The sequence below is a fragment of the Cucumis sativus genome, chromosome 3 (genome assembly GCF_000004075.3).
Source record: "Cucumis sativus cultivar 9930 chromosome 3, Cucumber_9930_V3, whole genome shotgun sequence".
Lineage (NCBI taxonomy): Eukaryota > Viridiplantae > Streptophyta > Magnoliopsida > Cucurbitales > Cucurbitaceae > Cucumis > Cucumis sativus.
In genome coordinates, this window is record NC_026657.2 from 30,524,529 (window position 1) to 30,648,494 (window position 123,966).

Below are 123,966 nucleotides of genomic sequence, written 5' to 3' on the forward strand. Positions count from 1 at the left end.
GTAGTGTAAACTGTAACTCACACGTTTGGAAGAATATAATAATAATCGTCTACTGTTGCGGTTTACATAAAAACTTAGGAGCCGTTATTAATTCCATGGCCCCATACATCACTCTCAGCCATTCATTCCCATCATTCCATAAATTTCCCCCCACGTGGCACCACGTTGTTCTTCCTCTAATTCCTTTTCCCATTTCTTTATTTCCATTTGGATATTAATTATAAAATAAATTGAATCTAATTTAGTAAACGATATATATATTTAATTAATATTATTGTTATTCTCGTAGCTAATATTTTAAAACTACTTTGCAACATCTTTGAAAAAAAAAAAAAAGTAAGAGAAGAAAAAGTAAAACTCTTTAATTAATTTAATAAATTGAGTTTTTTATAAGTAATTTATTAATTGCAGTAAAACGTGTTAGAATAAACCTGTGTCCTAATATATTTTATTAGTTATGTTACAATTATATTGTATTTTATTTCATAAATTTGTGTACAATTATTATGTTGGTTGCTCGAAAAATCTTGATATAACATAGACAAGTTTAGAAGAAAAGAATTGAAAATCATACAAAATTGGTATATGTATATAAGTATTTGAAAAATTGAAAATAGGAAAGTATAAATTAAGTTTTATTTCAAATATAATTAATGAAGTTGTTGTTGTTGTTCATTTTATTTTATGAAATTTCATAGTTGGTCATGATCAGATGGAAAAAGAACAAATATATTGTCAAACTTTTTTTATTTTTAGTTTTTATAGTTTTTGTTGGATAAACATAAAGCTGCAACCATTTTTAGACGTAAAATGAAGAAAAACACAAAACTTTGGTCTTATCCACATTATATTTCTCATATTGATAAGTACAGACAAAATAAAGGTGAGATTTTCATACACATATTCCAATATTAATTATTTCTAATTCTTTAAGCTCAGAGAATCATACTTCTTTATTTATTTTCTTTAACACAATAACACGCCTTTCATTCTCTCACCTCCTTTTCTTTTCCTTAAAAAACCATCATTTTTTTTTTATAAATAATTCAACCATTTTTATCAATCTTCTTTTTACTATCAAATACCAATGCATTTTAGAGATTTGGAACCAAACAATTTCATTTTCAATTTTTCTTTCTTTTACGTTTATATATCAATTTCACCCAAAAAGTGGGTGACAAATTAAACAGAAACTTGAAAATATTGACTTTTTTTTTTTAACCGAATCTTTTAATCTATTTAATCTAATGTTATTTGTTTTACTCTTGATTAGGTATATGAAAAATATTTACAAAGTGTTGACAAAGTATACATATATATATAGATATGTTCAAAATAGCATCTAATACTTATTCTAAGAAAGACTAAATATTGTGACTATATTTAATAATTTATGAGAAAAAGTCTTACTTTCGTAACCATGAAAATTTAAACGATGGAAGTTCAATGTATTCTTACTAAGTTATGTTAATATTGATTTAATACAAAATACTATTATTGTGAATTTACGAATTTGTTAAAATTTAAATTTTGAGTACACAACAAATATAATTAAACAGTAATTAGATCAAGAATAGAAAGATATGTTCTAAAAGTATAAGAATTAAGGAAAAGTTAGAAATAAAAAATTAAAATAAACTAAAGTGGAAGGCATAGGTTAAATTAGAAATTTAGTTCCAATATTAAATATAGATGAAAAAAGAAAAGCAATCACAGATGAACCAACACAAAGCCATAAGAACCTCAACAAAAACCCCTCGCTTTTGTCAACTTCACTTTTCTCTTCCCCCATTTTTTTTATTTTCTTCTTTCTCACCCAAACTTACAATTATTCTTCCACTTTTACACCCTAAAAACACACACCTTCCAATTTTCATCTCTGTTTTTCCACAATTTCCCCTGTTTCCTTTCTTCTGCTTCTTCGTCTTCTTCGTCTTCTTCCTAATGAGGAGAAGCATTGCTACTTGTTACAGTGAACATGCCGTTAAAGTCTCCGATTCTTATTGCTCTGGCCCTTCTCCTAATCCCCATGTCTTCTCCAAATTCCCTTCTTCTAATTCCCCTCTCTCTGTTTCTTCCATTTACAGAGCAAAGCTTTCCGCTTCAAATGATCTTCTTATTCTTCTCCATTGGACTGCTAAAGATTTGGGTCAATCCTTTAAAATCAAGATCAATTCAATTTCCCTTCCCATTCTCACTACCAAGGGTCTCAAATCGTTCAAATTCGATCACAATTCCGAGATTTCGGTCTTTTGGGATATCTCCGATGCCCGATTCGATCCTGGGCCAGACCCGAGTTCTGGGTTTTACATAGCCGTCACGGTGGATTCCGAAATTGCGTTGCTGATGGGTGATGAGAGGGATAAATTGGTGAAACTGGGAGTTCTGAAAGAGAATACGGATACCCAATTGTTGAAATTCTCCCTGGTTTCTAGGAAGGAGGATTTTTGTGGTGACGATTCTGTTTTCTTGACGAAGGCTAGATTCTCGGACGAGGGTGGGGTTCATGAGATTGTGGTAAAGTGCGGGGGCGGAGGAGAGGAAATGAGGAACCAGAGATTGGCGGTGTTTATTGATAAGAAACAGGTATTTGAAGTGAAGAGGTTGAAGTGGAATTTTCGAGGGAATCAAACGATATTTTTAGATGGGTCGGTGGTTGATATGATGTGGGATGTATACGATTGGCTATTCCGACCGGAGTCTGCGGCGGGGGCGGCGTTCATGTTCAGGAAGAGAAGTGGATTGGACAGTCGGCTGTGGCTGGAGGAGAAGACGAAACAAGAAAAGCCTGGCTTCTCTTTGTTGATTCGAGCTTGTAAGAATAATCTCCTCCCTCCTTCATAATTTGGTTTTTCATATCGTTTTTCTATTTTATTATCTCTTTTTCTTTTTGTGATTTTTAGTTTGGATTATTTGATTCTCCCTTTGTAGTTACTTGGAAGAAAAATGATTCTATAGGAACTTTCTTTTTTCTTCACTTACAGGGAAATTTGTTCAATGTTCTTTTCTTTCAACATGGGATGTTTGGGGTTTTTCACCTATTGTAACTTGTATATATTCTAATCATGAACAAAATATGTAAATTTGAAGGCACATGTATGAGTTTAATTGTCTCTCTTTTGTATTTTTCTTTTTCTATTTGAGTTATGATCATGTTATTTGTGTTGAATTAAGTAAACTATTGTAGTTCTCTCAATGTATTGACATCTCCTTATAATAGTTGAAATTCAAAATTATTATAACTCATACTTAAAATCGAAAACCTTCATTACTCATATATATTTGTAATCGTGCTATTTTTTCATAGGTAATTCATACTCTTACCCCAAGTAAGGCCTATTATAATCTATAATAACCAACTTAGTGCGTACTCTAGATAATTAAAAAATATTAGGTTGTGATTTTGAAAGAAATTTAAATGACGGAGATGGGATCTCTACAAGGGGACAAGAATGTGATTGTGAAGTCGAGGTCATTCTCTTGTAAATCCAATTAGATTTTGATTACATTTAGAGGGAACAAGAATGTGATTGTGAAGTCAAGGTCTAAATCCAATTAGATTTTGATTACATTTGGGTAAGGATGAAAAATATAAATTGTAGAAAAAAGTTAAGAAAGGGGTTAGTAATTTTTGGGTTTATATGCAACGTTAAAAACTTAAGAAAAAGTATATGAGGTACGAATTTAAAATCTAAAATTGCTATGATTGACTATAGAAAGCAAATGTCGAAAGCAAATGCATTTAGATGTTTGTCAACTTGGCCATAATTTAGTTGATTAAAGTATAAATGCACAGTAACTACATCCACACACAATTCCAATAAAAATAAATAAATTAAGATTTTAAAGTTATTTATTCTTTTAGGAAAACTATTGATATTAAGATAAATTATGATACTAATAACTCATGCAAATAATTTATTTTGTTCAAGTGTTGCTCTGAAAACTCTATTAAATTCCTTTGGAAACATTTTTTTTCCACTAAATTTCCATACATAACAATTAAGAAAGAAAACACCGATTTAAAATGGGCATAAATGCATTAAACAATCGTATTTAATTTTGATTATTAAGCAAATCAAATAAAACAAAGTGAATAAACTTGTACCAAATTTCAAACTTTAACCTAAAAAATAGTTTTTAAAAGTTAGATGAAAGTGAGATGACATATATTATATAATTATTATATAATATGGACTGTTATAAGTAAAACTAAGAATTAAAATTTTAATAATTAGCTAAAATAGTCTAAGACCAGGTTTCCAAACTGGGCTAGTTGATTTGATAATATTTGGGCTTGAGGCCCATTTCCTGACTCCCAAAAGGTTTCGTGCAAGCCCATACTTAAAAGCTTGGATTTGATGCCCAAATCACGTCCTTTTTATTCTTATTTTCAAATTACCAAAAAAATAAAAACTATATTTATATACCACAATCGTTAATAATTCGAATGGGCTATTTTTACAAATATTTTGATCCATTTTAATAAATTTGAAAACAGTCTATTTAGTTATTAATTTTAAACTATATTTCAAGTTAATTATTATTCATCTTATTACTTTATAAACACTATTTTCAAGATATATTTTTTCTCCAATCATTTAACCAAAAGATAAAATTGGAAAATATGGTACATATATTATTATTAATAAATTGAATGCAACCGCTTCAATGAGATGTAATTGATAGAATTAAATTTTGATATATTAATGAATATTATGAATACAATATTTAATATTTACATTGATGATTTCTCTTAAATACAAGTTAAAAGTTTTAAATTTCTTGATCTTCGGTCCTTATAATGTTGTAGTTGCAAGTCTATTTAACACCAAGTCTTATGTAATTCAATGAAAGTTTGATCTTTCGAGTATTTAATTTTTCAGAGGATGATGATCTCGAAGTTGATAATAATTTGCATGTATTGAGAGCTTCAGTATTCAATTATTCATAGTTGAGAGCTTCAATTATTCATTCAACAAAAGACCCCTCAAATGAGTGACAAATGTACTTTAAGTGGACTTGGACCAATTTATTTGATGGGCTTAGGCTTGGGTCTCATTTACCTTATTGAACTTGGCTTAGACCCATCTGTTTGTTGGGCTTGGATCTATCTGCTTGTTGAGTTTGAATCGGATTGAATTGAGTAGACTTAATTATCAAAACCCAATAAGTTAACACAATATTTTAGGTAATGATGTGGCAAAATTTAATTGATTGAAAATTTTCCCTAACAACAATTTTGATAAAGTTCAAATTTAAATTTGGCTAGAACATATAAATAGCTTTTACATTATAAATATTCATGATGTTTTCGGATATAATTTAAAAAAAAATGGTATTAAAACAAACAATACTAAAATTAAAGAAAGTATATTTAAAAAATTATCTTCAATTTTATCGTCTATCTTGAAATTATATTATTAATTATGATATAAAAACATGAATATTACGTTAATTTTTTCTCTAGAATTTTGAGTAGTTGCTTTCAAGAACGTCCATCGATAATATATAAAAGCATATGGTTCTCTCGACCACTTCGAACATAATATATATATATAGAATATATTAATTAAACATCTCACACAATGGAATATGATGCAGAAAGGCAAGTTGACACATGACATACAAATATGCCTAATTAGTAAAATAGTATAGTTGGTTGGGGAAATGAGGTATAAATCCTTTTCAGTGGAAGAGAAAGGCATCATGTGTCACAATGGCACCATCCTCAACCATGCTTCAAAGTGACAAATATTTTTATTAATGTAAAGTGATGAACATGACAAATATTTTCATTAATATAAATGGGTCAAGAGGATACAACCAATTAAATTAACTCAAATTAACCTATTCATATATATATTTTTTTTCTTTGAAGTTACAAAGTTTCGTCAATCATTTTCATAATTAATTATTGTATTAAAACATCACATATATGTGGTTAAGCAAACATACATGACTTAAATTAAGTCAAAGTTTGATTTATTTATCAAGAATATGATAATTTTTTTGAATAGAAATTAGTGTATTTTAATATATTTTACATGAGAAAATTCAACTCACCTAGAAATAATAAATTTTCAATATTACATCATTGTTTCGTTATTTTAATTTTGAACATCTTATTGACTTAATTAGAGTATGAAAAAAGTGAACTACAAATTTGTTTACTCTTCTTCTCAATTATTTAAAGGGAAAAAATACATTTTTTTCTATTATTTAAAGAAAAAATTAATTCAATCTGTACTTTCAATAAATTTAAAAATAGTTCACATTACTACTAGTCTGTGGTTAAAATTTCTTTGTAAGTTCTTAAAAATATATTCATAATTTCCTTTACTTGGATGGAATATGTTGCTATGATTCGTATTCAAATCGAACAAGATATATTTAATAATATATTAACAAAAATAAAATATAAATATAAATACAAAGAATAAAATGATTTACTAAAAAAACGTGGAAGTGAGGATCCAACCACAGTCGTTGTTTTCATTATTATTGAGTTAAGATCAATGTAATATTTTAAACTGTGATACATACTAGCATATTTTTTCAAATACTATAACATAAATCTTTTTATTAGAGTCAACTAAAAATTTAATACTTGAGAATTTGAATGAATGTGTGTATATTTATATAAATATTAGTCTGCAGCCAACAATTTTGAAATTGAAATGGTTTGGATTGTGAAGTCACAAATTAATTAGCAACCTTATGAATATTTTGTATATCTCCATCTCTAATAAATTGGTGGAGGACAAATTTGGGTAGGGAAATGGATGGATTCATACGTTGCCAAACTCTAATTTAGTCATCAAACTATTTCACCTAACCTACGATGTCAATGTGGTAGCTTGATTGCCATCCGATTCTTTCATTTACTCATCTACAATCCTCTTTCTTAGAGTTATATATAGAACCAATACAAATAAGATACTTTGTATAACACATAGAATATGGATCAATATGTTATGGTATTTGAACACGCGGACCGTGGTACCCTGAATTTGTGAGCTACCAAAAAAGTGATGGTAAAAACCAAAAGCAAAACAAGCAAAAGCCCCTGGATCTATTAAACCAAGTGTGGCCCCTTGACTTGGGTTTCTACCCCCACAGTTTTTTTCTTTCCTTTTTGTACCCCAAACTTTGACCTTTCATTGCTCATAGATTTCAACCTTTTTTCTGGAAATCTCCACATTCTTCTTTATTCCCATTTTAACCTTCTATTTAACATGGGCCCATTTCACAAACAAATTTAATGACTTCTCTTTCCAAAATCTCCATACCGTCCTTTGTAGAATATTAATGCTACAATCTTTTTTTTTTTTTACATGACTTTAACATCTATCTTTTATTTGAATATATTATATGTTTGAACACTCTTACCTTCAAATATATTGATGGATTCAAAAGAAAAAGAAGTATCATGTCGTTTTAACCACTCATACATTAAATAAATAAATTATCTTTTATTAATTTATTTATTTTCAGTTGATAATTTTTTATTAACACTTTATTTGAGTTCTTGTAGAATTTATGCTCATCTTTATAATGATTTAAATTTTACACTTTATTCCTCGTAAAAGGAAAAACACAGCTATGCACTCTAAAATGTTGATATATGATTAAGTATTTTATTTTCCAAACAATTTTGTGTTCTATAGTTAACCTAGGTTGATTTTATCTAGTTTAAAAGTTTATGAGTTTAAACTTTGACCTCATAATGGATTTTATGAGTTTTAAGATTTATTTGACCAAGTTTGCAATCAATATAAACGATAGTAATAATAAAAGTAAATAGAAAGATTGTAAATTATGGTATATGGAATGAGAATTGTAAATGTTTGATGCAGTGGGAATATTCTTAGGATCTTGAAGACAAGAGGGGTAAAATAGTAAAATCGTTATTTTCTTGCGGAAAAAGAAAAACGCCAAAACAAGTGGCGATGATTACTCTCTTTGTTTTTGTATCTGCCAAACCGCTTGATATAAACGCAGACCTCCTAAAACCCTTTCAATTCACTGCTCTCTCTGCTTCCAATTTCTTCAATCTTCTTCAACTTTCAATCCTCGTTTCCATTCCAATATGTCTTCCTTCAAGAGCAAGTACCAGGGTATTTCTTCCTTTTCTCTCTTTCTTCCAATTTCCCCATCTTCCGATCAGTGTTTTGTTTTCGCCCTCTCGTTCCATCTTTTAGTATTTACGTTTGATGGCCTTTTTTTTTTTTTTTTTGGTTGATCTGTGTCTCTTGGTTTAATTTCTCGAATCTGGGTGTTTCTTGCTTCTGTTTCCAGTAATCCGGTTGTGATGCTCTGTTTGATCATTACTCTGTTTACCTTTATTTATTTGCTCATTCATTTTCATTTGATTGCATCTGTCTATACTCTATTTTGTTATTTTACTTAGATCTACCAAATACATGTAGTAACTCATATATACTCCTTTATCGTCAGTATTTCTACTCTTTTGAGGTGTGCTCACATTACGTTTTAAGTTACAGACGTACTGCTTTCGCCATATGGTTGGAATCAAACTTTCCAGTGACAGTATTGCAGGAAAAGATCGCTAGTTTGGATTACTGAATAGCCCGATTAACGATCATGCTTTTAACTTTATGTGTTAACAAGATCTTTACTTGATTTTGTATAAGCGTGGAGGCCTGGGTTGTCGGGACAGGAATTTTGGGATTGAATCTTTGGTTTAAAGGGAATTTATTGTTCTGTGTAATGAAGAATAAAAATCATCTTATGTACGGTGGGCCAAGTAGAGGTCAATAATGTAGCCGTTTTTCTGGTTTCTTTCTGTTCAAATTTTTCACTCTGTTCCATCAATGGATGCCTTCTACCTGGTGAAAAAGGTACCTAAATTAAGAACTTTGAAGGAGAAAAATCTTAAAGGTGTGTCAACTAAAGTATGTAGTTCTGTGAAAGGTTTTGAATGTATTTACCATTTATAGGTATTGTAGATCTATAATGCTTCACTGTCATATATGTTCAAATTTTCCACTCTGATCTATCAAGTGGATCATGTCATCGTTTTCTTGTACATGGGGATTTGTCTAATTTTGCTTTGAATGACCAAGCATGTGTTTTGGTGTATTCATGTTAAATCTAATCTAGCCCTAGGGGTGACTCTAGTGAATCACATAAATCTCAATCTTCCCTGTTTTAAGTTTTTATGTTCTCGTACGTTCTTGATTTCTTAAGAGAACAGTTGAGTTATTTATCTTGATTGATTCACAGAATCATTAATTTTGAGCAAACTTTTTTAGTATTTGTGATTTATGTCTTCTACGTACGTTCTGTGCAGATGAGCTCATAGCCAATGCTACCTACATTGGCACTCCTGGGAAGGGTATCCTTGCTGCTGATGAATCAACTGGTACCATTGGTAAACGTCTAGCGAGTATCAATGTAGAGAATGTCGAGTCCAACCGACGTGCACTCCGGGAACTTCTCTTCCTCACTCCCGGTGCCCTTCAATATCTCAGTGGAGTTATCCTGTTTGAGGAGACTCTCTACCAGAAGACAGCTGCAGGTAAACTGAAAAATTAGTACCGAAGTTTGATTTTTTAGTGTGTCCTTATACAGGTCGGACAGTCTGGTTTTTGCCTTTTGGATACGTTGATTTGTGTATGATGTGTAGCTTTCTCTATCTGGTTGTTTGTGCAGGCAAGCCATTTGTTGATGTCTTGAAGGAAGGTGGTGTGTTGCCTGGCATCAAGGTTGACAAGGGTACTGTTGAACTTGCTGGTACTAATGGTGAAACAACCACACAAGGTCTTGATGGTCTTGCTCAGCGCTGCCAAAAGTACTATGAAGCCGGTGCTAGGTTCGCCAAATGGCGTGCAGTGCTCAAGATCGGTCCTACTGAGCCTTCACAATTGTCTATCAACGAGAATGCCTATGGATTAGCTCGGTATGCTGCTATCTGCCAGGAGAATGGTCTTGTTCCCATTGTTGAGCCTGAGATTCTGGTTGATGGACCTCACAGCATTGAGAAATGTGCTGAAGTGACAGAGCGTGTTCTTGCTGCGTGTTACAAGGCCCTGAACGATCATCACGTCCTTCTCGAAGGAACTCTGTTGAAGCCCAACATGGTTACCCCTGGATCTGAAGCTGCTAAGGTTGCCCCAGAGGTGATTGCTGAATACACGATTCGGGCTCTACAACGTACTGTCCCTGCTGCAGTTCCAGCCATCGTTTTCTTGTCAGGCGGGCAGAGTGAGGAGGAAGCAACCCTCAACCTCAATGCCATGAACAAACTGAAGGGAAAGAAGCCATGGTCGTTATCTTTCTCGTTTGGACGTGCCCTTCAGCAGAGTACTCTCAAGGCATGGGCAGGAAAGGAGGAGAATGTTGAGAAGGCAAGGGCTGCTTTCCTCACAAGGTGCAAGGCGAACTCGGAGGCAACCCTCGGAACATACAAGGGTGATGCAGAGCTCAGTGAGGGTGCGGCAGAAAGTCTTCATGTAAAGGATTATAAGTACTGAAAAGGGTTTTATTTTGCTGTTTCTATTGTTATTCTGTTTTGTTTTAGTTTGTTTAATTAAGCATGAGGTAAAAGAGCATTCTGACATGTGTTGATGAGGCTCATCAGGGACAACAATAAGCCTTTTGAAGAAGCTTTTTTGTTTTGTTTTGTTTTGTTTTCTTTTCTTTTCTTTTTGTTGGGGTTGGTTGAGGGAGCTGTTCTGGTTTTTCTCTTTAAGGAAAAATAGGAATTTATCTATCTTTACATTCAATTTTACCCTTTTTATTTGTGTTATTTCCTGTTCTTTTTTCCAGAAAGATAAGAAAATAACTTAGTTTCGATTTAGACAACACATTTAATAAATTTGTGCCCAATATTATCAATTAACCTCAAATCAAATCTGACTATATACATATATGAGAAGAAATTTAAGATAATATTTGATTTACTTGAACAAATATTTCAATTAAACTTTGCAGGATAATGTCATGGTCTTGGGGCAGATCCTATGTCCCAAGCCCAATGACGGTATGAAATCAATTATTTATTCCAAAATCCTTGTAAATAGAAAACAAGGATACTCAAAAGCGAACTCTTTATTATATTAAAGCATAATATCAAAAATCACAAATTCCAATCCGAAAAAACTCATGCGTTGGTCTCTTCTTCTCTACACATCATGTCATAACAATATTTCTTAAATGGTTGTTCAAACAAAATTCTAACCTTAGTAAAAGTACAAAATTTAATGTCCCATTTGGTAATTATTTTTTTGTTTAACTTCTATTTTAAAATTTTTGTTTATTAAAATCAAAAGTATATATATTTGGTAATCAAATTAAAAACAAGAGTTTTTTTTCTTTTCAATTTCAGTTTTACTTTCATAATTTTAAAAAACAAACTTTTTGCTTTAAAATTGAATTAGTTACCAAACACACCCAATTTTTAAAAACTAAAAAACAAAAACCAAAGACAGGAAATGAATTGGCTTACCAAGTATATGACCTAGACAATCTCAAATTTTAATTTGAAAAAATAAAAAAGTTGAGGGTGGAAATATTCCCATTTGAGTCAAATTCAAATACAAAAAAGTTGGAAAAGAAAAGAAACCCCGAGGGATTGTTAAATAATAAAAAAAATGAAACTATTGAATGGGTTGAATAGATATAGAAAAGAATTTAATGAATTTTGGCTATCTTTTATAAAAAAATAATTTAATATTTGATTATTAAATAAAATGGGAGTATATATCATTTCAAGTTTTCAAGTGTTAAACTAAAAAAAGAGAAAAAGAAAAAGAATAAAAAAGAGGGTGAAACAGTGAAAACAGGGAAGCCCATGGTTTTGTGAGAGTAAAAAAGTAAAAAAGAAAGAGAGAGAGAGGGAGAGGGAGAAAAGGAATTAATAAAGAGAGAGAATTATTAAATGAAGAAATGGAAGTGCAGATACTTAAAAGAAAGTGAGTGAGTGAGTTGAAGTTTGAATAAATGAATTGAATTGAATTGGCAGAGAAATTCCCTAAACAGGAAGAGGATGACACAGTTCCCAGATTTCCAATTTCTGAAAAACAAAACTGCTTTATTCCTCCCCTTATTATTCTACCATCATCTAATCTTTATTAATACCATTCTACCCCTCACTCTTCATATCATTATTTAATATATTCACTTTCTTTACAATCCCCCCTCCAACCACAATATATAACTCAATCCCTTAATACACACATATGTTTCAACTGCCTAACATCAATATACCCAACTGAGTTTATCATGAACTAAATCCAACTTCAACCAATCATCAAGTTGGCATTATTATTACTCCAACGGTAACTCCTTAACAGTAAGTTTAATTTAATTCTTTGGATCGTGCTAATTAATTTGAAAAGAAAAGAGAAAAACCCTAAATGATAGACAAAATGAGTAGAAGAAAAATAAAACTTGTGACAAGTGAGGTCACCTCTACTACTCTAGAATGAGTAATTTTATAAACGAGGCATGTACATAGTCCAGACAACGTTCTTGCTTGGAATTGGACATCCACAATATATTAATATATTCTCTCGACTTTTCGTGCTTTCACACATATTGTTGAACTCAATATACATACATATGCATGTATGTATGTGCACTTTTTCTCTTTGGTCCTAATTTATTTCTCTTCTATTTAATATTGCAAAACACTTGTGCATCCTTAGATAATAATATTACATTTTTCTTTTGAATTTTTTTATGAGAATTTTTCTAATTTTTTTTTTTACTCTTATCTAATATTAACCTTGAGCACTCTTTACCAAAATTTTGATAAGAAAAATAAATTTTAAAAAAGATACACACAAGTGAATGTGATGATGATATGGTTGTGTGAAAACAAGTACTATGAGATTAAAGTAAATAATAAAGTTAAAAATTATTTAGGTCAAAAGAGACATCTAGGGATTCGAAAGAGAATGATTTAAGTCAATAACTAATTAATTAATATATATTTACACATATATTTTAATGATATATATGTTGGAATTAATGGAAGAATTAAAAAAGGATGTTGGGAGTTAGTAATGGTTATATATAAACACACACACACATATATATATATATATATATATATATTATAAGAAGAAGACTCATTAGAACTGTTTTCTTCAAAGTGACACTCTATTGTCATATCTGCTACATCCATAAAAGGACACATCCAAAACCCAAGGATCCAACTTGTTAAAATATTCCCCTACTTGTTCATCTAATACATTTACGCCATTCCAATATAAATAACTCAAATATTAAAATATGTGTCATCATTTTCCTCTCTAACTATTTGTGAAACTTCTTTTATAGTTTTAACATAGGAAAGGTCGTAATTAATTATGATTTGTGTATATATAAAACTTAAATTTGAGATTGATTAAAATATATTTACAATATTAATTTTAGAAAAACGAGACTAAATTAATTACGCTCACATATTACATAATCTATACTCCATATTTCACAAATCTAACTAGGTCATTACAAATGTAACTTTATGAATCAAACATCACTCTACTCTACTGTATAAACTTTAAAATATACGAAAAAGAAAAAAAAACTAATAACATAGATATTAAAATAAATCATCAAACATTGTCAATAATACAAATATACATAAAAGGGTAAAAGAAAAAACAATTGTATTACATAGATCTGTGACAATTATATTTCAATACTCATTATTAAGTACTTATATATTTGTACATGCATGGGCATAGATATACAAATGTTATGCGGATTTAATTAGAAGGTTTTAAAAATTCAAGCCTATATTTTAAGTAATTAAGTGCAGAAATGAAAAATGTAAATTTAATAAACTAAAATCTAACTAATTATAACGTAATGAATTGTAAAATTGATAATTTTTAATTTGCTTTATATTCTTAGGGTAAATAATATATAATAGAAAAAGTCACTGGTAAGAAACAGTAATATTTTTGTCGTCTCAAAGGTAGAAAAATTGGCAATAAATTTAGAAAGCACATGCAATAGCAGCAAAATTTGACCATGCAGACATATATGATAATTATACAAGATGACCCTTTTTTATATATGTATAATTTGCATTTGAAATTACAATATATATATGAGCTAATCAACTATGTTTATGACGTCTAAGAGGTTTTGGGTTAAGAAATTTTTTAAAAGTTCAAATTTAATTTTATTACCGATATTTTTAGCTAATTCATTCTCATTTTTTATTGATATCAGAATATATAATTTTTAATTATATATATTTAGTAGTCACGAGTCAATTATATATAATTATATACATTAGATTTTTTGTTTATTATATATATTTTTTAGTGACAAATTGTTTAAGGTAAAAGGTGTGAAATTCACAGAAAATCAACTTTTCGACAATGCATTATTGAGTATCTACAAGACTATGATTAACATTAGTTGTATGAAATCGATCAAACAAAAAAGAAAAATGTTGATTAACAAAATCAATTCCTGCCTTTTAAAAGAAAAAAGTAGAAAAAATCATGTACTATAAAAGCAACTGATGACTTAAAATTAGCAAAACTAATCAGTATGATTTGAAACAAAAAAAGGTTGGAAACTATATGAAAAAGCTTCATATTTTAAGAAGAAATAGAAATTTATCAATCAATGATTCACAAATCAAGAAATGTATAGAACATATGGAAATTAGCTATAAATTCAAACAAAAAAGGGGAAAAAAAACAATATTTGATTAATTAATTTGCAATAATCATAATAATAAAAATTCTTGGCCCTCTTCTCCAATTCAAACAACTTGGATGAAGAAATCCCATTAATAATTAACTAAATATATTCATTGACTAGCTAACTTAATTAACTTCAAATTAAATAATCTCAACCAGCTAAACCCTAGATCAGAAAATCAATCTCTCTTTCAAAGATTTTCCATTGTCTAAGTATTTCAAGTTTGGTCACTTCCATTGTTGAGTTTGAGGCCAAAATTTTCCCACAAACCAGATTGAGATTGATCTCCTTCACCCATCAAGAACCTGAAGCAGTTATCTTGCACCACATGACCACCACCGCTGCCACCTGCGTTCGAACTATTTGGACTTTGTTCCTTGATGTGGGTGGCACCGTCGTACTGTCCGCCACCGCCACGGCTATAGAGGGAGGAATCTGTGTGTTGTTGGAAGTAAAGATTGTAGGTGGTGGTTGTTGATGTTGAATTCTCCTTGCGTTTCTTGTTGCCATGATTATCAATTATTTTCCTTTGGTAATTATCGTTGTTGTCTGCTAATAATTCTCTAGCTGTGTTGTTGTTTAGTATTTCGCTCCCGTCTTCGTTTTGATTCTCGTTATTGTTTCGATGATGCTCGGCTACAATTAATCCGTGGTCAGGCGAGGAGTTGTATTGATTATTATCTCTCAATTCTCTTCCTGTTAGCCTTTGTAATGCATCCATTAATGCCGCATCTCTAGATTCTATCCATGCTCTCTCCTTTGCCCAAAAGCTTCTCTCCCTATCCATTCTTGACACTTCTTGTCTTCTCCATTCCTCATCCCGAATCTGAAAAGACAAATCGTAGGATTAATATTGTCACTTTTGTAATTATCAGACATGTGTAACGAGTAATTCTACTTTCGTTTATATGAGAGATAACATGATCAGTGTTCCAAGCTTGAAATAAATTGCTTTTGAGATATGAAACCTTATGTTATCTAATATGTTACCAGAGTCTATAGAATTGAAATGAATATTTGGTAAAAAAATTCTATACAAAAATAGCAAAGAGTGCACCATCTTTTTGTGAGAAAAGATACGTATAGTGGGTCCGTAGAAGGACACGAGAGACATCATAATCTATATATATGATATACATAGAATCTATAAAAGATATACATGGATCACCCTGCTCATTTTCAGTCGTTTTTTAGATGAATTCCATGATTATCTAATAATTCATTTGAATTGATAAATAATAATCGAATCAAAAGGATAGCAGATTCAAATTGAAAGCGATTATAATATAACGTTGAATACCATTCTCTCCTTTTCCTTTTGTTCAAGAGTTTTCATGAGCTTCTCCAACCAAGCCTCTTGTTTATCAATTAGCTTCCTCATTTGCGAGTCGATGAACTGTTTAATTTTAGCCTTCCAGCATTTTCCGCCTCGCTTCTTCCTTCTTTTCTCCATTGAATCGTTATCCATTACACCAACTGAGCCGAGGTCGTCATTGCCATCTGATGAAGCCGAGGTTTCAAACTCGGAGGTGTTGGATAGGCTAAGGCTATCGCAGTAATGCTTCTGGTGAGCTTCGTGGCTCATCGGAGCGGAGGCGGTTGGATTGTTAGTTCCATTTTGTTGGAATCTGAGGTTTGTGTCTCCAACAAAATGGGAATCTGGAAGTGAAGGAGAATTGCTTGTTTCACCATAGAGAGCTTCCAATTGCCTAAAGAATCTGTAATTCTTACCATCTTGTCTTCCAGCTTTGCCTTCCTTTGTTTTTTTGTAATATTTATATAAATTCTCAAACTTTTCTCTGCATTTTTTCCCACTTCTTTGATAATTGTGTTCCTCAGCCATAATTCTGAAACAAAAATCAATTTCTTGGGAGAGATAAAGAAAAGAAATAGAATAAAGAAACAGAAAAGAAGCAATTTTCATTAATGATGCATGACAGAAGAAAAAAAAAAAACCCTAGATTTTGAAAAGCAATTTAAAGAAATGAAACTAAAAATAACTAACAAACACGATAGATTTATCCAAAATTGTAACAATTGATCATCACCAAAAAATTCATGCTGAAGAATTTAAAGCAAAGCCAAAAATTTGATCCTTTTGTATTCAAACCATAAAAACAAAAGAGAAGTTTTTGTTCAAATTTCAAGTTTAAGAAATTTGAGTTTCTTGATGGACCTTTTTGTTTTGGAGGGGGAGGAGAGGGGAGCGGGGTTGTATTTTTTTATTAACACAAAATTTTATGTTCTCATAAGAAATAATAATAATAATAATAACAACAACAACAATAAATAAAAAGTAAAAAAAAATGGACTGAAAATAAAGACAGTGTGTGTCACAATTCCTCTCTCTTCTTTCAAGAAAGTAGATTCTAAGACAATATTAAGAAAGCAAACCAACCAGCTGAATTCATGTACACACACTGTATAGTCATTTTCAAAATTAACAAAAAATTACAAGTATTCAAACCCCAATTCTCAAAAAAAAAAAAAACAACAACAACAACAACAAAAATCAAACCTTTCATCTTTTCAAAAAAAAAAGAAAAAAAAAAAATCAGCACCCAGTCTCAAATTCAGAAACTTGTAATATGCATTAGAAAAGATATATAATTATATACCTAGAAACTTCATCCCAAAGGGGGCCTTTTTGGTTAGCTTCTTTGAACTTAGAATCAAGTCGAGATCTAATTTCCAAGAGCGTAAGGGTTTCTTGTCGAGGCCATCGAGCTGTAGCGCAGTCGGCAGCGATGGACGCGGTTTCGGGGTCGAAAGCGTTGTGAACAGGGTGAGGGGAGAGTATGGAAGCAGATGGTGTAGTGGTGGAATCGGAGCGAAAGTCGGGGAGGGGAGTGTCGCGTGGCATCATCATGATGAGGTCGTAGGGAGTATGGTGGTGGCGAAAGGCGGAGGAGGAGAGATCATGGTGGGGAATTGAGGAAGAAGAAGGGAAATGGGAACGAGATGGAGGCGTACTCAAGAGGTGGCGGAGATCGGAGAGGGGATATTGATCGTCCATTTTTCCATGGGGAAATTGAGAGTAAAGAGATAAAAATAAAGAAGAAAAAAATAATAAATAAATAAATAAAAGAAAAAAGAAAAAAGAAAAAAGAAAAGAAAAGAAAAGAAAAGAGGGGTAGCGGCAGGGTCGGATCGTGTCGTCCACGAAAAAGCTAGAATTTACGCACTCGAGTCAGGACGATGGTCCCATGTCTATGTCAAACACTCTTATGTTCTCTTTCTATTTTTATTTCTTTTTCCCTTTCTCTCTCATATCATTTTAAACAATTTCATCTTACCCATCACACGGGTGGCGCCATCTTAACCTTTTACCTTAACCAATCTATTAATCAGTTTTATTATAACATCTTTTTCTCAGGTTTTTCATTACATATAATCGGTTTTTATTATTCTTAGTGTTCTACAGATCTTGAGCTTTCCATTTCATGGAGTAAAATCTTTATAATTTCTTGGTGTTTATGGATATTTTGAAACTATTAATTCACATTCAATGGCATTTCAATTATGTGTCTTAAGATATGTTCATTATTTATATTATCTTTGCATTACTGATCTTTTGCTTCTTTACATGTATTTTCATTACCTTTTTACGCCTTTTATGTTGATGTTAATTAACCATTGCAAATAAAATATCCAATTTAGTTGAATTTGAGGAGGAGTTTGGGTGTTTATACGTGAAAATGGTAGGTATTCATTTGTTTTTTTTTTAAAAAAAAAAGTTTATAAACACTATTTTTTATTTAAAACTCAATAGCTATATATGTTTTTTTAATTAATCTACTTCATACTCAAGTTTTTTAAAAAATCAAGTAAAAAAAACAACTTCTATTTATTTGTTTAGAAATTCAAGCGCACTTTCAAAGTTGAACAAAAATAAACAATGAAAATTTGGAGAAAGAAAACAAAAGCATAAATTGATGAAACATAAAGCAAGTATATAAAGACTTATTATAATCTTTGGGAAGACATAATCACATGAACGTTGTGTTGTATGTCTTGGGGTAATAAGTCTACTTTTTTTTTTTCTTTTTTTCAATTATGATTCTCTCCCTCTATCTGTTTAAATTAGTATACATTCAAAAGAGTTGAAGAAAAAAAATATAAAAATGAAAATGAAATGATTATCAAACATGCATTTAAGAAGTTTGAATATAAGAAAATAATCATAAATGTTTCATTAAAAGTATAGTTAGATTGATTAACATTTAACTACAAGATATATCTTTGATTAAGAAGATTAAGTTAAGATATATACATTTTTCTTTTTTATACATGTGAATAAAAGAAGCCTAACTCAATTAGATTTTTAAATATATCTCATCTCAATCAAAATGTTAAAAGTTATTAGTGTTATAACTCCTACGAATAGAGAAATCAAGCAGTTATTAAAGAAAACTAAGAAAATGTTAGAAGTTAAATTTTGAAATAAATAGTAATATTTGAAAAATGTCTCACACATGTAGTTTAGTGGCTAAGCGTAGTTTCTCAAACCCAATTCCAGTTTATGTTAAAAATTAATGATTGTTCCATTTACTATTTATAAAAGAGAAAAAACATAACTCACTTACATAATGTTTGACTCACATATCCAGGTTGGGTATGCTTTTGAGAAAATAATAATAATGATTAAAATATCACTTTAAGATATTTTTTTTAAGAAAATAAAAGTAATAAGTTTAGTCTTTTAATTTAATTTCTCGATCAATTTAAGTTATTGTTTAATATGTTCTAATCATTCAATCTAGTCGTAAAAGTAATATGAAAATTGATCGAGAATAATTTTTTTCAAGGAGATCGAACTTTAGAAAGGTTAAATAAATTACTATTGAGCTAAACGAGTTAGCAAATAATCAAATTTGTTTATAGATAAAAAAGCTAGGTTATTACCTAATAAAAAGAAACTAATAATTAAGTTTGATCAGAATTTTTTATGGATTTAAAAGTAAAGGAAGATTAGGATGAATTTTGTAATATTAGGACCAAACTATTTTGTGCTTAAGTTAAAAATAAATAGTAATTAGATTATATTTGCTTACCAAAGTTTACGTATATTTTTAATTATATATATAATTGTTATAATTTCGAATCACTCCAATGATATGATTCAAACTTTCAAACTAATCTTTATTTTTGGATGTTTTACTGAATGAAAGAAGATATTTGAGTTACGCATATGGTTTAGATGAAGTATGATGTCAATGGATTAAACCATAGTTGTTTGGATAAAGGGTATATAATGAAGTTGAATTTGTGTAGTAGTTTAATCAGTACGAGATGGTTTGAACATGGAGGTTAGAGGAAGGGAGAGTGAGAATGAGGGAATGAGAGAATGAGCAGAGAGGTTTTAAAGATGCAGAAGGGTTTTGGAAGGGCAATGTTGGAATTTGGCAGAGGAAGACACCAAAGGACAAGTCGAGTAAAGACGAGTTGGGTGTGGCCTTATGTTGCTGACGTGTACAGTGCTTAGGATTCTGACCTTTTGACTCGTCGCATTCTCATTCTTTTTCTATTGAGAGGAGTTTCTATACATACTACAACCATCTGCCACCTCACCCCCCCCCCCCCCCCATCTCCTATTAACGACGTCGTTTCCTCCACCAATCAGAACTCCAGTCAACCTGCTCATCACCAATAGTCAACCCCACCTCAAAAGTGGTCATAAATTTCCCTTTTTACTTTCCTTTGTTTTTTCTTCTTTTCTTCAAATTTTCATATTGAGTTTCAAATATATTAAGAATTCAGTTTTTGTCTTCACTAACAATTTACTCTTTCTCAATTTTGATTTGTAACCATTTATCTCTATACTTAAAATGCAATCAAAATTATATTTTAATTTTTTTGTTTACTATGTATCTCACAAGCATGCATTTGAGTCTCTAATTAAATTATTGTAAATGTTTTTAAAAACCAAATTAAGAAACATTTTTGGGTATCAAGTTTTTGTTTCTTATATTAAAAATTGTGATGGGATGACATGTAATTAAGTATTATTATATGGTATGAAATTATTGTTGATGAATGTACACACTTTTTGGTAATAAATGTTTAAAAAATTGGCAGTGTATCAACATTGGGTTGCTAAAAGTGTATACAAAATATTGATATATAGAGATCTAACTTCCACGCAAGATAGCTACTTACAAACCCATTATAGGTTTGAAAAGCTTAGATCATTGCCTACACACATTTTCATTTCAGAAAAACAAATCCCAAAAGAAGTGTTTGCCAACATTGTATATTGGCATCTGATGAGACAGAGATTTCAAAGTTCATGCACAAGTTCCATTGATACCTCGCTTTTACGGCATAATTTAAACGTTTAAGATAATAATAGACAGTCTTTAATTAAGATTTTAATCGTTTTAGTTAAAAATACTTCTAAACTTGAATGTGGGGACTCTAGTTAAATGTTTTTTTCTTAATAACTAGTTTGAGAATGAAGAAATGAGCATGAGTGGTACAAATATTTTAAGAGAGTGCGTATTTTCTTTTCAATTGGAGTTATAAAGAAATTTCTTTGTACTTATAATAACAAATTTTCACCTAGTAGATTCTTGTATGGGTTTTGATTTTTTTTGTTCGGTTCGGAGTTTTTTGACGTAAATTATTGCATTTCTAGTTTTATTGCTTTATTTGTTATTTTAATTTTTAGCTTATTTAATTCATATATATGAGGTTTTTTTTTTCCAATATAGTTGTTGACAGTAACTCGTGCGTGTAGAGTTTGGTTAAATCGCATCATCAAACTATCATATCAAGTGATTGGATTTGAGACGACTACTCCATGTAAGAAACTATTAAAAGCATATAATCTTCCCCTACCTTTACAAGCAAAAATAGAGGACTCCATTACCTTAAACAAGGAAGAAGAGAGAAAGATGGGATCGAATAAGAACTAGCTTTGTTCATAAAGAGTTAAAAACAAGTAGACAATATAATATAATTATAGGAACATGTAAGAAGTTGAAAACTCTAGAGTAAAAGAGGAAGAGAGAAGGAAAAAGAAGTGAGTTAGATATATTTATATTAGGTTAAAAGAAAGATTAGAGGATAGGATAAGAGTGTGTATAGGAAATGCAAAGGGAAAGACCAATAATTGAAAAGAAGAAAAGTACTATATATCTGAAAATAGGGTAAGGGGATTCAGAGCTTCAGGGGCTGGGATCTGCTGCCTCTTTGTGTTGGTGTGTGGCAGTGAGAGACTTTGCCCTCTTATACAAGTGGAGCCCACTGTTCCTTTTCTTCTCTTTTTTTCTTTTCAATTTACATATAAATAAATAATAATATTTTTAAAAAATAAAAGAAATTTGTTTTTTTATTTTGTGTGTGAATGAATTGAAACCACACCCCCACCATTTTACTATCTGACCCCATGTGATATTTTCAAACCCCATTGCACACATCTTCCCCTATCTACTCTCTGATCACCTTTTGTACTATTTCTATTTCCCTTATTATTTTAATGTCATTTCCCTTTTTTCTATATCCAACAATGTCTTTCTTTCTCTTTTCTAATTCGTCTAAAATAAGTGTCTCAGTCAATTTACGGTCTCTCTCAGTCAAAAAAACAAACATTGCACCATCTATTATTGCAAAGCATTTAGTGTGTTGTAAAGCTAGACTCATATAATATATACATAAGCTTTTTGAGACATATAACTCTTTGTCCACCAAGGATTATTTTTAAGCTTTTTTCCATGAAAATAGTTGGTGTGAATTTACTCGGTGGGTCATTATTAGTTTATCATGTTGATTTAAAGTAGTTGGTTTATGAGTTGAATTGAGAATATCATTGTTTGAACTCTTTTATCACATTTGATGCAAAAACACTTGTAGATATCGTTTGAACTATCACTACACTACTTAATATTATAAAGCTACGAGATGACTATCATATTTCTCTTTTGTATATAATTTTTACTAACACAACCCATTGGGTCAAATTATGTACTATTGGACAAAAACAATACATATACCCTACACATGGGACACCACCAAATATTACAACAGTTTCTGCCCTCAAATTCACAAATCAAAATTTGAAGATATTTAAATGAGCTACAAAATTATTATTAGTATTATTATTTGCACGACATGAATATGTGTTGTGTGTTTTGGACATTAATTAAAGAGTGGGTGTAAAAAAGATAGGGTTTGGTATTATTAAATGTTAGCCATAGAGTTGTTGCTTTCCCTATCACTTTCTCATGAAAGGTTTTAATTGAATGCTTGCTATGAAAAGTTAGAAAAAGAAAAAGACACCAAAATTAATATAAAATAAAATAAAATATCTTATATTATATGTCTATATATATATTATTACTAATATTAATATTATCTGAAGAGGTACAAAAGACTAAATCAAAAGTGATGAAGGAAGTTCTCTCATGCTCTGATAAATTTGGTCCATGCTTTCAATTGCTTTGCAGCTTTCTGATAGTTGCCAGTGGAGTTGATTAATTAGATTGAGGGTTAGTATTATTGCAAGATATATAAGATTTTATTTTTCAGTACTTTGACGCAAAAATGGGAAGAAAAAAAAAAGAGAGGAAATGTTTTGGTGAATTATTGTTTCTCTCTGCTATACATATGATTTGTATTTTAGTTGTTCTTCAAAATATCTTAAAGGCGTTCTTAAATCATGTATTGATTGTTGGAAGGAATTATTCAATATAATGTGGCTGTCACCAATGAGGTATATATATCTCCTAATAATTAATTGATTAATTTACATTTTTAAAATCTTTTTCTTATAATAATTCATCAATATATATAATTTTAAAAAGATCAATTTTGAAATTCTTCTATTATAAAATATGAATCATTTACGGAACATAAACTGATGTACTAATTAGGTTGGAGAAAAATATACTATTAAATAATTATTACGATCAAATACGATCGGTTTCTATTTTTCTCGAATAATCTCTCAAAACATAATAAATTTAAAAAACATAAACTTATTTTATTGTGTTTGAAGCTCATCATCTATTTTTTAACCTCTTTTAGACGTGGATTAATTCATTCTCTTTAATATATTGTCACATATCTATTGATTGTCACCTTTAAAAAAAAATGTCACATATCTATTAATTACCTTGCTCACATTTATAACGTAACTTTCACCTACCCGTCTCACTCACAAAAAAAATTTAGCCATCAACACAACTTCGACAGTACATTTTACTTAACCATCTAGTCAATACCACGTATACACAAACTAATCACAGCAAGCATTCCAAATTAAATAGAAAACCACCATCCAAAAGAATTAACACCAGCAACATATAACTTAAACCTAAACATTAAGAAAAAAGAAGTATTCACAATCTTACATTGGTGAGTGAAATGAAGGAATCTCATCCTCTTTAGTTAACTTTGTAGTTGATTTTAATTTTAGGTTGAAACTCTATGACGACAAAAACTACAGAACTGAACGGAGGGACGGACGAGATTACCAAGAAAAACCCTAAACCGGAAGGGTGAGAAGAAGAATAATAATAATAATAAGTGAAAGAAAAAAAGAAAAAAAGAAGAGAGAAGAGATAGATAGAAAGAAAGAAAGAAAGAAAGAAAGAAAGAAAGATGGGTATGTAAGACTGCAGAAGAATCTGAGAGCGTGTGGTGAGTCAGACAGAAAAATAAAAAACTAAAAAGAAAAAAGAAAGTGAAAATAGGGGTTTTTGGAAGAAGAGGAGAACGTTCCATCCATGCATTTGCTTACACATTCACTATTTATAATAATAACAACAAAAAGTATGCACGAGTGGCCCATAAACTCCGCTGTTCAGGTGCTGCACCTGCCACCCCCTTTACCTTTTCTTTATTTCCCTTTCCCGTCCTTCATCTTTCCTCTTTTTACCTATTTTCCTCCCAGGCCCCTTCTCTTCTTTTCTTTTGCTATTTGGCCCCCCACCCCTCCCCTCCCCTCCCCTCCCCTCCTCTGCCGCACTCTTTTCTTAGCAGCTGGCAATCACCAACCTAACTCCTTCTTCTTACCCTTCTCTGTACATTGTTTTTTCTTCTGAAGAATTTTAAAAAAAGTTTGAATTTGTAAACGGACCCCTTGTTTTTTTAGCCTTTTAACGCTACTATTATATATATATATATATATATATATATATCTTTTTACTCTTTTTTTTTTTTTAATTGATGGAGGGGTTTCATTAGAAAATCATGTGGTTAAAAGAGAGTTTTCTCTTGTGTATTATCATGGACTTGATACTTTTTCACTTTTTCTTTTTTCTTTTCTTTTTTTTTCTTTTTATTTAATCTAAAATCTACGTAAATGACAAAAAGTTGACTAATTCGATAAAGGGCTGAGAGTTTTGAGGGAAAAAAAGGTGAAACAATGCATAAGTTGAACGTTGTAGGGGTGGTTTTTATCTTGTTTAATACAGTGTAAATGTACCTAGTTTAATTAATATCCATGGATTAGAAGGATTTTAATTAGAAAAATACTTTGGTACATATCTTGATGAATTTTAAGTGAATTGCAAAAAAGTGGATACATAACTTACGACGCACCTAAAGTATTATTTGTTAAATTTGTGAATTTTGGGCCTCAGTGGTCTCTACTTCAAAATAGATTTGTGGGTGTGAAAAATGTAATAAGAAATAGAGTTTCTAGCTAGCATATTATATATACAACTTTTTTAGCATTTCAGATATTCACATAATTTTATTTATCTTTTTTTATTATTATTTTATTTTGTAGAAGAGTAGGTGAATGTGTACTCACAAGAGGAGATCATATATATATACCAAAAGATTAATTATGTACAAATCATACTTGAAATTTGGATCCACGTTTATATTGAAGACTAAATTATATAGATATAATATTATGAAAATTAAATATATATTAAGCGTTGGATACATCATACATGTAACAAATGATTTGAATAATGATAGCAAATCAATCCACAATAGATTTGTATCTATGGTGGGGTTGAAAAAATCACCGAACACTTTTATATCATCATGTGCATTATAGTGAGGAGCCATATATACATAAAATAGATAAAAGAAGTTGAATAATTACAAGTGTGAAATAAAAGAAACAAATTATGAAACATGTCGAGGCTTGTCCTATGCAAGGTCCAAAGTCTATGAGTGGGTTCAAGCTTAACAAAAGTACCAAGGAGGCAACACGAGAAAATACATGTTTCAAAAGGAAAAAGTTTGAGCCTAGGGTTTTAAACCAATGGCCCAACTGAGCCAGTGAATATAATACCACTTGAAAAATAGTTGAGTTGTGTTTGATTCAGTGCCCTACAACCTCAAGTGTCATAAACTACTTCGACTTTGCTAGAGATACATGCATATAGTTGTAGGCGGATGTAAGAGAAAGTTCATTATATAAGTAGCTCTATTCAACATTTCTCCCAAAAGGAGAAGAGTAAGTAATCTTCCAAGAAGAACCATTACTTAGTTTTTGTGTTCTTTACTGTAAGGCAGTAAAGTGTACGATGAGATCAACACTAATAAAACTCGTGCTAGGAGCTTTTACATAGTTCAACTCAGAAAGCGAGACCAAATCATAAAAGACGGGGTTTGGTAAATATGTCCACGAGAGGCTACAATGACGTTAATCACATGTGAACTCGGGTTGCCAACAAAACATAGATGGAGAGGAAAGGGGGGGTTTTGTGAATAATTAGAGAAGAAATTCATATATGGAAGAGAGAACATAGTGAATATAGGGTTTGATTGCTTGGTGAGAAAAGCAAAGAAAAAGCAGAGAAGAAAATGATATTGATAGGGCAAGAGGGGATGGTTTTGGGAAGTGATGAATTTGGCAGCCAACCAACCATGGGTTAGCTTTTTGGATGATTTGTATACATATATAGTTAAAAGGTTGGATGATTTTTGGATGAGTTGTCACCCCCCCTTAAAAATAATAAAATATAATCATATAGAAAGGACTTCATAATCATGAACTATAAGAAAGTTGGTGCCTTTAATTTTCAAGTACTAATTAAAGGAGTATCTTTTTAATGGCAAAAGTATCTTTGTTATAAATCATCAAATCCCATCAACTACTAAAATTTGTCTCCCTTCCAAAAGTTCCCTATATATCAATTTTCAAACCAAATTCTTACCTTCACAATTTTAAAATCATAACTCTCACCCATTATATTCTCCTAATTTTATTCCATCACTTTAGAATAGAAAGATTTGATGTATAAAAAGCTATAATGTAGCGTGTTGTTCTTTTGCAAAAAGCTTTTACCTTTATCCCTAATTTGTGTGAATTAATTTGTAGAGTATAAATATATTTAAAATTCAACTAGACGTGTTATGCTACAATAGACTAAATAAACTTAAATCTCCTATTCAACAAAACAAAACTTTTTCTTAAAATAAACTAGACCTAGTATGTTAGGCGTAGAAAATCTAGATCTATGATATGATAGAAACGGAAAGTATATATAAAGTGATATAAAATATTTAAATTTTTAAGTCTAAACAACGTGTAAATCATATATATATATATATTATGGGGTTGTGTGAAACACATCAATCAACGGTAATAAAGTCTCAAAATTTGATGATGGATACGTTGATGTCATTTGAAAGAAGAGAATGGTTATGAGAAGACAAAAATGGTGAGGCAAAGCAATACCAAAATGGAAAGGTAAAGTTAGGAATTTCCATTTTTAGAGCAAAAATTAGGAAGAGAGACGAATGGTGGATTTCTTGCCAATGTTTGTGGAGAAATGTCAAAAAGTAAAATAAAAGCCCAATTCTAAGTTTTTATCTCCGGCCCAAACGCTAGAAATGGGCCATTTTAAGGCCTTGAAAGATACTATTTTCTAATTTTTACCTTTAATTTACATAATATATATTTTAGCACTATATTTAGATAATAATTTTGGGTTTAAGATTGTGTTCATACAATTAATTTTTTGTTCACATGCCAAATGGTTGATGATGAACATAATTTTAATGTATAACTATTTAATTGAAATTTTGATATGGATATCAACTAAGGTATTTTAGACATGTGAATAATTAAAGCTTTTTGAGTTAATAAAGTATTGTAAAATATTAATGTTAAGGGTAAAAGATATTTTTTCGACTATGGGTATAACTCATCCTTATTTTCAACTATGCTTACTTAGCTTAGCTTGATCATTAGAATGAGTCAATAAATATAAATAGGTTGTTTGGATGGAGAGAATTGAAATGAAAATTATAAGATTGGTGAAAATTAAAAATGATATGTGTTTGATTGTGCATGAGAATGTATTTTGGAATAATTATTTTTTGTATTTCATTTGTAAAATTAATCATGAAAACTCTATTAGTTTTTAATATATTAATTGATAAACAAATGTAATCCAAATTTTCTTGAGAAAAACAATTATTTAAAAATCAAATAATAATATTAATTAATAGGTATTTATAAAAGGAGTAATTGATAAGATATAAATTTGATTAGTGTATATAATTATGATGTATTAATCCAATAAATTCTAATTAATGAATGATAAACTTATTAAAAAATACATTTGTATTATATTAATCAAAATCATCATTAACTAACTATAAATGTTTTTTACATAGGTTTTTACCATTTATTTAAAATTAAATATGAGTATATATGTCTATATATAAACCATAAATTTAATTTTCATGTAATTAATTTTAATAATATTACATAAAATGAAACAATAGAAAATGGATTGAAAGAGATAAGAGGATGGAGAAAGAAGAAAACTTGTCATTTTGAATGATATAGATCACGAGCATAAGCTACGAAGCTTTGTATCAAACAGGGACATGTTAATCTCATGTACATTTCCATCCTAATGCTCTCGATCTAAACGATCCTTTAAATAAATAAATATATATAAAAAAAGAGCACTTTTTCGATTTTACGAGTTTTTAGTAGTTTTAATTACGTGGTTCAAAAAAATTTAAAATATTAAATTTTTAGTCCTTAAAATTGTAGTGATATTTCATTTAGTCTGTCAAATTCTAAAATATTACAAAAAATTTAATCGTAAGCTTTAATTGTGTTTAAATTTAAGATTTAGACTTACCCACTTTAAATTTAAACATGAATACGTACTGATTAATTGAAAAATTATAAAGTAAAAGTTTTAAATTAATTTTATTTTGACAAAAATAATGTAAAATTTAATTAATTACACACACATATATTTTTTTAACTTTTCTATATATCAATTTGTAAACCCTACCATCAAACACTAAATAAGAGTATTAAAGTGAAAATTTAAAGTTAAAAATTCTAGATATTAAAAAAGTATGGACTAATTAAATCCTAAGAATAAAATTATAATATATATTTTGAAATTTTGGAAAGTAAATGTAATCCAAAATATAAGGTGGAACAAATATTTTCTATACATATGTAGTCAATGTCAAAAGGAAAATTCCGGCTTCTTTCTTGAAAATGAATTAGTCGTTCAAATTTCACATCATAAAAAATCAAAATCAAAGTGCTCATCAAAAATTGTTTATGATGTCTCAAAATTACAAACAGATGAGAAGGTTTTTTTTCTTTTAAATTTTGTATGGTAAAATTCATTGAACCAACGTCATATATATCAAGCTCATCACGATTAGGATACCTTTTTCCTTAAAAATTCCACACGCTTTTATGTCTTTCTTGATTAAGATTGATAGGTCTAATTTCCACTTGCCTCATTTTAATGGAGAGGGTGGTTTTTATTTAAAATTAGAAATCGAAGATGACAATTAAGAACTAAAATTATAATATTATGTGAGATTATACAAAACTAAGTTTGCATTTCAAACACATGTTACATAAACTAACCTATCCAACATCTACTTGCTTCAAAGACCGAACATTAAACACCAAGGACAACGCTCAATTCCTTAATTACTCGGGACACCTCAAAGTAGGTATAGTAACAATCATAATCTTTATTTTGCCACATATCTACTAAATTCAACCCAAATTTATGTAACAAGCCATTGGATGGAATGCTATAATTTAGTTTCAAAATAAACATATATAATCATGATAGGTAGGTTTAGTGAAGTGCATGGTGTCACAGACATATTTTTCCAAAGTGTGTTTACCTTTGGTTATATGCTCCGATTACCCCCAGTTTATCCCATCTTTACTTTGCATAACTAGTTTAGGTGTTTGCTTTCCATTCTAGGTCATAAAGCTTGGGTGTGACGTTTCGGCATTTTCCATATGCAAGCCTGCCAGAGAAGAAAATGTTCAAAATGTACTATAGGGGAGACATACCAGTTGAATCCCCGCCCAAGTATTAGTTGTACTCTTTGCAAGCTACCCTTTTTCCTTGCAACTGACAGTCTTTAATGCTTATTGTAACGTCTATTTCAATGTATTTCTTTCTTTCCCGCGTTTTATAAATAAAATTTCCCTAAAACGCGAAGAAAGGTTACGACATACATCGACGTTACCCACAACTCTTGGATTTTGATCGGCTGACTTGTTCGTGAGTTAGAACAAGTGCCGCACAATCGTCCGTCTCGAGGTTGAAACGCTACGATTGTGACACATGACACCATTTTTATTTATGAGGCAAAACCCCAAAACCTAATGTTCCCTTCTTTTTTTTTTTTTTTTGGGCAAAACCCCAAAAGCACAAATTTGACTACCATTTACCCAAATGTTATTCATTAGAAAATTAGTACTAAAAATATATTTAGTTAACCAATAAATTAAAGAAGAAGACATTATATAAACATCAGAAGTAAAAATACATATTGAACCAATTATTTCTTGGTAATTTAAAGAAAATTATTTTACAGTTATATATTTATATTTTAATATACAAACTTTCCACCCATGAGATAAAAGGTAATTAGGTCAAATTAGAGTTATTTTTCTTCAGTGAGAGTTACATATAATATATAGTACAAATTTGTGTACCCCATCTTCAACTTGTATACAATAAAATATTCAATGAAGCAGAATGATAGTGAAGTTAGAAACCACTACCTTTAATTAGGTGATTAGTCTCTCATTTATCTACTGTTGATTTTAATTACTTCACATGCAAGCTAATGCAAAACTATAGTTGTGCTATTATTATACATTTTTACAAAAATCACTAACTATTATTTACTCTTGAAACTTCCAGATTCTCTTAACTTTTAAGTGTTTTACATGGCTTTGAATTTTCATTTTTTTTAATCTAATTAATGTAATTATTGAAAATTTTAAAATATATTAATATTAATTTATTTTGTATAAATTATAAACTTTTTGTCTGAAATTACCGGAATCCTAAACTATTTGGATTCGGGTTCAAAGTATGATGATGTTAAAAATATTTAAACTTAACAAAGATATTTTTCTGCACTCCCTAATTTCACTATTTTTTATATTGTTAATTTTTTTATTTTATTTTTTTTGTAAAAAATGCATAAGAATAACTGATTAAAGAAAACTATTTATATTATCAAAATTGCAATATATATATACATAGAAACCAAGTTTAGATTTAGAATAATATATTAATGTATTTTAACATTTGGTCTTAGGTTTGTTTTCAAATTGTATTCAAAGTTAGGATGTTATAATAGAACCATAAATCGAAAAGAGTTTAGATACATTTTTGACACACCAATTGTGAGTGAAAGATCAAATATTTACTCACAAATTATTGTTGGTTAGTTGCTATAATTAGTTGAGAATTAAAACCATGTCACTCTCTTCCTCTCTCTCACAGTAAGACCAATACCTCATATTGAAAGCTAGGCTTTTTGATGCTCTAATGAATAATGAATAATGTGTATGATTTCCCACCTTTGAAAGCCTTTGAACCAATTATTAGGTTTGTGAAAGTGTTGAAACCACACACACACATAATTTTATTAAATCTCCCAAATCTCTTGTCAACTCAACCTCCATATATATCATATATATCCATCTTCATAATATTATTTTTATTAATTCTCTTTCAATAATATCCTTGATTTCTTCTCTCCTTCCTTCCCCAAAAATCTCCAAGCTGGCTATGGCTGTGTGTTCCACCCAAACCCTAATCAGAATTCCGTTCATTTCCAACTGGTCTGCACTCTCTTCCTCTTCCCTTCACCCATTTTCCGATCTCCATAAATGCCTTCCCTTCCCTCCACCATCTTCTTCACTCCCCCTTCATGGCTTCTTCTTCTGGCCGCCACCCCGTCTACCGTGGCGTTCGCCGTCGCAACACTGGCAAATGGGTCTCTGAAATCCGCGAGCCAAGGAAGCCCAACCGTATTTGGCTCGGAACTTTTCCCACCGCTGAAATGGCTGCTGTTGCTTACGACGTTGCCGCCCTTGCCCTAAAAGGCCAAGACGCCGAACTTAATTTCCCTAATTCCGCCTCGTCTCTCCCCATCCCCGCTTCTAGGTCACCATCGGATATTCAAGCTGCAGCTGCGTCTGCTGCTGCTGCCCTTGGAGCGGCTGCAGCTGCCATGGAGGCACGGAACAATATCAGTTCTCGTCGTGGAAGTCATTCCGAAGACGTCATGTACGGAGCAAGATATGGTCAAGAATATGAATTGGGAAATCAGTTCATGGACGAGGACTTGATCTTTGATATGCCTAATGTTCTAATGAATATGGCGGAAGGAATGCTTCTTAGCCCTCCTCGTTTCAACAACCATGGCGGAGACGACAACCGCGACTTCGGCACTGACCAAAATCTTTGGAATTTTCCCTAAGTAACAATAATATAAATACATATACATATACACACCATATTATATATAACAACACATATATATATAACTATATGATCAATACATACATATTACATATCAAATTTTTGGCTTCGTATATCCATATATATATGTGTGTATGTATAAAGGAGGTGCTGTGTTATATGGTACCCTTCATATATGTAAGTTTCTTGAACTATACTTTTAATTCAAGATAGGTTTTTTTAAAAAGGGGTTTTTCTTGTTCTTCTTTCTGATATTGTGACTCTAAACGCCGTCATGGCCAAAAAAAGTAAAGAACTATGAGGTTTGATTTGAGAGATCAGTTGGTTCATCGTCAGCTTTGGCTGCGGTTTCCATTGAAAATGAGAGAAGTTTGTTTGGTGAAGAAAAAAGCAAAAGCATAGAGGAAGAGGAAGTTGAGAGGTAAAGTCAGTTTGAATATATAAAATAATAGGACAACACTTTAATTAATCCAATGGGGACTATTAAATTTCTAAGCATGTGAGTGTGGTTGCAATTTTTATCTAATTTTTTTATGGATATTGGATAATAATTATGACATTCTACTTACTGGGGGGGGTCTCTTTCTAATAATTTGTGTTTTGTGTAGGTTGAATTTAGTTTTTAACTTGGCACTACTATATAATCATATAAATGAGTCTCATGTGATCTCTCAATTTAATTAATAATATTATATAACAAAACAAAATTATATATGATGAATTTGATTATATCATAATTGAAAATCTTGGTTAAAAATGTTTTGATAAAAAATGAAGTGAACTGAAAATTATTGATGAAAGGGAAGATTATTATAATTTCAAGGCTATATCTTATCTTTGATGGTGTTTGATAAAAATCGTAGTACCTTGTTATGGAAGGTCATCATCACTCTTGTTGCATCTTGGTTGTGTTGTAATAATATGTACATCCAAACTATTTTCTCGTTATTACATTTTAAGGTTATTTTTCTCTACCCTCTAACCTCTCATTTACTTAAACTTCTTGAAATTGCAGAGACTAATGAAACTAAATTAAAAATAATTATATGAGTTTAATAGAAGCTAAACTTACTAATTAATTCGCCTGACCAGAATATATATATATATATATATATATATATATATATATATATATATATATATATATATATATATATATATATATATATAAGACAAATTAGATAAAGAGAAAAATAAATAAAAAAAGCTAAATTTTTATTGGTATGAAACTAAGCTTCCTTAACCACTAATCTTCTTGGTTTCTATTTCAAAAAATGAAGTTCGTGTGCTAACAAACTTATTTGTTTTTTCTTCTTCAAATATATTTAAGAAAGCCAAATTATTCTCTTCTGTTTCAAATAAATTTTTATTCTTTGTTTCTCTTTCAGAAACTACATTTTTATTGTTCGCATTACACATATTTTCAAAAAAAGAGAAGAAGAACAAGAAGAAATTTGTTGGTATTTAGTAAAGAATAAACAACTTTTATATACTAAGAAAGGTTCATTAAAATTGAAAAAACTTAAACATAATATTAAACTCATATTTTGAGTTTCTTTTTCTTTTTTTATTTTGAGGAAACGAAGAAATTAAAATTTGTTGAGATGTCAGACTCAAATTATGATTCCCTAAGTCTAAGAGCTATGAAGTTTGTGAGTAAACAATGGAATGTCTGCAGAGAAACGTAATACCGACCCCTCACCTTCTTCCTTTATGCCTCTCAAACTCATGCATTTCTTTCTTTCTTTTATTCTTATTATTATTTTACAAACGTTAGCTAATATATATACATTAACACTAAAAGAAAGGATTAAGAATAAAAGTGTAGATCTTAAAATCAAATTTTAAAAGTAAAATTTTAGCAGTTTAAAATTTTAAGAACTAAATTGAAATCCAATATTTAACAAAACTCAGGAACAAATGAAAATTATAAATCACTCAACAATAAAAGCAGGGTAACTAACAAAAGTCTTAATTAAAATGTAGGAAAACACATAAATTACTTGAGGAAAAAATATAAGATAGCAATCATTTCATCTTTTTGTTAGCTTTTGACTTTCAAAATGGTTTGTTGGGGTAAATAAATAATGTAATTAAACTATAAAAATATCTCTATATCACCACTAAATTATAAAAAATCATGCAACACCTCAATCTATCAAAACTATATGGAATGAAAAGAATAAAATTATCAATAAACACATGTTTTAGGACCAAAATTGAGAAATTCTACACTTAATAACTAAATAAACATATAAATTTCTTATTAAAGTTAAAAAACTAGATTTAAGAATTAAATTTAACCTCTGATTATATTTATAATTTTCACATATAATCAAATAGGGTGTGATGTCCATGTGTTACTTTTAACCCTAGAACCCTCAATTATCCAACTTTCCAAATGACAAGATAAGGGTTGTGTAGTATTATTCAAATCTTCCAAAGACAAAATCATATAAAAAGATGAACTTTTTCTATATTTATCATAAAATCTATTGCTCCAATAAAAAAGAGGGTTTGAATTAAAACAAAAAACAAAAAACAAATATGCTATCAGAATGGTCAAAGAAAAAAAGTTACGTAAAAATGAGTATAATTTTACTTGATAAAATTTGTAGTGAAAAAATTTAGAACAATAACTTAAAAGAAGAATGGGAGTGGAAATTTGGAGAATGAAGATAGGGGGAACCAAGAATTAAATGTGCTGTGAATGGAGAAAGTCAATTAGGATCATAATTGTTAAGTACAAGATCATTTAAGCACCAAATAAAAGCTTAATCAACACTCTTCCACCATATTTTATATTATTTATTTGGGTGAGTTTAATATGGATGCCTTTGCTAAAGCAAACAACTATTCTTTTTATCATTTTTTATTCGTTTTAAAAAAAATTAATGTAAATACTTCATCATACAATTTATTTATTTTGTAAAACTTTGTTAAAATTTTCAAAACTACTCTAAAAGTTTTCATCTTTCACACTCTTTTAAAATAATCGTTCAAATAGTTTTTTTTTTTTTTTTTAGAAAAATTTCCATGAATTAGGTCTCTAATTTTAGTGCTTCTCACACCCACACCCCTCTTTTTAGTCTCTCTCTCTCTAGTTTTAGTGCTTTCATGCATATGGTTATTGTGGCTTAGGGCCTCTCTTCTCTCTCCTTTTGATATCAACAATATCTTTCTTTATGGAATTTTATTGGTAATGTTTTGTGCTATTTGGCCTTGTGGGATATCACACATACACCCATGATAAAAACAACACTCTTGATTTGGCTATGGTAGTGGTGGTTTTCACCTAAGTTCTTACGCTCATCAAATTGTATGAAACTTTCCCAAATTGTTCTATAAGTTCTGGTTCTTTAAGAGAATCTAGAGAACGTTCATCATTTTTCTTGCTACCCTTTTTGATTTAATAAAATTTAGAAATGTAGCAATATTAAATTATTGTGTGAATAATAAACATAGTAGAATCTTTCTGTGCCATCCTTTCCTCAAGAGTTTTCTTTTAAAGACGAGCAATGTGCCAAACAAACTAATTAAGCCCATGTTCTAACCCATTACCTTATTTAGCTAACAAATGTATTAATTGAAGTTGCCATAATGTTAACCCATGGAAGGTAGATTTAACACAAAGTCTCCACTTTTAAAGCTCTTTTAGCATTTTTTTTTTTTTTCCTTTTCGAATTCTTTCTAATGTTATGAAATAAATTCATTTAATCTTTAAATTTTCATAAATAGTTCTCTTTATAATCGTCAATATAAAACATATAAATTAAATATTGGAAGAAAAGAAAGTAACAAGATGCCTTCCATGTTCATATTTTAGGACTTCATCGGTTTTTACTCAACATTTAAAGAGAATTGAAAGAAAAAAAATATTAGGTCTGGCCCAAGCCCAGTGACTATAGGTTATTAATATCAGCCCAAAACATGAGCCCAATATGGCATGCACTCACGGGTGTCAATTAAAAAGAAGTTAAATGAAAGGTAGTTTTAATTAACTTCGATAAATGTAGGCAAAACATCCTCATCGTTTTAGGAATATTTGAAATACATAACAAAATTGAATGGTTAGTTTTGAGAGTAGGCAGAGCATCGTCGTGTTATATTAAACATTAAATTTGGTACAACTTCCAATTAAAAATAGTCGTGTGCTGATTTTTAAAAATTTGAAAATACAATGATTTGATTTTAATTTGTTAGAGGAAAACAAAATTAGTAAAATAATGTTTATTTAAAAGCATGTGCATTTTTTTATTTAAAAAAAAAAAAATCAAAATCCATCAAACCATGTGTTTGTGTTTTGTAAAAAAGAAACAAAATTAATAGAAAAAAGAGTTTTAACATATTGTAGTGTGTAGATATTAAACTTGGAAATGAAAGGGTTTTCTGTCCATATAATTCTGCCCATGTCGTTTTCACTCTTTTATTTTATTTTATTTATTTATTGTAGTAAGTGGGTAGTAGACATTATATAATTATTGAAATTTATATATCTAGGCAGCCACCCCCCATTGCTACTATTCTCATCTTTATTATTTTTATTCATTTTTCTTTACTTTTCTCATCTTTCCTTCTGAGTGGGTAGATATATATATATATATGTTTCATTTTCTTAATTACCACACATTTTTAATATCATACATATTATTTTGTAATATATGATAGATCCTGGACATAAACTTTGGTCTATTCTCCATCTCATTTGCTTTTATATTACTATTAATATTATTGTACTTGTTTTTTCAATTTGGACATTCTTGGTGGTGTTGTAGGTCAAAGACTGGATACTTTTTTGATTAATTATTCATACAAACCGTTATCAAATCATACATCTATTTAGCTCAGTATGAACACCGATTCATAGGGTGGGTCAATATCAAGCTATTGATTTTATTTAGTTAAGTATGAAAAGGTCGGTTATCAAGCCATAATAATGTCTAAGTATGGAGGTGGTCAATTCATAGGACCGGCTATGAAACTTGAGGAGTTTATTGCATATGTGTTGTTATTTTGGACATATACATGGGTCACTAATAAAAAATATATAGATGAAGTAATATTAAGGGTAACTCATGACATATGAGGCAATTAAGATAAAATAGATTTTGAATTCTACACTTTCAAAACAATAACTATAAGTTGATCATAAAAGTAGAGAGTTTGAGTTAAAAAGAGATAAGAATGGATAAAAAAACAAAACAATTATTAGAAACTTTGTTTTTTTCCTCTGGGACCAAAATGAAAAAAAGCAGATGCATCATCGTTCGTTGAGTGTGAATTTAGATTTGATTTGTTTAGGAGAGAAAAACGATATGTACAAGTATAACAAAAAATATAGACCACACCACACACCAACATAATTATGGTTGCCTTATACTTACCAATACCAATAATTGAAATTAATATTATTAGGTTACTCTCCATCTCACAGACCCAAACTTAATTCTTTACAAGTTTTGGAATATGGATTGTATCCTAAATTTTAGATATTGTATCAATTTAAACAAGTTTTTTTAAAGATTTCTGATTTCACATCGTTTCCTAATTACTTTAATTCGTAAATTATTGATTTAGTTTTATTCTTTAAGTTTATCATTATTTTATGTTTAGATCAGCTGTGATGAAACATTCGTGACTACAAACATTATAGGTTAAGAATAATTGATCGTCTCAAACAAAAAAAAATATTTAAATAGTTCTGCTGCTTAGCAACTTTACCATATATAATTTAATTGCCTAAGGTCTATTTCTGTTAACTTTAAATGTGTGCAAAATTAGTTTAAATTCTTACACCTCTGATGAATGTTTAATTCAATATGGTTCTGAAATTTATATTTTGTTTTATTTTAGTCTTTAAATTTTTAAATAAAAATGTCTATTTTAGTGCAGAGTAATTTTTTTTGTCACTGTCGTTCAGATTTCATTAATTATCTAACAAAAGTAATGAGACGTCTTCTATACATATGTAAATGATTAGGTTCCAAGTTTGAGAAATAAAAATAAAAATAGCAAGAGTGGGAGAGTGGAAGAGGTGATATGAGAAATTTGAGTTTTGAACCAAAAAAAAGGAACAAAATTAATTTTAGGTTCAGTTGATAAATGTGTATGTTATGTTTTTGTGTTAACATAAAATATTTATAGAATAAATTAACGAGATTTGTTGGTTATTTATCAATTAAGTAATATGAATCTAAAATATAATTTCAAATATAGAAATCATACATCATTTAAAAGTTAACACAATCCTAACGAAAACCAAAATAACTTTTTTTTAAAAGGTTCAATAAATAAAATACACATCGTTTAAGAATTAAAATAGAATTTAAACCATATTTGTTCCTTACCTAATATCTATCTCTATTTGTATCAAATGTTAGTGAATTAACAATTAAGGTTGTAATTGACAAAATAATGACTACATATTTGTTATCCTTATATTATTTATGCTGTGAAGGAGTTCGTTTTGATAGGTGTTAATGTAAAGTGAGTACTCATATTAAATATGTTTAATTAGTTTCCTCTCTCGAACATATTAAATATGTTTAATTAGTAAATCTTTGACAAAAAATAAAAAACAAAAATATATGTTAGGCTTCAAAAATAAATCTCTTTTTGTTCTATATTATTGTTGTTGTATAAATAATCAAACTGTGTTATTTGTTGTTAAATTTTCTAAGAGCAATAGAGAATCAAGCCACAAATTATTTACTGGTGTTCGTAAACATAGTTCATCCTTCTTTTCTTTTTCACTGTAAAAGAAACAAACTTGTATAAACGATTAAGGCGTCAAATATAATCTGTGATCAGCTACAATAATGAACTAGGAGTGACTAACACCAAAAATCTAAACTAGAAATATTATAGTTGAGTTGGTACGAATGTATTATTGGATTTCTGGTAGTAATAAACCACACCTTTTAGTTTTCCTTTGATGCATTCAACCTTTTAAAACCGTTCAATAAATTCTTCAAATCAAATTAACAATCTTCACTCATGACTCCATAACGACAATTCGATCGTGTTCTCGGAATCCTCCCAATCGAATTCCTTCTTCATTCCCGGTGGTGTTATAATCAAACCCTCCGCCATACCCGCAATAATCGCCGGCATGTTAAACACCTCCTCCTCGTCCCAAAAATAATTTGGTCCTACTACCTTCTCCTCTGACATTAAAGAACACAACGATAACGACGAGGGCGACGATAGAGACAAAGGCGTCAATATATCGCCTGACGTAAATGTCTCTGCCGTCTTAATCGCCATGGCTCGAATATCGCTTATGGAAGAAGACGAGGACATGACTCGTGGAAATGAGTGAGCGAAGTTGGGAAAATTGAGTGGTACAGACTCACCTTTAATAGCCAAGGCAACTACGTCGTACGCAATAGCCGCCCTTTTTGGGCTACAAAAAGTCCCAACCCAAAAGCTAGATTTTTTGTTAGGTCGTCGAAGCTCGCAAACCCATTTACCATTCCTTTGGCGAACGCCTTTATAAATCGGGTGGCGGGTCTCTTGAAATTTTTTCCGACCGGCCTTTCGCTTCGCCACTGTGGTGGGCGGCGGAAGGTGGTCGTTGGTTGAGCTTGAAGACGAAGAAGACATTAAATTGAGAAAATGTGTGGATGCCCTAATTGCAATTTGGGACGACGGAGTTGTAAGATTTTATGCATCACTTTTGAAACAATCTTTTTAATTGTTTTATTTTTCTAAAGGAAGAAAAAAAAATAGAAAAAAGGTATAATGTTAAACACGTGGTCAAAATTTTGGCCCACATTTTATACTCCACGTGCAGTCAGAAAACTCACGTGCACAAGTAAAACTTCAATATGCCTTTATCGCAATTATTATTTTTTGTTGTACTTTTCCAAAACGTGATTGCAATGCCTTCTTATTAAAATCAATCATCATTCCAATCTTAATATATAATTAATAACATTTTAAACCTATTTAAATAATAGTTTATTTTGATTTTTCTTTTCATTTTAATATTTTAACCATCTTCTGTTAGCTTTCAATAGTCAAAAAAAAAATATTATCAAGTTTGTCTTTTACCTACTATTTTAAGTTTTTGATAACGAGTGTGTAATGTAATATAACATTCATTAAATTTGTCTTTATTCATGAGTTTAACTTTTTGATTTAGTCCATTACGACAACTTAATTATAAATTCATTTTCTATAAATTTTTTCCACACTCAAATGTTATATGGTTTGAGAGGTTATTAAAGATAAACATAAGTTAATATAACACTCACGAATATTGATATTTTCATATATACCTTCTCGTAGAAAAATTATAGATTTTAAATTATTAAAATCATTTTGAGTATTATTTTAAAAAAAGAAAAAAGAAAAAAAAGATTTTGAATATAAATCAGGCTTTCAAACCTATATCCCTGAAGTATTAAATTTTAATTTTAGTTCATCAAATTTCATTCACGGTTAAATGCTTTTAAATTAAATTTAGCTCTCCAATTTTGTAATACATCAAGAATCCATAATTGAAAGTGACAAATTTGGATAATGCATTTTAGAAATTAAATGAAAGGTGAATTTTGGATAATACTGACCCTTGTTTTGTCCAATAAAAATTGTTAGGTAGGTAGGTGATCATGAAATTTAAAAGTCTATAACGTTTTTTGTTTGGATAGCTTCATTTTTTTAAATAAATATAAGGTATCTCTCAAACTTTTCAAAGTTATATGTATGTAATAATTTAGTTTTATGATTTTAGAGTTTAATTTCTATTGAGATTTTAATTTTAACACCTACGTAAATTTGAATTTGAAGGTATAATTACAATTTTCATCCAATATAATTTAGTGTTTCAAAAAAAAAAGTATTTGAACCAATAGTTGCTGGAAATTAAAAAGAGAAAGAAAAAGAAAATGATTTTTGGTTTTAAAAAGAAAGAAATATAAATTTGAAAAACACGTGTAGAAAGTAGGAAACTTTGAGAAGGGTTTTTGAGTCCACAAGATATTTTTCTGAGTCAAAAAACTGTTTTTTCTCATTGCTCCACTCTGAGGCAAAGGTTTTTGTTTATTTATTTTTATGTTTTTGGAAATAGGGTGTGGGGTTTCTATAAATAAAAATCTGGTCCACCTCCACCTACATCAATTTCTACCAACAAATTCTTATTATCTTTGAATTGCCTCTCATTTAACATCTTCACTCCGCATCCTAAACTTAATATTAATTATTAAAATAAATATATATTAATTAATTATACCCATAATTAAATTAGTACTGCAACTTTTAGCTTGCTTTCATTTTTGTGGATTCACTTCATAACCTTTTATCAAACTAAAATTGCAACATCTATCTATATTTAAATTTTAAACCTTACATTAAAAAAATTGTTGTAATATATTGTTTGTGTATAATAATTTTTTTGTGTACGATATTTAATTTTATCTCTTTTCTTAAGACATTTTATCTAGATTTTTGTCTAAAATTTTCATAAAAACTGTGACATAAAATTTGAGAAAATTTACGGTGATTTAAACGCAAAAAACTTAAATGATTGATCAAAATTGAAACGTGGATAATAGTCCAAACGTCTAATATGACGAAGTTAGGTGTTAGACGACCCATCAAATATGTCGGCGAATACCTTTTTACATGTTTAGATATGTACATTTTCTTTTAGTTCAATTTTGTGTGTGATAAATTCTCTAATGGGTTAAAAATTACTTATTACTTTCTAAACTTTTTGGGAGCTCTATTCTCTGGTTTGTAACACACTTTTATTTCTATATATATTAATTTATTCTTTATACTTTATCATATTTATTGTTTTAGTTGGCAGGTAAATGTATAATTATATTGAATGAAATTTCTTACTCTTCAAGATTGTTTAACTAATTAAGATTCAATTATGTTTATAAATTGTAAAGATTAATTAGGTTGTTAAATAGACAGTTAAGTTTTTTTATTTGAAATAATAATTAAACTTTGCAAATTTGAAAGTAGAATGATTGAACTATGAGGATTAAGTTTTTACGCATGCCAAAGTCTTGGAATAAATCACTAGAAATTAGTTTAACGAATAAAATTGCTAAAGTTTAAGAATTGAAGGTGGCTTTTAACTTATTTTTCATAACTCTATTTCAATATTTATTTTTAAATCAATTTACACATAATTAATATTAAAATATCGTTTTTTTTAAACAATTAGTGGTACTTATATACCTTGAATTATGATTATTACAATGTGATATTAAAAATTAAGAAGGTATATGAGGTGGTGCATATAATAATTTGAAACTTTAAAATTCAATAACTAGTCATATTTTATTTTAATGAAATAATTATATTTCATGTTATGTTTAAAATACTTATTTATTTAATTATTATTTCTCATACATCCAAACATGTGTGAAGCTTCTTACTACATTACTATTTTAGTAAACATAAAACAACGAATTATCTGAAATATAATATTATCATATACAATTCCTTCATATAACTTCTTAAATTAACAAATCTAATTTAATATTTACTTTAAAACCGACCCAAACTAACATTATTTAAGAGAAAACCTATTCTAATCAACTAACTTATAAAAGTTTATAATTGTTTCAAAAATAATAGTAATAGTAATACAGCCAAATTATTAGCTAGTCATTTCAAATTTTCAAATAAGGGAAATTTTCTTTTCAAATTGATCATCAATGTTGGTGCATGTGAAATCAAACATTCACTTTCAAATGTTCATACTATCATAATAATTATTTTTCGTAACTAACTCTAAACATTGGTTTTTCTTTCTTCGGCATTTTTTTTTAAATACAATTTAATTTGTTATACTTTCAATGTTTGTTTATAAATATAACACCCTTTTGTATATATCTTTGTGGTTTAAACAAAACATAGAATCTTCATTGAAAAAATATTTAAAAAGGTTTAAAATAAAAACAAAATATCAAAAACAACCCTCGAGTATAAGTTTTAAAAAAATGATTAAAAGTGGAGAGTAAATTGATATCTGAGTTGATGTGTTTCCAAAAGTTTTGTATATTCATTTTTTTTCTTAAAGACGATATTAAAAGCAAATTTAATATAATATATAACATTTTTATTCACTAGAATTAATATTACATCTTTTACTAAAAACTTTAAAATATACCCATAAATACGTACATATAAATGAACATAACATATTTTATCTAAACAACTTTTTTTAAGAAAAAAGAAGATAAAGAGTTTTAGAAAAGTATAAGAAAATCTGTTATATATGACAAATCGTACGGAAAGCATATTTTTATAACCAATAACGTAAATAAAGCTATATAGTTTTTCTCTTTCTTAATTAATATTTTAATTTAAATGAATTCTCATGTGACCCATCGCATAATAATTAAACATGTTTTCCTTTACGAAGAATTATGTGACAAATTGTGAAATTGACCCTTTAATTGATTAAAATGTGTTAACTATTTATATCTAATAATTAATTAGCTTAATTTCAGGTTGTTATATTATATTCAATTTAGTTCTCACCTCAATTTTTTGAACCACGTTAGGCCTATATGACTTATACCAGAATATTGGAAAGATTTTGATTTCCCAGAAGGATATAATATCAGTACACAAAGACTTGTAAAGGAGATGTCAAATTGTGGTTACTGTGAAAGTAAATACTTTCCAATTCTCTCTCTTTTATATGAGGAACGCATGTTAGCGATTTAGCATTAAGGGCACGTCATTTTTTTTCTTTTCAAAGCAATGAGTTTCTCTGTGATAATTCAAGAATGCAATTTCTAATGGTAAGACATTGAAGGATGAAACTGAAAAGCAGTAATAATAAAAATGATTAAAACCTGAGGGGTGACGAGAAGAAAGAAAAACAAAAAGAAGGCTGCTTCCTTCACCTGATTCATGTGTATTAAAATAATTGTATTTACAAAAACCAATAATTATTTGGGCGAAGAAAAAAGAAGAAGAAAACCAACAATTGGTGTTTGAAAAAGAAAATTGGATGACACATTGAATTGACACTTCAAAGTTTCAATCACAAGCTTCTTTGTTTAGAGGGATATTGTGGTAATTTAAGATCTCGAGACTTTCCTTTTCAACCTAATTCCTCATTTTTCTTTTATATAACTTAATTTAATTCTACCAAGTACCAACCACTTCTATGCTTGCCATTCCCATCATTTTTATACCATCGTTAATTAATAAATCATTGATTTACAAGATTTAAGATTCCATTTCTTGTAATGACAGTCTATAATTTCTAGTTTAATGTGTATAGAAAATAGAAATTGAATGATGTTTTCCTATTGAGCTAATTGTAGGTTTGTGGAGATCAAACCCAAAGCAATCCCGAATTCTTCAAGAAACAATTGTGTAGTTTTTGTAAATTTACAAAAAGAAAAAGGTTTAGAGATTTTGGTAAATGTTTGTGGAATTAAAAGAGGGAAGGCCCATATTGAGAAAGCCCAATAAATTCAAGTTTTTGAGTTTGAAAATTCAGATTAAATTCTCCACCCATATTTTCATACCAATAATCCAAAACTTATCGGTATTTAGAATATCAATAATTTTATAATATATTTAGAATTGCCATTAAGACAGGTAGATTTTTCCTTTTTTTTTTAAAAAAAAAGACACTATTAGTTATTTAAAATAATCTATTAAATTAAATTTCTAAATGAACAATTCTTTCAAAAGTACTTGAGAAAAATGACTTTTTTTTAAAAAAAAAAAAAAATTCAAAAGCTCCTTCTTTACGTACAAAATAAATAAATTAAATATTATCCTAAACACTTTCAAATCTTCCTATTACTAAACAAACATATTATAAAGCAATTGAAGTCATCTTATCTCAATATTCATATTCCTTATTCCAGTAACCCAAATATATCTCTTTCCCCTTCTAGCAAAGCAATATGAAAATTGAATAGCATTAATTATAACACCCTTGCCTAGAAGGAAACAGTACATTACTACCTCCACAATATTATATTATTCCCTTAAACAATAAGCACATTTTATTTAGCAACAGGATTCCACAAATAAGAAATTGAATTCTTGACCGACAAAGGAGAAGGATATTCTAATTACCGTTAAACTAAACTTATTTTGCCTTATCAAAGCAATTCAACTACCCTTCAATGCATAAAGTCACTAAACAACAAAAGGTTAAAAAATTGTCCATTAAGATTGTAATTGTTGTCTTATGCACGGAGTTACCATCGATATTAAGATTAAGGTTTTAGGTTTAGGATAGAAAAAAGTCTTCTGAGTCGCGGACAAGATTATTATTATTTTCTGAAGAAAAAAACAATTTATTCAAAAGGTATGGTGGGCGAAAAAGACTAGAGTTTAGAATTGAATAGGATCTCAAAACCCAATAATACTTTTTTACTATTATTGTTCTTACTTTTTACTACTTGATGGAGCAGCATTGAAGCCTAGATAGTAAGTTTTTTGTCAGAATAAGAATGCATCAAAGTAAGGAAAACTGCTAAACAAAATCGACAAGCAGGAGCTGCCATTAACCATCCCTTCACTTGTCAACTGATATGTCTTTTTCATTTTATTTTTCCCAAAAAAAAAAAAAAAAAAAAAGGAAAAGGGGGGAAAATAAGCATTTCAAAAATTAAAATTATAGATATTAGATGATGATAATATATAATGAATTTACAAATCATAGTGATGTCCCTTTCATCCTAATCTTTCTACTTAAGAGGTGTTAAACTTAAACCCTATGCTCTCTTAAAGTCAGATTATATATTCCTAAGAGTAATTAAAAATTCTAGAGATTTTATTTTGTGGAAATTTAATTTTTTTCTTTTGTGGACTCACTCAATTGCATGCAGTTTAATGAGTTAAGCAATGTAGTTCGCTTTGCATTTCTTCCACCAGCAAGCTGAAGATTGCAACCTCTATTTCTACGGCTATTTCTCCTCTCGGCTCCTTATTTATATTCCATCCATCAACTTCTTCTTTCAAATCTTTCCCTACCATCAAGTCGATGGCGTTCGAGTCTACCCGTTTCCACAAATCCTGTCTCATGTACACTCTCTTCATTGTCTCCTCACTCTTCTCAATCACAACTAAGTTTCTCTCTTCCTTAGTAATGAGATTGCAGACGAGTGTCTTTGTATCTCTTGAGGGTCGGTAAGGAATTTGGAACCTTGAACTATCATTGCCCTCTTTGTTGTGTTGTTTGATGTCCTTTTCGTATTGTTCTACTTCTTCCTTTAGATGATCAATGTCATCACCATCGCCATCGCTGAGTTCGTCTTCGTCCTGGTCTTCATCATGTAGTAGAAATGTCTCGAGTTCTATGGGGTCTAGTTCTGCTAGCCTCTCGAATCTTCGAAGTTTTTTCAGTAGCTGATGCTTCGCCTCTGAAAATAAATATTACATGAACAGATCAGAATTAACTTTGCATTCATCATGAACCTATGCCTTCTTGACATCAACTTCAAGTTTTACTTTTACCAAAAACACAAGTTCAGTTTAAACCCTGGAAGAAGGTGAAATGAAAATTCAAAATATTGGTCGAAAATTCGACAATTATACCGTTTTGACTGCACACAAAGACAAGTAGGGCCGCATCTATGACACTAATTTATGGTCACCTTTGTACCAAGCTCAAGTTACTGAAATGTACTAACAAGGTAGAAAACTTTGTGGTTGTGATTATTATCGAACACCTATTAATTGCAGATAAAGAAAGACATCTTTGTGTCATCAAATTTCGAAATCGACTGAGTGTTTCATTTTCAGTAAAGAGCAGATCAGTAAATTTAAAAAGAGTTTCAAGAAGTGACAATGCAAAGAATAGAATTTGGAATCTCAAACTCAAATGCAATCATATGCCAAATAAAAAGGATGAACTAGACATTTTAGCTATTTCCTAATGCAACAAAGACAACTTTGACTGATGAAGTGCATATGCCTAGTGACTAGAACAACTCATTATCATGCATTCACAGAGTAGTCAGTGATATGCTTCAAAATCCCTAATAAATACACAAAACAGTAAGAAAGAAAATCGAGCTGGGCGGGGGTTGGGGGGACCTTGTTCTGAAGTACAGAGAGTGGATGATAGCATTCGAAAACAATGAATAAATTGGTTCAATGATTGAACAGCCTAATAAATAGAAGAGGACTCCCACCATTATAGCACCTCTCTTACAGCAAAATGTGGGTCAGATTTGAAGTTTTGAAGAACAAGAAAAATAAAAGGGCCAGACCTCCAAAACATTTCTCCTACAGAAGAGACCATCCAGGCCGAAAACAAGTGTTCAACAATACCTTTGTGCTGATATTTATCGTGATGTCGCCATCAAACATTTTGGCACTCTTTCCCTTCATTCTAGTACATATTTACCTAAATTCAAAAGTTTGTTTTGGTTTCACCCCTACCCTACCAAAGATGCAAGTTTTCATATCTTAGCACAGCAACAAGCTTATGAGTTGTGAAGCTCTATTAACCATTTCTATAGAGTGTAACAGACCTATTTTTGTAGCAATAACAGATATCAAGTTTGACAGTACCTAAATGTAAAAATTGCAAATGCCACCGATTACGACTGCATAACAAACTCGAATCAAGACAGAAAAACAAAATTAATATATGTTTCCTATAGAAAATTAGCAGTTGGGTTGAATCATGCTTACATACTTTGTACAATGGCAAAGCTGCGTTCCAAATTGTAATCATCCTCGTCCTCGCCATCTTCGAAATGTCCTTCGTCGTCGTCCTCAAACGGAGGATCCAATACCGACACTGGACTGCTCTGTTCTTTCTCTTCCTCCTCATCCTCAGCCGGCAATTTTTGCAAGCTCTCTACATCATTGGCCTGTAAATTTGTGTTAAAACAAGGCAAAGAAAAGTTCAGAAACTAACAAAAGAAAATGAGTGTGAAAAGGGATCTTTAATTTAGTTGGTTTTAGTAAAGTTGTTGATTTACATATCTTCACTTTACTGGGGTTTTTTTTTTTTTTTCCTCTCCTTTTTTCTCTTCTAAAAATTATAATGAAGCCAAGGCCAAAAGAGAAAATGTTTAATTGTAAAAATAGGGTTAGAATACAAAGGAAAATACAAAGGGGGTTTGTCTTTTTCTTGGAGGGTCATAATTTTCCGGGAAAAAGGAAAGCGTGGAATTGAAAATGAGAGATTTATCAGTTTGCTCGTCAAAATTCAGAGTCCTTTTGGTGGGGTTGACGTGTTTTGACGCCTGAAATTGCAACATTCCGACGGTAATTTCAGAGAATTTACATAACACTGCCGACGGTTGGTTGTTTCGGGTGAACTCCAGTTCATATAAATGCAATTTCTAAGCCAAGACATTGAAGGATGAAACTCGAAAGCAGTAATAAAAATGAGTAAAACCTGATGGTCAAGGCGAGCCGGAGAAGACGCCGGTGAAGAGAGCTCCGGCGTCCGGTGACCGGGTGAAGGGCTGGATTGAAGCACGAATCGAAAAGGACTATCGCATAAATTACTCTCACAGAAATCAAAGCCTGTTACATTACTCAGCCGAAAAACAGAGTCGTTCTCTGTCTCGTTCTCCTCAATCGCCATTTTCGCAGGCAATGGCGGGCCATCACGGGGGTCATTCATCCGACCATCGCCGTGGATCTCTCGCTTCCGAGCACGGCTCCGATGAGTCAAACGCTTAAGAAAAGAACCCAAAAGGCCTAATCCATTCGATTTCCCAAAGGATTTGGATCTCGCAGCCGTTGACTGTTTCTGAATCCTCAAAGCAGCTTCCAAAAGAAGTCCAGCCGTTCTAGCCGGAACATGAAAGAAAACAGGATTGGGGTTTCGACAAGGGGTTTTAACCGGAGACTGAAACCCAAAAAACGGGGATGAGTTAGCAAGATCAGGGGAATGATTGAAAGAGAAAAAACAAGTGCTCCTGCAAAATTTAGCTGAAAAATCAGAGGAATGGGGAATGGGTTTTGGGTTTTTGAGATGGAAATGGGATTTGAAGGAAGAGCGTTTGAGAAGGGAGCGTCTGTCATTGATGAAATTGGAGAGAAGAAAGGGTTCTTGATCCTGTTTCAAAAGCTCGTGTAAGTGTTGCTTTCGAGCCATGGGAGTGGCAGTAGGTCTGCAAAAGAGAAGAGGAAAGCTAAAATGGGGGGGGGGGGGGGGGGGGGGAATCAAATGGAGAATTGTAGATTCGGGTTAAAGGAATGAATTTGGAGTAAGAAGGAGTTGAAGAAATTTTGAAGTTTCAGTGGAGAAAAAGGTGAGTGTGGAAGAAGTTGACACAAATAGAACAGAGCAAAAGAAACAGAGAGAAGGACTTGACTGAATCAAAATCAGGGTTCCAATTTCGAGCCAAATATGTAATTAAATAAACAATTTTTTGTATCTTAACCCTATCAAATTTTGTATTTATTTCCTCCCTAAACTATTCTAAATTATAAAGCTACCCTTTTATTTTTATTTTTATTTTCTTATATGCATCACTTCTCTCCTTCTTCTTCTTCTTTTTTAATATAACAAAATATTTTATCAGTGTTTCATTTGACCCTTGAATTATATTTTTTTCCTTCGTTGTTCATACTTCCAATTTAGTCACTGTTATGTAAAAAAGAACATTTTGTTTTCTTTCCTAAAACGTTTACAAATTTATGATCCTATTTACAAATTTCAATACAAAATAAGTACATAATCATGAAAATTCTTTAATGCAAATAGTTTGTTTTATATTTAAAGAGGGCAGTTTTGTCCAATAATTGAGCCTGAGAAATTATATATATTAGAAAATGAAAATCCAAAATCACATTTCTTAATATATCATTCATTTAATCAGGACATTTACAAAAATTCAGTGACTAAAATGAATTAAATTTGTAAATTACATCAATTTAAGCTTAGGTCTAACATATAGCGTAATTTTGTAATTCTTAGATAATATTTTTTTTAACTTTCCAAATATGATTTTTGAAATCTATAGTATATATATATTATTGTCAAGAGATATACATTCTAATTTTTTAGATAAGATTATTTATTAGATCATTCGTTATTATTCTCTTAATAAATCTATTGTTGTAAATAGAGACATAACCAATAAATTAATACAAAGTTCAAATTAGGATGTCTTTATTTTAAACTTCTATCTCAAATTTTGTTCCTTTTTTGAGAAATGAAAAAGGGTTTGCTACCCTAAATAAATTAAAGAGTAATTAAAGCTATATAAGATGGTTAGAAAAGCATTTAATCTCTATTCACTAATGTTTTACTTATTTGACATCTTTGTAGTATGTCACATCATCCCTTATTAATCAAATCAAGTGTAATTTAAAACACTTGAAACAAAAGCTACCCTTACCCTTATTGAAATCAAAATGAGTCATAAGACACATGGTTTAAAATTATTTATTTTCAAGCAAACCATAAAAGGCAATTATAAAATAAATATTTATTTGACCTAGGTATTAGAGACAAATTATTAATTCAAACAGAAAACAGTACAATCTAAGGAGAGAAAGAGAGAAGATCATTTAAAGGTTTTTGTCCACGTGATCATGTATGGCATTGTTGATTAAAAAAATGGGAACAACAATTAATTAAACTTAATATACTTTTTTGTGAGGAAATCTAACAAAGAAAACAAAAAAAAAAAAACTAATGTAATGTGAGAAAAAGACATGATTCATTACGCTGTTTATTACTTTAATAATAACCAACAATTTGATTTTATTAACTGAAAAATCATATATATATATATATATATAATGTCAGAAAAAAGAGAAAATGGTTAAAAGTTTGGAAATTATTGTAGAGTAGTGTTAATTTTCAGAAATATTGTAGGGTCACATAGAAGAAGTGAGTTGCTAAATGCTAATAATAATATTTGCTAGATATTGTGTTTATAATTCATTCATTTCTCTATCCTCTCTCTCTCTCTCGAATTATATCTTCCATTGTTAACTTGTGAAGGTGAGAGGAAGAAGAAAGTACAAAATAATAACAATAACAAAAAATTTAAATGGTTTACTATGTGTTATTTAATGAAATATGTAGTGAAATAAGTTGACGTGTTTAGGGAGCCTACTTTGTTTGTTTGTTTTTGTTATAATATAATATTGATTTTTTTTATTATGGATGGAAGAATATTTAATATAAACTCTAACTCGGTTGAAATTTTATTTTATTTAGCCTTTTGTTTATGATCTTGTTTGATTTTGTAAGTTTCAAAGGTGACTTTTCTCTCTTTATTTGAAAAAATATCAAGAATGTATTAAATAATGTCTTATCATGATTTAGGATTGATGAGTTATTTTAGAAATCAAGTTCAACTGCTAAGGATCAGTTAGAAATCATCATTTTGAATACTGAGATCAAACATGTCACTTTTACATGTATATATATATATATGTACTAGACACATTGAAGAAGAAAACACATATGGTGCATATTTTTATGTGCCATCTTGTACTTCCATTTCTCATACAATTTTCCCCTCCATAAGAATGCAATTCTTATTTATTTCATCCAACTATACCTTTTCTTTTAAAATAAATAAATAGCATTATTTTTCATTTTTTTTTTAAAAAAAAGAGGATCCCTATTCTTTTCCCCTTTTTCCTACCTTGCTCTACCCATCCTCTATTTATTATTGTTTTAAAAAGAAAAGAAAAATTATTTGAAGGAAAAAAATAGAGAGAAAAGGAAGATGCAAACCCTCCTATATTTTCTTCCCACAATTAATATACTTTATTGTTTATTCGCTCGGGATGGGGTACCTTGGTTTAAATGGAGTTGTATAATTGTTTTAAATGGTTATTAACACAAATTAAATGTTATAATGATGAGATGAGAGAAAAAATTGAGAAGAAAGAAAAAGAGAAAGAAGATCATAATAATAATAAGATGATGAAGAAGAAGAATATAAAACGTGAAGGAAGGAGCGTGATGTGGTCAGAGTACCCGACTGTGGAGTCCATATCCAATCCCACTACTACTACTCCTACTAACACCTTTAATTTAAATTTCTCCTCAATTCTTTTCTTTTTATTTTTACTTCTGGACAAAATTGTCCTTTTGGAAAAAGAGACTGATTGGTTCTTAAAAAATACCTCCCCACCACCATTTCCCCTTCTCTTTGGATTTTGGGTCTCCTTTTCCACAATCTATTCATTCCTCCACACCTCCAACCTCACCACTCCCCCTCATTCACCACCAATCTCTCACTACATCTTACAATTGTTTCATTTTTTCAAATTAACAATCAAATTCTTTTTCAAATATTAAAATTCTCATTCATTCATTACCTTATGTTTTTGTTGTAAACTCCAATAATACCTCTTCTTTTTTGTCTTCTTCATGTTTTCCCAATTTTAGTATATTCTTGGTTTGGTTCTTATTTATTTCCCCCTACTTTCTTTTTAAATAAAATAAACAACTTTTTCTTTTTGTTACCTATGATTTGTTATTAAATATCTTTTACAAAATAAATACGATTACATCCACTAGCTCCTACAATATCTTCCAAACTAGGTGAGACATAACATATTATAAATTCCTTATAACTAAATCACTTTTTAAAATGTCTTTAATTCATATATATAGACACACACATAGTTCACAAAGAAAAGAAAATAGTACATACATATTTAATTAGTTTAATTTGGACAATATTGCATGTGGAAAGAGTTTATCTTTTATCAATCAGTTTCTCCCTATAGATTTAAAAAATTAAATAAGTTTCATATTTAATTAAGAAAGCTATTAACCTCTCTCTCTATATATGTGAAGGAATATATAAATATGTAAGGTCTACAAAGAGGGTTTTATTTTTTTAGAAGTCAAAGAAATGTTTCAAAAGAAATAAACAAAGTATTCTCTTTGAGTACCGCCACTCTTATGCAAACTTAAACATAGGCTTAATTAAGAGTTAAGATATAAATAAATCCTCCTACATTTGTATATTACTTTGCTCTTCATATTCACTATTTACTTTTTGTTTTTTAATTTTCTTTTCCTCCATTCATTAATGGTCCTCTTTCCTTATTTTTTAAAATTTTCATTATTCTTTGTTCACTCTACCACGGTTTCAAAATTAAAATAATGAAAATAAGATGATTTCAAAATTTTCTTCATTATTCATTCATCCACAAAGTTTAAAAAACACATATAAAAAACGAGTGATAGAAACAAAAGTCGAGTACCAATACACGTATTGAATAGACGGACTAAATCTACAATTTCAGTTTAACATGATAGGAAAATAATAATAATAATAATAAAAGTGGTAAAATCTTTTGTACACTTTATGATCAAATGAGTCGTACGTACAATTTTCCTCTAAAATATCACTGACCCTACAAATATTTCTTGTGGAATGAAATTTAAAAAATAAAAAGAAGCAACTAAAACAAATAATAATAATAATAATAATAAAGCATCATATTTTACAATTTCCAAAATAAAAATGGGACCCTGGAGGAAATTTAATATAGTTGGAGAAAACGACAAAAGGAAAAAAGAAAAAAGAAAAAGAAGAAGAAGGAGAAGAAGAGAGAGTGGGAGTGGGAGCGTCACATTTGGTGGAATGTGCACGTAAGCAGAAGAGTGGGGCCGAGAGGGGACGTTCTCGCACGTGTGCAAAGTTAAATTAGAAGTGTGAGAGACGGTGGGAAGTCTGTCTCTACCATGTCATGGGCCCCGCAACAACATGTAGTCAAAGTCAAACCCCCATGTAACGACGTCGCACCAACATCGTTAACACTTATATTCCTCTCCGCCTACTTATTAATTAAAACCAATACCAATAACAATTAATTAATTATTCTTATTTCCTTCTTTAATTTATTTCAATTAATAAAATACCCTTTCTCTCTCTCTCTCAGACTTAGAATCCAATGTTCAATTGGTCCCCACATAATTTTCCTAAGAAATAAATAAAACATTTTTTTCTTTACTTTTACTTCTTTTTCAATTTATATTTCTTTTAAAATAACTTCATTTCACTCTTTTTTTTTCACATCTTATTTCTATATTTCTCATTCAATTATACAAAATATTGATTCTTAACATAAAAAAACACAAATTATGAACCATTTCATAATTTTAATCTTTATTTCATACATAAATATGAAAGCTGGATTCTGTTTAATCACAAATTGTACTCATAAGAAACTTGCAATTTGGTGCTATTTTGTTGGGTTTAGACCTATTTTCTCTTGTTATAAAGAGAGACAAATTGATTGGATTCCATGTACTTTTTGTAATATAAAATACATGCCACATTTTTTCCGATCATTATTTTATTTCTTTCTTCTTACAATTTGTTTATTTTGTTACTTTTTCGAGGTCTCAATAAAAGTACAATATTATATTTTGGAGGGTTTTAAAGTGTCACTCTAACCAGGGATATGCATATCACAACTATTCATATGCAAAAGCCAATACTCCATATATGCTTACAAAAAAGAAAAAAACTTCTTCTTAATGGATCTACACTTTTTTTTTTTTTTTTTGTTGGCATCCATATGTTAATGTCATCCAAATATTCGAATTACATTCTTTCATTTTAACTGTCCACATTTTATAGTCTTCAAATCGATAACAACGCATGTGTCTTTTGTATTGAATTTATTGTGTGTATAAATAGAAAAAGTGAGATCACTTTTTTGTTTATATGTGAAACATAGTTCAAAGAATCTACTCAAGTTGTTTGGATGAATACAAAAATGAAGAATATTTATATCACCATCGCTTCTTTTCTCTCATTTGGCAGTTATATGGAATATTAAACTAAAATGCATACCTTAATACATCCTTCTACATCATACATTATACATAATTTTACATTTTTAGAATGAATATTATCTTTTGGATTCAAATTGTATAGGAAAGTTAATTAATTTGAAGTATTGCTATAATTCGATTCTGCTATGATAGGATAGGAAAATTTCACACATCATGTCTTTAGGGTTTTGTTATGCTAATTCTTGTGTAATTATTTGATTTAATAATTAAAGAAAATTATTTGGTTGAACAGTTACTGTCATACCAAAACCTGTTGTTTTATTGATGATGTATCCAACAACTAACAAAATAGATACTTTTTTAAAGTTATGGATATCATAAATAACAATTAGGTGCAATAATTTAAAAATTGACATATCAATAATTTGGATTATGATTTGATTTTTTTTTTTTTGTTTCAATCATATGTGTGTGATTATTTCATAATAATAGTTAGGGTTTGATAATGAAAGAACCTTTTGCACTGGATCTCAAGAATGGCGTCTTATAGAATTTCAGGAACTTAAATGGGCCAAGCCCAAATCTGATTAGTATGGAACAAACTCAAGGCCCATCTCTTAGATGTATATGAATAAGGTTTAGGGCTAATAATTGAGAGCAACATGCAAGTACGACAAAATCACCCAGGGAGTGTTTGGTTAGTATTAAAAAGAGTTAGAATTCAAACACCTCCTAATAGACTTCTTTTAGTGATAAATTCTACATTAACGACATGGTTTATACTAACACACTCTAGTAGTTAGAGCTAAATATTGCAATATTTGTAAATCATTTTACACAATGTTTTATCTTCAAATACTAGAGAGCTAATTGTTATATTTTCGATTTGTCCCTAAAAAGAAAGGGACTTATCTTCGTAAAATTAAATAAACGATGAATTGGGAGTGGAAACAAGGAACCATGCAAAAATTCTTTTTTAAAAAAATGTAATCAGACATATTCCTAAAAAATTAATATTTGACCTAATATTTTCAAGATTAGAGGGGGGGAAGAAGGTAATCTCAGTCAATAGTAATAAAATGAATAACAAAATTTTATTCTACAGAAGTTTGAGGTACCTTTGGGGTTACAATGCATTAGCTCAAAAGACTGATCAGGATTGGGCCCAACTCAGCCCCATTTCATGCCCTTTCAGTTACATACTTAGAGCCTTTATCGAATCGGGCCGGCCCATTTAAATTCCAAGTTCTATATCGTACAGGCCTTATCTGGGTCCATTTGCTTTGTACACGGGCCGCATCAACTACTAAGGCGATCGAGATCAATGGGCTCAACTATAGGCCCAACCAGGGAGGACAATCTTTTTTCTTTACGTATACATATGCATACATATTATGTGTATTTATTTATTTATTTATAACGTAACAAATGTAAGGTAGAGAATAAGGCTTCCACATCAAGAGAAAATAGAAAGACTTAAAACGCCTATCTAATGCCTTGTTTTGGTAAGACAAACAACCCGCAAGCTAACTACAATTTACTATTGCACGAAACAGAACCTGACAAATAATTATAATTCTTATAATGACAGTAATTTGTGAAACAAGTACAAAAGAAGTTTCAATGGTTATTATTTCAACTTAATAATGACCTAAGATTCCGATATAATTCGATCATTTTAAAAAACTATAGCAGTTCTATAAGAAATTGTTTTTCTTTTCTTAAGGCAACATATAACCCTTTCCTAGAGAACAACACAAATCAAACATTCCTATGTTTGAAACGAATGTGAGGCATACAACCAGAGCTTATATGTACCTAACAACTACTAGATACAAAAATTTGATACATCGACCAGTCACATTGTGACGAATCATCAAATAAAAATTTTCCCCTAAAAATAACTTGGGTTGTTCAAAGAGGTTAATCATAATGGTTAAGATGAAGATTTATTATTAAGCATTCATCAACAAACTTTGGTGATTTAGTAGTTTCTACATACAAATATTTAAGCTTTGACTAATTGGATTTTTCCTCTAATTTGAGAGAGAGATTGAGAAGTTGATGAGAAAAAGAGAGAAGAAAAGGAAAAAGAAAGGGGGAGATGAGTTACAAACCTGTTTATAGGGCAATTCCCTTCCTAAAATCAGTTAAAATGTTTTTGAGTAACTTCTCTAAAGGAAAAATAAACAAACAAGGACAAATTATAAAAATACACCCAAAACACAAGAGAACACCCAGATTTCAATAAATACACAAACAAGTCCTTTTTCTTCTTTATATTAAATACATCACACACACCAAAAGCCTAATAAACAGAGGGTTATCACTTTGTCATCCGTCACTCCAATCAATCAATCAATCAATTCAGTTACCGAATCGTATCTATGTTCTTACTCAGCTCCTCCAGCTTCTTCAGCCTCAACCTCTCACTTTCACTCACCAGCTGCCCACCAAAAAAACAAAACAAGTCAATCCATCAATTGAAACCCGAATGATAATACACGACGAGAACAAGAGTTTTACAACTAATGGAGGCCAAATCGATAAGATTTTTCAATCGCTGAACTGATGAGTCCAAATCAACAAGGTTCAAAATTTATTGAATAGCCTCCAGTTGTGCAAAATTTGGTTCCTATCACCCGGTTATTTATGACGTTTGACGTGCAGATGATGGAGAACGAAAGGAACTCAAGGGAACTTACCTCCATTAATTTCGTGATGAGCTGAACTTTTTCCTTGTTCTTGTCGTTAAAGGCTTCAAGGGCTTCCTTGTACTCTTTTTCCTATTACAGACAATACGAAAACCAGCTCAGTGGTCCTATCTGATATTGTAAGGTACAATAATTGAGATTCACAGAATGCAACATCATCTTATATGCTAGGCAATGCTTGTCCACACAGGTATTCCTTGCCCCAAATCTCACCTTCTTTTGACAAGTATGTCCCAGAGGCTTTAATTCCTTGTTTACAGCATCGATCTTTTTACGAACTTGTGCCACTTCCTTCCTCATTGGATCTGCCAGTGCCTCAAGTTCCTGGTGTATGTAAAATTCATCTGATTATCCGAAACAACAAGAACAACAAACAGAATCCAATTCGAAAACAACCAAAAATCTGACTAGTTGATCTTTACGGCGATTCTTCTATCAAATACATCCTTTATCCATAGAATAAAGTATCTGCTGTAACTATTTCTTCATATTTCTACTTCTGATATAAATCGTTGGACATTGCCATATAAACTCTTCTTCTACTAATTGCTTGTCCACCTAATCTAATCATAGAACTAAAAGATTCTTTGAACTAACCAACCACAGACGAACATCAAAGCATTGTAGATAATGTTTTAGCACCATAATCATCTACTCCTTGAATTCATGAGTAAATAGACTATGCAAATGAGAATCTCTCTTCTCTCTCAAGGGAATGAGGTGTTTTTTAAGCTCTTTCAACTGCTCTTGTTCCTTGACATGAAAAGGTTTGAAAACAACACAAAAATAAAAGGCTAAAATTCAGATCAGAGCCTCATTTTCAGGTAACTAAAGTAACGAAAATACACATACAAAATGGGACATTAGTCTAGAAAAGGTTATATGTTAAGAATGCAAGTCAAAATAATACAAAGAAACTTACAAATCTGACATAAAGCTGCTCCTAATTCCTTGATAAAACATTAATTTAATCCCAAATCCCATAGATAATAGAACTAAATCATGCAAAAGGGGTTAAGAACCCCTTGTCCTCAGACCTTTTTAGCAAATATTTCCCTCAAAATTACAGTCATATTGAAGAGATCTTCCACAATTTTATACCCAACTTTTCCCCCAAACCCACCAAATTCATGTAAAACACAGCAGAAAAGTTAAAAGCGTGTCTCAAAAACCAAAATCTAAGAAAAACCCATGAAAGATTTAAAGGTAAAAACCCTTAAAATGCTGTGAAAAAAAAAGAAAAGAAATCCCTCCTTACCTCACGGATGCAAGCAAGGCGTTTGGTTTCTTCTTCAACTCGGCCTAACTGAGCTTGAACCTTCTCTCTTACTTCCATCTTCTTCCTCTCGATCTCCTCTTCCTTAGCTCTGAAAGTGGAAAGAGCCGACCTGGAAATCTCTTCATCTTCCTTAGACAAATGGCTGCTGAAGCTTAAGCTTCCTGTGTTGTTCTGCACCATTAATTGTTGCTGTTGTTGAGCTTGTTCAGGCTGCATCCTGTTAACCCACAAAACCCTTGTTTCGTATTTCTTTGAATTTCCTTAAAAAAATTCCTCTGTTCTTCTGATTCTTCTTCTTCCTCTTCCTCCTCCTCCTCCTTTGTGTTTTCTGGGTTTGTTGCTTTTTCTCTCTCTTCTTTCGCTTTTGCTTTTGGAATGATGGGGTTTGTGCTGTATTTTCAATTTTTCTTTTCAGCTTGTGGGTTATGGGTATTGCTAAGTGCTTATAAAAACTAAGAATAGAATAGAAATGCCTTTTGAAAGTGCCCACCCCCCAGCCTCCTCCTTTTATTAAATACCATTTTCTTCCCTAAAAAAAGTTTGAAATTCTTTTTTTAATACATTTCATCCTTTTCCTTTCTTTAATAAAAATAAATAAATAAATAAATAAAACTAGCCGTTTAAACTAGGTTTTCATTTTCCATTACAAATATATATATAGTCTATATTTACGTGTACTTTAATAGTTTTACAATTACATATGAAAAAGTGTTAAATATTTATGTACAGTACAGACTTTGCTTTAAATTAAAACTAGGTGTAAGATTCTAATAAATTATAAGATGGAGTTTGAGATAAGGAAGCAACTAAAAAATCAAAGAAGTGTACAATTATATTTTAATAGTAAAATTGAAATTGAAAAAAAGCATAATAGAAAATAATATGTGTATAAAGACTAAAGAGTGAGAGTAAAACATAGATTTTATCCAAAATTAGTTTGAGGAAATTAAAGTGAAAATCCTAATTTAGTTATTATGGTTAAAAAAAGAGAAAAGAAAAGGAAGAGATTAATGTGTAAATAGAATAAAAAGGAAGAAAATATAAGAAAGGTGTTAGCTGAAAAGACCCAACTGCCAACCACTGCCACTGATGGAGATGTGATGCTCTATCCCAACTTTACTCTAAATTTATTTGTTTTTTCTCTCCTAAATTTTAAATTCCTTTCCCACAATATTCCAAAACCCACTTGATTGCAAAGTTTTTTTTTCCCTCCCTCCCTCTTTACCTATTCTCTGCATGCCTTATTATTTTACCACCACATCACATGAAACCCCATTCCAATTATTATGAATAATTTTAGATTTCAGAATTTAAAACCTATTATTTTTTAGTAACATTATATATTTTTTTCTCTTTTAAAATTTTGTTATTTAATTTGAAGATAGAAATTGATAGTGTTATAAAAATGGTATAAATAATGGAATGGGATTGGTTACTTTACAAGTTGGTAAAGGAGCAAACTTCAACTAACTTTGCTGTCCAACTCCCTACACATGTGCATAACCCAACCCCTCTCTCTCTCTCTCTATATATATATATGAATACTATCATTCCAAACATTTTTCATAATAATTCAATAGAATTGGAACATCTTTCTAAAAAAATCCCAAATGAAAACTTATGAACATTTTTTTTAGTGGATCTATAAACATGTTTCTGTCTCTAAGCAATGATTGGAAATTTGGAAGTCACATAATGTCTTCATATATTTTTTTTTCTAACTTTTATGGAGAATTATTTTTTAGATTTTGAGAGTTATCAATACATAGGCCCCATTTTGATACCATCTTTATTTTTTAGAAATTAGGGTTTATGTGTTAATGTTGTTTTTTTAAAACAAAAATTGAAATCTTAATAAAAGGAATCATTAATTTGGAAACTTCTTAAACAAAAGATTATTTGATTGGGAGTATTTAAAGACATTTTTAAAAGGGTAAAATGGGAAGAGAAGGAAATTATTGATAAATTAATAAACTTACTTTACAAAAGTAGAGGTCTAATAAATAAATAAATAAACAAATCCTAAAAGAATCCATTTTATTTGTGTCAAAAGTTGTACACTAAAGACTTTACAACTCTACACACCCAATCATCTTCTGATTTACTTTTAATGTCTCTTTTTAAATTAGTTTTAGGTTAATTAAAATGCAATTGGTTACTTTGTTTTTTTTTATATATATACTTTTGATAAATCTCGAATTTAGTCTTTTATCGTTGATTTTTTAAAAAAAATTGTTACTCGTAAGTATTTTTTACCAAAATTTTAAAACATATTCATGTTTTATTTTTTTTTTAAGCTAATTTTGGTAAATTCTATCATTCCACAACTAAATTTAAGATTTATGAAAAATATTCATATTATAATTGGACAAATTTTGTAAACGATAATCATAGTTTTCCATATATATATATTTAGAGAATGCATGAGAGATAACGAGGCGAAAGCAAAAAGCACTTTTGAAAAGCATTGTTGAGAGGGAAAATCTCCTTTGAGTGTCGACGAAGGGTACATTTATTATTGTTTTAAAAAAACGTAATAGAATGTACGAGGTATATAAACTTTCTACCATCTATTTGAGCATAATGTAGTAGTTCAAATCATTAATTGTTTATCCTAAAAGCGAATAATTTGATCTCCTTCCTATTCTCTTTAATTTAAAAAATATATGTATCAAGATGAGTTTAGCTCATTGACATAATCTTTTATCTTTTGAGGCGAGAGTTCGATCGTCGATCTCCACAATTATTGTATTAAGAAGATTTTAAAAATTATGGATCATAATTTATATTTTAGTATCTTAAATTAGTAGATTGGGAATGAGACTTTATATAATTTCATATAAATTTATATAAAATTTTATTTGATTTGTCATTTCGTACTACTTTTCTTTCTTTGATACTGGTATTGATTTGTTCATCGATATTGATCACTCTTGCCATCAAGAAAAAGTATGAGTTAGAGCATTTCTTTCTTTTTCAACAACTATCCAAATGGAATAAAGAAAAAGAAAGTGGAGTAACCAAGATGCTATTTCAATGTTGCTATCAGCTTACCTCATAAAAAGATTAATATATAAAGAAACGAAGATACACTAAGATTTAAAGAAAAAAGTGTAGCGTCTCAATTAAAATGATCTATTTTTAGAAGTTCAAATAAGATTTGACCTAACTTTTGAAAACCTTAATTAGTCTTTTTTTTTTTTTTTAATCTTCTACGTATGTTATCGCGCAACATGAAATTACCAAATAACCAAAACATGCACGTGTGAGGTGCGAATATCTCACTTTGCCTATCCTCCTCATTTTCTATGGTAAAAAATATTCGATTCTTGCTCTCATTTCCATCGTTATCTTCACATCTAAAAAAAAAGACTTTTGATCTGGAAATCCGAAGACCACTCTCAACCAAAAAAGAGGCAAATAGCAACCAAAACAATATATTTCATCCATGTTCAACGTAACTTGTAGATTTGATTTTTTTTATAAAAAGAATAATTGCACATGAAAAGGAATATGAATTTTTTTAAAACAGGGAGAAGCGAGATCAAGAACGAGAGTCAAGGAGTGAAGGTCATCTCCTATACATTTTTGGTCGATTCAATAGTTTCAATCAAAGGAAGGAAAAAGTAAAACAAAACATAAATATTTTTAAAAATTAAGTCAAATCTTTTTGTTGAGATAGTTTATACCTGCAATAGAGTATTGGTAAGAAATTGGATATTAGGTCAAATAATTTGAGAATTGACGAAAAAATAATTTGTTTTTACACCTAAAAACAAAGATTTAGGTGTAAAGGGAAGAGTCGTTGGCGAAAAAAGGATGAGCTGCCAACCAAAAGAAAAGAGGAAAGGGAAACAAAGTATAAATAATTTTAGAGATCAGTATGGGTTTGAAGGAATCTAATTAAGTCTTAAGAGCCAAGTCATCCATTCCAACACACAACACCTTATTGCCATTCTAAACTTTTTTCTTTTAAATATTTCTCTCTCTCCTAATTCTGTTTAGTATCTTCTCTTTCGACTTAAACCACTTTATAATTCTCATAATTGAGTCAAAAAGTGTTATCACTAATAATTTCTCTCTCTAATCCACAATCAAATTGTGCCCGTTTTAGTTATTTTTTAATTAATTAAATGAAACGTTAGATAAGTGACTCTTTTAAAATTAAATGATATGTCTTGTTATATATTAACCAATAAATTGAAGAGTGTGTTTGAATTGACTTGAAAAAAATATTTATTTATTTGAACACTTTTGTTCAAAAATTATTTTGAGTTATTCTCAAATATTGTAAGTTTGTTCAACATAAATTAAATACTTTAATTATATATATATACTTTTAATTAGCTATAGTTAAGTAAGGTTTTGAAGTACTGACAAAAAATGGTATTATATATATATACTTTTAATTAGCTATAGTTAAGTAAGGTTTTGAAGTACTGACAAAAAATGTTGAAAGCTTAACTAAAGTTTCAATGGATAATCATTATAATGTTATTTTTTAAAAAAAATTCAAACATAAAAACATCTATTCAACTTCTAAACGGGGTGTTTAGTTTATACCCTTTCTACTAATATTGTTAAAGTTAAAGATGAAATTTACTTTTAGGAAGGTAAAATAAATAAGCTTAATTTGAAAAAAGAAAAAGAAAAAACTTAAATAAATACTAAATATAAAACCAGATTTTGGAAATAGAGAAATAGTTTGCTTACTGAAGGAAATAAAAAACAACCAAAGCAGTAAACAACACCAACCAAGACAAAAATAACAACAAAACAATAACAAAATTAAATCTCCCAATGAGACAAATTAACGGAAAAACAATTATTTGAAATTATTCTTCAAAACATGATCACACCAAACTAACAAACAAAACAAACAGTCAAAATTAAAAATAATGAAATTCTATATACAAACAATAGTAGCAAACATTTTTAACAAGTTCATATTCAAATCATTTAATATTACGAAAAAAATTATATGTCATTAACAACATGACGACATGTGAACATGTTAGTTAGTATTATTATTTTTGTAAATATTTAATTTTTCAAATTACTGTTTTTTTGGCACATTGCACCCAATTTTAAAAGAAACTGGTTTCTAAAAGTGTAGGTTGTATACCCCTATTGTTAGACCACATCCCTAATTTGAAGTGCATTTGATTTCTTTTTGTATATATTGTTGAATTATACTCAAAATTTATATTAAAAGTACAAAATTAAATAGTGACCAATTTTTTTTAAAAAAGATCTGACTTAATTACAAATTAAAAAAAAAAAGAAGCAAAACTGCAAAAGAATTACAAATCTTCCAATGAATGGAATAGTGACGAATTAATTTTCTTTTTCTTAGGAAAGGACTCGTGTGTTACTGTTTCTCTGTTAGATAGAAATAGAGAATCTTTATTATAAGGTTTTTTTTTTTCTTTCTAAAAAGTTAAGTTAGTGATTATTTTTAAAACCCACATATACTACAATTATTGATTATGTTTCTTGGGACAATATCCTTTTAAATAGTTTGATAGGTTGTACCATATATTAAAATCAGATTTTCTAAATCTTTCAAAATTTAGTTAGTTGTATTGTCCATTCATGATACATACATACATATCATCAGGATCACTAAATTTAATTAGAATACATATATACAAAATGAAGAAATAAAAAACTTTTGTCGGTGTCAAAGGCCGATATGAAAGTGGAGGCCTAACACTCTTTTCTTTCCATGACCCAATTTCTATTATTTTAATCCCAAATTCCATTTCCTTTTCTTAAATTTTAAAATTATTATACATAACAAATAAAATTTTAAACAAAATGTGCACACTCAATGTTTATAAAGTCAATCTTTCAAAAACGTAAGGTAGAGATAAAAGTTTGTATTCAAAAAATGACTAATTCAAACCATATTGGTTTTTCAAATTGTTTCTAAGTATTTTGTACATTTACTTGAATAGTTCTTTGATTTAGAAGAAATACACAATGACATCAAGTTGAACATATTCATAGAAGGACTTTGGTGATGGATGAAGTATCTATAATTTTAAAAATCTTTCTTATCAATTCAAGCATTATTTTCATTTTCAGATAACATAATAAAATAGAGAGAGAAAATCAATTATTACCTAAACTTATCACACTTTTTCAATTTCATCAAATAAGGTCTATCGTGCGTTTTCAATTTCATCAAAATCATTTATACAATAATACTAATTCACATCAACTAATTTTAATAAAAACCAATTTGATAATATAGCTAAACTTAACTAATTTAAGTTGTATTTGAATTAAGCATGCAATGAGTTTGTCAAAATAAATTCACATAAAGTAGAGTAAAAACATAGCTTTAATGTTAAGATGACAAGATTTGTTCACTTAACTACCGTAATAATCACAAGTGGATAAGTATAGTGTAAAAATTGATTTTAGGTGAACTTAAAAAGATTGACTTGATGTCTTTTAAGTGAAAATAATTTCCCCTAAAATAGGTACTAAACCATAAGTAATAAGAGGACATGAATACAACTACATAAGTCAACATCTGTTTTTTTTATATATATGCAAAAAAGGTCCAAACAATTAAAAAAAAGGAACGAATAACAATTTTGTTTCCTGTGCTATTAAAAAAAACAATTAAATTGTACTAAGAAAATAATTATGTAAAATTTGACCAAATTATAAAGTGGAAAAGAAAAGAAAATGAACGGCTAGGATTAAAAAGTGAGGTTCAAAGCTGACCCCAGGAATCTCCAGGTGGGGGCAGGGAAACGGTTGTTGATTCTCACCTTTAATGGCATGCGATCTGCTCATCATCATTTCATTATATCCATTTTCGGAAATTAATCTTTCTGCTTTTTTTTTTTTTTCTTTACTTACTACAATTTCAATTTTTTGCTATACTAAAAATACTTTGAACAAATAACATTACAATTCATCTCTCTAATTGTTATCATCTCCCTATAACTAAATACTACTTAGTCATATTTTTTACCTTCGACAAATATAATCTAATTCTATACCTACATTGTTACTAGTTGTATTCTGTTACTTAATTCCTTTATCTTTAATACCAACCTTCCTTCAATTCCTACATTTTATTTTTCTGCATTCTATTTTTAACCCTACCTCGTCTCATACATAAAAACTAAAAGTTTAAATTTGTTACTTCAAAACAATATTATATAAATAAAAAAGGTGAATTTAGCCATAAAAAAAGAATTAATATACACATGGCATCAATGTGACAACAACGGTCTATGAATAAAACATCTTCTTTTTCTTGTTTCAATTTTTTTCCTATTGAAATTAATGTAATTATAAGTTTAGTCTATGATATATTTAAATCTATTGATTTGGATCCGTAAAAGTCAAAAAGCATTTGATACTCTTGAAATTTTAATTTTCTATCTTTTAAACTTATAAATTCTTCCATAAATCTTTAAATTTTTAGTTTTTGTATCTAAAAATCTATAACTATTTAATTCTATGTGTAACATATTTATGAGAACTTAACTGATTTAAGATAAAATATTAAAAATTTAGATGCTAAAATTTAACTTTAAATCCGTAAAGGGACGTATAAGTTTAAAAAACAGCTTATCTAAGCTATTAAATTTGAAATTTAAAATTTGAAGACTTATTAGATGTTTTTTAAATTTCAAACACTCGTTTTACACCCAACTAAAAATTAAATTTTAAATTCCAAATAACCTTTTTGACACAAATTTAATAGTTTTCAAACTTTTATTATTAGTACTTCCTTTTTTTTTTCATACTCCCTTCTATCTAACAGTACTGTCAATCAATCATTGACAGAAAATCAATGCAATTTATTTCAGCAGGTACACCTCAACATTACAAAAAACAATTAATTACAACAATTTAAGAGCCATAAATATTAGCTTAGAAAGAAATTCATGGGCTAAGAAAAAATTAAATAAAATTGGTCTAACCAAGCTTAGCCTAATGGCCAATGACATTATCTCATTTCGTAAAGATTGAAGCTTCAACATATCATTCCTCTTAATAAAAAAAAATCTTATCTAAAATTAGTAGTTGAGTGCTCAAATTATTATAATATAGTATTTAAAAAATAAATTAAATGGTTAACCCAAAAATTAGGCATTGACTTAAAAAGACAGAATGTTTGGTCAACCAAAAAAAAAGTGTTTGAAAATTAATTAATTAAGAAATATAATAGAAGAAGAAAAAGGGGAAATGAATAAATGAATTGATAAAGAAATAAAATAGAGAAGCGTTTTAGTTGAACTATAGGATTTGTTTGAGGTTAGAGATCTCACCAATAAATTTTGTCCCTATATGCTTCAACTGCCAATATCTGCAACCAAAACGCACCCTTATTTAACGTTATTTAAAATTCAATTAATTGTTACTATTTTTTATATATATATATATATATATATTTTAAATGCCGTCTCGGACGGCGCCGTTGTGAGTCAAATTGAACGGCCCAAGTGGGCCATACGGCCCATTGTATGGGTCAGCTTTTTAGAACAGATATTGTCGCTGCACTTTTTTTCCAATTATACCCTCCTTCTTTTATTAGTTTCCCAATTATACCATTTCATTTGGATTTCAATTCTTCTCCTTTTCCGTTTTGGCCTTTGGTGGATTGGGTTTCATCATCCAAGAACTTGATGAATTAGAATGTGTATGAAAAACAATACATTCTAACGGTCGTTTGAAGTCAAGAAAGAAATGTTGTAAATAGGGAATGAAAAAGATAGGTGATGGATCAACATGACAAAAAGATGATAAGAGTGTAAGTATAGCCATTGATTTGCATTCCGTTTATATGGAAAATAGAATTGAAACGATGAGGAAATAAAGCATGTGTAGAAGAGGGCATAATGAGCTTGGATCGTGAATTGGACTCCAAAAGATAGTTATAAGAGAGAGCAGTTTCGGACTTGGTCAATTCTTGCCGGGTTGTTAACTTTGGGGTAGTGAAAGAAAGCCCAATTGAAGTTGGGTCCAAATGGTGATGAAACGTGGTCCAATGAGAAGGTGAGAGGTAAGTTGGTGTTAGAATAGAAGTGAATGCAGCAGAGAGAAGTGGAGGAGGGGAAATAGGGGTAGGAGGAGAGCGTGAAAATAAAAATTAAGAACGTGAAGAAAAGTCACGTGGAGTCACGTGGATACCTCGCGTGCCGGCGTGCTTTTTTCTTTTCTTTTCTTCTTTTTTTTTTTCTCTCTCACACATCAAAAAATAAAAAATAAAGGGAAAAAGGACCCACGTGAGCAGCTGTGGGTTCTGACATGGTTTATTTATTTATATTTTTGTGTATTTTTTGAAAATTTTCTGACAAAATTTGAGACTGTCGTATGCTCTCTCTCTCTCTCTCTCTCTCTCTCTCTCTCTGCCTGAGGCATGTGAGAGTGTGACACCATCCCCTTTCAATTTCTCTACTTATTTATCCTAAACTTATACATTTAATCTTCCAACTATCCCCAACATCGAATTTCTACCCCTTTCTATATCAATTCATTTTAAACTTTCATTCATGAATTTTGTTGTTTTTATTTATTCTCTCAATGTTTAAAAGAAAAATACTTGTCACCTTACTCATCTATAATAATATGTAATTGAAATTCGTTTACTTGAATTATTTCTAGTCATACTCAATTTAACATTTTGCAAATGTAATTTGATTACGATTAATATAGCTTACTTTGCAATTACAATTTGAATGATTGATGTAATATCATTAAACTACCGTTTTAGTTTAAATATACTTACATCCAACAACAGTGAAACCTCAAGTTTGCAAACATCACATTGTCTTCTTACCATTACTATTCAGAGTTAATCAACAACAATTACAATACGTAACCAATTCAAAATTCGTTCGATATGAAAACAGTAAATAATGTCTCTATAACGATATATGAGGAAAGAAACAAAACAATCATTCAAAATTCAAAATTCAAAATTTTCTAGAGAAAAATCAATTTATTTTCACCTAATTCTGAAACACCATCAAAATAATTACTCATGAATATAAAAATTAATTGTTTTTACGACCATGTAATACAAATAAATAACAATTATAATTAAATGGGACCAACATTTCAAATAAAATTATATGATTCCCCGAAAATAAACGTAGTCTAATTTACAAATATAATTCCAAAAAATGTTTTAGAAAAAATCTAAAAAGTAAAAATCATAAAATGATGTATGTTAAGTTAAAAAAAAGAAAAGAAAAGAAATTTCCTGTAAATAGCACACTGGTGTGAATATTTAAAAAATATAACAAATATTTAGATTATATAAATGATAGATATTATTTTGTTATATATTTTGGTTAAGATATGATGTATTTTTAATAATTAAGAAAAAGAAGGAAATGGGAAAAGAGGTGTAAGTTGAAGAAAAGTATTTAGGGAAGTAATAATGTGTGGGGAAGTTGAAGAAAAACATTTGTGTGAAGGGAAAAAGAGGATAGAGACGAATTAGATGACGTGGAGGATGAATGTGGGACCCAAATAAGAGATAGGCATCATAGACTCTCTAAGGCATAGGTGGGTGTGAAGAGCAGAGCAATGGATCCCAAGATCAAGATGTGTGTGTGTGTGTCTCTCTCTCTCTCTCTCTCCTTCTTCTTAACCTTCCATTTCGGCTTTTTTTTCTTTTCCCCCTCACACTTCTCTCTTAATATTTCGCTTCCCTACTTTCTTTTTATAACATTCTAACCCTTTTCTATCTCAACAAATCAAAATAATCTCATACTATAAACAATAATTTTAACTATTATAATAACACACAAGTGCTATCAAACTTTAGTGGTTCTACCCATTCGTTTGTGATCTTTACCTTTGCAATGATCGGACCAATTGTTAACTAAAAACAAATGGTAGTAAAGAATAACAATACACTTTTGATCCCAACTTTGGGTTTAGTACGGTTTTAGTATGAGTTTTCAAATCATACCAACAATTGAAACTTAAATTTTTACTGTATAATCAATTTTACTTTATTACACTCAACCATTTTTTTTTATTAATATCGAGATGCAAATATATTTTCCATTTTCTTTCCTATCCTTTTCCGTTCTTCCACTTCCTGTTAACATCACTGTGAAGTTCTTAACAATGGTTTTCATTTTTTTTTTTTTTAAATTTAGTATTTACATTCTTAATCAAATTTTGAAAGCAAAACAAAATTTTAAAAGCTATAAAAAACTTTCTGTCCTGTTCCATTCAAAACTTGGCTTCAATTTTAAAGCTGTGTCTCCAAAAATTAGATAGCAAAATTAAATAAAACAACTGATGAAAATAATGTTTATAACTTTCATTTTCATAAACTAAATTAAACCGTAAGTATAATCACGTGAGAAAAGTAAAACTATTTTCACTCTTAATCAACAAAAAGTAATTAAGTGTTTTGTTTGTTTTAATTTCTCAAATTATTTGAAAGACTAACCGTTTTTTAAGAAAATTAATTTACGTGTTTAATAAAAGACAATCTTTAAAACAATCGATACAACTATCATACATGCATACATGTATATGATTAAAACATTTTTTCTAAAAAACAATCCATTCAAAATTGATTATTCGATAAGTATTTGAGGGAATATTATTTAATGGTTAATTATTTAGGATTTAGAGAATCGTTTTATTTTTTAAAATATAGTAAAAATAAAACAAATATGTAATGGAAATATTTTTACTTAAAACCATTTTCACATAAATATTTTCTATTAAATTTTCTTTTTGTTTGAGAACATTACATTGTAATTTAATCGAATAGATGCTAAAGTAAAAGAAGTACCAAACAGAATCTAAATTTATAATAAGTGCTTTATAAAATTACAAGAAGTGATTAAGTAGAAGTAAGGTGTAGGTGTACTAATAAATGGTAAAGTAAAAAGGTACCAAAATAAACTTGAACTTTGCAATCCAACAGAAGTGTTAAGACTAAGTTAATTTTCAAGACTAAGTTCAACTTTTGTAACTCACATGAACACATTCACATAAATAGTCAAAGAATAAATGATTTTAATACCCCAACCTTTCCATTATAAAAGAAAAAACAACTAAATACGAAAGATTGATTATCAATAATTAATACGATCATATATCTTTAACTTCACACAACCAAAAGTAAATTTAAAACTCCGTAAAATTTAAATGTTTAAACCATAAAAAGAAAAGTGAAAGATAATATTATGATCTTTAGCATGAAAAGTAATAAGATAGATATACAATACATCACAATTTTTATATATATATAATGAAAAATATCTTACGTGAAAATCTTATCCTATTAATTTTTTTTTTTAAGTTTTCATCTAATTATAAAGTCGTAAAGATGAGTCTCAGCGTAATCCTAACCATTAAAGCTTAAACCCTAGATCCAAACTTATATTATATAACAAATGAATCAAGATGTAAGCAATGTCATTCAATTTCAATATTGGTTTGAATTTTTTTTCCTCTTTATTTTGTTTGATAAGTGTATAATATTTTTTAGAAGTAGAAAACTTGTAAACACTGTCTCTTCCTCTAAAAATGAAAGTATATTTAATCTGCTTTTCATGAATGTTAAACTACTTATAAAATCTAAACCAGAATGTGAAAACTAAGAGTTATACATTAATTTATAGACGTGGGTGTGTTGTTTTAATTTAGTTCAAAATTCAAATGTGTTTTCATACTAGTAAAAAGAAAATTCAAAACGGAGGAAATTTAAAGAAATGAGAAACTAGAAATGAAGTTGAAAATTAATTAATTAATTTGGTGGAAAATTTCAATTTCAAGCTCAAAATTTAACACAGACAACACATAATATTATACAAAAGAGTGTATTTTAAAAAATATAATCTATCAATTATACTTTTTGTGAAATTAGAAAACCAAAACGACACAATGATTGGAGATGTTGTGTTGTGTTGAGGATAAATGAAAAAGAAAACAAAAGAGAGAAAAATAGGTGGGTTTTATGTAATCTGAGTATTACTCTTCACAACTTTTATTTTCTTTTCATTGGGGTTTGGAGCCACCATCAAAATGCAAACATTTTATATATCAATATTATGTTTGGCAAGTTGGAGAGAATATCTCGATTCTTTTAAAATAATGTATATATAGTTTGAAGTGAAGAAGTTGGGTGATTTGGGTATTAGTCTCTCTCTCTATATATAAGTATCAAATTGGTATATTTTACATTTTATTAATTACTCTCTGTCTATATTAACTTTGCGCAAATATTTATTTTTCTTTGCTTTAAAGTTTTAAAAACATGTGAATTTAATTGTTTGTATTTTTGTTAAGCTAACCCATTCTTGGTTAGCAACAATCAGGTTGAAGTGTGTTTTCATTGCTGAAATTGTTGGCTGTCATATGAAAAAGTTGAAATAAAATTTATTTGAAAATCTTTGAACTCCAAATAAAACTAATGTCGATCGAAAATAAATGTACTGTTAAAGTTTTGTTACACTTTCTTACAAATTTTATACCGTTCTCGTACCTTTTTACCTCACTCTTAAACTATAAGACAAAATAAAATTTAACAAACTTATTTTTCATGAGACCATTTGAAACCAATACCACACACTCATTATAGTGCATATAGTCTATCACTTCCTTCGATATTTTTTTTGGGGTGGAGCAATTTTTTCTTCTAATATTTGGTCGAAACTTTTATCTATTCTTCCATTCTTAAAACATATTTCTTAAATAATAATAAGTTTTCTTTTAAAGCTAAAAGTGTACAAACAATTAGATCAAACTCAATATTAAATTTCTTCAAAAGATTTGACGACGATCAATTCTTTACTAAAATGTCATAAAGTTGGCCGACCGAAGTTGATTTTACTGGACTTGATTCATCCCATTATAAGCTAAAATGTAGAGATTTGGGAGAAACTATAAACATCCAACCACTATAAGAAGACACACCAAAATTAAAGAGGAGAAGAGTAGAAGAACTAAAAGAAGTATCAACAAAGGAGTAATTGAATTCAACAAAGACATACATAATAGGTTATAAATAATTAGAGCTATATAGCTAAATTAAATTTACCCTCATCTTTCTCTTACTATTTCAACACCATTATTATTCTTTTTTTTAAAAAAAACATTTATGGTGTGTTCCCTTCCTACACCATATATAATTATACATAAACAAAATTTAATAATTAACAACATTAAAGAAATGGTGTTCCCAAAGCAAAACAAAGAGACAGAAAGACTGCACCTTCTTTCCTACCCTCTCTTTCTTTTGTTTCACACATTATCACTTCCAACTTTAAAAAATAAAATAAATAGTAAATCGTATTAGTATCTACACTATACTATACACTATACGTTTGTGATTCGTAATAATGTAATTCAAAATACATGTTTAGATTTGTGATATAAAACTATTTCTGCCTAATTATCTTTTCTACTGTTTCTATACTTTATAACTATTTAATTTATAATACTCGTTGAATATATTTCGGTTCTTGAAACTCAAACGAGGATGTTGTATAGAAGTTAATGGTATGTTTGAAGATTTAAAATAATAACAAAAATTTATAATGATTTTGATATATAAATATTTATTTTATTTATACTTTTTTCTGTCAACTGTCTTGTCTGACTATCTTTTTCTCAAGTGCCCTAAGCTCTACCCCCCTTCCACTGCCTCTTCAAACAAACTTTGCAGCTTTCATTGTCAGGAACCTAACCCTTTTATTTTTTTCTCTTTAAATTGTTATTTTCACATACTTCCAAAAAAATAAAAAAGAAAACACAGAATAATCTACACAAGGCACTGCCAAAAGCCTTTTGTTTCTTAAAAAATGAAACCCCCAACATAAACATATATTAAAAACCCAACAGAACAACAGCAACAACAAACCATATAGAATATAAGGAGAGAGTAAAATTGAGTATTTTTTATATTTATTATTATTTTTGGTATTTGTTGTGTCTCTGTCAAATGGACTTTGATCTGAAGCAATGTAGAAAACAGAGGGAGTCAGAGTCTGATGAGCATCAAAATTCTTCTAAAATTTCTAAGTTTTTTCCTCAACAAAATCCTTTAAATCCTTCTTCTTCTTCTTCTTCTTCTTCTTCTCCTGTTCTTCCTTTGTTTGTACCTTCCAAAACTTCTAATACCTTGTCAGCATTTTCAGATTCTTCATCTACGTTACCCAGTGAGCCTTTTTTTTTTGTTGCTTTATTTCTTTGCATTTGTTAAATCATATTTTTCTCTACTAATTTTCTTTTGGGTTGTTGGTTTCTTATTTTAGGGATGTTGGGTTATTTCAGTGCAGCTCAAAGGCAAGAACTTGAACTTCAAGCTCTCATTTTCCGGTATATGATAGCCGGCGCCGCCGTCCCGCCGGAGCTTCTTCATCTTATTAAGAAAAGCCTTCTTTCTTCCACTACTGCTCCTTTATTTCTTCATCATCCTCTTCAACATTTCCCTCATTATCCCACTTCTTGTAAGTCCCCATTTTTTAAACTTCTCTTTTATTTACTTAAATCTTTTCAATTTTCTTGCAAATACAGAGCAACCCATTTCATAAAGAATGAAAACTTTGAGTCTTGTGCGATCTTTGGAGTTTGATTTTAAAAGGGTTTTAAATTATTTTTTTCTATATTTTTGAATGATTAATATCTTGTTTCGATCAAGATTTTTAAGAGTTGATCGAGACTGTATAATATTTTAATCAATGTGTATATATATTGCTTATGATTAAAATGAAGGCTTTGTCTATTCAGTGTTACAAGCAGGGTATTGGGGCAAAGCCGCCATGGATCCGGAGCCTGGCCGGTGCCGTAGAACCGACGGCAAAAAATGGCGTTGCTCTAGAGATGTGGTCGCCGGCCAGAAATATTGTGAGCGCCACATGCACCGTGGCCGTAACCGTTCAAGAAAGCCTGTGGAAACCGCCACAAATAACGCTGCCACCACTGCAGGCGGCAGCGGCAGCGGCGGCGGTTGCTCTATCAGTTCCAACTCCAACCGTGGCGGTGGTGGTGGTCGGCCTTTTTTGACTGTGGAAAGTGGAAATTATTTCTCCATGTGTGAACAAACCCCATCCGTTGATCTTCTCCATCTGAATCAAGGGTCAGATTTCAATTGGGTCCCTCTTCAAACATTTTGTCTGTTTAAGCCTTTTTGATTCTTTGTTCGTACACTCACTATTTCCCCCAACCATTACTTTCCTTTTCTTCCTATAACTTTACTTATTCCTTTTTATCCTTCCCCCTAACAATATGTTTACTATTTATTCTTTCCAGCTCTTGCTCTAATTCTTTATCAGAGAACAAGAATTTCTATCAGTCCCACAAAGAGCCTTCCACCGGAGATGTTAAACCCGACGGCCACATTTTGAGGCATTTTTTCGACGACTGGCCACGGTCAGAAAATGATGGATGTGGGAACGACAATACCAACAATGTCAACCAACGAATGAACTCCACATCTGCTTCTGCAACATCCCTTTCGATTTCGATGCCGTCCTTGACCTCTGACGTGTCATTGAAATTGTCGACAGGAGGAAGTTCTGATCGAGGCAGTGATCACCACAACCACCAAAATGGCAACGTTGACCGAGAACAACACACGCACTTGAATTGGGCTGCGGGATGGGCTGCCACGCAGATGGCGTCGATGGGTGGACCGTTGGCAGAGGCGCTACGCTCAGCGAATAACAGCTCGTTGCCAACGAGTGTGCTGCATCAGTTACAAAGAACAACCAACTCGGAAGCTAGCTTTATTAGCACATGAAAGTTTGTTTCTAATTCGGATTTACAATCATGTTTAATACTATAGTAGTTTGTTTCAATGCTTCTAATTTAATTTGGTAATTGCTTGGATAGTTAAAAAGTATTTTACTATCTGTAAAAAAGATCAAAGATGACCAAACTCTAATGTTTCCTTCTCCACTTTCTACCTACTTGTTTGAATGTGGTAGGTTGAAATACGTTGTCATTGGTTTTTCTTTCGTTGTTATATTAATTGTTTTACCAATTATGTTTCTACTACATTAACTCTATTAAGAACATGATTTCAAAACTATGATATAAATGAATATGAATTTTCAAGTTTTGAGCTAGGCTCTAAATTTAATCCTTATATATCATCATGATTCATTCATTCATACACACATTGTAAAACATATGTTTGAAACTATGAATTTGTACAAAACTATAGGAACCAAATTGTAATATATAGACATCAAGAAGGTGCTGTGACAGATTTGAAATGTAATTTTAAATAAAGATAGGTAAAGGTTAGGGTGGTAGTTTAAAAAACAAATTAATATATTTATAAAGAGAAAATTTAGGGCACATGGAAGGATATCTTTAGTGAAATACGACGTGTCAGAGCAATAATTAATTGCTTTACTGAAGAATCAGGTGGGGTTAAATGCCCACTCTTTCAACCAACGAATATAATCCTCTCAAGTCTCACCTTCCTTCTTACCACTCAACTAAATGCTCTCTTAATTTCAAGTTAACAGTTATATTATAATTTAAAAGTTTTTTTTTTAAAAAAAATGTTTAACGTATCTACTAAATCTTTGAATTATTATTTTTTGCATCTACAAAAGATTTAACCTTGAGTTCTTTTTTTTTTTTTAAACAATGTATTGAGATGTGGATTTTAGAAAAGAAATGCGAGATAAAGTTGGATCTTATATGATTTAATTCGAGAGCTTGTTGATAGGAAATTGGAAGTTGAAAAAACCTACAAAAAAAAAAAACTTGAACTTAAAAACCAATTAAAAGCGTATTGAAGTTCAAAAACTTAATTTAAAAATAAAATTGGGCTTGTTTTCTTATAATTATTTTCAATAATTGTCATATTTTCTAATAAAATGTTTGAACTAATTGCCAAATTAAAATTGTATAACAAAGCAAGAAAATAACGTTAAATTTTCAGAGATGAAATAAGCAAAAATCAATTAATACCTCAAGAGCCTATTAAGATAGGGAACAACATTAAGGAGCCAATTAAACATAACTTTCAGTGATTAAACTTTTCGTTACTGAAACCAATGAATTAAAAGAACGTTACGAGATTTTTTTCCCTTTTCTTTAGCACAATTATGGGGTGGGGATTAAACCTCACCAAAACTCAAGATAGTTCTTGAAGTAGATAATGTATTGCCTTATAAATTAAGCATGGCTTGGAAAATAGTTTTATTTACATGCTCTCTCTACTATACAAAGAGAAGTTTCCAGCTCCGGAATATAAAACCAATAAATATAATTGCTCAAGATTAAATAAAAAGAGCGAAAACATCTACTACTACTCATCCTCTTTTCTCGTCTTTTACTTTATGCATATCACATGAAATTCAGTTGCATAGGATAAAAAGGTTATTACCTTGTTAGCTGTGTATCCAATTTACCTACCAGAATTGTCTCCCATGCCCCAAGAAGATTCAGAATCCGTTGCGTGTCACTAGAATTGTCGAACCATCTTTATCGCATATCAAACTCTACTCCAGTGAAGTTTCAGTTTCTGTTTCAGTTTCCGTTTCCGTTTCAGATTCGGTCTCGGTTTCGGTTATGGCTTCAGTTTCACCATTTGCAAGCTCAGAATCATCTGGTGCAAGAGCATAGACCACGGCCGTCCTGGAAGGAGCATATATGAGGAAAGAGCGAGGCCTGTTATCATAATTACCCTCCTGCAGAAGCAAAAAACATATTAATTCAAATCCTTTACATGGATTCAATCTACTTAAAAACAGATGTTAAGAGAGTCTCACAAATGTGAAGTATTCGGCAGAATGATCAAGCCGATTGTAACCCCCAAACAATGGATCGTCCGAGTCCAAGACAATCTACAACAATGCAAACAAATGCCTCCTTATTTTATAGAGTTTGAACAGATTGAGAGGAATACATTTCAGGAAGATCATGGAGCCAATGTATTTGTTTAAGACTACGCAATTGATAATACAGTAGTACAATACCTTGTATTTTCCAGGCTTTAGGCACCCAACTCGGTAGTCGTAATAGCTGTTACTCCAATGGAAGTTGAAAACAAAAACCAAATCCCCCCTCTCGAACACAATGATTTTATCTCTGTCGTCTTTTCGGGAAACATATTGGTGTCCAGCTGTCATAAACTGCAACCACACCTTAATGCTTATTATGCATATTCTAAAATTTCAAAGCCAAGTAAGTACGGTTGGTTATAACAGAATTCCAGGCACATAAAAGTAAGGAAGGGACAAGCCAATTTAAGCAGATAAGAAAATGATATTCCCAACCTAACAAGTTTTCAAGTTTTCCCAACTCTGGTGATATTAACATAAATCTAGAGAAAATATCAATTTATACAATCTTAAAACTTTCGACCAATGATTGTATCAATTTAAACTCCTAAAATCCTAAAACTTACATAAGTTATCGGTTTACACTTTCCTTCAGATTTTGTTCAAACTCTTGAAAGTATCACAAACTTATTGATTTACACCTTTTAGATACCTTGATTAGTATAGGATTAGGGGTATAAGGGTAATTAGATATTTGGAAAGTTACTAGTAGTTAGTGTAAGTGTGGTTACTACTAGTTATTATGTAAGTGTGGTTACTAAGGTGGTTACATCTTGTTATAAATGGAGGGAGGGTAAGTGAGAGGGGGAGGATTCTATGGAGTGATCTAGGACTTGGGTGAAAGTACTCAAGAGGGAGGTAAGTGCCTCTACATGCATGTAGACTTATTCAAATGTCGGACTAACAAAATGGACAATTAGAATTGATACATTGATGATTCTCAAAGGAAAGTCTAAATGAGAGTCCAAACTGATCCACTTAGGAAAGTAGTTTATTTAAGAAAAATTATAAGCCTCACACCATATCTATCCAATAGAGCATAATGGAGGACAAAATTTAATACTCACAAAAGTTAGTACCTGATACAAATATTAGTTTAAGATTTAAATTGATACTAACACCTAAAGTTGATATTTTCCCTAAAACTAGAACCACTAAAATACACAATTTAACAACTAAAGATGCATGCCAATGAGTACAATCCCCTATACAGAGGACGTCGGGTAAAGCTTTTACGGTAAAATATGCAGAAAGACATTTTTCATTGTCAATTCACAAAGAGTACAAAACTTAGAAATGAAAAACTTTTACCACCGCACACTAAGACTAGTGGCAGAAAGCACAAAAATAGAAAAGGACAGCAAAGGCGTAGAATCCAGGTTGAGACAACAGAGACAACTTTTATGAGAAATCTGAGAGACTGTCATTTGAAATGTGTCTAGGGGAAGCTGGCGCACACAAAGTTGTAAACTGAGTCACCATTTAAGCACAAATGAAATTACAAGTTAAAATGTATCTAAAAAATAAAAAACCGTTTAACAAGATGACAGGTTATGAAGTCATTGGATGGGATTTAAATTTTAAAATCCAGGAACATAGATATCTCAGATATTGTATAACATAGGTTTTATAAAACTGAAGAACTTACACCAAACGATTCTTCAAGATGCTGCATTGCTCGATCAAATTCTTGCATACCATGATATCTTAAATAATCTGCATCTCCCTGCACATATGCAATTTAATGTCAGTATAACCATGTCTGAAAAGTATACATTCAACGGTCCATTTTTCTAACACATTAGGTGACTATGATTAGGACGCATTTCACCAAAGTTTTATTAGCTGTGCATAGAACGCTTTGCCTTGAAACAAAATATCTTTAAAATGAAAGGAAAAAAAGAAATTTAAAGAATATTAGAAAGCTTTGTAATTTCTTATCCAATTAATATTGGCTTCCACTTGTTGGGCATTCATGAAAGGGCAAGCATGCAAGTGAGAGGAGTGTTGTATGATATATAAGATTAAGCTTAAGCTTAAGCTTTTCGCTCCATTAGTGATTTAACAAATATTCGATAAACATGAGGTGTCATTCCAAAACCATTTGGTAATAAGAGAGCAACTTGTGTATCTTATAAAAGATTATAATTTCTCCCAAACTTTCCATGTGGGATCCTCAATCAAACCTAAGGTTGTCATAATCACTCTACAATAAACTATCAACTTAAAATATAAAAGAAAATATGAGGTGGCATCGCTCACCAAATCAAACCTACGCCGACATTTATCGTAACTGAAGTTGTTTCCAGGAATTACTGCACCACCAGGAAGATGCTGGTCGCCCCTTGGAAAATCAATCCACTCTGAAAGGATGGTATTTGACAATGATTTTTCAGAGGAAATAATAAAGCAACATATTAATAAACATGATACTACCAGATAGTGAATGATTTATATGAAATATAGAAAGACCGAGCATGGGAGTATCTTACCAGGATGTCCAAATTCATTCCCCATGAAATTCAGATATCCTTCTCCTCCCAATCCCATGGTAATAAGCCTTATCATTTTATGCAATGCTATTCCACGATCAATTGCAGGAGTTGACGGTCTGTCCAAAGCCATGGAATCATACATGTCCTGGAAGACATGAATATAAGAGACTTAGCAGCAGAAATAGAATAAACCAAAGTCTTTTCTAAGACACTTCATTTATATCAATATGGAAAGGTTCCAACTTCTAAACAAAAAGATTCTTCTTATTGAGAGGATTTCTAGCATTCAACCTCCAAATAAACACGATTTAAACCTTAGGGATATGTGAAAAGAAAATAATGAAATAAATTAACGACTTGAACATGCAATAGAAGATCAATAGCTAGACCAACAGGTCTAAATTTCAAGTTAGCATGTCACAAATATTAGACATTTTCACAACATAGGAGTTCAGGACAATATTTATGAACCTTGTCCATCAACCAGAATGCAACTGTTTTATCACCAACAAGAGCTTGGTCATGACTTTCAGCATATGCAACGCAGTTCTCTAACCACCTTCTGTTAACAAGCGTGTGAACAATTTCACCCATTTCCCAATCTTCATCGCTTTTCCTATACCATACATAAAACTGGTTAAAGCAGACCTGTCTACGTACATTTAGGAAAAGTTTATAAATGAAAATATTTCACATGGAGGAATTTGGCTGCCACATTCCCAGATTTGTTCAATCCTTTAAAAAAAGAAAAAGAAATCTAAAACGAACACCTATTCTATTAGTGTGGCATGATTGTCTTGAAAATTGCTATTCCAATATCATATGGGTTATATCATGCACTCACTCTCAGCTAAGTTATAAAATAGAGATATATGTCACGTGTTTTCTTCTTGTCTTTTTTTTTCTTTCGAGTGGTGGTGGAAATAATAAGTGATATAAGGATTGCTTTTTCGTTTTATTCGTAATTAAGAAGAGCATTTCAACATGTGTTTTTTAGCAAATCAAAATGAAATATGAGAAATAAAACAACATACTTGAGAAGCTCAATCCATTTATCAGCAATGGCCATGTGCAGACGGTAATCAAATCCAATTCCACCATCTTGGACAGGAATGCAAAAGGTAGGCATTCCACTGACCTGCAAAATTAAAGTTTCCCCCCCTTAAAACAAAGCTCTGGATACATGCAAGGTCACTTAATAATGATGAATTCAAGAAACATACATCTTCACCAATTGTGACAGCCTCGGGATAAAGCCCATGAATCATATCATTCACCAGCATCAAATACACGACAGCATCTACATCTGTAGCAAATCCAAAGTACTCACTGTAGTTTCCAGTAAACCCTACCTGAAGCACCCACAAAGAAAGAAAAAGAGCATTCTTGTCGTAAGCCAAAGCATGAGTGAAATATTACAAATCCTTCATAGACTGCAACAAACTTTTCCCTTTTTTCTATATGTAGGCAGGAGTCATTAATCCCTTTTTTCAGACAGGAGAATGTCACTCATAAACTTTTATATACAGCTTTCCTAAGGAAAGAAAGCCTTGCACCTTGCCCCATCTCGTGAGATAAATTCCCCAACCCTCATCAAATAAAGTACCTCCAAGCCATGATGAGTGTACATCATTGAGGTCACACCATCAAATCTGAACCCGTCAAACTTGTATTCTTCCAGCCACCATCTTGCATTTGATAGTAGATACCTTAGTACCTAAATCAACGATACAGATGGATGAAACCTCATGTTATATAGAGACATGAGATAAACATAATGGAGCCAAAAGCAAAGTCCATTCACACACCCAGTGATACCCAATGATACCCACTTAATCATTTATAATTCCCCTCAAAGAGAGAGAGAAATATCTTACTTCCCAGCTTCCATAATTAAAAAGGCGAGAATCCCACATCCAATGATAACCTCGTGATCCAGAATGGAAATAATGGCCATCAGTGCCATCAAACATGTTTAGTCCATCCAACACATTCTTTGACGCGTGACTGCATGTTATCACATATATACCAATGAGAAACTATGGTTTTTTGAAAATTACAATAGATGAGTAAAGAAAAAAAGGACTTGGAAGAATATTCAACATCAAGGATGTAAAACAAAGAGTGAGATAATGGATTTAAATATATAGCCAAAGATCTCATAAACTATGGTCAGACTAAACACTGTCTTGAAGATTTAACAATTTTTGCATATACCTTAGTAAGAAACCACGCTTTCATAAATCAAAATTTTCAAAAACGCCAAGTGACCAAAGCCCAAACAGAGACACTAAACCTTGCCACGCCTAATCCTCTTTACCCAATCTGTCGCTTAGCAAAAACTTATATTATTCCTTTTCAACCAAGTATTCCACAAACCATTGGTCGTTTTATTTTATAATGATTTTTTATAACTCCAGGATCTTTTGCTGCACATTCTACTCTCTCCGGAAATGAATAGTCATCTTGCCTATTAAAAGAAAAGACCCATAGTACTGCAGATCAACTGATTAGATCCTGCCTGCATAAACCGGTGGGAGTTATAGTTGATGAAGTTAATTTTCCCCAATTCATTTGCATGTCATTGTCACCCTTTTAGAAGAAAAGTAGCCTCAATTACACATTGCCTCCATGCATGCCCAAGTGATATAAAAAAAATTACTTAATCCTATAACATTAGGTAACAAATACTAAGGAATTTAGTACCAAAGAAAACAAGAAAAGAAAAATAATCCCACAATGTAATATGCTGAAAATAAAACAGATTTTCCAGTTCTTTGCATGACGTTGGTCTCTTTTACTTCATTTACCTATGAACAATATCCATGAGAACAAGCAATCCGAGCTCATGAGCTCTATCTATCAAAGATTTAAGTTCTTCAGGGGTTCCACAACGACTGCTAGGAGCAAAAAAATTGGTGACATGGTACCTACAGTAAAATATGCAGGTAAGCAAATTGAACCCGGGGGGATACAATACAAAGTGATGGCAATTGTTCTGAAAATGCTGCATATCATTTATTAACAAAATTATACTGAAAAAGAACTCCAGCTTAACTTAGAAACATTAGCATATAATGAACATGAACTAACCCAAAGCTAGCATAGTAAGAATGCTCTTGTATAGCCATGATCTGGACAGCATTGTATCCAAGCTTCTTAATGCGAGGAAGAACATCATCACGAAAGTTTGCATATGAATTTATAATAGGTTCCTACAATTCCAAATAGAGCATATTAAGACATGAATGAAGAATGTTGTACAGTGGCAAAACATAAGGTCGAAGGTCGAAGGTCAAATGTAAATGAATATTTCAACATCCATCTTTTAATTATCCAAGAAAAATGAGGGCTGCCAAAGGATGGCTGGGAAGTAAAAGCCCAATACAGTAAGCATTTTACTTTTGCTTGAAAATGTGAGCTTTAAACACAGCAGAGTGAATTACAATGAAAATAACCTACTACGAGTTTAAGATCCAGTCTGCACATAAAAGCAGGGAAAGACGACTATTCCAGCCAAATAAGGAAAGCCAAAACTAAAGGAGATCAAGATCTTTCATTCATAGTCGTGGGTCTCTTTATATTACACCCAAGCATAATTTTGTGAAGGAATTAATTTTGGCATTGACAAGAACATAAGAAGAAAGAGATAATAAGCATTTAAACAGAACCAGAAAGAATCGATCACAGGGAACAGAAGATGCATACCGTACTACTCATACCAACATGGCTCTCATAAATTCTAAGTGATTTTGGCTTTTTTGGCTGAGGATGTTGAAATACGTACTTTTCCTACAATGACAGAAAGTACAGTTTAGTAACACAAAGCAGTTTGACGTAGAAAGCCATACAATAATAACTATCTAATAAGCAAGCAACTATCACTAAATAACAATGAACTCGTTATGGAATTTCTGACCCATGATTTCATTAAACAAGCGACAAATTTAAGATACCAATTCTTTTTCTGCTTTGATAGATGCTATAGCTAAACTATAAATCTATTATTAGCTATTCATTTTGGAACACTCTCATGGATTTACAGCTATAATCTAATTTCAGTTGTATATTTTCCCCAATATTTATCAATATCGGCAGAAATGCAGTTCCAAAGGTTTCCTGTACTTGCATGAACATTATAAAACTCATGGTAAATTTATGAACCATACCTCTTCTGGTGGATCGTAGTATATGCCATTGTATGGTATTTCACCTGGAGCCTGCACTGAAAACTTGATCCAAGCGGGAATTGAATCTTTGATGCCAGAAGGAGTATCCATTCGAATCTACAAGTAAAAAATGTCAAGTCATGAAGCAATAACGTTGTTAATCAAGTTGCACAGAAAGATAATTCATTTGTGCATTTCTACATCAAAAAAGGCTAATTTGATTGGTAAGTGAGAAATCTCCAATGAGTAAAATGGATTCTCCACCAAGTTATTTCCTACTTGATAAGTAGATAAAAAGTAATAATTTAGCATACTATTTGACATAATGGTTAAGGTCCAGAATTATACTCCAAATTAAGAAAACTTTCCTCCTGCGCCCATCCATATTTCCTTTTAGGAGGTCAAATCCCATAAAAAAAGCCATTTCTAAACTGAACCACAAAGACAGTTTCTTATATCAGGTGAATATGCAATTCTTCTTTTTCCTGCTGCGAACAGGCAACAGCTGTTGCTAATTGCATCACACCTTCTCTCATAAGTTTTACTAGGGCATCCCATTTAGAAAGGAAAATAAGCTTTTGTGTATCCAGAGGGCTTTTATATGGCTTACTGGCAAGAAAGGAATCAAAAAAATATTTGAAGAGAAGGAGCTTCCCTTTGATAGGTTTACTGATGCTAGTCTTTTGGTTTAAATGCTCCACTCTTTTCCATCACTATACATCTCTTCTCTCTTACTTAATTGGAGAGTCCTTTTTAAATCCTTTGGAGTGGAGTCTCCCCCTTTCTTTTGCAATTTCATACCATCAAAGAACATGACTTTTCTTAAAAAAACTTACACTTAATTAAATAAGCTTCTAGAGGCTAAAAACACTATTATTTTCCTTGCATAATTTATACACCATTGTGAGAATACATACCTTCACGCGAGAGCCATGGGGAATGGCTGGAGAACCATCTGCATTATTAGGCAAAAAAATTTCCCAGACACCAAATTCATTCTGCACATACAAAAAAATAACTGTAAATAGCATTCTAAATCCAAGGAGCACTAAAATGCACAATATGTATAAGGTGAGAGAGAGAGAGCGTGCATGACAAGGAGCTAGTATTTGCAACAAGTATTGCATACCCGGCTCATAATATCTGCATTAGGATTCCAATTGTTGAAGTCTCCAATCAATGCAGCTGACTAAAAGAGCAAGACAAAAATAATAATTAAAAAAAATAAAAAATCCTTGAAGTTCATCAAAAAAATAAATGTGCAAGACCTCAATTGAAAAGGGCCAGAAGATTGCTCCAAACAACCATCAAAACAAACTGTCTTCAAATTAAACAAACACTTCCGCTTTCAAAATAAGTAAAAACACGTTTTGACAACAGTTTGTAAAAGTTGATTTTTCATGGTTTATTTTAATCAATGACTTGTCTTTTGAAGTAATTGGAGTTATTTTCCTTCATAGTATGTGATTGTGAATAGGTTTTCTAAGTGCACAGTTGTTTAAGGAGCTTCTCAGAACGTCTGAGAGAGGCAAAAATGGGGGCAATTGGTTAAGAAAGCTGTCTTCTAAATCACTGTTAGAATTGCAAAGGAAGAAGAAATGGACGACAAAACTTGTGTTGTTATGTGTGCAGATAAAGAAGTGAAGAAGTAAGAAATTGGAACTCCCAGTCGAACCTGTGTGATGAGTCTTCTTCCCCAACCCCACAAGACTCAACCCATGACCAACTCCCTTGATTTTGGCCCCATATCCCGCACTACTTGGCCCAACTTTGGTTTTTTTCATATTTCGTTTCCTAATCCAACCATGCCCGCCCAATTACAAACCAACCAAGCCCAATCTTTTAACACAATAAGCTCCACCCATTTTCAAATTGACTGAAGAAAGAATTAAAGATTCATTAGCCATGGAGCTTCATTTGTTCAACTGGGCAGTTTTCTCCTCAAGAAAGAATTAAAGATTCATTAGCCATGGAAGCACTTGAACTGTAACTTCAAAAAAAAAAAAAAACTATTTCTCCAAATTGGCATGTTCTTTGTCAAAAGGACAATGAATCCCTGCTTCATCGCTTCATTTTGCCTTTGGTGGACTGCAGTTTCTTTTTGGCCACTTGTCTAGTAGCAGTCATCATGGCCATCCTTTTAGCAAGGAAGAGGAAATTTTACAAATTGCTTCATCAAAGTTTCTTTTGGCACATGGCTAGGACATAATCATTAATTTTGGTGATATAGCCACTGCCTTTGATGAATTTTTTTTTATCGTCTTACTTGTTTGCGCTCTTACTGTAAATTACACCCCCCTTTTTTATCGTCTTACTGTCTTTGAAGTGTTTTTTTTTACTTTATTTGACACTTTGTTGCCCTCTTTTGTAATTTTATCTTGTCAAATGAAATGAAGGTGTCTATGTTTCATTGTTTCTCATAACAAAAACTAAAAGTTGAAACAATAATCATAATTATAAAAAAAGGGTAAGGAAAAGTGAAAACTAACCTTGGCTCCTGGTGCCCATTCCCTGTACGTGATACCTGTGGCACTGAAAAAGCCAATTGAGAGCAAATTTAGGAACCATACAAGAAATTTATCGCGTATGGTTCTTTATATAACAATATGGAAAAAGAAGGTGATTGACCTGCTATTATTAAGATATAAAACAGAAAGAGAGGGGGAAATAGTGGGAAAGAAGTGTAAGTGCGCAGCCTTTTTTGTAGCTAACTAGTAGGTGGGAAGGGGGGTGGGGGCCTACTGGCTATTAGGATAGCTAGTGCAAGAAAGAGATACTCTTTCGGGTGACTAACAAATGGGAGATGACACTCCAGATTGTTTTGTTATTTGTTGTTCATAAGTTATTTTTCATATTTGTCCATACTTGCCAACTTGGTCTCCTTATTTCCCGAGATTGCTGAAACATCTATAGGCCTCTTGCAATACTATATTTTCTGCATGCAAATATACTCTCCAGACACCAGCAGTAAAAGAAAAGACAAAAAATTATTGTTCTAAAAAACCAAGAGTTTATTACATGCAACAATTGTCCCAAGCATAAGGAGTTCTCAGTTCAGAATACGTGTTCACACTTCAAGTGCTTGTAAGAGCGAGACATAGACAGCACATAGAAACCAAGAAAATTACCTGCGTGTGAAACCAAACTTTTCATAGCCACGAGAGAATGCCTCTAAACCACCTTCATTCTGGTCAATAGCCTCCCTCATCCTTATGTACTGTCCATATCTAAAAATATATATAGCAATGGTTAGACTTTTTCCAGTATGCTATGAGAACACACTCTAGTATATGCCTTACAAGTGCCGGCCTATGCAAAAAATGGGCAACTACGGGGGCAAAATAGGAATGGGCACCAGGAACCGGGTACGTGCACATAAGGAGGGGATTCATCTACTACAAAACCAAATAGATACCTTAACTAGACCTTTGACATTAGATCTTCAAAATGGACTCTAGGAAGACTCCTGTTCTAGAGATTTGAGTATTGATGGTTTATGAACTTTTTTTCATAAAAGCAACAAATTTCATTGAGAAAAAAATGAAAGAATACAAGGGCGTACAGAAAACAAGCCCACAGAAAACAACCCAACTAAAAGAAGGGGCTCCAACTTAATAAAATATTACCTAGAGAATAGTTACAAAAAAAGCTTTGAATTTGAAGCCCAAATAGAACATGAAATCTAGCCAAGAACCAAGAATCATAAGAGGCCCTATCTCCTCGTCAAAACACCCAATCATTCCTCCCCCCAAATATTCCAAATAACAACACACATCCTAGCAAGCAACAAAAAACGATCTTTCTCTCAAAAAGGTAGATGGTGGAGCATCCCTTCTTCCTACTATAAAATTGCAGCCCTCAAACAAAGAAAGAAGAGGACACCTCCGTCGTTTCCCTATTGAACAAATGGTGAGGAAACCCAAAAGAAAAAGACATTGAAGTCTTAGACCAAATCAGAAAATCCGAAATAGGACGACTTTTAAAAGAACGATGGTTTATAAACAAGTAAAATTATTCCATTCTCAATTCTCTTCATAATGAAGTCAACGTTGATCTTACAAAACAAGAACGCTCAGTAGCTACTTAATTATTACAGAACAGTTTCATATGAACTATGAACAACTTGAGTTCTACTAGTACTGTATTTAATTACTATCATAACACTAATTCCAGCCTGTGCACTGTGAAAAATTAAAATTCTCATGGTGGTGAATGTAGTATTTCTCCATGTTACCAAATGATATGGGAACTGCCTAAGCCTACTTATAAAACTACTATAGGTAAATATAACAAGGAACAGTAGAGAAGGAAAGAAAAGAATACCCAATATTTACATACATGAGCCTAATGAATAGGATCTGAATAACGGGTCTAAACGGAGGTCAGGCCCAATTGTAGGACGGCAAAGGAGTTAATAACTCCACTACATGAAACCACACACTATTTCTTATTATCTTAAATAACAAAATGCAGATTCATATATAATATAGTTGATTTCACCAGCGGACATAGTATAGGCCCGAGGGGCTCGAGCCCCTCAACTGTATGCTCTTTATATAATATATATATAAAAAACTGAAATAATACTAATATCAGTAGCTGGTCCAGTGGTAAAAAAATGTTGTCTAGCATCCTCTAAACTCAGGTTCAAGCTCCACTCATTTTTTTCAGATTATTTTTATTGAATTATAAAGCCCCCAAATTTATGGATCCACCACTAGTTGCTTTTGAAATAGTCATTTAAATCTTTCCATTACTTTTAGATGTTCTTTCCTTTTATAATTAGGTTTAATAGAAGTGTTTCCAAGCAAGGATGGCAAAGAAACTTACCGGTAATCAAGATGTCCTCTGTGACTCAACAAATATGGATCTATATCATAAATTCTCTGTCCGCTGCCAGGTGGAGGAATGGACCTCACGGTGGTTTCAGCCTTCTTATTTTTTGAAGGGATTGATATCTCCTCCAGTGGTGCTTGATCACCATCAATATTGTCTACTGGCAATGATTCAGGATCTTGATCTGTTTCTTCCTTTGTCTTCTCATGAGCTTCTATTATTTGACTATCTATGTCAGGGAGCACCTGACACAAAGTTACAAAAACAATGAGGATAATTTATTGAGAAAAGAATAGAAGCCATGTGTGACAACGTAAGTAAACATGAGTATAAAAACAAAAATGGAGACATCCAAGTCAAAACGACTCACAGATGAAGGACATGTATGAAAGTGATTAAATCAATTTGGTTATTTTCAAAACCAATCCTTAACATGCTTTCAATTTTGATTGTATGAGAACCTCTTTTTTTGAAATGGAAACAAGCCTCTTCATTAATTATGGAATTAAGACGAATGCTCAATGTAGAGCAAAGAGCAAAGAGCAAAAAGGCCTAAGACTAATGCTCAAATGCTCAATGTATGAGAACCATGTTTTAAAATGTATAATCAGCCGTTAAAATGATTTTGAATGATCATTTGGAGTGATTTTGAACATGCAAAAAGTGAATTTAACCCTTTCAAAACCACTCCCATACATGCCCAAAAGCTATCCTATGTCCTTAGAGTTGAAAATACAAGACCAGCTGACTGTTTTCAGCATTTTGCTTTCCTTTCTTTAGAAGAAGGGCCAAAAGGGCAATGACAGCTAGATGGCTGACTTGTAGGATTGGTTCTAAAATAGGGTACGGGAAATGAGATTCTAAGTACAGCAGTACACCCTTAGGGTATGTTTGGCCCAAGAAGTAGAGAAGTAGGAGTCGTGAACTCCCCTCCTTGTTTAGCCCAAGGAGTTGGTGGGTTTCACTACTAAAATACATCAATTTTATACCCCATCAACTCCTTTACACTATAGGCCTCAGGAGTTCACAACTCCCAACTTCATAATTGGTCCTCAGTCCTCACTATTCAACTTTTTACCCCAAACACCCCCTTAGAAATTTAAAACAGCTCACATATAGTTAGAATTCCAATAAGTTACCAGAAAATTTAATTGCCTGTATTCCTTCTGAATTAAAATTCATGTGAATGGCATATGCAAAAGACTTCAAAGGTCTAAGAAAACAGCATTCTAACTGGAAGCAATCAAGAAGGGAAGTGTTAGGCACTCGAATTGATTTCACCTGCAAGACATATGAGAAAATACACAACACAGAGAGATGATGCAACCAAACACTTTTATATTGATAGTTTTCAACATACAGTGGGTTATTTCAGCCGATCAACTCGATAAGAAAAAACACAGGGTGATATCGGTCACAACCTACCTGCTATTTGAGAGACTGGACCTCTTCTCACTACCTAACCCAAAATATATTCCACACCAACGAAATGGTAATCCAAACCCCAACAAATACTTTCCACGCTCTAGACAACTAGACTTCACATCCTTCCACAACATTTGCGGACAATCCACGTTCTCTTGCTCACAAGCCAACTGTTTCTCCACGAATTGCCTTTCCTACCTTCCTCCTATATATGTGCACATTGGAGGTCTCCCAAAACGTATTTATAAAAAACTTTGGAAGAAGAGCTCAATAATCAGATCACAGACTCCAAAATCCAAAGCTCATAAGGAAAGGTCCATCCATTCCTCTCAGAATCACACACACTAACAATACCTTTAACTACATAAATATTTGGAGCGTGAAAATAAATTTGATCTATTTTTCGAGGTATCCAAATTAATAGTACCAGGTGACTCCATATTGAGTTATGGCTGGTGAGATCACAAATGAGAGAACACAAGGTTCTAATGACTGATTGAGGGCGAGGTAGGTCAATGTTTTTTTGTTCTGTTTTTCTGAAACGGAAACACAGAGGTGGGTTGATGTTGAAGAATTGAGACAGAGCACTTTAAAACAGACGGATAGCAGTCAGCAAGAATTGCAATGATGAGAAACAATTTCATTGATAAAAGAAATATCCAAAGAGTACAACATATACACAAATAGGGATGCAAGATGAAGCAAAGGGGCAACCTGACAAATGCAATAGGTCCAACAGAAACCAAGGAGGGAGGGGGCAACAAAAGGAGAGATAAACAGGAAGAAGTGAGATGGATTGAAGGTGCAAAAGCCCTCCAATCGAAAGGTAAAATCCAAACAGAAAAACAATCCAAAATCAATAGAACAGGATAAAATAGCCAAAAAAGTGGAAGGCATAACGCAGAACTATTAAAGGATCGTGCCGATAAATGATAATGACACCTCTCCAAGCAAATAACATACATATTTTGAAGTCGGTAGCCATTAAGATACCTCTCTTGAACTTTGTCGTGAGTGTTAAGCCTCCGTTAGCAATACTCCAAACAAATACTTCAATTATCTCTTAATGCTGGCACTTTCAAACTTAATTGGTTTGCTACCAATGAAAGACGCCTATGTCCACAGGCACTCAATTGTTTTTTTAGAAGAATGTTTGTCCTCAATCTCATATTTGAATTTATACGGTTAGACTACGTCCACCAAAAATAGTAATAATAATAAGTAAACTTCCTGCTCCCCCACCCCAGCCCCCTGCGCGCTCATACCTACAATACACCATTCATACTACTTTCATACCATCGCATTTCCATGCAAAATCCCCGTCAAATCAACAATGCACCCATGACTGACTATAAAGCTCTGGTTTCTTAACAGCAATTTGGCCTCCAATAGAGCAAATAGTTATCAGTTTAAATTACACTAACCTGAGGATCCTCGGAAACTGCGCCATAATTTTCAGACTGCCCAGCCAAAGTCGAAGAACCATCGCTCCCACTCCCAGGAACTAAAACCTTATCAGAAGCAGCAGTTGCAGTCGACGAGACGGAATCAGAATCATAAGTAGACTTGGTCACAAAAATCCTCCCTGAAAACAAAGAATCACTTCAAGTCCATGCACAGAAAAAGAACAAATCTAAAAAAACAGAGTAATTAATTTCAGAAGAAGGAATGGAAGTTCAGCTAACATAGCTCACAATACAGCCCGTAGAGATAAATGGTAACCAATCAAGAAAATCTAAACACATAACGTACACATACAGCCGACGCCAGTGATCCAATTCCAACCTTACAACTGACGTTTCATCGAATTTTGGCAGCAAAAGTAAGGAAATAAGAAAAGAAAAAGGAGCTCCGGGAGTGTACATGTTAGAAAAGTGTGTGAAAGTAATACAAGGAATGAAAAGGCGAAAAAGTGAGGTGAGTTAAGTACTAGGAGATGAGTCTTTCTTCATGAAGAGAGATAGCGGCATCCTTCTGTCGCCATTGAAGGTGGAGTCGGAGCGCTTGCAGAGCGGAGGAACTGCAGGGAAGCGAATCCCTGAGATCGTATAAACCATGTTTTTGTCTCTCCTTTTTTTTTTTCTCCGAGGGGAGAGGAAAAATTGAATGAGAGGAAGTGGATGATAGTATTGAGAGTTAAAAGGAAGCAAAATTAGAAGGAAAGAAAAAAGGTGTAAGACCGTATTGAGTCGCTAATAAAAATCGAAAAGAAAGGGAAATGAACGGCGCGAGAGAGAAGGAAGATGGAAGGATGTAGGATGACACGTGGGGACTCACGTTACAGGTCCCACATTTTATATATATATATATATAGGTATGTATATATGTCTTTATTTATTTTCCTTTATTTACTTTTGATGATTTTGCATTACTTCAAGTTCCAAGTTTCGTGTTGTTCCGGAAAAATAAAAATTAATAACAAAAACAAAAACAAACCTAATGAAAATAAATTAAACGACAAAACTGAAAAACACAAATAAATATTTAAATCCTACTTTTTGCTGTCTGAACTTTGCATGTTATTTTATTTTCATCTTTAAACTTTAAAAGTATCCCTTTTAATTTTTATATTTTTAAAAATAGTATATTTTAATCACTCTCGCTAAGATTTCGTTAACCGTCTAATAGAATGGAACCGTCAGATTCTATGTTTGGATGACTGGATGTCAAATAAGATAGTTTGTGGTTTTAATTTTTAGTTAATCGTAAATTGATGTTTTATTAAAAAACAAAAAAAAAAATCACTAATTTATAGCTTTATATCATCTTCGTTTTGATCCATTGTCATAACTCACGTGCTTAATGTAATTCACGAGTGTCACAAGTTTGGAATTTTTTGTGATTTTGTTTTGAATTTTGGTTTATTTAATTGAATTATATTGATTATGTTTCTAGGTTGACATACAAAAAACTGTAGAATAGATCAACAATATTTTTTTCTTTTTATTATTTATCAACTTAATTGATATTATGAACGTAGACCTTATTCGTCCAAAAATTTAACTAAAATTTGAAACCAAAACAAGATTTTAACAAAATTTAAATGACAAAAACTATAAAAAAAATATTTAATTAAATTATAGTAAATTTATAATATTTTTCTTTTTTTGTTTTAATCCATTTTTACAAGTAAGGTTGAACTTATAGACAGCATCAACAACTTAATATTTGGATGAAAATAACTATTATTTTTATAAATTTTGAAAATACATTGTTTTTAAAAATAAAAAATAACGAAATAGACCAACTATTTACCAACTATTTTTGCCCACGTTAAAATTAAATGTAATAAAATTTTGTCATTCAAGTTTTTTTCTATTAAATATAGATACTTATTTTTATTTGTTGTTCTTTAAAAACTCTCTTGTTTTTTATAAAGCTTTTGTATTTTAGTCAAATTTTACTTTAATTACTAAATATAATATTTATTAGAAATATAAAGATAATGTTTTATAATATCCTTTCGCATCTTTAATTGTTGAAACAATGGCAATTAAAGACAGTACTTGGTTTGCCACTGGTTTACATCTTGGTATTAGCTAATTCGCTTAACTAGTGCAAGTATGATCTCTATTGCAAAATACGTAATGTATTTCTTGTTATTTGTATTCATTGAATCAAATTAGTGAAATTAATTTTAAATTTTGCTTTTCTTTTATTTTATAATTCAAACAACAGTATGATAACATGGTGATATTTTCAGTAATTTTAGATTTCAGATTTGTTATTTAAAATCCATAATTGCGTTGAAATAGGAAAAACTCGATAAATGTCCATTTTAACATTTAAAATTAACTGCACATAAATCACATTATATTACAGCTTAATAAATATGTTAATTACTTTACAATAATTAGATCGAAGTAAATATTTTAATTGGTTATTATTATAATACTGTTTCCAAATATATTGCATTGAAATTAAAATTTGCTGAACCATTCTTATAATTTGAAATTCAACTTTGTAACTGTTATATTTATAATTATTTGTAGAAACTTTTCTAATTTAAATTTAAAGAGAAAAAAAAAAAAAAGAGACCGTTACATATGGTTTCTTATTTTCCTTGGCGGTGCAATATTTTATATTACAAAATTGAGATTTTAAAGAGAGAGAGAGAGAGAAAATGTTATCGTGAATTTTGGAGAACCGACTAATGAGACCCGGCACGTGGATACGTCGTCGTTTTATCAAGATTAGAAATGGGAGGCTCTAAATATGAATCTATGACCCTACCCTTCCATTTGCGTGACTCTCTTACTTTCTTCCCATTATATGTATCTCTCTCTTACCTTTTTCTTTTTCTATTCTCTTTCTTCAAGGATTTTTTTTTGACAAATTACAAGAAATCAAAATATTAAACACTCAATCTTATATATTGTATTGATTATATATATTTTAAGATTCAATTTTATTATAAATTTGATGATTCAATTTTATAGCTTTATTATGATTGGAAATTTGAGGATGTGATTATCATTATTATTATTGTCACATTTTAAATTTGATTTTACAACTCATTCTTAATTTTGAAAGTTTAAGAGTATAAATGTAACATTATCGTCACATTTTATGTTTAATTTTACAATTTATTCTTAATTTTAGAAATTTAAGAGTATAAGCATACGTTTGGTAAAATTTATAAACGTTGAATTTTAATTATAAAGAATAAAGATTAAATTCAAATTTTATTATTTAATTAAATTTATAACTATATGTGTGGGCGAAGTGTTCTTTATTTTTCATTTTTTAATAACTCGAGATGTGAAATGTGTGTGCAATTAGGCACTATCTTTCATCGATAGTTGTAAATAAATATTTGATTGAATCGAAACTAATTCGTCAATCAAAGTATTATTTGAAATGACTATAATGTTTGATTGCGTATGAAACAACCATCACATAATTATATTATAATGTTTATGATCTAATAAAATCCTAATCAATTAAAAACTATGCAAAAATATTATTAATTTTAGTTTAGTTTGTTGTCTTCTTTCTAAAAGCAACTATTTTCAAAATCAATAAAATCATAACTAACTAATAAATAATAAAAAGAGTAAAAATATAATTTTCACAATGTTTTGACACAATTCTCTTATAAATATTATTCAATTCCCAGTTATAAATAAAGCATATAATCTCTAATTATTTATAAACATTCCAATTATTTTCACCTAACCTTACTATGTTCGACTATAAACGTACAATAATTTTAATAACACAAGTAAATACTCACGGTAAAATTTAGACTCAAAATTTTCAATAATTCAAACTTCAATTGATATTAGTTTTTGAAATTTAAAGAAGGTCTATATATTTAATTTTAAAGAATCAAATAGTTACTGCATCGACTTTAAAAACTATGAAAGAAAATTAGTGACAAGAAATTAACTAAAAGTATCAAAGCAGAGTTAAAATACGAAATATCTAAGTGATATCTTATTGAAGTAACTATGAATAATAAAAGTAAGCAAACAAACATTTTTGTGGAAATAAATGAAAAAAATAGAGAAGAAAACAAAATATGATTAATGTCCTTTCAAATATTTATCAGAAAGAGAAACGAAAAGAAAAGAAAAGTCATTTCAAAGAAAACAAGTCATGGGAAAAGGTGATGGATCACGTGACAATGTGTGTGTCATTTGTGGAAGACTAAATTTATGGGATGCATAAATACCATCAAATAATGTTTATTTTATAAATATAGAAACTTTGGAAAGCTTACAAAAACAGCATATTCTAAATCAAGCTCTCAATTTCAAATTAAAACAACTTATCATTCAAAATATATGGACTAAGATTGAAAAAATTCAATGTATAATAATCCTAAAAGGAAAATTATTGTAAATATTTATAAAATATAACAATTTTTTCAAGATTTCTAATCATTATTTATCGATATATATATATATATGTAAAATTGATATATTTGAAGAATAAGAATTTGAAAATTGGGTAATTTCTCTGAATACGTATTAAAATTTTGAACTCACAAATGCATTATTAAATTTAATGCAACCAAGTTGGGATATATTTTTTTTTTTATTGTAGAAAATAAATAAGAGGCGGAAAGAAAGGTCATAGTGTTTATATCTTATTTGAGTGACAAAGAATATGTTGTGACCATAATAAATCCAAAAGGCACTTTCCATTTTCAGGATGAAATTTGGAGGGCCATTCACTTCAATTTTTTCTCATCAAACAGGGAATGGTATAAAGAAAAAGCATATTCTTTAGTACAAAATATCTTAGAGTTTTTGGTCCAACATTTACAATGTTTGGTGCAAGAAGTGAAGCTGTTTAATTACAAAGTTCACTAGACTCCTCTTTTAAGTTCTAAACTCCTCTTCGAAACACCCACTTCAAATGTTTAGTAATGTGTTTAAAGAAAATAATCTTATTGAAAATGATAAAAAATAAACATCCACTCTAAATTCACTATGATAACAGTGATAAAAGATGAGTAGCTCAACTAGCATATAATATATGTTAGCAATTATAAGTTCATAGTTTGAAGTTGTACTGAAAGAAATCATTACTATATTTGGATTACTATATTAGCATAGCATGTATTTTGAAATATACACAGTATATTGTTAGATATGTCCAACATATGTTAAGGTATTGGGAACCCATTCCCTACATATGCTTCTCCATTAATCCTCGGAAGGCTTTGCCCATTCCAAGAGATGTAGGCAAAAAATGGTAGTTCCCACGACCGAACATAAAAAGAGTGGGCTAGCTCTGGCAAAAAGGAGTGTTGTGTGTATGCAGTATGATAGAGGTGGTGTGGTAATTGACCTCAATGGCAATGGTACATAAGTTTCATCTAGATTACGTCTTCGTGGACCACCGAACCTTGCAAAAGCAGGACAAGGAAGACAAGTCGATCACCATGGCTAAACTAGAATGAAACTAAGTCGATGTGAATTGGGCCTTCAATCAATAGTTAAAACTATATGTTCTTATTTGTCTGTAATTTAATCGCATTCTCATAAATAATCATTGAAAAGAAAATGGCAGTACAAAGAATTGCTATTCTAATCACCGCTTAATCAAAAAGCTCATATGAGCCGTTTGTAGTAAATTTAATCTTATACAATATCTTTAATGTATAACCTACGACTAAATATATGTATAAAATGTGTGACCAACAGAATTTTGCCATATGATTGAAGTAGCGATAGCAAGAAATGGAATCCAAAAATTCTTACTACGAAGATAGCATGTGGTGAACTTATTACGAAGTAAAACGTCATGAAGTGATTATACGAGACAGAAAGAGATATGATACAACTCAATTCTAATTTCTGTAAGCATTGATCAGGCATTGGTTCTCACCTTGATTGTACACTTAACTTCTAAGCCAGCCTGCCTTCTTTCTGATGATCATCAGCAAAAGCAATGATTACTGTTTCATGTTATCAGTATCACGCACAATTTTCATCGGCGGAAGCACAACTGCAGCTACAGGCCTATCTTGCAGTCCGCCACCTTCATCAATGATGAGTCTTAAGCCATCAATATGAAGTTTTCCATGGTGTCCACTTACAACCATTGTTGGCTTCTCAGATAGTTCCTGCAAGATACAATCCAGATGCCTTGATTTCAGTAAGTTCTTACATTGCAAGGACGAAAACCATTTCAATTCAACTAATCTAGGAAAACAATTTCATTTTAGGGATTGTTTGGGAGGGTGGAATGTAATTAGGAGTGCTGGAAAACGGACAGGCTTTGAAATGTAATGGGGAATGATGAAGGTGGAACGGGAATGAGATCGTGAAGTGTCAAAACGGAAAGAGGGTAGGGTTGAAAACCGTGGAAAGGGAATGTGTTTGGTATTATAAACCGGGTCCAAAACAATCAATCCAAACACGGACTTGGAATAAAACTCAATACAAACCCACTCCATTCCATTCTCCCAAACATGCCCTAAAAGAACAACAAAACTCATTATGTGTACACTTTAAGTCCTCACTTTTGGAATATCCCAGACATTTCTCCTCCCGCTTAAGCACTCTATCTTGGGCACTTTGGTGTCTTTGGCTTTCAAAGAATTCAGCTGCTCTTGAACATCTTTCCCTCTCTCCAAACCAGCATGGACAGCAATCAATTTATAGTGTTTAATGCCATCCTCTGTGTCCAAACAGACATCATCCTGGAATCAATTACAAAGATTGTCCAATCCATATTAGAGACTAACTATATAATTCCTGGCCATTCATTTAGCTATTATTTTGATATGCTGTTTTCTTGAGAGAGGGAAACTCGCCTCTTCATGGACCCAAGCCATATTGGAAAGGAACTTCTTGTGCTCATCAGGCACTGCCTTGACCAAATCTGAGAAACAATGGTTACCTTAACTAATTAGATACTCAACTCATGAAAGAAGAACAAACTAAAAAAGGTAGCATCTAGCATGTTAAATTGTTAATTATACAGCACTTCATGTTCAAGCAATTATAGAACTCCTAATCAAATACAATGTCCGTTTAGTTATAAATTATTACCAGAAACCTGCAAGAATCTCAATAATGAAATACAGAAGTCTATACTGAATCCTGATGTCTTTGTTAAGCATTGGAGTTCAATTAGTAAGTTGGTACATGCAGAAGGCGGTTCTAATTTATATGAAATTCTTCCTCGCTTCGCCCGCCCTCAGACCTTTTCATTCAAGTTCATATAAAACAAAGGTCCTTTGGTGCAATTCCATTAGTGCTGAACTTGAACTAATTCAGACAGAACAGCAAAAGTAATTACCAAAGATATAAACAGACTCCAGAAGAAGACTTGGAAAACATAATTTTCTTGGCCTCCACTTGGTCCTCTCTCAACTATTATTATTAACTTTATAGCATCTCCTCAATCATAGCCAAATTTGGAACCTCTTTATAACCCCTTGGCTTGGAATTCCCCTTCAGTACATTTTAGATTAATGAAATAGGCCTATTTCCTCCAAAGGGAAAAAGTTGCCATATGACTTATACGAGATAGTTGAAGTTTGTCAGAGTAAAGGAAATCTTGGGCAGCTCTGTATACTAAAGGAAGTGGCAGTGAAATGGGAAGGAAAAATTTTGTGGGGTTGAACTTGGTTAAGGGGAACGCATCAAGGCTTTAAATTAGACTGTATTATAAGTTATAACAATCTTAGTGTACTTTTTATTTACAATTTAAATTTTCTTCCTATTTCCTATTAGTTCCTACCAAATTGATATCATGGTTCCATTCTCGAGCATGGACCAATACTTCAAAATCCTACTGACGACATGTGGGGATAAAAAGAAATCGGAAGATTAAAGATTTGTTTTCTTTATTCACTCCCTTGTTGAGTTTGTACCTTTTTATTTTTATTTTTTATATAATTCACTTTTCATTATTCAAGGAAAAGTCTCATCATTTTCTTGCAAAAGAGAAGATGAGTGAATTATCATTAACTAGCGAAAACTGGTACAAAAATGTAGAAGAGAGGTGTTAAATCACCAATCTTCAGCACTTTCCTCATTTGTAGGCTTGAAATATGTCAAATAAGTGGAAGTCAATATTAATTGGGGAAGAAGGGCTTGAACAGAGGGCGCTAATATTATGTTAAATCACTTATCTTCAACAAAAATATACAGATAAATGCTGTTATCATGTACAACTACGCAGTTTCTTGCCCCAACAAACTTTCTTTTTCTAATGTAAAAATGTGGGATTGAGGTAAAATGAGCTTGTCAATCATTAACGTGTTCATTTTTGTCATGTTATTCTAGTTAGTAGTTCAGACTAATCTAACTAAGTGGTTCCATTGAAACATACATTTAACAACTTTGAAGGGCTAAAGCTAATAGTCACCATCCAAAATTTCCTTCACAGAGATTGAAAAGGAAAGTATGACTCATACATGAAGTGTAACTGAAAATTGAAAATATAATGAATTCAAGTAAAAGTCAAAGAAGCAAGGGTACCAGCAGAACCATGAGGAACACCATAGGACTCAAATGTTGGTCCAGCATCATAAATGGAACCCTGATAATCAGTTCCTTTAGCCAAATTGGTTTTGACCGTAATTTTCCCCGCCCATCTCCTCCCTTGCACATGCATATTCTCATACCCCTCACCTCTGAACCACCCTTCTCGCTCTTCGCTCGCCTCGAACTGCGTCCACGTATCCGAAAACGGCGACCCATCGGCGGGAGGAGGCAAAATTCCGAGGAAAGCGGCGAAAGCGAAATCGTGATTACCGGCGAGGAAGACGTGCTTCTGGTTTGGGTATTTGGAAGGTAAATTAACCAAGAAATCAATAACTTCTCGGGTATTTGATCCCCTGTCGCAGTAATCGCCCAAGAAGATTATGAGGGCGGAATTGAAATCCGATGGGTGGATTGAGGACTCGAGGTTGGACCATAAGTTTTGGAGCTTGGTGATATATCCATGGACGTCGCCGATGCAGCAGACTACTCTAGTTTTAGCTGGAATTTGATCGGAATGCGACATTGGATTGACGACGAGACGATGTGGTGAATTTGTGTACAGCTGAGGCAGCTCCTAATGATATTTGCTTCTCGTGGATTTTTTTTTAAAATTATTTATTTTGTTTTAAGTTTTCCTTTTCAGTTAAAAATAAAATGTGGAAAATCCAAATGAAACTTTGGAACTTTCAATTAAAAATAAAAAATAAAATCATGAAAATGTTTGTTTCTCTTTCACAGTAAAAGAAAATCACGTTTCATCCCTTATACGTTCATTTTAAATCTCGGCAATGTGTACCATTTGTTTTGCAATGAAAATAAATCAATAATAACCTAAAAAATGGATCCCTGTAATAACGTTCAGTATTGTTATTTTGTTTTGCATTTGTACGGTACATAGAGTACACTTCCAAATTCTGTAAATAAAAGATTTACTTTTATTGCATGAAAATTTTTAAACGTGACCATTATAATTTGACTTTTAGAAATCAAGGTAACTATAAGAGTAATAGTGAATTTGACAAAATTCATACATTTAGATGCGATTGATCTATCAATCAAATTTCTTTAGAATTACATTAATTTTCATTATGAATAGAAAAATATAATTTTTGATATCTAAGGATTTAGTTCATTTACTTTTCATTTATATAATAATGAACTATTAGTTAATGTAATTTTAAATTGGTAATAATTTACTAAAATTTAATTCAACTATCACTTATATGTTCATGTAAAGAAAAAGAATCTTCGTCATTTGCTCACTCCATGTCTAAATTTATATTATTTTTTAAACATATTTTCACCCACTATTACAATTTAAATAATGAAGTAAACCAAAATTATGCAAATGGATGAGATTGATAAAATGAATTTAGTGATTTTAGTATTCAACCATTTCTATCCAAACCGGTGAAAAAAGTGACATTTTAACTAATTAATTAACATAAGTTAAGATTTTACTTCCTCCACTTCAATTTATTACCTATTGCTCTTAGCACAAATCAATTTTATAGTACAAAAAAATGGCATATACAAACATATATAGGAACAAACATACATAAACACTGCCCAATATAAGATGCCTATTTCTTCTGAAAGTTAAGGAACTTGATCCCACAAACAAACACAACGAAGAAGATCAAAACCCAGAAGCCATGTGCTGCAACGACCACTGGAATGAAGTCGTGATGGTACCCGAACCGTTCCTTAAGCAACATCTGTAATCCTATATTTCCAAATCCAGGAATCTCAATGTCAACGTCTCTATCCCCAACTAGAGAAGCCACAAGGCCATACATGGTCCAAGCCACGGGAGATGCCCAGTAACACCATCTCCACCAGATGGGAATTAGCTGCAAAAAAACACAGTTGGTTTAAGTTGGTATACGTTGAACTAAAAAATTTAGATATCAAATTCCGATGTCCACGTACCGGTTGAGGGATGAAAAAGCCAGTAAACAAGTTCCAGAGGGCAAAGAAGAAGAATACAAAAATGAATGCAATGTGGTGGTTTGGAGTCAGTGCTACAGCCATCATTCCATACAACGTGAAGTATATGAAGCACATTAGATAGAAGTAGTAGAACAGAAGAAATTTTCCCACTTTCCACTCAAATCCAAGCATGCTATAAAGGGGGAGACAGTAAGTTAAAGCCTGAACTGAAATATAAATAATTTCAATTGCCACCTGCAGGAACAATAGGATTAATCTTTAGTTCTCTTTTTCTAGGTATGTAGCTAACAAATACATCCAATTGATTCAACTGGTTAAGCTATTATACACAACATTTGTCCTAGAAGTTCAATGTACCTTACCACACTGTTGAACCCAAAAAATAAAACTAATTAACATGATATCAAAATAGCAACTTATTATTTCCTACCGAATCCATATAATCGATCATGTGTTAGGTCAAGGCAAGGTACCTGAGCAAATGCATAAGACAAGGTAGTATACATCCCTGCTGTTGATTTTATGGAATAAATCTATATTTCATTCATTATTTAGTAGAGATACAAGCCTATATATAACCATAGAGAAATACACTTAAGGAAATAATATCAAATAATATCTCTAGAATTATATCTCCTAATAATAATCTAATTATATTAATACCTGCAACTCTTTCTCTATAGAAAACCACTCTTTCAGTATCAACCACAGGGATCACAGTCGCAGAATTGAAAATTCCAAGGAAAAGGGCAGTTGCATATATAACTCCCATAATATTCAACACATCTTGTTCCTTGGCACTGTTAAACATGAAAGAAAACACAATATCAAAATATGGTATGCAAAAGCAGGCACAAACAATAAAATTACAATGGCCAGCGAACCCTTACAAATTTTGTCCCGTGTTCCAGAAAACTAGACCAAATAAGAAACTAATAAATATGGTCACGAGGAATCGAATGGCATTGTATTGAGTGTTTCGCCAGTAAGAGTGACAATGTTTCCAAAAACAAGCTTTGCATTGAGAGAGAAATGATTGTGAGTATTCATTTGAGAAGTGTAAGTCCTCGGAGCCTTGAGTTGGAGTACTAAGTTGCATTATAAGTTCTTGGTTCCTCCTGAGAAAAGAGGAACCACGAAGTTAAGAAAAATGCTGAAACTCAAATAAACTCTAGAACTTAAAAGAACAGTCATACGTACCGATACAGTGGAGATTTAGCGAAAATTTCAGCAAAATTGATATCCAGTTGAGCCTCCATTGGTGGGGCAGTAACCTCAAGCATCCATGTGGCAGGATTTTGGCCATCTTCAATCTTTGGAATCCCAGGAATAGCCTGTGATTTTTAATCGTCCACAAATGGCATCCAAATTGAATATTTGGTGCAAAATAAACAGAAGGCTTATAATACCAAAAACAAATATACTCACTTCAAGATATTCGATAAGCTTGCAAGATTGCTGACCAAGAGGTCCAGAATAAATTATTTGCCCACCACGTTCCATAAGCAGTAACTACATTAAGCAAATATAAAAGTAAACACGATTAAATGAAAATTTAAGTTTGGAGAATTTAAAATGGCTTACCAAGAACTAAACACGATCATATAGTCACTGAATAATATAATACCTCATCAAAAGCTTCAAAAATGTCTATGCTTGGCTGATGAATCGTGCATACAACAGTTCTTCCTGTATCAACAGTGTTTCTCACAGTACGCATAACAATGGCAGCAGATCTAGCATCCAAACCAGAAGTTGGTTCATCCATGAAGATGATAGAAGGATTAGCAACCAACTCCACTGCTATTGTCAACCTCTTCCTTTGTTCAGTTGAAAGACCATCTACTCCCGGAAGTCCCACTATAGTGTCTCTTATCGAATCAAGTTCTACCAATTCCATAACTTCTTCTACAAACATCTATATCAATGAAGACACCATTTTATATCTGTTAGAAATAGTGGATTTGGGTCATGTTGAAAGCCAGCTGAGATCTATTGTCCTTATCTTTTTATTATTTTAATCAGGCCCGTGTTGTCTATAAATATTTTTTTCTTTGTAACTTTAATATCACAAGAAAACAATAAGAAATATCAGCATTGTGGTTTTTCTCCCTGTACTGGGGTTTTCACGTAAACTTGTGTTTGCTCTAGATCTTTAGTTTCAATAAAATCAACTGGAAGCATGAAGCTATATAGAAATTCATAAAATTTATGATTAAGAAAATACACTTGAAAGGTGTACCTTTTTTGTTTTAGGATCTACGTCGGAGGAAAGACGAAGCGAGGCAGAGTATAAGAGAGATTCGTAGACAGTGACATAAGGTGAATGAATGTCGTTTTGTTCACAATAACCACTTACTCGAGCAAAAGTTGATTGTTTCTTTGGATAACCAGAGATGTGTATGCTTCCTTCAATATAACCTCTAGTCTTTCTCCCAGCTAAAACATCCATAAGGGTTGTTTTCCCAGCACCACTGACACCAACAAGTGCTGATAATATACCTGGCTGAAACGTTCCACTGACATCTCTTAGAAGTTGAAGACGATTTTCTTCAGCTCCATTCATCTTCATTTCCTAATTTGGAAGATATAGATGTGTAGTGATCAAACAGTTTCCATTGTTGATAACATCTTTGCAAAAATTTACCAACTTCAGTTAACTTACAGTGGGCATGTCGACATAGTAGTTGACATGGTTGAATGTAAGTGAAAGGGGTTGGAAAGGCAAAACCATTCCTCTTCTTTCCTTAAGATCTGAATCAGCTACTATTTCTGAAGATTTGGTGACTCCACTGTCAATGCCTTCAATTGTTTTCCGAAGATCAGACCTCTAACTAATGAAATATTACTAAAATGCTCATGAAACTTGTTTATGCAGTTTTTTTCTTCAAAACTCAAACCTGCTAATTTATGTTGTGTAGCGGATCCACTGTTTTTCCCTTGCTTGTCGTCTTCATCCATGCTAATTGCAGTTCTTGAATGAGTCAATGCTGAAAATAGATTCAAAAGATAAATACAATACTAATAAGAATATATTCAAATTGATAATTTAACTTAAATTCTTGAGCATATCAAAGGATGAGATTGCTTACGATCCAAGTAAGTTAGAGCTATTGTAAATAGAATGTTAAAGAGGAGAGTAAAGCCGAAAAGTGCTGCAATACAAATCCAGTACCAATATTCTTCCTTATAAAAACCCCTACTAGCAATGAGCACTTTCCCAACTGTAAGTTCATTAATTTCATGGCTAGTGCTTTCCTGCATTAGGCAAGAACATTTTGAGTTGTTATGATAGAAAACGAGCATATAGTTCCATTAAATATCTTTTCCCAAATGAATCTTCACAAACATAAATCCAACTAAGAGTTTACCTTGCTCCATCTTTCGTCAAGAAACTCATTAATGACAATTGCATTTTGTCCATACATCATTGGAGAAATATAAAATCCCCAAACCATCCATGACTTAGCGTTATCTATGTGTATGAAAAGAAAAAATGAAAATCCCGCAAATAAAACATTTTCCTCTACTAAATTAGTCAGTATGTTATAGGGTTTAGATTTAGCCAAGACGAGAGAGGGAAAAACCACTTACTTTTGTCAATAACGAAACCTCCAAATAAGATCATTACTGATAGAGAAAGGGTACCCAAAGCGGTTGCTATAACTTGTGTTCTTCCAATTGCAGCCACAAGTCGAAAGAATGATAAACCCGTTTGATGTGAGGAAAAGAGTGCCAAAAACTGCTTGAAGAATCTAGAGAATCAATAAAGAATTGAGTACGTGAAGTTTACTTTCTTGATCAATGAAAAAGAGAAAGATAGAAAATACATACCTACTAGGAGTAGGAGCAAACCCAATTGTGTAATAAGTAAGAAGAACCCATATCCCCGATTCTATGAGAGAGAGAGGAGTTCTAAGAACATAAAAAGGTAAACTGAATGCCCAGGCTGGATAAAACAAAAAATCCCTATGCTTATAGAATGTTGGAAGGCTGTTAGTAGTGAAACCTAATTCTGCCATTCCATTGAGCATGACATTCATGAGGCTGAAAAACAAGGCTCCAAGGAACTTGCTTCCATCAATCACATTGCCCACTTTCATTTCAGTCCTAAAAAACACGGTCATACTAATAATGGCCATGATAGTAATTTGGATAGTCTTGAACACATAGATAAAAGCATTTCTCTTCATCAGCAACATCTCCCTTGAAAAGCATGCCTTGAAGAGCTCCCAATTTGACAAAGCATATTTCTCTTTGACCAAAGCAGCTGGGTGGATTCTAGATTTGTCATAAGGTGTTTCAAGATCAGAGGCAAGGTGTTGGCCAATGGAAAAAGAGTTGAATCCACGCAGAAAATCAGGAACAGAAATGAATCTATATGGTTGGTTCTTTCTATACCAATATTGTTCTTGGTCCTTTTTGATGTCACTTCCAGTAAGAAATCAGCAACTCCTTTCCTTTCTGGGCATTTGAAGCCCATAAATTCAAAGAATTCAAGGACCTTTGCTCTTGGACCATGGTAAACGATTTGGCCATCTGAAAGTAGAATAAGATCATCAAATAAATCATAGGTCTCTGGAGTTGGTTGTAGTAGAGAAATGACCATCGTCAGGTCCATCATATGAACCATCTGCCTCATGAAATTGCATATCTGAAAACTAGTAGAACTGTCCAGTCCTGTTGATATTCCATCCATTAACAATGCCCTTGCTGGCCCTACGAGCATCTCCCCTGCAGTAATGTTCAATCATCATCAGTACATATTGTTTTTTTTTGTCCCTTTTCCTTGTTGGACTTTAAGCACAAAACTGTGACGAAACATTGAAAAGACAACATTTTCTACCTGTTGTAAGACGTTTCTTCTGGCCACCAGAGATACCCCTTCTCATTTCATCACCAACCAAAGTATCAGCACAAATTTCCAATCCAAGTATCTGTGGACGATTTATTTTTCAATTCTCATGACCTCAGCTCATGTGAAGGTACTGAATTAGAAATATAGAATTAAATACTTGCCAAAATGGCTCACCTTGAGAATGTAATCGGTAACCAAACTTGTTTTCTGGCCAGAAACAGAAATGGCCTTCATGAAAGCATCAATCTCAAGGTCTGGCTTAATGTTTACTTCTTTCTCTTCCTTCATCAGCTCAATCAAAAGTTCATATCTTGTGCCAACCCCTAAGCAGCGACTAGAGAAGTCCAATGTTTCCCTCACTGTCATTTCCCCAGTGTGAAGGTCATGTTGACTGATATAAGCACACGTTTTTTGAGGCACAAACTCATGCATTTCATGTCCACAGTATGTCACTTTCCCACTTTCCTATGGACATACATTTTCACATTGTTATTTAGCTGTAATTTGGGTGGATCTGACCTTTTCATTGGTAAAAACAAGTTATGCAAAAGTAGAAAAAGTTATTTTAAAAAGTCTATGAAGTTTTAAGTTTAAATGACACACCCTCAAATTTTTATCAAGCTTTCCAGCAAGTGCCAACAGCAAGGTGGTTTTTCCAGAGCTTGGATGACCAAGAAGTAATGTCATCCTGAAAAAGATAAATTATTGTCAAAATCCAATGCAGAATACATCTGGATTAAAACAATAACAATGTTTTTGGAAATAGAATTATAAAAGTGAACCCTACTTATCTACTAATTCCCCTCGCATAGGTAAACTTAATTGGAGTGTACTTCATGGCAAACACTACTTCGCTTGCGAGCACCACTCATGTTTTAAGTTTAGTTAGCATAGGGTTTATTATCATCTCATCATTTCACTAGGTCGACTAACATTTAACTGTCTGTATGAACCATTTAGAATTTTAGAAACATATATTTTATATATAGTTTTATCATAAAACTGCGATTTACGTAATTAAACATCAACTTGGCCTTCCATCGTATTTCTAGTTGGCAAAATTTGCAGTCCACAAAATTGCAATTAAAAAAATTTTAAAAAATAGGAAAGTCAATCTCTTCTGTTAAATACTTTGAAGCACTTAATTTATATTACAAAAATAATGACGGCCAGACGATTTAAAAATATACCATACAGACATAAATACATTACGGGCATGCACAGAAACATATATTTAAAACAAGATTTGTACCTTGAAGGTTTCATAATTCCACTAGCATCTTTAAGTATCTGAATCTTTTTCTTTTTGGATTGACTCAACCCAATCAACTCAAGCAAGCTCTGTTTTTCAAAGCATTCAAAGAAATATATAGAAGGTGAGGGAATTAGATGTATAGAAATTTGGTAAAGAATAGTATTTACCTATCAACTACCATAAAAAATTCGACCCTTGTTTACTATTTAAAAGAAAAAATCTCTCTGTCTACATCCTGCACTTCTAGTTGTAAAAGATAGTGGTGATTGTTACTAGATACCTATAGTCCAGTGTGAAAACTATTATTCTTTAGTAAATGTGTATGTCAGAAAACGATCTTCCAATTATTTTGAAAAACAACGAAAAGAATGCATTAGAAGATCCGGTATAATTAATTTGAAGGATTCTATAGGGTTGTATTAAGAAAAAAGAAGATTCATTAATATATTTTTAAGTTGTTAATATAAAACAATTTAATATTAGTCAAACTAACTCGATAAATCAAAGTCCACATAACATAACTTATTGTTACATACATTTTTTAGGTTAAAAGTTCAAATTGAAGTGCTCCAATTGTTGTAGTAAAAAAAAAAAGTCTTTTTGGTTCTTAGTTTGTTTCAAATTGGTACCTAAATTTGCAACAATCAACCCCAACATTTTGGAAAATGCTGGTCCTCTGCATGTTGATGTGACAATTTAAAATAAAAATAACATTATTATAGTCAAAATATACTAACAAAATAATAAATTTAAAATAGATTTTTTAAAAAATATTAGATTTTAGAAAATATTTAGCAAATTCTATCGGACAGTGATCGATGTGCTATAATATAAAACTATAAGCGATAGAATCCAAAATTTTGCTATAGCTCGTAAATATTTTATTTTGTTTTGCTATTTTTAAAAATAAATAGTGATATTTTATTGTATATAAATAATTTATAACAGTTTTATTATTTAAAATAAATTTCTTATTTTTGAGCCGTAAAAAACAAATAAAAATACCTCAAAAGCAATGAGTGTAAGATTGAGCAAATTGGGCTGTGCTCTACTCCCAACGTAAACATCTCCTTCAACTGACAAATTCTCGAAACGAACTTCGATTTTTGGAATTTCAATCCCAACTCTGCAAATCAATCACAAACCACAAAATCAAATCAACAAATCCTTAACCTCACCGTTCGTTTTCCTTTTAGGGTTATGGCTTATTACCTATCGATTCTGTTTCTCATCCGTCTCAGAAATTTCTCATTATCTTCTTCAACAACTTTCACCGCTCTTTCCATCACCCGTTTCCTCTCCTCTAATCCCATCTTCCTCACATCCACTTCCTCGTAAACAACTCTCCCATTCTCCAACATTTCCCTCAGCATTCCCTTCCGCACCCGATCGTACGTGGGAAGCCGCTGGATTGCCGCCCATCGGAGCTCTTCCTCTTCGTCCACTGAAGCAGAGCTCCGACGATCCTCTGCTTCTTCCGTTGCCGACGCCATAAACTCCTGTTTCAACCACCTGAAACGTCCTTACAGTTCCAGGTGAATGGAAGCACTTGGAAGGAAATATAATGGGGAGTTGTGATGGTGAGTGGAGTTGAAGCGAAGAAGACGAAGAATTCATGTTTGTAGAGAGAAATGGAAAATGGTAGACACGACGCATTTCTGTTGGCATAAAATAGAATTCCTATTTCCTCGTGTTCCATTTCTTGTAGTTTCTTTATGACAAGTCATAGTGTTCACGCGCTTTTTTCTTCTTCTTTTCCTTCTCCTTTCTAGGAGAAAAATGATAATTCATTTTTAAAACCATGCCAAACCCGTTTAACTCGCTTATAATAGTTTATATAATTCGGAATATTATAATACTGTCTTTGTAGCCTACACTATTATATCATGAATTATTATAGTATTATTGTACCCTTCATTTTTATGTCAATTTACCAACTCTTCGTACAATTTTGTACCTCTCAACCTCAAACCAACTTATGTCAAGTGACTCTTAATTTATTCATTTTCAAACTCTTCAACCTCAAACCTTAATCCACATCTTGAAGTTCAATCTTTGTCCTTAAATCCTCTAATCTTTAGCTCTTAATTTGTTCATTTTCGGATTCTTCAACGTCCAACCTTTAATCAAAAGAATTGAATTCCAATCATACTTTAATCCAAAATTCTCTTCTTCTCTCTTATCTTCATCCTGAAATAGATAATGTTCAACAACTAATTTGTAATTTTTCTCAATCAATATATCGTCCATAACATTACTCTCCCATTTCTTAGCTTCACATCATATTATCTACCATTTAATGTAAAAATTGAATTGGTTTCTTCCATTAAAATCTCATTGTCTCATCTCAAACTTTAAACCAATCTCTATTCCTATACTCTAAATTTTTTCCAATTTCTCATATCTTCAATCAATTATGAACTTTTCAACCTTAGATCGAGTTATCTTAAGTGACTCTTAATTTGTTCGTCTTCAAATTCTTCAACCAAATTTATACTCTTCAACCTCAAACCTCAATCCAAATCTTGAAGTCCAATCACTTATCTTTATTTCTCAAATCTTTAGTCTCTCTAAATTTGTTCATTTTTTAACTCTTCAACGTCCAACCTTGATAAAAAAAAAAAGTTGAAGTCCAATCAAATGCTTTTAACCACATTTCTCTTATCATTTCTTATCCTCATCGTGAAATAGAGAATTATCAACAAGTAATTTGTCTTGAGTCATATAAATACCTTCACTCTCCAATTTCTAAGCTTCACATCCAATAAACTACAATTTAATTGCAAAGAACAGCTTGAGGACTTCCATAGAAAAAACATGTAGTCTCATCTCATACTTTAAATAATTCTCTATTCTTGTACTATCAATAATTTTTCAATTTATCAACTCTTCAAACAATTTTGTACACCTCAACCTCAAACCAACTTATCTCAAGTGACTCTTAGTTTATTCATTTCCAAACTCTTCAACCTCAAACCTTAATCCAAATCTTGAAGTCCAATTTCCATCCTTAAATCAACTTTCTCTAGTATTTAGTCTCTTAATTTGTTCATTTCTTAAACTCTTCAAACGTCAAACCTTAATAAAAAAAGTTCTCTTCTCCTTTCTTATCTTCATCCTAAAATAGATAATTTTCAACAACTAATTTGTAATTTTTCTCTTTCAATATATCATCCATGAGCCTTACACTCCAATTCCTTAGCTTCACTACAATTTAATGCAAAGTACGACTTGATGTCTTCCATTAAAAACTTGTAGTCCCATCTCATACTTTAAACCAATCTTTATTCTTGTATTATTAATATTTTTCCAATTTATCAACTCCTCTTCTTAATTAGTTCATTTCCAAACTCTTCAACCAAATTTATACTCTTCAACCTCCAACCTTAATCCAAATCTTTAAACTCCAATTTCCAACCATAAATCAAATTTCTCTAATCTTTAGTGTCTCTTAATTTGTTCATTAACTTTCAACCTTAATCAAAACGTTGTAGTCCCATCTCATACAATAAACCAACAATGTATAATCTTGTGTATCTTGTATCTCTTAGGGCATAATTGGGGTGGACTTGAGGGAGTAGAGTGGACTATTTTAGCCCACTCCACGTTTGGGGCATAGATCAAGCAAAAGGGGATTAGGGTTGTTTTACTCTTTGCCACACACTGTTCCACTCTCTCAACCGGGTGTAACTCGAGACCACCAATAATTTTGTTTTCTCATAATCAATCTCGACCGAGATCGACCCCAAGATCTCTTCCCAAATTTAAATAATTATTTGAAGAAAATTTCTCGATCTCCCTCGAAGACATATCTGGCAACCTTAGACCGAGATCATACTACATAATGTCTATGTTCTTTAGCTCAGGACAACTTTGACCCCGAACCATACTACATTATGCACATGTTCTTTAGCTCGAGGCTATCTCAGGCCGAAGCCCCGATCTAAAGAAGATAAAGTAATGTAGTACGATTTCGACTTAAAGTTGGCCTGAGATATAGCGCCGAGCTAAAGACCATAAGGAAATGTAGTGTGATCTCAACCTAAAGTAGGCCCGAAATAGCCCCAAGAGAGACCAAAAAATTTCCGTCAAATAGTTTTATAATTTTGGAAAGAATCTCGAGGTCGATCTCGTCCGAGATCGACCACGAGAAAAACAAAATTTTCAGTTGTCCTAAGATGCACCCGACCGAAGGAATGGAACAGTGTGTGGCAAGGAGTGAAACATAAAATAACGGGGTAAAATAACACTAATTCCCCTTTTGCTTAATTCATGCCCTAAAAGTGGAGTTGGGCTCAAATCTACACCAGAAATGCAGACTATTATAAAATCAATACTATTATAAGTCACTTTTCGCCCCAAACGCCCTCATAATTTTTCCAATTTATGAGCTCTTCAAAAAATTTTGTACTTTGGTATAATCCAAATAATGGCTAGGGCCCTTGAATCCAAATGTTGAAGTCCAATGTCCAACCTTAAACTAAATTATCTGAAGTGACTCACAATTTGTTCAATTTTCGAACTCATCAACCAAGTTTATACTCTTCGACCTTCAACCCCAATCCAAATCTTGAAATATCTCCAACCTCAAATCAAATTTCTCTAATCTTCAGTGTCTCTTAATTTGCTTATTTTTCAAACTCTTCAATCGAACATTAATGATCGATCCTCTTTACTCAAAAAGTTGAAGTCAAATCACATTCTTTAATCCAAAATTCCCTTATCTTTATTTATTTGCCTTCATCGACCGTGGAATAAATAACTACCAACAAACTTTTGGTTTCCCATTTTCAAAATAAAATCCCTAACATATTATGTTCCACACACAATCACTTAAAAGTCAATTTTATTCACTTCCCATCCAACAATCACCACCTTCATCCAAACATTGACATGTTGCCTTCATTCAAAAAGTTGTATTCCAATCTCCTACTTCAAACCTAATTTTACCAACTTATGAACTCTCCAACCAATATTGTACTTTGTATACCAAAGATTGGCTAGCCCCCTTAATTCCAAATAGCATAAATAAAAGCGCATACTTTAATCCAAAATTCTCTTATCCTTTTTTATCTATATCTCCATCGTGAAATGGATAACTATCAACGACTAATTTTTCTTTTTCCTCTTTCAATATATCGTCCATGAGTCCTATATATACCTTTACTCTCCTATTTCTTAGCTTCACATCATATTATCTACAAGTTAATGCAAAGAACCGCGTGATATCTTTCATAAAAAACTTGTAGTCTCATCCCATACATTAAGCCAATCCTTATTCTTATATTCTTAATTTTTTCCAATTGATCAACTCTTCAACCAATATTGTACTCTTCAATAAAAAATTATCTTGTCCTTTCTAATCTTCATTGTGAAATAGATAACTATCAATCCTAATTTGTCTTTTTCCTCTTCCAATATATCGTTCATAGTCTTATAAGTACCTTTATTCTCCTATTTCTTAGCTTCACATCCAATTATCTACAATTTAATGCAAAGAACGGCTTGGTGTATGGAAAAACTTGTAGTCTCATCTCAAACTTTCAAGGAATCTCTACTCTTGAACTCTCAATCTTTTTCCAATTTATCAAGAGTTCAATCAATTTTGTACTATGCAATCCAAATAATAGCTAGATCACTTCAATCCAAATGTTGAAGTCCAATCTCCTAACCTTGAACAAAATTATCACAAGTGACTCGTAATTTGTTCATTTCCAACTCTCCAACTAATTTTATACTCTTCAACCTCCGAACTTAATCCAAATCTTGAAATCCAATCTCCAACCTTAAATAAAATTTCTCTAATCTTCAGTGTCCTCTTAATTTGTTCATTTTTCGAACTCTTCAACTTCCAATCTAATTCAAAAATTGGAGCCCAATCACATACATTAATCCACAATTGTCTTATCTTAAATTATTTTCCTCCATCTTGGAATGCATACCTATCAACAAAAAATTTATGTTTTCCCTTTCTTCAACATATAGTCTAATGTCAATCGCTTAAACAAATCCTCCATAAGTCTTAGATGTACCTTTATTTCTATATTTTCTTAACTTCGCATCCAATAATAATCTACACTTTGATCCAAACAATGGCACGCTACCTTCATTCAAGAAGTTGTAGTCTCATCTGGTACTTTAAACCAACAATCTTTAATCTTATGCATCTCTTAATTTTTTCAATTTATGAACTCTACAACCATTTTTGTTTTTTATATCCTAAAGAATGGCTACGCCCCATTAAATCCAATTGTCGACGTCCAATCTGGAACCTTCAACCCAATTTCCTTCATCCTTTAACCAAAATTATCCATCCTTAAACTAAAATTATTTTATCATTTGTATTTTGTAATATGTCACTTTTCTAAACTCTTCAACTAGAAAGAATTACGTACTTTAATCCAAAGTTCTCTTATTCTTTCTCATCTTCCTTCGTCATGGAATACATGACTATCAACAACAAATTTGTCTTTTACCACTTTCAATATATCGTCCATGAGTCTTCTTAAGGACCTTTATTTGTCCATTTTCGTAGTTTTCATCCAATTATATACATTTTAATCCAAAGAACGACTTGGTGTCATCCATCAACAAGTTGTAGTCCCATCTCGTACTTTAAACCAACAATCTCTAAATCTTCTGTATCTCTTAACTTTTCCAATTTATGAACTCTTCAACCAATTTTGTACTTTCTGTAACATAATTTGTTTATTTATCGAACCTTTTCAGCCAATTTTATACTCTTAATCAAACGAGCCCTTTCAATGTGTCAAAAAGCTAGCTAATAAAAGAAAAGGAATAAATGAAAATTGAAAGGTATGACTCTGTTGACTCGATCCCTTACTCGGTATGATCTTTCATGAGCTATGAGAAAGAAAGGCCTAGCGCGAGTTTCAATGGCCTTACTTTACTGTGACTTTCTTTTGCCTCCTAGAGCTGCTTCCCCTTCCATGTCCACTAAGTCTTCTGAGAAATACTCTTGATCTCCCGCCTTCGCCTATCTTCTTTTTCAATTCGAGCGCTTGAGAGCTTTTCCGTCACAGTACCCCAGGTCACATCTCTTTTTGTGTGCAAAAAAAGGAGGAATGAAACCACAGAGCGGTTTCCCAATATAACCTTATAAATCGAAACCCTTGTGTGAAGCATTTCTTTGATCCTTCATCCTCAATTCAAGATCAGAGAAGAACTTCATTATCTACTTATTAATTATGAGATAATCTGCAGATTCCAGAGGTAAAAAGGAGGTTCTTCAGTTATCTTCTTTTTTTATGCACGAGACAAACTTAAGACGAGGCGCTGTCTTACTCTATTAATATTAGGACTTCCAAACTGGTAATCAACCCATGCCTCATCAATGTACCCTCATTTTCAACTTGAGGGAGAGTGTTGAAAATTAGGAGCTAGCACCGAACCAATGAATTGAGCGATACGACCCAAGCTATTTGAGTGTATTTGTGATTGATGTTAACTTGGCTTTACTTCTTCTTCTTCTTGTTTTTTTTTTTGTTAGGGCTTATTATAGCCTATATCATTTTTCATTCAAAACGTTCAGTCCAATCTCACTTTAGACCCAAATTCAACGATCCTATACATTCTTAATTTTTCTAATTTATGAACTCTCCAACCAATTTTGTTCTTTGTATCCCACAGAATGGCGATGCCCCATTAAATCCAAATGTCGAAGTCCAATCTAGAACATTCAACCAAATTTCCTTTATTCATTAACCAAAATTCTCCATCCTTAAACTAAAATTATTTGATCATTTGTATTTCGTAATATGTCACTTTTCTGAACTCTTTTACGTCCAACCTTAATAAAAAAATTGAATGTCCAATCACATACTTTAATAAAAAATTCTCTTATCCATTCTTATCTTCATCGTAAAATACATAACTATCAACAACTAATTTGTCTTTCCTCATTCAATATATCGTCCACGAGTTACATAAGTACCTTCACTATCCAATTTCTTAGTTTCACTTTCAATTATCTACAATTTAATACAAAGAACGACTCAGTGTCTTCCATCAAAATCTTGCAGTCTCGCATCATACTTCAAACCAATCTTTTATTATTGTATTCTTAATTTTTTCCAATTTATCAACTCTTCAACCAATTTTGTACTCTTCAACCTTAAAACAAGTTTTCATAATTAAGAGACTCTTAATTATTCATTTCCAAACACTTCAACAAAATTTATACTCTTCAACCTCCAACCTTAATCCAATTCTTCAAGTCCAATCTCTACATTATACTTTTGGTGTGTTTATTTTTTATTCTCCTTTTATTGTTTAATTTTATATAAATGAAAGCAGTTTACTCCTGGAACAAAAACATGATTTCAAGAACATAAAAAAAAAAAAAAAATCAAAGATATAATAGAAAAGTAAACATTTATAAGATATGATAAATATTTATCGAAAATTATATAAACACTAGGGAGAAGGAAGGCTAACCTTATTTTGAAGAGAAGAGTATAGTAAACTATATATATTACCTCACTCCCACAATTATTTTGAAGCCATCTTCTAGAGACCTTTTGATATGTTTTTTAACGTCAAATTTATTCTCTCTTAATTTTTTTCAATTTATCAACTCTTCAACCATAAACCAAGTTATCTTATAAGTGCCTCTTAATTTGTTCATTTCCAAACTCTTCAACCAAATTTATACTCTTCAACCTCAAACCTTAATCCAAATCCAAATCTTGAAGTCCAATCTCTACCATTAAATGAAAATCTTTAATCTCTCTTAATTGGTGTCTTTCATTAAAAACGTGTAGTCTCATCTCATACTTTAAACCAATCTTTATTCCATTACTCTTAATTTTTTTTCAATTTATCAACTCCTCAACCAATTTTGTACTCTTCAACCTTAAACCAAGTTATCTCAAGTGCCTCTTAATTTGTTCATTTCCAAAAACTTCAACCAAATTTATACCCTTCAACCTCAAACCTTAATTCAAATCTTGAAGTCCAATCTCCACCTTTAAATCAAAATTTTCTAATCTTTAGTGCCTCTTCATTTCACCATTTTTCAAACTTTTCAACGTCCAACCTTAATTAAAAAAGGTTGAAGTCCAATCAGAATTTAATCCAAAATCCTCTTCTCCTTTCTTATCTATATAATGAAAAAGATAACTATCAACGACTAATTTGTCTTTTTCCTCTTTAAATTTATCGTCCATGAGTCCTATTAGGTACCTTTACTCTCACATTTCTTAGCTTCACATCATATTATCTACAATTTAATGCAAAAAACGACTTTGGTGTCTTCCATCAAAAACCTGTAGTTGCATCTCATACTTTAAACAAATCTCTATTCATATACTCTTGACTTTTTCAAATTTCTCAACTCTTCGACCAATTTTGAACTCTCCAACTTTAATCCAATTTATCTTATGTGACCCTTAATTTGTTCATTTCAAAACTCTTCAACCAAATTTATACTCTTCAACCTCCAACCTTAATCCAAATCTTGAAGACCAATCAGTACATTATATCAAATTTCTCTAATCTTTAGTCTCTCTAAATTTGTTCATTTTTTAACTCCTCAAAATTCAACCTTTGTAAAAGAAAGTTGAAATCCCATCAAATACTTTAACTCCTCATCGTGAAATAGAGAACTATAAACAACTAATTTGTCGTTTTCCACTTTCAATATATACTCCATGAGTCATATAAGTACTTTCACTCTCCCACTTCTGAGCTTCACTACCAATAATCTACAATTTAGTGCAAAGAACAGCTTGGGAATCCCATAAAAAACCTGTAGTCCCATCTCATACTTTAAACCATTATCTATTCTTGTACTCTTAACTTTTTTTTCGATTTATCAACTCTTCAAACAATTTTATACACTTCAACCTCAAACCAACTTATCTCAAAAGACTCTTAATTTATTCATTTCCAAACTATTCAACCTCAAACCTTAATCCAAATCTTGATGTCCAATCTCAATCCTTAAATCATCTAATCTTTAGTCTCTTAATTTGTTCATTTTCGAACTCCTCAACGTCCAACATTAATAAAAAAAGGTTGAATTCCAATCACATACTTTACTCCAAAATTCTCTTCCCTCTCTAACCTTAATAAAAAAAGTTGAATTCCAATCACATACTTTAATACAAAACTCTTTTCTCCTCTCTTATCTTCATCTTGAAATTCGAAGACTAATTTGTAATTTTCCTCTTTCAATATATCATCCATAGCCTTACTTTCCCACTTCTTAGCGTCTTCCATTAAAAACTCGTAGTCCCATCTTATACATTAAACCAACCTTGATTCTTGCAGTCATAATATTTTTCAAATTTACAGACTTTTAAACCAACTTTGTTCTCTTTAACCTTAAACCGAGTTATCTTAAGTTACTCTTAATTTGTTCATTTCCAAACTCTTCAACCAAATTTATATTCTTCAACCTCGAACCTTAATCCAAATCTTAAAGTCCAATCTCCACCTCATACTTTAAACCATTTTCTATTCTTGTACTCTTAATTTTTATGTCAATTTACCAACTCTTCAAACAATTTTGTAGGCTTCAACCTCAAACCAACTTATCTCAAGTGACTCTTAATTTATTCACTTCCATACACTTCAACCTCAAACCTTAATCCAAATCTTGAAGTTCAATCTTCATCCTTAAATCATCTAATCTTTAGCTCTTAATTTGTTCATTTTCGAACTCTTCAACGTCCAACCTTAATAAAAAAAGTTGAATTCCAATCACATACTTTAATCCAAAATTCTCTTCTCCTCTCTTATCTTTATCATGAAATAGATAATGTTCAACAACTAATTTGTAACTTTTCTCTTTCAATATATCGTCCATAACCTTACTCTCCCATTTCTTAGCTTCACATCATATTATCTACAATTTAAAGCAAAGAATCAATTGGTTTCTTCCGTTAAAAACTCGTTGTCTCATCTCAAACTTTAAACCAATCTCTATTCTTGTACTCTAAATTTTTTCCAACTTCACATATCTTACACCGATTTTGAACTTTTCAACCTTAGATCGAGTTATCTTAAGTGACTCTTAATTTGTTCATTTCCAAACTCTTCAACCTCAAACCTTAATCCAAATCTTGAAGAACAATTTCCATCCTTAAATCAAATTTCTCTAGTATTTACACTCTTAATTTGTTCATTTCTTGAACTCATCAGATCAAATACTTTTATCCACAATTCTCTTATCCTTTCTTATCTTCGTCTTTCTCGCGAAATAGATAACTATCAACAAACTAATTTGTCATTTTCCTCTTTCAATATATCGTCCATGAGTCATATAAGTACCTTCACTCTCCAATTTCTTAGCTTCACTACCAATAATCAACAATTTAATGCAAAGAACAGCTTGGGGACATCCGTAAAAAACTTGTAGTCCCATCTCATAATTTAAACCATTATCTACTCTTGTACTCTAAATTTTTTCCAATTTCTCATATCTTCAACCAATTTTGAACTTTTCAACCATAGATCGAGTTATCTTAAGTGACTCTTAATTTGTTCATTTCCAAACTCTTCAACCTTAATCCAAATCTTGAAGTCCAATCTCCACACTTAAATCAAATTTCTCTAATCTTTAGTCTCTCTAAATTTCTTCATTTTTTAACTCTTCAACGTCCCACTTGATAAAAAAAAAAAGTTAAAGTCCAATCAAATGCTTTTAACCACTTCTCATTTCTTATCGTCATCGTGAAATAGAGAACTATCAACAACTAATTTGTCATTTCCTCTTTCAATATAAAGTCCATGAGTCATAAATATTTCTATTTCAGCTTCACATCCAATAAGCTACAATTTAATTGCAAAAACATCACGAGGACTTCCATAAAAAAACATGTAGTCTCGATCTCATACTTTAAACAATTCTATTATTGTACTATTAATATTTTTTCAATTTATCAACTCTTCAAACAATTTTGTACACCTCAACCTCAAACCAACTTATCTTTAAGTGACTCTTAATTTATTCATTTCAAAATTCTTCAACCTCAAACCTTAATCAAAATCTTGAAGTCCAATTTCCATCTTAAATCAAATTTCTCTAGTATTTAGTCTCTTAATTTGTTCATTTCTTGAACTCTTCAAACGTCCAACTTTATAAAAAAAAAGCTGAAATCCAATCACATACATTAATCCAAAATTCTCTTCTCCTTTCTTATCTTCGTCCTAAAATAGATAACTTTCAACAACTAATTTGTAATTTTTCTCTTTCAATATATCGTCCATGAGCCTTACTCTCCCATTCCTTAGCTTCATTACAATTTAATGCAAAGTACGACTTGGTGTCCTCCATTAAAAACTTGTAGTCCATCATACTTTAAATCAATCTTTATTCTTGTATTATTAATATTTTTCCAATTTATCAACTCCTCGCACTTATTAGTTCATTTCCAAACTCTTCAACCAAATTTATACTCTTCAACCTCCAACCTTAATCCAAATCTTTGAACTCCAATTTCCAACCATAAATCAAATTTCTCTAATCTTTAGTCTCTTAATTTGTTCATTAACGTTCAACCTTAATCAATAAGTTGTAGTCCCATCTCATACGTTAAACCAACAATTTATAATCTTGTGTATCTCGTATCTCTTAGGACGTGTTTGGGGTGGACTTGAGGGGAGTAGAGTGGAGTATTTAAGCCCACTCCACGTTTGGGGCATAGATCAAGCAAAAGGGGATTAGGGTTATTTTACTCCTCGTCACACACTGTTCCACTCTCTCAACCGGGTGTAACTCGAGACCACCATTAATTTTGTTTTCTCATAGTCGATCTCGACCGAGATCAACCCCAAAATATCTTCCCAAATTTAAATAACTCTTTGAAGAAAATTTCTCGATCTCCCTCAAAGACATCTCTGGCAACCTTAGACCGAGATCATACTAATTAGTCGACGTTCTTTAGCTCGAGACAACTTAGACCCAGGATCATACTACATTATCATATGTTCTTTAGCTCGTGACTATCTCAGGCCGAAGCCCCGAGCTAAAGAAGATGAAGTAATGTAGTACGATTTCGGGCCAAAGTTGGCCTGAGATATAGCCCCGAGCTAAAGAACATAAGGAAATGTAGTATGATCTCGAGCAAAAGTAGGCCCGAAATAGGCCCAAGAGAGACCAAGAAATTTCCGTCAAATAGTTTTATAATTTTGGAAAGAATCTCGAGGTCAATCTCGCCCGAGTTCGACCACGAGAAAAACAAAATTTTCAATTGTCCTAAGATGCACTCAATCGAAGGAATGAGACAGTGGGCGGCAAGGAATGGAACACAAAATAAGGGGGTAAAATAGCACTAATCCCCCTTTTGCTTAATTCATGCCCCAAACGTGGAGTGGGCTTAAATACTCCACTCTACTCCCCACAAATGCAGACTATTATAAAATCCATACTATTATAAGTCACTTCTCGCCCCAAACGCCCCCATAATTTTTCCAATTTATGAGCTCTTCAACCAATTTTGTACTTTGTTGTAATCCAAATATTGATTAGGTCCCTTGAATTCAAATATTGAAGTCCAATCTCCAACCTTAAACCAAATTATTTGAAGCGACTCGTAATTTGTTCAATTTTCGAACTCATCAACCAATTTTATACTCTTCGACCTTCAACCTTTAATCCAAATCTTGAAGTATCTCCAACCTCAAATCAAATTTCTCTAATCTTCAGTGTCTCTAAATTTGTTTATTTTTCGAACTCTTCGACCTTCAACCTTAATCCAAGTCTTGAAGTATCTCCAACCTCAAATCAAATTTCTCTAATCTTCAGTGTCTCTTAATTTGTTTATTTTTCGAACTCTTCAATCGAACATTAACGATTGATCCTCTTTAATCAAAAAGTTGAAGTCAAATCACATTCTTTAATCCAAAATTTCCTCATCTTTATTTATTTGCCTTCATCATGAAATAAATAACTACCAACAAATTTTTGTTTTCCCATTTTCAAAATATAATCTCTAACATATTATGTTCCAAACACAATTACTTAAAAGTCAATTTTATTCACTTCCCATCCAACAATCACCACCTTCATCCAAACAATGACATGTTGCCTTTCATTCAAAAGTTGTATTCCAATCTCATACTTCAAACCTAATTTTACCAACTTATGAACTCTCCAACCAATATTGTACTTTGTATACCAAAGTTTGGCTAGCCCCCTTAAATCCAAATGTCCAAGTCCATTCTCCAACCTTAAACCAAAATTCCTTCAACTTTTTGCCAAAATTACTTTATCGTTTGTACCTTGTAATTTGCAAATATTCTAAACTCTTCTACTAAATAATTCTTTTTAATTCAAATAATGGCTGGACCACTGACATCAAATAGCATAAATAAAAGCGCATACTTTAATCCAAAATTCTCTTATCCTTACTTATCTATATCTTCATCGTGAAATGGATAACTATCAACGACTAATTTGTCTTTTTCCTCTTTCAATATATCGTCCATGAGTCCTATATATACCTTTACTCTCCTATTTCTTAGTTTCACGTCATATTATCTACAATTTAATGAAACAGAACGGTTTGGTATCAATTTCTCATCAAAACAAACTTGCAGTCTCAAATCCCATACATTTAAGCCAATTCCTTATTCTTATATTCTTAAATATTTTTTCCAATTTAGCAACTCTTCAACCAATATTGTACTCTTCATAAAATATTATCTTATCCTTTCTAATCTTCGTCGTGAAGTAAAATAACTATCAACCCTAATTTTGTCTTTTTCCTCTTCCAATATATCGTCTGTAGTCTTATAAGTACCTTTACTCTCCTATTTCTTAGCTTCACATCCAATTATCTACAATTTTAATGCAAAGAACGACTGTGAGCTTCTCATCAATAAAAAAAAACAACAATCAAAAGATATAATAGCAAAGTAAACATTTATAAGATATGAGAAATGTTTATAGAAAGTTATATAAAACTAGGCAGAAGGAAGGCTAACCTTATTTTGAAGAGAAGAGTATAGTAAACTATATATTACCTCACTACTTCCCACAATTATTTTGAAGCCATCTTCTAAATACCTTTTAATATGTTTTTTAACATCAAATTTACATCCTCGAGCAAGGTTAACCTAAAGGATAAAGAGCACCA

The 123,966-nt window shown here is 31.1% G+C and overlaps 11 protein-coding genes across 15 annotated transcripts; 4 read left to right on the top strand and 7 right to left on the bottom strand.

Moving 5' to 3' along the window:
- The first annotated feature begins 1,626 nt into the window (after positions 1-1,626).
- LOC101203134 lies at positions 1,627-3,219 on the top strand. The gene is made up of 2 exons (XM_004137960.3): positions 1,627-2,815; positions 2,985-3,219. Exons 1-2 carry the CDS (start codon positions 1,693-1,695, stop codon positions 3,080-3,082), a joined length of 1,221 nt encoding a protein of 406 aa, XP_004138008.2. The 5' UTR covers positions 1,627-1,692; the 3' UTR covers positions 3,083-3,219.
- A 4,721-nt stretch (positions 3,220-7,940) lies between these two features.
- LOC101209429 (fructose-bisphosphate aldolase 6, cytosolic) lies at positions 7,941-10,771 on the top strand. Its single transcript, XM_004137825.3, has 3 exons — positions 7,941-8,120; positions 9,317-9,544; positions 9,679-10,771. The coding sequence occupies exons 1-3, from the start codon at positions 8,093-8,095 to the stop codon at positions 10,497-10,499; spliced, it is 1,077 nt and encodes a 358-aa protein (XP_004137873.1). The 5' UTR covers positions 7,941-8,092; the 3' UTR covers positions 10,500-10,771.
- A 3,912-nt stretch (positions 10,772-14,683) lies between these two features.
- Positions 14,684-17,756, bottom strand: LOC101209675 (trihelix transcription factor PTL). The gene is made up of 3 exons (XM_004137826.3): positions 17,316-17,756; positions 15,998-16,544; positions 14,684-15,523 (listed from the first exon to the last, which is right to left on the bottom strand). Exons 1-3 carry the CDS (start codon positions 17,711-17,713, stop codon positions 14,915-14,917), a joined length of 1,554 nt encoding a protein of 517 aa, XP_004137874.1. The 5' UTR covers positions 17,714-17,756; the 3' UTR covers positions 14,684-14,914.
- A 13,907-nt stretch (positions 17,757-31,663) lies between these two features.
- Positions 31,664-32,473, top strand: LOC101203380 (ethylene-responsive transcription factor ERF024). Its single transcript, XM_004137961.3, has one exon. The coding sequence runs from the start codon at positions 31,852-31,854 to the stop codon at positions 32,401-32,403; it is 552 nt and encodes a 183-aa protein (XP_004138009.1). The 5' UTR covers positions 31,664-31,851; the 3' UTR covers positions 32,404-32,473.
- A 6,922-nt stretch (positions 32,474-39,395) lies between these two features.
- CBF3 (dehydration-responsive element-binding protein 1A-like) lies at positions 39,396-40,010 on the bottom strand. Its single transcript, NM_001280675.1, has one exon. It carries the CDS (start codon positions 40,008-40,010, stop codon positions 39,396-39,398), a length of 615 nt encoding a protein of 204 aa, NP_001267604.1.
- A 5,998-nt stretch (positions 40,011-46,008) lies between these two features.
- LOC105434967 lies at positions 46,009-49,722 on the bottom strand. The gene is made up of 3 exons (XM_011653693.2): positions 48,766-49,722; positions 48,055-48,232; positions 46,009-46,771 (listed from the first exon to the last, which is right to left on the bottom strand). The coding sequence occupies exons 1-3, from the start codon at positions 49,471-49,473 to the stop codon at positions 46,239-46,241; spliced, it is 1,419 nt and encodes a 472-aa protein (XP_011651995.1). The 5' UTR covers positions 49,474-49,722; the 3' UTR covers positions 46,009-46,238.
- Positions 49,723-57,209: 7,487 nt separating this feature from the next.
- LOC101210169 (GRB10-interacting GYF protein 2) lies at positions 57,210-59,590 on the bottom strand. The gene is made up of 4 exons (XM_004137828.3): positions 59,080-59,590; positions 58,035-58,145; positions 57,813-57,893; positions 57,210-57,553 (listed from the first exon to the last, which is right to left on the bottom strand). The coding sequence occupies exons 1-4, from the start codon at positions 59,314-59,316 to the stop codon at positions 57,479-57,481; spliced, it is 504 nt and encodes a 167-aa protein (XP_004137876.1). The 5' UTR covers positions 59,317-59,590; the 3' UTR covers positions 57,210-57,478.
- A 14,373-nt stretch (positions 59,591-73,963) lies between these two features.
- LOC101203628 (growth-regulating factor 3) lies at positions 73,964-76,144 on the top strand. The gene is made up of 4 exons (XM_004137962.3): positions 73,964-74,273; positions 74,370-74,564; positions 74,845-75,193; positions 75,367-76,144. Exons 1-4 carry the CDS (start codon positions 74,057-74,059, stop codon positions 75,854-75,856), a joined length of 1,251 nt encoding a protein of 416 aa, XP_004138010.2. The 5' UTR covers positions 73,964-74,056; the 3' UTR covers positions 75,857-76,144.
- Positions 76,145-77,215: 1,071 nt separating this feature from the next.
- LOC101210586 (1,4-alpha-glucan-branching enzyme 2-2, chloroplastic/amyloplastic) lies at positions 77,216-93,008 on the bottom strand. 4 transcript variants are annotated; one of them, XM_004137830.3, is made up of 22 exons: positions 92,774-93,000; positions 92,268-92,428; positions 89,413-89,663; positions 87,711-87,809; positions 87,072-87,114; positions 85,712-85,771; positions 85,500-85,580; positions 84,583-84,699; positions 84,122-84,205; positions 83,507-83,628; positions 83,224-83,343; positions 82,291-82,420; positions 82,020-82,130; positions 81,637-81,765; positions 81,448-81,551; positions 80,885-81,029; positions 80,411-80,558; positions 80,181-80,281; positions 79,567-79,644; positions 78,054-78,209; positions 77,847-77,921; positions 77,216-77,765 (listed from the first exon to the last, which is right to left on the bottom strand). In XM_004137830.3, the coding sequence occupies exons 1-22, from the start codon at positions 92,898-92,900 to the stop codon at positions 77,577-77,579; spliced, it is 2,631 nt and encodes an 876-aa protein (XP_004137878.1). In that variant the 5' UTR covers positions 92,901-93,000; the 3' UTR covers positions 77,216-77,576. The 4 variants fall into 4 exon arrangements, with proteins under 4 accessions (XP_004137878.1, XP_031739465.1, XP_031739466.1 ...); XM_031883605.1 differs by lacking the exon at positions 92,774-93,000 and adding an exon at positions 92,596-92,737; XM_031883606.1 differs by lacking the exons at positions 77,216-77,765; positions 77,847-77,921; positions 78,054-78,209 and adding an exon at positions 78,991-79,366 and having other exon boundaries at positions 92,774-93,008.
- A 4,285-nt stretch (positions 93,009-97,293) lies between these two features.
- LOC101210827 (tyrosine-protein phosphatase RLPH2) lies at positions 97,294-101,408 on the bottom strand. 2 transcript variants are annotated; one of them, XR_004215023.1, is made up of 5 exons: positions 100,791-101,408; positions 99,116-99,183; positions 98,822-99,001; positions 98,185-98,422; positions 97,294-97,701 (listed from the first exon to the last, which is right to left on the bottom strand). XR_004215023.1 is itself a non-coding variant. In XM_011653694.2 (4 exons), exons 1-4 carry the CDS (start codon positions 101,317-101,319, stop codon positions 98,252-98,254), a joined length of 948 nt encoding a protein of 315 aa, XP_011651996.1. In that variant the 5' UTR covers positions 101,320-101,408; the 3' UTR covers positions 97,876-98,251. The 2 variants fall into 2 exon arrangements, 1 of the variants encoding a protein (XP_011651996.1); XM_011653694.2 differs by lacking the exon at positions 97,294-97,701 and having other exon boundaries at positions 97,876-98,422.
- A 971-nt stretch (positions 101,409-102,379) lies between these two features.
- LOC101203866 (ABC transporter G family member 34) lies at positions 102,380-120,490 on the bottom strand. The gene is given in 22 exon segments (XM_031882079.1): positions 102,380-102,649; positions 102,729-102,983; positions 103,223-103,257; positions 103,413-103,549; positions 103,640-103,867; positions 103,950-104,083; positions 104,178-104,261; positions 104,377-104,667; positions 104,992-105,324; positions 105,415-105,551; positions 105,650-105,739; positions 105,842-106,007; positions 106,121-106,224; positions 106,344-106,504; positions 106,584-107,175; positions 107,178-107,483; positions 107,596-107,686; positions 107,782-108,072; positions 108,211-108,295; positions 108,860-108,948; positions 109,868-109,988; positions 110,075-120,490. Coding segments are annotated over 22 exon segments (4,281 nt in total). The 5' UTR covers positions 110,356-120,490.
- Positions 120,491-123,966: the final 3,476 nt, after the last annotated feature.

Coding starts and splice junctions, on each gene's coding strand:
- LOC101203134 (XM_004137960.3), top strand. CDS start 1,693: ATGAAAAAAGAAAAGCAATCACAGATGAACCAACACAAAGCCATAAGA. Junction 2,816..2,984: donor CTCTTTGTTGATTCGAGCTT/GTAAGAATAATC, acceptor CTTCACTTACAG/GGAAATTTGTTCAATGTTCT.
- LOC101209429 (XM_004137825.3), top strand. CDS start 8,093: ATGTCTTCCTTCAAGAGCAAGTACCAGG. Junction 8,121..9,316: donor CTTCAAGAGCAAGTACCAGG/GTATTTCTTCCT, acceptor CGTTCTGTGCAG/ATGAGCTCATAGCCAATGCT. Junction 9,545..9,678: donor CTACCAGAAGACAGCTGCAG/GTAAACTGAAAA, acceptor TTGTTTGTGCAG/GCAAGCCATTTGTTGATGTC.
- LOC101209675 (XM_004137826.3), bottom strand. CDS start 17,713: ATGGACGATCAATATCCCCTCTCCGATCTCCGCCACCTCTTGAGTACG. Junction 16,545..17,315: donor CTTTGGGATGAAGTTTCTAG/GTATATAATTAT, acceptor TTTTTGTTTCAG/AATTATGGCTGAGGAACACA. Junction 15,524..15,997: donor AAAAGGAAAAGGAGAGAATG/GTATTCAACGTT, acceptor TTGTCTTTTCAG/ATTCGGGATGAGGAATGGAG.
- LOC101203380 (XM_004137961.3), top strand. CDS start 31,852: ATGGCTTCTTCTTCTGGCCGCCACCCCGTCTACCGTGGCGTTCGCCGT.
- CBF3 (NM_001280675.1), bottom strand. CDS start 40,010: ATGTCTTCTTCGTCTTCAAGCTCAACCAACGACCACCTTCCGCCGCCC.
- LOC105434967 (XM_011653693.2), bottom strand. CDS start 49,473: ATGGCTCGAAAGCAACACTTACACGAGCTTTTGAAACAGGATCAAGAA. Junction 48,233..48,765: donor CGGCTCGCCTTGACCATCAG/GTTTTACTCATT, acceptor ACAAATTTACAG/GCCAATGATGTAGAGAGCTT. Junction 46,772..48,054: donor CAGCTTTGCCATTGTACAAA/GTATGTAAGCAT, acceptor ATTTATTTTCAG/AGGCGAAGCATCAGCTACTG.
- LOC101210169 (XM_004137828.3), bottom strand. CDS start 59,316: ATGCAGCCTGAACAAGCTCAACAACAGCAACAATTAATGGTGCAGAAC. Junction 57,894..58,034: donor GACATACTTGTCAAAAGAAG/GTGAGATTTGGG, acceptor TGTCTGTAATAG/GAAAAAGAGTACAAGGAAGC. Junction 57,554..57,812: donor TCATCACGAAATTAATGGAG/GTAAGTTCCCTT, acceptor TTTGGTGGGCAG/CTGGTGAGTGAAAGTGAGAG.
- LOC101203628 (XM_004137962.3), top strand. CDS start 74,057: ATGGACTTTGATCTGAAGCAATGTAGAAAACAGAGGGAGTCAGAGTCT. Junction 74,565..74,844: donor CCCTCATTATCCCACTTCTT/GTAAGTCCCCAT, acceptor TTGTCTATTCAG/TGTTACAAGCAGGGTATTGG. Junction 75,194..75,366: donor CTTCTCCATCTGAATCAAGG/GTCAGATTTCAA, acceptor TATTCTTTCCAG/CTCTTGCTCTAATTCTTTAT.
- LOC101210586 (XM_004137830.3), bottom strand. CDS start 92,900: ATGGTTTATACGATCTCAGGGATTCGCTTCCCTGCAGTTCCTCCGCTC. Junction 81,030..81,447: donor AAATGGATTGAGCTTCTCAA/GTATGTTGTTTT, acceptor TGTATGGTATAG/GAAAAGCGATGAAGATTGGG. Junction 77,766..77,846: donor CTGCCGAATACTTCACATTT/GTGAGACTCTCT, acceptor TTGCTTCTGCAG/GAGGGTAATTATGATAACAG.
- LOC101210827 (XM_011653694.2), bottom strand. CDS start 101,319: ATGTCGCATTCCGATCAAATTCCAGCTAAAACTAGAGTAGTCTGCTGC. Junction 99,002..99,115: donor TGGCTTGGGTCCATGAAGAG/GCGAGTTTCCCT, acceptor AATTGATTCCAG/GATGATGTCTGTTTGGACAC. Junction 98,423..98,821: donor ATGTCTGGGATATTCCAAAA/GTGAGGACTTAA, acceptor TGTATCTTGCAG/GAACTATCTGAGAAGCCAAC.